The sequence below is a fragment of the Oreochromis niloticus genome, linkage group LG22 (genome assembly GCF_001858045.2).
Source record: "Oreochromis niloticus isolate F11D_XX linkage group LG22, O_niloticus_UMD_NMBU, whole genome shotgun sequence".
NCBI classification, from domain to species: Eukaryota; Metazoa; Chordata; class Actinopteri; order Cichliformes; family Cichlidae; genus Oreochromis; species Oreochromis niloticus.
In genome coordinates this window covers 6,442,937-6,585,729 of record NC_031985.2, presented here as the reverse complement: position 1 = coordinate 6,585,729, position 142,793 = coordinate 6,442,937, and the positions used below count along the sequence as shown (strand labels likewise).

Here is a 142,793-nt window from a genome sequence, read left to right as displayed (position 1 = left end):
AATTCATAACTGACAGTTCAACACAGTAGAAGAGTCTGATAACCCCCAGCTTATCTTCATGATGACAAAAGCCAAAGGACCAGGTCATATGGTGAAGTATTTCAGTCTTAGTCTTACATCATCTCATTTTACATCTTACCCTACGTATCCTCAGACAAGAACACTGATGTTGTTAAACTCCACAAAGGTATAAAATATAGCTTATAAGCTGAATGTCAGTGTTATTGTCTGTGCATGTTAGCTTCAGTATGGTTAAGGTTATGGTTGTGGAAATTCAATGGCAAATCTGTAAAAGTCTGCTGCTCTATGTCAAAGAGAAATATCTCCCTCCATTTAATCCAGCTTGAACATTACTGTCTGCGCCCTGCGTCATTTACACTGAATGTCAGAAGGATTTCATTAGTAGTTGAGCTGTTTATTGTAAACATAAAACACCAAAGCACTTTTATTTTTCAGTTTTTAATGAACACTGTGTTTCTTAAAGCACAGACATATTCCAGACCTTTGTACAATGACACTTCAAAATGAACCTTTATCAATATAATCCCATATACAGTGCTATTTACAAAGTCATATCTTATACTTCAGTTATTTACAAAAACCACTGTGCACATCATTGCAGCTACTCTAATGTGTAGCTTTTACGATGTTTTTATGGCAGAAATGTTATTAAACATAAGGAACAGCAGGTTTCAGATAAACAGTTTTATTGTACACAGAGGTATCCAAGTGATGTGTAAGCAGCTGAGTAAATACTCTGGAGCTGTGTTTTATGAGCTGGTTGCTATGGATTGATATTAACCAGATTCCATGTTCATAATATTTGACTGCCATAAAAGTCTCAGCCCACTCTCCCTCTTAAGTAACAGTAAGATACACACAGGATGGGTGAAATACTTTTGATGCATTTCTCATGGTAAAAAAAAAAGACAAAAACAAAAACCACATATTGCAAGCTGTGGGCAACAACACTGTACAGTTTCCATTCATCTAACTTTCAGAATGACCTCTGTGCACAAGACAGAGTCGTGACTAAAGCTATTATTGACTTTCTTTTTAATCGTCTCACTTCCCTCTGCTTCGTCACAGTTCCACTTTTCTTCTGTTACTTCAATCACATGTTCAAAAACACAACTCAAAAATGTTTAAAAGAAACTTTTAAACATCTAGCCATCCATTCTCTTCTGCTCATTCTTATCAGGGTGGTGGGGGGGCTGGGACCTCTTCCAGCTACCATAGGGTGAAAGGCTGAATGCACCCTGGACAGGTTGCCAACCTGTGTCAGGACACACTCACACACTCACTACGGACACACTCACATCTATGGGCAATTTAGAGTCACCAGTTAACCTAACACCAGTAACTGCATTTCTTTGGACTGTGGAAGGACCCCAGAGTACCCAGAGAGAACCCATGCAATCACGGGGAAAACAAGCAAACTCCACACAGAAAGGCCTGTGAGTGAGACCACAGCGCTACCATACCAGATGCTGCCCACTTTGAATCACATGAAAAGTAAAACAGCTTTGCAATATATCTACAACACATTGTGTCTACTGTACAAAAGCTTTTTCTTAAAAATAAATATTTTCAGAAATGACTTGCTCACATTGTGGAATTTTTTAAATCCACCACTAGGAAATAAAATCTGGTTTGAGAAGGAAAAAATGAAAGAAGGAGAGTCACAACTTGAGTTACAATATTAGTTGTTTTAAATGTTTTTGCCCACTATGCAGAAATCAAGTACAAAGTCACCATCTTTATTATTTTTTAAGTACACTAATCTGGAGTCATAGAAGTCCTCCTCAAAACCATATAGGTACAGATCAGCTATTATGCGTATATGTTAGTGGAAAAACCTTGAGTGTAACTAAAGAACAAAAGAGGAGTGGCATTTAGATTATTCTAGTACTTGTCATAATTTAGATCTTTATACTTCACGCCTTACTTTCACACTTTACTGATAGAAATTTAGAGAAATAGATAAATAACCCTTTGATTGGTGGTTGATTGCTAGTAATGGCTTTAGTTACATAAATGTTACAGTTATTAACAAGAAATATACATATCAGTGGACAACAGTAGACCTTCTTCTCTTTGTTGTTATTTAAAAAACAAATATGAAAAAAAGAAACTGTCCAAGTTGTCTGACAGGCATCTGTGTCAGTGTATGATCCTAGCTATTCAAGCTTGTTAGCATTAGCTGATTATTAGCACGCTACCCTCTTGTCTAATCTAAACATCAATTTTTCTGTTTTGCTGAATTATTTTATCCACATAAACTTACCTATTTATATTTATTTGTTAGTCTCTACGTTGTTGTGGATAGTAAAACCATAATCTTGTGGTACTTTGATATCACGGAGAGGTGTCGGTTTGAGACGTCCTTATGCTCTCTCATGAAACATCAACCCAGCTAATCCAGGTTAAGGTGGATGCTAACACTTCACAGCCCCTTTTTTATGGAGCCACTGTACATCAATCCAATCATAGGTGAAGACTTTCTATTTATTTCATTATCATTGTACAAATCATATAATGATGATACTGTGATAGGTTGAAATATGTCCTGTAAGCTTCAGGATCAATTGGGGCGGGACTTAAACTTAAACATTCACTGCTGTCTGACCCGATCCTGCCACTATGAGAGTGCTGTGCTTTGACACCGAGGTTTCGTCCAAAGAGCGATCGTTGGAGTGAGTTGTCTGTCCGTCAACATCATCTGCCAGAGCTCTTTTATAAACACCCATCAGACTCTGCCTGAATCGCCCCCTTACTTCTAGCCCCATGCAGAAGTACAACAGCGGGTTCACACAGCTGTTAAAGTAGGCAACACCCTTTGCTACAGGGTACCAGATTTTCACCACTGCATTATTATTGTCCACCATCTTCACCAGTAAGAGGCAATGGTAAGGTGCCCAGCACAGGAAGAAGGCAATGACCAAACATGCTAGTATACGCAGGGGGCGGGACTTCCCTGACAGGCGGGTGCGTCGGATTCCCACCCCAGCCAGCATGTAACAGACCAGAATCACCATGAATGGAAATATGAAGCCGCACAGGAAGCGGATGGAGTAGAGAGCAACTTTAGTGCTGTTGTATCCCTCTGCCTTCTCCTTCGGATCCACAGAGCACTTACTCAGGTTCTTCTTGCCTATGTAGACTTGGCGATGGATGAAGTAGGGGATGCTGAAGAGGATGGCTGCAATCCAGACGCAGACTGCCACCATCCTCGCTACCCACAGCGTGCGTCGACGCTTTGTGAAGACAGGCTGCCAGATGCAGAGCACTCGATCCAGACTGATCACAGCCAGCAGGAAGACAGAGCAGAACATGTTGGCATATTTGAAGAAGCCGTTGAACTTGCAGACGAAGAGGCCGAAAGGCCAGTGCTCAAAGAAGAGCTTCTTAGTGAGAGAGAAAACTCGTGTGAAGCAGAAGATCAGGTCTGCTATCGCCAGATTCACCAGCCACACGTTGGTGACCTTTGGCTGTGGATGAAGAAGAAAATAAAACAACAATGACAACAGGAACATAAAGAAAACCAAAGCCATTATTTACATGAAGGATGTAACCTGATTTTGATGGCACTGAATTGCCATTATCATTTGTACAGCAGTAGTATGCACCCTCCTTTGCTATTTTTATGGGGCGACCATGGTTCAGGGGGTTGGGAAGCTCAACTTTAACTGGAAGGTTGCCGGTTCGATCCCCAGCTCTGTCTGTCTTGGTCGTTGTGTCCTTGGGCAAGACACTTCACCTACTGCCTACTGGTGTTGGCCAGAGGGGCCGATGGCGCAATATGGCAGCCTCGCTTCTGTCAGTCTGCCCCAGGGCAGCTGTGGCTACAGCTGTAACTTGCCTCCACCAGTGTGTGAATGAATAGTGGAATTGTAAAGTGCTTTGAGTGTCTAGAAAATCGCTATATAAATGCAATCCAGTATTATTACCTGGAAACAGCTTGGCCTTTGTATTGGTAACCACCCATTACTAGTGCTGTTCTGCAGGTTAAAGTAAGTACCTCTGAGAAAAGTGATAACCATGTCCCGTTGGGTCAGGCAGAGTGGATGGATATGTTTGCAACAACAACAATTGACTATCAGCACTCAGTGGACTGACCACATTCAAAGCTGGTAATTAAACATTATTATTTGTAGCCACACTATCCACATTTAGAAGCAACAAACCACCAGTCAGGCTTAATGTGTCGTGAGTAATTAGCTGATCCTCCTAATTTCTTCTTCTTACAGATCCACAGATTCCTTTAGGATTCATCACAACGATTTGCTATCCATGAACCTCCTTTGTGGTTTTCCTCTTTTCGTCCTCTTTCCCTACTTTGCCTCCAAACTGCTCAACCCCAGCTGTCCCTCTGATGTACTAATTTTTCAATCTTGTCCATTCTGATCACTCCCATTAAAAATCCTGGCATCTTCAGCTCTTCCACCTCCAACTCAGCCTCCTGTCTTTTTGTTAATGTCGTTGTCTTCAAACCATTCATCATAGCATTTCTCACCATTTCTCACCAAACCTTCTCTTGTAAATATCATCTTCATCCTTGCTGCTATCCTTATGTTACAAATCTCCCTGACACTGACACTCCACCCAATCCCCACTGCCTGCTTTCCTTTCTATACCTGTCTTGTTAGTTTGGATAGTTGACCACAGGTATTTAAACTCGTCTGCCTTCACTATCTCGACTCCCTGTATGTCCACCTTTCTATCTGTCTCCCTCTCATTCACACACATGTATTTGGTGTTGATTCTAGTGACTTTCATTCCACATCTCTCCAGAGCATACCTCCACCTCTCCAGGCTCACTTGCTCTAACTATGATCACAATGTTACACTGTAGTCCACAGAGACTCCTGTCTGGCCTCATCTTTTAGCCTGTCCAGCACTACTTCAAACGAAAAGGGGCTCAGAGCCGATTCCTGATGTAATCCCATCCACCCACCAAGCCTTGAAGCCATCTGTAACTCTTACCACACATCCTACCACCGTCTCACTGTTCTTGTGTCCTGCATAACCCACACATACTTCTCCACCATTCCTGACTTCCTCATACAGTATCACAGTTCCTCTCATGGAACCTATCATAAGCTTTGTCTAAATCCACAAAGACACAGAACTACTTCTGACTGTCTCTGTACTTCTCCATCGACACTCTCAAGACAGTCGTCACATCTGTAGTGCTCTTTCTCTTTACAGAGCCGAGCTTCTGCTTGCTGATCATCACCTCTCTTGTTAACCCTTTGCCAGACTCTTGGGACTTAAGTTGATTTCCTAATATGCTGCAAGAGTTTTGCCTGTTTTGAAGGGTTACATGAAAAAAAGGTTGCGTGAGCCATGATGTCAACTTGCATTGCAATTGCATTGTTACTGATGCTGACTTATAGGGAGCTATAAAATAATAAACTAAAATAATTCATTATTTCAAATATATTATACACTCCATATCTACCTTAAGTTTGAATCCAGCCACCCAGATCACCACAGAGTTCCCTGTGATGCCGAGTACAACAGTCAGCGTGTACAGGATGATGCTGACATTGTCCATGATGGCATCAATGTCCACCGCCTGGTCATCCTTAGAAGACTTGAGTGTGTGGGTGGGCAGAGAAGTATTTGGAAACATTGTGTGGCTGGAATAGAGAGAACAGAAAAGGGCCAAAATGTCAGGCATGTTAGTTATTGTGTAATTCAACAGAAATAGGGGAAGAAAACACAAGCGTCTGTATTTAAAAACTAATATAGATACAAAGACGCTACCTATAGGCCAACTTTCTTCTGATTGGTGGAGCCCACAAATGCCTGACTGTATGTGTTTACAATTAGGCTTGGGAACACATATGACCTTGCTGACATCATAACGTCTAAGAGCAGGAAACATGTTTAGGGCAGTTTCATGGTCTCACATGGCTCTGCAGGTCCCTGGGTTTTGGTTTGCTTTTTAGTTTTGGACCCCTGTTTTATTGAGGATCACGGGGCAGCTGGAGCCTGTTCCAGCTGCTACAGGCTGAGAGGTGGGGTACACCCTGGACACGTCGTCTTTCTGTCACAAGGCTAACAGAGAGATGTTATTCATATCAATAGGAAATGTAGAATCACCAATTAACCTACCAAATCTTTTATACATTATACTCGTGTTCTCCTAATAGGTGAGTTTTAATCTCTAATATTTCTTTTTCTGTGTTTAACTGTCTTCTCTTTTTTTCAGTAAGTGTTTGCTTGTCTGCTCACTTCCTGTTTTACTTTGGTAGTTGGTTTTGTTTTTTGTCTTGTTTTCAGTTTATTTCCTCTGTGACTGTCTGCCCTGTTTTCACCTCCTGGCTTTTTTAGTCCCTATACCAGGAAGCAGACTGAACAAACTGAGTTTAGTCACCACCTTAGAGTTTTCAGTTCCAGTGGAAGGAAACTGCCCTGAAGATTTAACTCAGTTTAACACACTTACTTTTTTTTTATTTACCATGGAGATGTCAATGTAAAAAAAACCACATTTAACCGGGATTTCAGGATCAACTTCTGCAGTATAATTCACCTTGCTCTGAACTTTGACAGCGACAGGAGCAGCAGGAAGGAAGGAATCAGAGAGAAACTCAGAGAGAAACTATCCAGTTAGAAGTTCACAGAGTCTGTAACGCTGTAACTGACTCAGAGTTGAAGTAAACTCTCTTTCTGGAACAGCCTAAGGCTCTGCTCTGGTTTGCTCCTGAGTTTTTCCAAAGTATAAGTTTAGCTCCTGTGTGTTTTATGGATGCCTGTGTTTCCCTTTAACTAAAAAAAGGTTTTTGTTTTTTGGCTGTGTGCTTGTCTTGCTTTTCAGTCCTCTCAACACTGCTTATCATGACACAGGTTACTTGTATATATACAGAGACAACTGTATTTGAAGTCATATTAAAGATGAGCTTGCACGATTATACAGTATAAGAAGGAAAATAATGAAAAGCAGAATAAAAGTAAATAAAAGTAAATAAAATGTATACATATATTAGTCTAATAAGTAGATTTTGACAGTCATAAGGACAACAGTTATACAATGCATGATGCACATGTTAAATAAACACATATCAAAGATCAGATATGGACATGTATCACACTTTTTTCATATCCAGCGTTCATCAGAAACTGTTACATTACTCAGTGTGTGTGTATTTTAACACTCAAAACAGGTCAGTCATTGTCTTTTACCCCGTAACATAAGATTATCTGACAATCGCGTTTACACTTCTCACTTACAGTTCTAGGTGAAATGTTTCAGAAACATGTCTTATTTCCTTCCTGAAAGTTCTTGGTCAGCTAATATTTTAGAGGCTTCTCTATATGTGCACTAATGCAGTGTGGTGTTGCTAACTCTTTTGTTACATGCTAAAAATATTTCAGCCACTTCAAACACTTTCCACAGACCTCCCATACAAGTGGAAAAAAATCGCCTGACCTGCTCAGAAAACTCCAGAAATGATACCAAGTGGCTTTCGTGGTGTGTGAGGAGTCTTTATATACTATACTATACTATACTTATATACTACTCTACAGACACCTTACTGCAAACAACTGGTATGCTGGTACTGCAGCTGTGTGCTAGGAGCATCAATCTGAGGTATTCAGATTAAGCTTTTTTGCTGTTCTGCCATTTAAACTTGAAAAATGTGTCATATTATTTTTTAACAGTGGTTATAAGATGTTACTCCTGTATCAGCACAATTTTCACAAGTATTAGAGAATTACATTTTTCAAAACACTCACTGCACATGTTTAGGAGTCACTCGAGGACAAAAGGTCTGGTCGTGAGAGTTTAAAGGGCCAAAAAAAGTCTAAACTCAAAATTAGCATGAGTCTAATAAGAAGACTGACTTTCTTTTAGAATAAATATGTGGAACCCTCAAAGACCCGAGTTAGTTTAGATAAGTTTGATTTAGCTCAGCTATAGTAAAGGTGCCGACAAAACAATCCAACTGTGGTGGCCACAGCAAGCACAAAGCTATGTGCAGCACCAGATGTTAACAAAGCCTTATTAGATAAAATATGTTTCAGGAGGTCATAAATGAAAAAGTGATCTTACCACTGGAAGCAAATACTGTTGAGCTTTAAAGAAAAAGAGCCCAGCTGTCGAGCACAAACGTGGTTTCTGCTGTTTAGAGAAGCAAAGCGACTGCAAGGGGAAATGAACATGGCACTGCAGTGAGTGCACAGCCTACTTCAACCACAGATTAAAAAAAACAAAACACAATAAAAACACTGCCTTGTGTTTGAATGTCTCTGTCAACCAGATAAACTGCATTTTACATCCATGCCTAGACTTGTTTATCATACAGCTGGCAATGAAGTCTTCGAAGGAAGAAATTAAGGTTCCACGAAGTAATTACACTAATTTAGCTTCTGACAAAGCATGAAAAAAGCTCCGAATTGCTCTTTCTGTTTTTAAATTGTGGGACTAAATGATGACCAGACGTGTTCTTGCATAACCATTGTCTTTGTCTACAAAACAGTTCAACATTTTATCCTTTTGGACATTTGGATGAAAGTTTAAATAGTTAATTTGTCCAGTCCTGGACAAAATCTTGTTTTTTGGGCTCAGAGTGGCTCTGAGGCTGTTTATCCTGAAATTTAACTGCACATTTGTGGTAGATTTGAAGAAATTCCCCTAATGCAGCAATGTCGAAAGTGTGGGCTGTGGCCTAATCGGGGCCATGATGATAATGTGAGTGGGCTGCAAAATGTAGCATTTGTCTCACTGACAAAGCTACGTCCAGATGAACAAAATCAACTTTCTGAGACTAAACTAAAAAACCTTTTTAAAAAAAAAAAGAAAAAAAGAAAAGAACTAATGACGGAAAAACATTAGATGAAAATGCGACAGGACAGTGTTTTTAAATGGGCTGGGCATGACTCGCTACGCTGGGTTAAAAAAAAGTTGGTCCAGAGGATGAACCAAAAAATGCAATGGCCTAGATCAGAGGAGGCGTCACCTGACCTTTTTAAACTCAAGAGATAACGTGAGTCAAGAAGTGTGTCATCAGTCTGTGGAGGAAACAGATACAAATGCTAAAAAAAACCACAGATTTCTACCAGTGCTTTAAAGCATTCACACTCATTAACATTTAATATATAGTGTAACATGCTGCATAGACAATCATACTGTACAATACAATAATTATAGTTTTACAACTGTTTATTTATACTCACAATTGTATATCTGCAATCGGTATAGTTTTCATATTTTTAACCATACATAGAACCTGTTCATAGCTTGTACACTCTTAACAGCTATATCCTGTACATACTTATAGTTATAGTATGTTAGTTATAGTATATTCATAGCATACCTTCACACCGTGTACATTGTAACATAACTATAATAGATCCATAATCTGTAATCTATCTATATTATTGCTAAATCACTTTCTGGATGGATGCAAACTGCATTTTGTTGCCTTGTACTTGTGACATGACAATAAAGTTGAATTCTCTTCTCTTCTCTTCTAACAGTGTGCCAGTAAGGATGGTCAGAAAGAAAATTAAAAACACCGTCTCGGTCCAGTACGTGTTCATGCACATTAATCATTTCATTTCATTACACTCAACATAACTTTGAAATGAACTGGAGGATCTTTTGTGGCTGCATCATGTATGTGGTCTGAGAGACCTGAGGAGATGCGTCACCATGGCAACCAAAAGACTGAAGAAAATGAAGTTTTGTAATAATAAAAAAAAAAGTCGTCATAGTTGTCTAAACCCACTCAATCATTTTGTGCGGAAACGTGAGTCAATAACTTATAGTTGAGTTTTGAAAAACTGCTGTGAGATTGTGTTAGTATACGAGATACTGTTATGGTCTTAGAGCTTTAGTGTTTCGATTTTTTTGTGTTTGTCAAATTTGTTGATTCCTGTATCGATTTCTTTATTGTTATTTTAACTGTGAATTATATTTCTTGTCATGTCATTGATTCCAGTTTTTGACTTTATGGTTTTCCTAGGAATGACTGTGATTCTCTGGTTTGATTCCCATTTAACACCATCTGTTTATACAGGGACTTTCACTTCTGCATGTTTTTGTTTTGTCTTTGTCTGTCACTGGTCTTATCTGTTGTCCTTTTGTGCCTCCCCCTGTGTTAGTTCATTCTTCATATTTTATGTCTTCTTGTCTTCTCTGGGCCCTTTGTCAAGACATTTGTAGTATACTTTGTGTCTGTTTGGATTCACTTTTTGGTTTGTGGCCTTTTTCCTTTGTTATGTTTTTTCTCATTCCTGGAAACATCTTGAACCTGCCTGTTTTCCACATTTCCCACATTAGGTCCTCTCCACTCCATACCTTCACAGATAGATAGCTTATTTTAGTTTAAACAACGGGCAAAATCAAGTCAAGTAAAACATAGTTTTAGAATTCATCTGAGAATCTGAAAACAATCTGAGAAGTGTCTTTGTTACCATCCAAAACTCCTCCATAGATGTTTTCTTTCCATTTACCAATTTTTCAAAGAATTGCCCCTTTTTTATTCAGAAAAACATCTTTGTTTATGCATTTTCATTAGTTAAAGTGTTAAACAGAAAGTTGGCTACTAATCTGATAACATGCTTGCAGATGTTCAGCAGAAAATTGCAGCAATTCTGAGAACTTTTAAGACAGGATTTGAATGCAACACCATCTGTTACTTTTATGGCTGTAGAGCATGTAAACAGGCTTTTTTTTAAACTTCTTTTTAAATTAACATTCTTGCTAAAACCTTTTAAATGTGAATGGCTGTAACGACCACATTATAAAGAAAATAATAGAAAAAAAACTTCTGACTCTTTTACATACATAGGTGACACCCATTTGATGTGGTTTACCAGCGGGAAAGTCAGCAGCCGACCACAGACTTCACAAAACACAAAAGAGATGAAAAGAAGCTCTAAATGTCATTTCCTTTACGTGTGAGGTGTTTCACATCTGAGGCATGCAGACAGAGAGGCAGGCTGTAGAGTAAATGAACTGTAGAAAACATTTAAATAGAATTGAAGTCATCAAATCGTTGTGTGTCTACAACTGCAAAAATAAGATCAAACACTGACAGGAAGTGTGAAAAAACCTGTTTTGCCTTTTAGATTCACTTTGCTTTAACAAAATGTTTCCTTACATTTGCTTTGCGCGACCACCTGATTGAGAGCTTGAGTTGGGGGTGTGGTGGGTGCTGAAGCATGGACAAAGCTGCTTTTATGTAAAGTGAGGTAATAAAACGACATATTTAGAGTAAATCCTGCCTGTATGTACCAGCACATTTCTATTGATTTATAGCAATTAAACTGATTTTTATCTTCACTGTGACAGAGAATAGAACGTGAGATCCATTTTATCTGTTTCTCTCACCCACGTGTTGTGGATGTGATTCGGTTCAGTTTAGTTAAATTCAGATTTTATTTATAAAACACTAAATCACAACAACAGTCCCAAATCAAATTTTATCAAAGATAAAATCCAAACTTGGAGGTGGTTCCTCAGAAGCCTGAAACCTGAAGGACCGACTTCACGTTCTAATGTTAAATATCATAGGAACTACAAGTAAACCAGCAGTCTTAAAGCAGCATGCTCTATTGGATCAACTGAAGGCTTTTTAGGGAGTTTTTAAGATAACCTGATGATAACGAATTATAGTAGCCCAGACCAGAGATAATAGATGCATGAACTAGTCTATTAGCATCACTCTGAGACAGGATGTTTCTGACATGGGAGATGATGAGATAATGTGCAAATGCAAAAAAGAAGATACAAGACTTATCAGGACCTCTCTGAAAGCGATTAAAAACTTAGATAATGCTGCACATTCGGTTTAAAGATGGTTATAAAATGAATGATGGCAGTTTTCAGTTTCAGGCTTCTGTTACTGTTTGTTTTGGCTCAGAGAGTCACAGCTCATCTTAATGCTAATGTTTTTTAAACACTAACTAACACATAAGTCTCCCATCTCTCACTTTTCTAACATTTAATGGATGCTGACTGATTATGTGTAATGTCATGCTCATTATTTTTGTTTTCATTCACTGTACATGGCACAGTGTCTTTTGAACAAGAAGCCGATCTCCAGCTTGCATGTGAGTGCATGTGCAATACATTTAGGCTTTTAGGAGCTAATGAGCCTTCTATTTGCCTTTGGAGATGGCGAAGCCCTCGGTTTGTTAGCACAGTCCCACAGCCGTGTGACAAGGACCTATTAAAGCTTTTAGCTTTGATCTACAGACAGAAACATTACTCTTTTGTTTGGTCAGTTATTCTCCTGCTGTACAGGATGGATTGCAGTGAAACTAAGCACAGTCAGACTTTTGTACTCGTGTGGAAACTACAGAATTTAGTACCTTTTCTCTTCTGCCATCAGCTATAATTAATATAATAAGAAGGAACTGAGAGCTTCAATGCAAATCCGTCATCAGCAAAAAGTAAAAATGTCAATTTTTTCTGTATTGCTGAAAAAACTCACACATGCATCACATTATTGTACTAAATGTAATTACAGTGATCACATTACGGTCACAAATCAAACATTTTTTTTTTACCTGCAATAAGCTCTTTAATTATACACAACACAGAATCAAAACTAAAATCAGCTGTTTTCCATTTGTGTGCAGGCTTCAGTTTATCAGGAGTGGAAATGTGAACATTACTTTCAGTTTTTTTTTTCAGAAATAAAAATAAAAGAACAAAGCAACAATAAAAAGAATATATCATTATAACAGGGATTTGTTCCAGTTTGTGAGACTGTTGCGTTAAGGTATTTTGTTACCTGATAATTATTTGCTTTCATAGTTTCTACAGAAGTAACTGATAGAGAAAACTTGTAGAGTCAATTCATTTCAAATATATGTCAATCACATGAAGTTTGAGAAAGGTTTTGATGAACTGTATTAAATATAAATCTCTGGCAGGTTTTAAAGTCTGAATATTTTACAAGGAAGTGAAATGGTATGCCATCTTTCCCCCTGAACTTTGGCTGGCTCTTTGAACAGCAAATGACCACAAAGAGTTTCAGATGTGAGCCGGGCCGGACCAGGACAAAAAAATCAGCCCTGGCACTTTTGCTCCAGGTTGCCCACCTTGATATATCATGCATGTGCATATTATGTATGTATTTCATTTTGATTGATTATAGATATTGAAACAAGTTTTAATCAGGTTGGTGCAGTTGTTGTTGGGTTATGTCTTTGTTCCACCATTCCTAGTTATGCTCCTCCATCGTTTTTCTCACCACATTAATTTCATGTCTCTTCCTCACTTCTCCACAGTTGATGCTAGCAGCAGCAGCAGCAGCCTGCTGTGGCTGTGAGGTTACGAGTTGTTGCTGGTACAGCTGTTCACTGTGCAGTTTTTTAAGTTAAATTAAATGCACAAGTTTACAGTCTGAAATATTGAAATATGGTGGTAAAATCATGAAATAACCTGAATCTAATAAAGATTTAAAGTACTGAATTATTTTGACTATATCACAGAAACAGACAACAGATTTTTTTGAGCAGCTTTAACACAAAAAAAAAAAAGACCGGAACTCTCTGGCCCGTGTCTCTGTGTTTAAATGTAACATATAGGGAACCTGAATTTGTGGTTTGTAGAAGTCATGATTACACATATACAATATGTTGACATAATCTTAGATGTCTTTTGTGGTAGCATTTCCTAATAACATTCTGTATGTATAAAACAGTCATTGTGAAATTTCATAGAAGATACTGTCCATGCACAAAAACATTGTATAATAACTAGAAAGCTGCTGTTTCTGCATGTTATTGTTGAAACACCAGTGTTTTCCATACCAAAATTCTTGCACAGCTTATAAAATAGGCACATTATTAAAGCCGCCCTCCACAACAGTCATAATTTATCATGTGACCTCTTGGGAAAACTAATTGCTCAGGCCTGATTTACAGCCGCCTCTAATCTAGGTCACTAACTGTGTTTGTGGTGTTGGTGTTTTCTGAAGTATTTGTAATGCATGGGTTTTTTTCCGGGTACTCTATCACTCTACCCACAGTCTAAAGACATATACATTAGATTAACTGATGATTATAAATTGATTGTCAGTGTAAACGTTTATGTATTTGTATTATCCCTGTGATAGACTGGGGTCCTGTCCAGGGAGTACCCCACCTTTCCCTCATTGTCAGCTGAGGTAGGTTACCTCCCAACCCTGCACTGAATTAGTGGTTAATAAAATGAATGGATGTATTGATAAATGTTCAAAAATGTTCTGCCTGCTAAACCTGTAGCATCTAATGTGCGATCAAATCTGTAATAATTTTCTTTATGGGTATGGTCTTTATATTATCATAACATCTTTCCCCTTTTTAGTCTAGTATGAATCACAACCAAAAGCCTATTATAAGTTCAATCAAATATATACAGCTCAAGCGCTTCCCTAATAAGGAAACCCTACCAGGTTTTTTCTTTTTAAAAATGTGGATGATGTAAGAAAAAAGTGTGTAAAAACTCCACAGTAAATGTACAAATTTTAGTCATAAGTGGGAAATATCAAGTAAGAGTCTCATCTGACAAATCCAGACAAAATTCAGAGTCCTTACCTGCAGTTCCTGAACTGATCTCTCAGAGCTGAGGTGTGCTTCAGTCGGTCAGAGGCAGAAGTGAAGATGTGTGCTCTGTTATCTGTGTCGCAGTTACTTCAAGTGGTTCACTTTGTATCATGTCTATCACACATGCAGACTTCCTCTCTGTGTTACTGTCATGTGTCTAGCTTTGTCTTCCTTTCTGCATATAGCTGCTTCTCTTTTTCCACAAAACCCACCCTCACGTCACCTCTCTGTTTGTCAAACACACACACAGATGCATAAGCACGGACACTGAATGACCGACAAATTAATCAGACTTTAGAGCGATTGCTTTCTTCTTCAGCATCACATTTATTCAAACGGAGCCGCTGACCTTGCGTAATTAGAGCAGAGGGATTCACGCATTGTCGTGAATGTTGGAGCCGTCTCACCTTTTTTTAAATTTTGCTGATTTCCATTAAATGTATGCTCAGATTTTAGAGTAGCAATTTATTAAACTGAACCGCAGCCTCTATGTCATCATGAGCTGGTCACAGCTGTTTCCAGGAAACATGGGCCTCTTTGGCCTTGAATAGTCATCCAGTAACAGAACGTCACAACAGAAACTGAGGAGACCACAGATGTGGCTAATGCAACTCACTCCTCTGAAGTAATAATAAAAAACACACAAAAAATGAAAGTAAAAGAATTTGTATCATAATGAAAACGTAACCAGGCTTAAGTAACATGTCTGATCCGTATTACAATAAACAGTTAACTTAAAACACAAGCTTTATTGACAATAAGTATAAAGAGAAAAATCTTTGTCTGCTGGATGACTGCAGGATCAGGGCCATGCAGAAAAGAGATTGCCAGAACAGATCCTCTGATTGTGCACAAACAGTGTGGATTTAGTTCAGAAGAAATCACTGAAACAGGTCAGCAGTAAAAGAAGAAGATCAACTACTTACAGAGATGATATTAAAAGAAAGTGGATAATGAGGCAAGTAAACATTAAAACCCCGAAAGCCACACGAGGGACTACACTTTCAAAAAAAAGGAAGGAAGGAGACAATGAAAAAACGGAAAACACTCAGCAAAACACAAAGAAAGAACTGAGGGTTACAACAAAATCCAGTGATCAGTGTTTAATGATCATAACAGCCTGTTTGACTTCTGTGATCACAAGTCAAAACATAGATATCCCCAAACTAAACTGCCCCAGTATGCACACCATTTAATTCTTCTGCTTCTGAACTACAATTTCACAGTTTGCCTTGAAATAACAACAAAACAACAAAACAAACAAAACAACAACTGTGATCTCCACATGTCAACTTCAATCTCAAAATTTTGACCTAATTCCCAAAATCATTTCCTGTGGCCTCTTGTTATATATACACAGTACAATAACATTTAGTGGAATCATTTCATTCATATGACGGATCACAATAACATCTATAGTACACATTTAAAGTTTATATTATAATGTATTTTACTACATCTTAGATGGTACAGGACTATATTCATCTCAGAGCTGTATCTATTTTTTGTTATGCCAATTTTGAACTATTTCACATGTAAAATTGATAATTCGATTATTAAATAACAACAACAACAACAGCAACAACAAACAAAGAAGAATGATCAATTAATTTAGACTATTATTTAGATTACTATTAATAATACACTTACTGGTCACTTCATTAGGTACACCTGTTCAACTGTTAACCAGTAAGTGCATTTAGGTACATGTACATGATAAAGCCAACCTGAGTAAGAAAGGTCATTTAAGTGATTTTGAATGTTTCATGGCTGATTTTCCCACACATCCATCTCTACAGTTTCCAGATGATGGTCTGAAGAAAATCACTCAAATAGCCACTCATTACAGCCAAAGTATGCAGAAGAGCATCTCTGAACACACAACATGTCAAACCTAGTACACAGAGGGATCAGAGCAGAAGACCACAATGTGTGCCGCTCCAGGAAGCTAACAGTAGGAAACTGATGCATTTTACACAGACTCAGCAAAACTGAATGTTGGAAGATTAAAAATAACACCTTCTCTTAATTTCTGCTGTGACATTTGAATGGTAAGGTCACAATGTGAAGTAAAAACATGATAGCATGGCTCCATTGGTGCCTCCATGGTGATGCTAATGGTGACATTAGAGACTTTATCTTGGCACACTGCGGCCCCTTTAGCCCTAACTGAGAATTATTTAAATTGCACAGCCTACCTGAGTGCTGTCAGTCCCTTTATGACAACACCGTACCCATCTTCTGACTGCTTCCTGCAGGATAATGTGCCACAAAGCTCAGATCGTCTCAGACTGGTTTCTTGAACATGACACTAGATCTAAATGCAACAAAACACCTTTGGGATGAGATTCCAATCATGGATGTGCAACTAAATACAGATATCCACCAGCTAAACTTCCCCGATTGTTGCTAAACTATAATAAAATGCCCCAAGTATTGCACAACATTCAGTTTTTCAGGGCGGAGACTGATGCTCATTTATCCAATTTTTTAAACTATTCATAATCATCATTTTTGATCATTTAAATTTGTTAAATTTAAATTTGTTTTGGTGGTTACATATTTTTGTGTGTGAACCTTCCTAAACTCGTTTTTCGCTGCTTCACACAAACTTAAACAAAAAAGATAAAAAACAAAATTTTTGTAATTTCTTTTTAACTGTCTTAAAAAATCCATAAAAGGAAATAGTCAAAGGACAGGTGTTGAGTAAAAACGTCTGGCTTGAAGGTTCCTAAAACACCAATGAAGCAATGCATCAAGAGAGCAAGTGTGACTTTCCGTGTGAATAAAACATAAGTACAGGTTTTCACACAGTTAAGGCAGGGCTAGTACTCAGCCTTGTGTGCACGGTGAGAGCAAAGTTATATTGGTGAAAACTCAAAGAGATGTTAAAGAAACTAAGCTAAATATACTTTTGTTGTAATAAATGAGAAGAAATGTTGAGTTAATAGTCCACAAGCAGTAAAGCTTAAGGTATACAACACAATCGTAATCTCTAAAATATGAGAGAAATTTAATTAATTTCTCTGACAAATCCATTTTTATTTTTTTAATTAGTGACAGTAAATACTGCATTGTGATATTTTCAGTGTAAGTTATTAATTTTATTTTTGTTTGGATTTAGAATTAATTTTTTTTTGGAATAGCAAACTGTACAATTTATTCAGGTTTGGGTATTTCTCCTTCCGTCCATTCCACTGTTTTTGAGAAATATCTGTATATGCAATCACTTCCTGTTTTTTTCTCTTTCCTATGAGCCAATCAGGTCACACTAGAGTTCATGACACCAAGTTGCAAAATGTCAGACAGGAATATGATCTTGTGAACAGAGGCTTTGAAGTAACATTTGGGATCTCCTTTAATGTCACACTCAATTAGAAACCAAAGTAGACTTTATGATTCAGCAGTTTGTAGAACTCTCTTTACAAGCAAAAACTATTATTAGTTTCTCAAACCACTGTGGGCTTTTTTAGGTTTATGAGCATTTTTTACAGCTGCATTTTCTCTGAGAACTGGAGGATCTGACCTCAGGATTAATCTTCAGAGAAGAGAAGATGTGCAAACACACACCTGATTGCTCCAGACCAGCAAACTGAAAAAAACCTCATGCTCACACTTGCTGATGTTCAGTGAATCAAGTGCCTTTGATTAGCAGCTCCTGACCTTCTTAACTCCAACTAAAACAGTGAGCCTGTGTTCAGTTTTTACCCTGACTGTCCTGTAATCACATGACTGCATTTGTATGACCTATGCATTCTAATGTACAGACATTAGAAATAGTTATATGAAATTATATTTTAACTGAAATTGACCTGAAAAACACTAAATGACAGTGTACAAAACCTATAAAATAATGACAAAATATAAATACAATTAAAAGATGATTTTGGCAGAGAGTTGTACAAAGGATTTTTTTGAATTTTTTTTTTGCCTGTCCCGTTTGGTTCTTTAGCCATCAGCATTATGGTCTGAAGGAAAGAAAGATGCCCAATGGATTTACTTTGCCAAGTGGATCATCACAGCCATGCCATATTGGCCCATTTGATTGACCGTTGTTATTATTAATATTATTATTTATTTATTTTATTTTCAGTTGTTACAGACGGGACAGACATGACTGGGGGGATAGGACAGGGAGAAAGAAAGAAAGAGAGCGAGGAAAAGAAAAACAGAGGGGAAGAGGGACAGTGAGAAAGGGCACATTTCAAAAAAGAAAAAAAAATCACCTGGATCACCTGTTGAGAGAAGAAAAAAGAGAAAACAACCAAAAAAGAGATCAACATAATAAACACAGCAACATCGCATTAATCTAGCTAACAGTAAATACTAAATATTGAATGTTGTTGTGCAGCACGCAAGACCGACAGTGCACAATGTGCTTTGAGGTAGCAACCAAGAAAGGTGTAGCTTGTGTCTGTGAACACCCGTGTGCACACCTGTGTGGATGAGCGCGCTTGTATTCAAAAGGTTTCTCCATGTTACAATCTGCTAGAGGGTGTGGGGAGCCATAGCCCTGCCCCCCCCAAGTCATGAAGCAGGCATGGAGGAGATCCAGGCCCCAGACATCCAGAGTGTGAGAGCCCAAGGACAACCATCGGAGGGGCAACTGTACCACCCTCCTTGGAAGAGCTGAGGAGAGCCCCAGACGTGGTGCCACCCCACTGCCGGCAGCCAGCTGCGCCAGAGCAGACCAAGCCACAGGCCCAGAGTCCTGAGGCCCCCCTACCCCCAGTAGGGGCCCGACCGAGCCACAGGTGCCAGGCCCCGTCAAGCAGCCACTGGGAGTGAGCCGGTACATACATGAACACCCAGCCTCGGACACCAAGAACCACCAACACACCGACGTTTGAGGGCATCAGAGTGTGGTGAGGGGAGATAGGCCTCCCTTGGAGGGCCTGAGACGTTCCCAGAGGGGTGGAGTCTGAGACCCAACCCGACATATAGACACAGATGAACAGGCACACACAGACACAAACGTGGATTTCCAAATACTCGGCGAAAAAAAAAAAAAAAAAAAGGAAGCTCTTTTTACAACATGTTTTTATTTTTGATTGTTTTTGTGTTTCAGCCTTACATAACTTCTCTGTCTCAAGTTTTTGAAATATTTAGATGATTTTTGTGACATCAAATTCAAAATGAGGTAACATTAAAAAATAATAAATGCAATTTTCAGTCCATATGCACATATTATCTGTATATACTTAGCTTTTAACTGTAGAAGACTCAGAACACACTACGATTAGGTTTAATGATTAATTTGTGGTGTGTGTGTAAAGGTTTCCGTTTGGGTCGGTGTTTCTGAATTGTTGTTGTGCATGTGTCTGCCAGTGTGTGTGGAAATATTCTTCATGCAGCTTATCCTTGCATTTAGGCACGACTCCATGGTTTGTGCTGCCCTCTAGTGGTACATGGTGATGTAGTTTTTGTAAGTCGTCATTTGTCACACGGCAGTTATTCAAATGCAGTTACTCACACAGATATGACCAAAACGACCGGCTGAAGTTCAAACTGAGCATCAGAATGGGGAATAAATGCGATTTCAGTGTTGATGTCAGAGGTCAGAGGAGGATGTCCGGGGTCACCAGACTGACTCTGACAGGATGGCAACACAAAAGTCATTGAAACAGTCGTTACAGCCACAGTATGCAGAAGAACATCTCTGAACACAACATGTCAAACCTAGTGTACAGATGGACCACAGCAGAAGACTACACTACTTGTCAGCTAAGAGTAGAAAACTACAGGCTCAGCAAAACTTGATGACAGATGATTTCTGCAGTGACATTTAGATGGTAAAGTCACAATGTGGTGTATATAACATACCACCATGGCTCTGTTATGGTGGGTCCACCTTGGTGGTAGTGGTGGGGTAACTGAGTGAGAGACATTTTCTTGGCACATTTTGGGTCCCTTAGTCCCAAATGAAAACTTTACAGCCTACCTGAGTACTATCTGTCTCTTTATCAGTGCCCATCTTCTGAGACTGCTTCCAGCAGGATAAAGTAGTGGAGCTCAGATCACCTCAATTCTGTTTCATAACAATGAGTTCACTGTACTCAATCTGGTGACCTCCATGGTCACCAGATCTCAATCCATCAGAGCACCTTTAGGATGAGATTCCTGTCATGGATGTTATACCAGAACCTCTGAGTAATGTTTCTAGCACCTGTCTGAAGCAGTGCTGAACACAAAAGGCCATCCAACCTAAAACTAGCAAGATGAAACTAATGAAGTGGCCAGTGAGTCTAATTGGTCATTCATTTGCTATGGAATATCAAATCTTAACAAAGTATGGCATTACAAAATACAAATTTTATTTCTGTAGCAGACTCGAAATCCTTCCAATAATTTAGGAGCTACATGGATGTTCTCCTCCATGCTGACACAAGGGGTCAGCATTGAGCCATCTGCAGCATCCCAGAGACCGACTGTCCTGTATGAGACGGTTTTCTGCTTTAACATGAACCATGCACAGATAAGCTGAGTCTACCTGTCTTGAAGAAAGAAAGGTGCTGACATCAGCATTTAAATAACTAATTATAATAAACAGCACATTTAAAAGTACACTGTTCAAAAAAATATAAAGGGAACACAAAAATAAGATATCCCAGATCCAAATGAATGAAATATTCTTATTAAATACTTTGTTCTTTACATAGTTGAATGTGCTGACAACAAAAATTAACAGAAATCAAATTTAGCAACCCATGGAAGTCTGGATTTTGAGTCACACTCAAAATTAAAGTGGAAAAAAGCACTACAGGCTGATCCAACTTTGATGTAATGTCCTTAAACGAGTCAAAATGAGGCTCAGTAGTGTGTTTGGCCTCCATGTGCCTGTATGACGTCCCTACAGCACCTGAGGGTCTTGCAGGCAGCAGAACGTTCTTCACGGCATCTGCAGACTCTGTCACGTCTGTCACATGTGCTCAGTGTGAACCTGCTTTCATCTGTGAAGAGCACAGGGCACCAGTGCCAAAGTTGCCAATCTTGGTGTTCTCTGGCAAATACCAAACGTCCTGCACGGTGTTGGGCTGTAAACACAACCCCCACCTGTGGACGTTGGACCCTCAGGCCACCCTCACAGAGTCTGTTTCTGACCGTTTAAGCAGACACATGCACGTTTGTGGCCTGCTGGAGGTCATTTTGCAGGGCTCTGGCAGTGCTCCTCCTGTTCCTCCTTGCACAAAGGCATAGGTAGCAGTCCTGCTGCTGGGTTGTTGCCCTCCTATGGCCTCCTCCAAGGCTCCTGATGTACTGGCCTGTCTCCTGATAGCGCCTCCATACTCTGGACACTACACTGACAGACACAGCAAACCTTTTTGCCACAGCTCACATTGATGTGCCATCCAGGATGAGCTGCACTACCTCAGCCTTTTGTGTGGGTTGTAGACTCCGTCTCATGCTACCACTAGAGCAAAATCACCACCAGCATTCAAAAGTGACCAAAACATTAGCCAGAAAGCACAGGTACTGAGAAGTGGTCTGTGGTCACCACCTGCAGAATCACTCCTTTATTGAGGAAGTCTTGATACTTGCCTATAATTTCCACCTTTTTTCTATTCCATTTGCACAACAGCATGTGAAGTTGATTGTCAATCAGTACAGCTTCCTAAGTGGAGAGTTTGATTTCACGGAAGTGTGATTTTTTTGAGCAGTGTATATAAAAAAAACACTGTCTTCTGCTGACACATTTGTTTAAGGAATTAATAGTGTAAACAAAAACATTATATACAATACATACATTGCTTTGTATGTATGCTCGGTGTCAGAACCCAAAAGAGTCACATAAATCTGTGGTACAGTGGCTAAGAATCTATCCAAGCATGTAATGCAAGTTTTTCCTGTATTTATTCACCTTCTACATTTATTTATTTGGCAGCTAGCTATGACTAAATTTTAAGATTTAAGTACTAGTGCTGTGAACTATATATGACAGATCTCTCAACAGTCTTCGTAACCTTTGCTACGTAACTGGGAATTCATCACTGTCGACGGTTTACCCATTAAAGTAACCCTTTTGTTCATTCATAAATGTGCTGACTCAGTTGACGAATTCACAGTTTCTTCCTTTTCATCATCTTCTTCTTCCTTTTTCTTACCACTTGAATGTTGTAATGAGCACACACACAGAGATTTATTGTCCATAACATTGAGGAACGTGTAAGACACAATAAAATACAGTTTGGGAAAACAGGCGACTTGTTTCAACACGGGACTTTTTGGCCGCGTCAGAAGCGTTTCTTTAATTAGTCAGCATCTCAGAAACTCTGTGTGATGAAACCACAGTGGGCATGGCTGCGGGCACGCACAGGGTGCCATTGTTATTGTGGTGCAAGCAGGTGTGTGTGTGATTTCCAGCATCAGCAGTTACAGGCATGAAGGAAAACTTCTCATTACCTTTTAATCCGCAACTTTACAATAAAAAAAAAGATTATCTTGCATTGCTACACTTATGTAATTATGTGTATTTGTCCATCCTCTTCCACTTATCCTGTTCAGGGCCGCAGAGGGGCTGGAGCCAATCCCAGCTACCAGGGCGAGAGGCAGGGTACACCCTGGACAGATCATCAGTCTGTCACAGGGCTAACACATAGAGACAAACATTTTGCAGTGATAGATTTGAGTTACTTTCAGGCGTAACTAAAGCAGAATTCACTCTGTCTCCCAGGAGACGAAGTTTGAGAGATTTCGGAAAGTATTTTTAAAGCCTTTAACCCACGCATGTCTCTGGACTGTGGGAAGAAACCATCTAACCTTCCAGCAGCCACTTTCCAGAAAGGAAAAACTATAGAACATTCCCACAATGAATATCTTTTGTGTAAATGGTTTTTAAAAACTCTGGCGGTACAACTTGTTTCACAATTATGAAGCCCTCCAGTGATTTTTTTACACTTTTATCTTTGTTTACAAGTGTTGGGAAATTCAGAGGAAATTGTTTAAAGCTAGAGCAGTGGTTCCTAACCTTGTTGGAGGTACCGAACCCCACCAGTTACATATGTGCATTCACTGAACCCCTTTTTAGTGAAAAATAAAATATGATTTTTTTCAAATTCAAGACATAGATATGTTTTTTTTTTTTACTGGTGCACAAAATGAGCCGTGCATGTCACGGCGAAGGCTCTGCCGAACCCCTGAGACAGACTCACCGAACCCCTAGGGTTCAATCGAACCCAGGTTAAGAACCACTGAGCTAGAGGGAGCTGTGTGAAGTAATGCCACCCAGACTTAAGACTACACATTTGAAATGCTAAAAAACAAAATCTGGGGTTATGGAGCTGAGGGTGGAGACCTCAGAGTGCATGCACTGCTATACATATGTGAAGAGGACAGCTGCATCATGGGTAATGAAGATAGGATGACAAATGTTACAAGGATGCCTCCTCTGACAGTTCTCCTGATTGTATTATCTCAAAACCTCAAAAATCTTTAAACCAGCTCATCACTGGTCCAGTGGTCTGGTGGAGCCCTTTTATTGGACAAAAGTTCAGACATGAGTCATCAGATGTTTAAAGTTCTTAAACTGCACCACTGCATTTCTCTACAGCATGGAGATACTGACATTTTATTGCAGTTCTCCTGCAGATGTTCTATAGCAGATCTAGTTGTTTCTGCAGGCCTCACTCTGAAATGCTGCTTTTATGATAATAAACCCCTTAAGACCCCTTAAGGTATATGATTGAAGAAGAATTTTTATGCTGATGATATTCAAATCTATTTTTGTCTGACTGATGATACCCCATCTTCACTACGCTGCTTTCTTGATTGTATGAGGGAGGTCAAAGGCTGGTTATCGAGTGACTCCCTTTTTCGAAATGAAAAGAAAATGGAAATTATTGTCTTTGATAGCCACATCCCTCGGGGGCAATTAGCCGATATATTTGGGCCCTTTGCTACCTCCCATTATGATACAGTACGTAACTTAGGTCTTGATCTTGCATTTTAGATTAGTTAGTGATTTATCGGATGTACACTTTGTACTTTTATTGCATATGTCATTTTAACCTATTGTGTTACTGGGTTTTTCCAGTTGATATTTCTGTGTTGATTTTACCTAATTTTTACACTAGGTGTGAAATATTTCTTTTAACATAGTACTCACGGGTTAATTAGTGCTTAGTTTTGTCTGGAAATGTATTTGTACTCTACTATCGTACCCATATGTAATTAATTTTATTTCATATTTTACTATTGAGAAGCACTTTGGTGCACCTCTGGTCTTTAAATGTGCTATTTAAATAAAGTATTGATTGATTGATTGATTGACCCGCACCTGGTACAGAGATAACAGAGAAACATAGATATCTGCTGTGTTTCACATCCATCCATCTTCTGCTTTATCCATCTGAGCATGTGCTGAAGCCTCCCCTAGCTGCTGTGGACCGAGACAGGTCACCAGTCTCTCTCAGGGTAACACAGACTGAGAGACAACTAACCCTGCTCACTTTTATGACTATAGCCAAGAATCACTAATTAACCTGTCATTTCTTCTACCCACCTGTGATTCTCTCTGTTCTCTACAATCTTCATACGTGTCAACGTGAAACAAGCCTGTATCGCCTTTGGGAAAACATTTCCGGAAACCTACCTGCCATCAGTTTTCCCTTCCCAGCCAGAGACCACCTCACATTGAATTCTAAAGAAACCCTTCCACATATTCTCTAAATATGAAAAGAAAATCCCTGAACTCAGTCTTTCTTAGTGCATCAATTCTAGTAGAGATCATAAAATATATAGTTTCTCATATTTCTTAACCAAAGAGTGAAAGAGAAAAATACTGCCGACTAACAATGCTTCCACTCAGTCTGTACCTATACCTGTGGTATAAATTTCAAAATCCTACGTCGCTCATTTATTAGGGGTGATCATGGCTCAAGAGTTGGGAGTTCGCCTTGTAATCGGAAGGTTGCCGGTTTGAGCCCCGGCTTGGACAGTCTCGGTCGTTGTGTCCTTGGGCAAGACACTTTACCTGTTGCCTACTGGTGGTGGTCAGAGGGCCCGGTGGCGCCAGTGTCCGGCAGCCTCGCCTCTGTCAGTGCGCCCCAGGGTGGCTGTGGCTACAACGTAGCTTGCCATCACCAGTGTGTGAATGGGTGGATGACTGGATATGTAAAGCGCTTTGGGGTCCTTAGGGACTAGTAAAGCGCTATATAAATACAGGCCATTTACCATGTTCTCAAGTTATGGCATGCACAAGATTTTCAGAAAAATTCGAGCTTGTTCAGCATTTTGGTAGAAGAACCAATTGTATCAATTTAAAGCTCTTGTGTTGCCTCGTTCTCGAGGGACCCAGCAGGGTGATGTCATTACCCCATCAGCGTTTTACGGTTGAGGGTTTAAAAAATTGGTATATGATTCAAGAAGAATGTTGGCTTATATTTGTGTAAAGCTCAAAGCCTGAGAGCATTTATGAAAGCCAACGTGTGTCTCTAGAGGTCTGCACTCTTGTGAGCTCCATCACGATAGTGCTCGGCTACACTCATCTGCTTTGAAATTGCACAATTGGATTTCGTGGCTGATGAGTCACAGACACTCACTGAATCAGTGAACTTCATGAACACTAATAATTCCCCCCCAAAAAATGACTGATGATTCACCAGTTAGTGATGTCGGGAATCTCCTGTATCTGAGACAGACAGACAAAAAAAATCTACAGTAAATTAAACAAACCAGCAGTAAAGCCTGTGTTTTAAGACTCTTTGAGTTTTGACAATAAAACGAGTTGATGAGTTGAGGTGAAATACACCCCAATATCACCTCATTGCACCCAAATAAAATTTCAGGGTTCAGTTGTAACAAGTCCCTGCATTTGTGTAATTTAGATTGATAGCAGCAGGAAAAGTAGGCACATGTCTGGTGCACAATATCAAAGCAGCACAGTTTGACCCAAAATCAAAGCTGAGATTTGCATTTTGCAGTGCGTGTCAGTACCTGCAGAGCGTCTCTGCATAGCAGCGATTGCGTGCCGTTGCTACATGTCTATATCGAGCAGGATACGAGTCTGTGGATTTTTGAAACAAGAAGCTAGATTAATGTATGATTACGTGACCAGACTGTTGGTTGAGTCAACGTCTTGCCAAAAAGAAATGTAGATGGTACAGTTTCAGGCAAACTCATTCATGTGCTACATACTGATCTCAGTAATATTAGACAAGAATACAAAATTTTAAAAAACAAAAGATTTCTTTATGGTCCATTTGAGTTTTAATTTATTCTTGTTTTACTGTCCTGCTGTTGTTGAGGTGGACATATTGGAAAAGGATGTAGACTATGGAGCTGCCAGGTAGGAAGATGTTCATGGACGTATATGCAGAGGGTTGATGTGACAGAAGTGGATTCTTGGGAGAGGATGAGATGGAGGAAGATGATCTGGCCTAATGGGAGCAGCTGAAAGAAAAAGTTGGTCAAGGTTTTGAGTTCCTGCTTTAGGTTTATGGTTGTTCTAGTGATATGTTTCAGTTTTTATGATATTACTGTTATTAGTCTCCACAGTTTGAGTTCCCTCTGTTTTATCTAAGTGTCAGTGACTTCCATCACTTCTGTGATGTTGCTTAGTGTTACCCTTCGAGTCATATGTTCTCCTGTCTTGTCTTTAGGTTATTTCCTCTCTTACTTTAAAGGTTATCTTTCTTTTATTTCTCATTTTACTTTCTGTTTTTTTCCTTCTTTATGATTCTCACTGTTATAGCCCCATCGTCTTCATGTTCAGGTTTTCTGTATATTGCATCGTGTTGTTTAAAGTGGCTCTTCAATGTCTCAGAAATTTCCCATGTAAAGTAAATTGGACTATAGCCCAGTATTTAACTTATGTTTTATTGTAAAATATTGGCAACTTCTCTGCAGGTTTCACACTTTTCAAAGCCACCCACTGAGCCCTGTGATGGAAAGGTTGAAAGTAACATCATTTAAGTAGCTCTGATTGTAGAAGCTCATCCGGTTCTCGATCCATCACAGTTCACTGGTTGCTCTGATCTGTGAAAGACAAAAAGAAAGTGATATGTTCTTGTCTTTGGATGGCTGTATTGCACAAACTTATCAAGTCACAGAAGCTCGTAAACAGTCATATCAAAAATAAATGACTCTTGTTCACCACCAATGAAAGCTTGGGTTAGTGTTAGTAGGAACTACGGCCATTGGAAGCATGAAAATATGTGAAAGCATCAGCAAGTCATAGCACTGAACATCATATACAGTCTTATATGATATACTGGCGACAGAAGGGCCCCAGTCATGTATTCCTAATATGGGAACGAGCCAATAGGACCACTTGATTATCATCATCAAATAGGATAAAAGTGCAGTGCAACATGTTCAGCTTGTCACATCATTGGCTGTTTCATGAAGTTCATTATCATTTTGTGCTGCTACATTTATCAACTTTGAGAATCTTCGGGTAACGACGTTGCTGAATGAATATTGTTACTGAATCGAATTGTTCTGTTGATCAGGAGTAAGAATTTGGTGACACTGTGAGCTTTGATGCTGTGAAATGGAAAAATATCCACAAAAATGATGAACATGATGTTGACCTTGAGCATAAAGTGAGGGTGAGGTCTGTTAGGTCAGGGGTCTCAAACTCCAGTCCTCGAGGGCCGGTGTCCTGAAACTTTTAAATATGTCCCTGTTGCAACACACCTGAATACAATTAGCATGTCATTAGCAAGACTCTATAGAACTTGACTGCATGCTGAGGTGGCAATTCAGCCATTTGATTCATGTTACAGCAGCTCATGAGTGAATGAACAAGGTGCAATAAAAGTACTTTTAGAAGCACATTTTTCCAAAGAGTTACATTTACTTGAATTTACTGGAGTTGAGTTAGGGGTTGCCACTTCAGCATGCAGTCAAGTTCTATAGACTCTTCCTAATGCCTACTAATTTTATTCAGGTGTGCTGCAACAGGGACACATGGAAAAGTTGCAGGACACCGGCCCTCGAGGACTGGAGTTTGGTGATCACTAATGTCCAACCAATCCTCTAGGTGGAGTAGTGATTCTTGTGAATTGTGTAGGAACGGGGGATGCCTTGCAGTGACACGAGCTAATTGGTTCTTCAACCTGATGAAATAAAAACTTGAGTACAGCTATAGAAGTACAGCTATCTATGGTGTCATGGTCCTGGGTCATTTGACGCAGTGTTTTGTGTTCTTGCATTTTCATGTCATTTTGTATTATGGTTTATGGTTAAGTTCATTTAGTCTTGAGTTTATTCCTATGCCTGGGCTGTTCTGTTTAGCCCCATGATTATTAGTCCCTCGTGTCTTTGCCCTCTGTGTCGCTCTCTGCCTGTCTGTGTTTATATATGTGCTGTGACTTCTTGTGTCTTGTTCTCCTCCTTTTGTTTTCGTCTATGTTTCCCCGTGCCTGTCAATTTTATCCATCTTTCCCCCGTCCGTCATATCTCTCTTGTCTCCTCTCTTTCCCTTATGTTCCCTCGCTCCCTCTGATCTGCCTCTTCTCCACTCTTGTGTCATGTTCCTCAGTTTCCTGTTTTATTGTGAAGGTCTCGTGTTTCCATGTTCGGGAGGTCTATTTGTGCTGTTCCTGTGGTGTCATGTTAGTTCATGTCAGCTGTGTTCTCCGTGTGTTCTCACTTTCCTCGTTATCCTTCTGTGTAATTATGTCAGCATCTCCCTCATGGCTGTGTAATTCTCCCCGTGTTTCTCCACATCTTCAGATTCTTAGGTTTCCCTATTTAGTTTTGCACCGCCTTTTTGTTCAGCAAATGAAGTTCTTTGAGCCAAGTCCAGTCTGTGAGTCTGCATTTGGGTCCTCTCCTGTCTGCGCTACATGCTGTTTATGACATATGGTTGTAAATTAAAGTTAAGTAAATCCACAAAGTGAGGTGAGCTGAAGTAAAAGGAGGTCAGATTAGATGACGTAAAGCTACAAAGTAAAAAACAGAACAATATTTTGAAAACTATCATTATATTTTACTTATCAGTATTCAGAAAAAGAAATGAACCTTAAATTGGTGAAGAACAGAAGAAATTTACTCTCTTGCTTAAATTGTTAAAATTTCATGTGAAAAAATAATGAGTAAATGAAATGAAGGGAATTGTTGACTTAAGTAAGAATTAATAGGAAAGTGAATACACCAAAAAGTACTTGATTGCAACAGAAGTTTGGCAGATGCTTCAGACAAAAAAACAAAACAAAAAAACTTTAACGTCACACATTGGACAAAAATAACAAACTGTGATGTTTATCTCTTTTATTTACCGACTCATAAAACCCCTGACGTCTGTTCTTCTGTCATGCTTTAATTCTCTCGTCCAGCCAGGAGCCACTTCCTATTGTGGTTCTCTACACCTTGATTAAAAATCATACCATATTTTATGAAGATTAACTTTAATCGCTGTACATGCTGACTTTTTGAAAACCTGCGTGCTGCTTTTTTTTTTTTTCCAAAAAACTCATCTGCCCTGCTTTGCAGAGTAATCCTTCCTCATATTTTTTCGATAACATTCTTTCACTGTTTGTTTTACTCCTTCCAAATCTTTCCATGAGGTTTAAGGATTTTTTTAAAAAATGTTCCCCTTGGCATGCAACTAAAGAAAAGAGCCTGAAAAATACCCCTCTGTGTAATCTGAAGAGGAGTTTTGACATCTTTGACACGTCAAAGTCTGGTTTTGCTGTCGTTCTTTACGTCTCTGAGTGAAGCAGGAAGCCGGGATGAGTAATGTGTAAATGGATGAGACGTAAATGATCTTATTAAGAACTCACTATCTTGTGTGCATAATGTTTGGAAAGGCAAATATAAATACACTCAGAATGTGTTCAGTGCAAGATAAATGGTATATTTCCAAAGAAAGAAAGTTTTTTTGGTAAATATTGCATGCAGGAAACATGATAAGAAAAAGTGTCACGCAAAGAGATAAAGTTGGAGGTGGTGAGTGGTTGAATGTGAAAGAACTTAAGTGTTGCTCACAAAAGATTCATAGAATATTAGAAGGTAACAGAATGATCTGACACTTTCCATTCATTGCTGAAAGAACTGTCATCACTGCAGTAGTACATCTGTGAAAATCCTCCACATATTTCAACACCAGTGAGCATTTACTTTCCATTTACTTCCTTATTTTGAGCTACCAAAGGGTAGTGAAATTAAGTTGTCATATCTAATACTAGTCTCACATCCTGAAATATTCCAAAGCAGCCGTAATACCTAACCTCGTGTTTTAGAGTTCACCTAAGGACCTTTTTGTCAGGAAAATAAATTTGATGCATGTCAGCAGCCACTTATGGTTTAAATGCATGAAACGAGGAAGGATGTCAGTGACATTTTGTGGTCAGTCAGTCTTGAGTTTATAGGACTTTTTTACTATGCAGACTGAGCTGGGGTGGGGAGGTGGGGGCTTCTAGCCTAATCTGGGACCTGCAGTGTGGCCTCCGACTGTGACCAGCTCCAGGTGTGGGGTTCCTGTTCAGACATGCTGGAACATGTTCTAACAAGTCTGAGCAGTTTGGACATCTGAGGCAGGATTGTTTGTCCTTCATTTCTGCATTTCTGGCATCTGACAGGAAATAAATACTCTGACCGGCCAGCAGCGGATGGAATCTGTCAAAAAGTAGTAGAAGTAAGCAAAGTTATAAAATCCAGAAAGAGATGTGAGAACTATACTTAATCACTCTGGTGTCATAGTAGCTACTGTTTAAATACTTAAACTTGTTTATTTTTATTCCCTTTTTTTTTACAAATGTATTTACAGCCACAGGTAGTAAATGATGAAGTAAAAATACTTTGTACCGGCTCTTAAGTAGAATTTTCTTGTTCCAGTTTGTACCATTAACACTTTAAAACCTGAACCATGAAATAACTGCCAGAAATCTTTAATTTTTCGATAATGGAGTGTTTTAATCTGCATGTATGAGTTTTAATTTGTATCACATTTGCTAAAATAAGCCATATTTTTGCAATTTAGTCATTAAAAATTTGTCATGCAATTTATATCATTTTTTGAGGGTTAAAAAAAGTCACGCTCATGATGTAAAGTCTCAAAAACTCACAAAAATAAATGCATCAAATATGACACGCTTGGCTTTAAAGGGTTAAATGAACTATGAAAAATGGAATATGGAAACTTAATTGGTTTGTCTGTTAGCATACCTTCATGCTGAGTCCCTGCAAGCGAGTAAAAATGATTTAAGGAGCAAACACACATGCACTGCAACCTTGAAATTGTCTAGACATCACCCCACAAAGGTGCACGTTAGAACATAAATCAGTGATGGAGTCAGCTCAGACATTAAGTGGTCATTAGCCTGCCAGCTCCCTAATACAAGGGCCTGAGTTCAGAGCATCTCATACCTCAACCAGACAAACAGACCATATTAACGTCTCCAGTAATCCTCCAAAGAGGATTAGTTATATGTGCTATATACACTAAAGTCTAAGCGAGGCCTGAAAAATAAAATAAATGAATAAATAAAGTCCAAATAGCTAAAACTGCACTACCATCATCACACCATATCTTTGAAAACACTGCAGTCATTTCACACTACTAAGAAGTATAACCACACTTTACCCACGATACACTTTGAAAGGGAAATGCTGCAAACAAAAAACAATTTAGAAACATACAACACAGACCCAGATGTTTTCATCTAATAGCCGTACAGGGATGGGTGGACAAATTAAAACAAAGGACAGCAGGATTCGATCAGATCCCTGCAAAGCATAAACAAAACTCTCAACTGAAAAACTAAACATTTACAACAACTCACAAAAAGGATCAGATGCAGTAAACATAACTGAAAACAGTTGTTAATCTAAAACTGCAGCACTGATAAGTTTCCCACGCGTACTAGATCTAGGTCTCGACAACTCCCGCCCTCATAAAACAAGTGTTCACACTGAAATGCTCAGAGACAAATATTAAAATAGAAAAAAAAAAAAACTGCATCTGTGAACACTTCACTTCTGAAACAGAAGTCATCAAAAATCCTGGCACCAACCTCCACACCCAGTTCCCTTTCAGAACCCCATGGGTAAAATCAAATGGCATGCATGAACACAAAAGTGACACAGCAAAGCCCACGGGGACTTTAAAGCAATCAACAGTGATTCTTTTTTACATGTTAACATTCAGGGCTGCTGGGCTGGGGTCAGCGTCCACTCAGCTTTAACATCACTCTGGGTCTTGGCGAGCCTTGTGTTAACATGTCTGTGCAGATGTTTTACAAAGATCCAAGCTTGTGTTAGAAGCATAATGTAGGTGCTTCTGTGACCTCAATGCAGTTTGTGCTTTAATGGTTGCACTCGTGTCTTTTCATGCAATAACAATGTAATGTAATGCCCATATGTCCAATCCTCAAAATCTGTCAGTAGCTCCACCATTTTCCTCTTCTTCTTTATTTTACATTCTATTCTATTCTTGTTTAGATAAGTGAAGAACCTCTGTAACGTAACTAACAACAATTGCAATTGTAATGCTATTACTTAATTTAGTTCAGTAATATATTGTATTAATGCGTTACTGACAATTATAATGCGATTACACTAACACGTTACTTTGGAGTACGTTACACTAAACACAGATCTCCACCTGTTGCTTTTGCATGCTCCTTATGGCACTTGATTCAATGTGTGGATATAGCATAAAATGTATATAAAGATGGATATAGCCACTATGACATCACCTCTTGTTTTCTGGAGTTATTACCTCTTGTGTGGTGTTCAGGTTCCATTTATCATTAAGTAACTTCACCCCCCACCCTCCACCCCCCAACACACAGATTTACATTTACATTACACATGTAGTGTTCAAGTCTAAGGGGAATAGAAGAAGAGGGGAGAGAGAAGACTTCGAGGAATTTTCCAGAACTGAGGCTTTTTGTCTTAATTAAATTGGACACTGGATATAGTAGACGGGAAGGCAGGGAGACAGTGAGGGGGATGACACACAGGAAAGGGTTTGCAAAACCAGGCCCTGCAGGGAGGTCTCTAACCTTCAGTACATGGGCTGCCTGCTCAGCCAGGTGAGCTATAGCGTCACCATTAATGTAGAGTCTGACAGTGAGGCAAAGATGAGTCAGCTCCTAAACAAGCACGTCAGCCCTCAGAAGAAGACATATGGATGTGAAGATATGATGTCCCGCACAAGAATATCCACGCATTGTGCTGGGCCTGGCTTCACCATGTTGAATGCCATGCAGGTGCCTCATTCCTGACAATAACAGTGTCAGGGGGTTTCGTATAATAACAGTTAGACAGGCTAGAGGTTGAATCACTAGATATTAAACAAGGAGCACAGGTTTAAAGTTTTGATTGCTTTTATATTATGGGACTGTTGTATAGTTTTAAAATATAGTCTGGTTTCATTTATAAAGCATTGAAAATATGATTTTGCATTAGAGAATTTGGATTTATGTCTATAAAATGTAGCCAGTAAGATTAATAATCAAATACAATTAGTTTTTCCTATTTGTAGAGTAATCAAAAAAGCCAAACAATATTTTTTTCCTTAACAAAGAGAAAACTCTGAATAGATTAAACAAACAAACAAACAAACAAACAAACAAACAAACAAACAAACAAATAATAAAAGCACAAAAGTCTTGCCAGAAATATTAGAGCATAAGCAGGGCCAAAATAAGTGAGTCATATCTTCATTCTCACAGTTACAAAATGAACCGTTAACATCAATGTCTTTTTCTTTTTTTAAAATATCATACAAGAAACGTTCTGGTCAGGTAAAAACAATGAATTATTTCAAAAAGATATTTCCTTTACTTTGGTGCTTAATAGGAAATTCAATGGTAAGGTCCAAATTTTCTTCCGTTCCAGGTCCCGGTATAAGTTATTCCAGTAAGCAACAGCTGTTGGGACACAAGTCCTGTCTTTCTGAAACAGAATTCGTATGTCACCGTTGTTTTTCTTCTTTTTTAGTGGAAACCGATCTGTCCAACAGGTAACAGCAGGATCCAGTGGTAGACGGGTCAGATCATTAACAACAGGATTTCTGTACAGTGTTAAAACACCAGTAGGAATAGCATCAAACACTGTTGCATATTCTTTTGGTGGAACAGGGAAACAAAAAAAAATGCCACTTTTTCTAACACGCCTGGTTAAGAAATGACGCAAAAATTGCCGTTTAATAAGTCAGAACGCAGTAAAAAAAAAAAAAAAAAAAAAAAAAAAAAAACCCACACACAACCAAAAAACAGCGTTGTCCCCGACAGAACGCCATATTCTGCACTAAAGATTGGCGCCTTGAACGTGCAGGAAAAACCGCGTTTGTTCCCGCCATTTAGAAGGGGTGTTCAAGGCGCCACTCTCTGGCGTAAAATACGGCGTTCTGTCGGGGAAAACGCCGTTTTTCTATGGCCATAGCTGGCACAGTGGCGTGGATCATTTAAATGTTCATTATTAGTTTCCATATTCATGACATGTTTTAATGTTAACAGCAGCCTCTTAACGCACAGCTGAACTCTGAACCTCTAAATTTGTTTCTAGTCAAGTTGTAATTTAGCAAATCAAACTTGCCATTGCTGACTCAGAAATATTCTGTTCAATGTTCTGTTTTTTTCCCTCAAGATTGACCGCAGCACCAACAGAAGCTGTTAAATCTAAACATTACAGAGAGCTACACCAAGATACATCCCTCACAGTGTAGACTTAGTCGAACAAGGTCAGTTGACTGAAATGTAACAAAGACACCATTCAAGCACTTTAACAGATTCATTATAATATTAGAAAAATGTAGGATAAAGAAAAAAAAAATACAAGAAAATAAAATACATAAACATTAAAAGCAAAGTGAATTGAAAATAGTTTTTATATGCTTATTTAAACATGTTACTGTGTTTTACACTTTTCTTCTTTTTCTTTAGATGTAGCCACCGCTCATTTTTGTTATGTCCACTGCAACATCTGTAAATACACAAGACAAACACCACCAAATGAAAAAAAGGAAAACAAATACTGAAACATTAATGTCAATTTCAGAAATATCTAAAGAGTCGCTCTTGAATTTTCTAGTTCTAGCAAGACTGATCTGTTTTTGTGTAGGGCTAGTGACATCATCAAGAAAACAGCAGGGGTGTCACAAACAGCTGTGTGCAGGCAGGAAAAGGACCCAAACGCAAACTCACGGAGACCAAAACGTGAACTCAAATTACACTGCTTTATTGCAGGCGTGGAGGTGATACAAATAGAAATAAACTAAACTGGGATAACCTAAGACTCTAAACTCACGGGGAAACACAGGGAGAGTCACACAGTTATGAGGGAGGATGTGACAAAGGACAGAGGGAGACGCTGACCTAAATACACAGAAGATAACAAGGAAGTGAGAACACAGGAGGAACACAGCTGACACGAATAACCATAACGACACAGGGGAAGCAAGCCTGAACAGAACAAACATGGAAAAACGGCACCTTCATAATAAAACAGGAAACAGAGGAACATGATGCAGGAGTGGAGGAGAGGGAGCGAGGGAACACTAAGGAGGGAGAGGAGACATGACGGGCTGGGGAAACATATGGGAATAAACCACAAGGAGGGGAAACGAGGCGCAAGAACTCACACAACTGTACAAACACAGACACACAGAGGGAGACACAGAGGCCAAAGACACGGGAAATCTAAATAGTCGAAGAATCTCAATAGAGTAAGTAAAGACTATTAATAAACAAGGGCATAACCCCTTATACAGAAAACACAAAACGCTGGGCGAAAAGGGCCCGGAACCATGACAAGAGGGTCTTTAAACCTTAAACCTTTTCTGATGTTCTGCTGGGGAAAAAAGTGATATTAAAATTCTTCTCTCATTTCCTTAGGATGTCTATTCCTATTCCTATTATTACTATCATTATTATAATGACAAGCTTCAGATGCATCCAAGTCTCTTCTTGTCGTCAAGCTCAGCGAATGTGTTAACTTTATCTTTGAGCACAAACGTGTTCAGTGACATCGCCCACTGACAAATACACCCAGGTCTTTCTTCAAATGACTGACTTAACATTAGCAACTGTTAGCTCAACGGGGACATGACAGTCCCATTCTGTACTGACAGAAGATGGAGCTAAACATGTTTTTAAAACTTTAAGCACTTATTTCTTTAGTCCAGCTTCACAGACAGTGCTACATCTAGGGCTGTGCGATATGACCAAAATCTCATATCCTGATTTAAGACATTTCTCATCCTGATAACAATATATATCACAAAATAGTGCTTTTTCTGTAAATTCTGTCAATCTTGGGCATTATCTGATTTTTAACTTTTAATCCTAGGTGCCATCAACGACTGGTAACTCAGGATAAGGACCCAAAAGCACAAGACAGAGTTGTGTTTTTGGCTCAGTTTATAGTCATTACTGAGGTAGGAAGTTTGGTACACAGGAAATCAGGGAGGAAGTCCAAAAACAATCAGATTAGTCGGCTGAGGTAAACTAGGAAACGGAGTGGTGCTGAGTTTTAGACTCACATTGATCTGTTCAGTTTCTAATAAAGTCCAAAAAAGTAAACATCAGTAGTGATGAAAACCTTTGTTTCCTTTTTACATTTTGAATATAAACATGTGTTTTTCCACCATTATCTTGGTTGTGACTATTTTTTTTCTTTTTTATTTAATTATTTGTTTATTCACCAAAAGTACTTGTTTTTTGTAAATTTGCTCTAATACACGTAAATACCGAATGTTAAATATATATATGATCTGTATGGCTTAGAATAAAGTAAACTTCTGTAAGTATTTTTTTTCCTGAATATCTGTGGCTGAATTCATTTGAAAGCCAAAAAAATGTAGCGGGTCTACCACACCCACAAACACTGGCTTAGTTACAAAAACATGAACACCACACAAGGGTTAATTAGTTCTTTCTTTGGGAAGTGACCATATTTGGATGTGCTAGTTCACTGCTCAGCTATTGGGTAGCGCCGACAGGCTGGATGAAAAGCTGCGTCAGAAACTGGATGGATGCTTTTCAAAGAGAGATACCTCAAATAGTGCAACACAATGGTAAAATACTAGAATTTGACTCAGCAAATTTGCATGGTCTGTACCATACAGCAGGCTCTATTATTTATCAGATAATACTATTAAAATGCTTCAAAAAGTAACAACAGTGGAATCTAAGTATCTGTCAGTCAAAGTTGCTACATCCCTAAATTCAAGTTTTAGCGAAATCTGCACAGGGAAGATATAAACAGCTAAAAATATGAAAGAAAATACAGCATAATGCTGAAACCTTAAAGGTGAAAAGGTCAAGAATAAACTCGCGTTAGCGTAACAGTCATGTTTACACACCACATACAAGATTTAGCTACTGAATTGCTTCAAAGGGCTTTCTGTGACACACCAAATAGTGATGTCACTTTGGCCTCATTAGTTTCCTCTGAAATGAAGGGAAAAAGCTGAGACCCACAGACCTTTTGATCTGCACAGTGACACAAGTTGGGGGAATTTACTAGTGTGCAGAATGCTTAATTAGTTGTGAGTGATGTCAGCCAGTCAGCATAAATAATTCAAATTGTCCACTGAGACACCTGCCGGATGCACTGATTCATTTTTACTGTTCCTGTCCTATTTGAAATGATGATGCTGAAATGTGCAAAAATGCACCGTAAACTAATTCTAGCTTGCAAACTTCCACTTCTGGTTGGCCCGGATATTTTAGAGAATCTAAGAGAGGAACAAAGCAAATATTTGAAGGCCTGTACTACAGCTTTTTAAGCTAAATTTAAGTCTTCATAGTGGTTCAACTCATGCCTTGCTCATCGGTCTGCCAGGGACTCAAATCCTGCAGTGCCAGATGTGCCCCCTGCTTAAGCCAGTACATGTCCAGGCCCATCTGAAGTTTGCTAGAGCGGATCCAGATGATCCAGAAGAAGATTGGGAGAATTTCATATGGTCACATGAAACCAAAATAGAAGCACTCTGGACTCTGAATTCAGAGATCCGAGTTCAAATCTCGGTGGGACCTGATTTGGCAGCTGGATAGTGTAGTGGTGAGACTACACACCTTCAGAGCGGGAGTCATAAGTTTGATTCCCACCCGGTATCCAGGCTAGACCCCTCATGCTAAAAACCAAGCCCTGGAATGGCGCGGCTATGTCTGCAGCCTGTCTGCAGCTCGGACACAAGAATTTCACTACATGTTGTACTCTGTATAATTGTGTATGTGACAAATAAAGGTTGTTTGTTGTTGTTATTTGGTTTTGGTGAAAACTCTACCTGTTGTGTTTGGAGGAGAAAGAATGCTGAGTTGCATCCAAAAAACCAGTAGTGACTTGAGTTATCACATTCACAAGAATATCAAGAATGTACACTGATCAGCTGTTGGTAAAGCCCACTGCTGTTTAGCCACTGTAAAGTAAGCAACTAATCTTAGCTTAATCTTAGTGTTGCATAATTGAGAACAAATCAGTGTGGAAGCGCTGCTTTGATAATGCTCTCATGTTTAAAGCATATTTAGGGCTGAATGTTACAGCTGAAAGTACTTTTATACAGTGACATGTATTTAAATCATAGTTATCAAACCCAGAGTTTGATTATCTGGGCCTTTTAACTGGTAGAAACCCCTTGATGTATACGAGCCCACACAGGCCCCACAGGAGTTTTACCCCTTGGGGCCCCCATGATAGTTTTCTGTGAGCAACTCATGTGCTTAACCATAGAAAACCCAAATAGGGGCCTCAATGAGCACAACTTCTGTGGGCCCTGTGGTGGGCCCAGTGGTTTGCCCTGTCCTGCCCACACAGCCCAACAGTTCATCCACACCTACCTACTGTGGGCCCGCATGAGTATGGTTTACTACAGCTCCCTCCAGCTGGTGCTTGTCTGTGGGTCTTTGTGCGCTCAGTTTTGTCATAAGTGTTTGAAAAGAACTCTCTGTTGAGTTGAGGTCAGGTGATTGATTTGGCCCTGTGGGGCAAAACTTAAAACATGAGTGTCATTGTCAAAAATCCCTTAAGGATTTAACTGTATCATTAGCAGCTGCAGCTGCTTTTGTGTCTGGAGGGTTGAGAGTCTAACACTCAGTCCACTCACAGCTCTTCATTGCTCTCTGTGTGATTACCATGCAGGTCTATCAAGCCACACAAGACTGCAATTGTCTCAGCCACTGCAATCCATCAAAGTGGCAGTTGTGCTGGTAACACGGGCTTTATGATTAAAAAATACCTGATTGTCTGAACCAATAATATTTAAAGGAATTCCCCAGTAAATTAAAGAACATTCAAATAATGCATGTTAAGTTGATCAGTCATGGATTTAAATAAAACATAAGTGCTACTGATGTTTTTTGTAAATAAGCCCACCTAAAAGTTGAGAACCACACAAAATTTACCAAATGTTATGTCACTGTTCATAAGCAACACAACAAATGTGGATGGGGCAGAGACATTATGGCACTTAAACAGATAACCAAAAAATAAATCAAATTCAATATGAACACCTGTCGCCTTAAACAAAAGCATTAATTCCATTGTTTGGCAGGTAGGTTGTTCCCACAGTTCTTTTTGTTTCTCTTAATTATGTGGAGATCAGGATCCTGTGGACCCATAACATCTGTGCTGGCACTGGACACATTTTTCTGTTTATTTTGGAAGTAAAAATACTTCTTTGTCATTCTGGAAAATTGATTTGGGACCAGTCAGACTAAACCTTTTGGCTATTTTTGGCATCAGTTACTAAATGTGTGTGTTGAGACCCTAAAAATATTTCCGCGTTAGTGAAATTAATGGCAGATGGGCCACATTCTTTCATTTTATGCTATGAAACACAATGGTGAAAACATGACATACTTCTCTTTTAGTTGGAAAAACTTACAACTACATAACATATGTATGGGGTATGTAAACCCCCCCCCCCAAACCCCCCTTTTCCGAGCAGACCCCAGAATGAGATCAGAGTTGTGCTGGGGTCTCAGACAGAACACCGAACCCAGACAGGCTCAACAAATTCCACAGGAAGCAGTGACACACTTGTTACCTCAATCTCTGCTTTGATGTCACGCTTCATTTGCTGTCTATAGGGATATCTGGCTGTCATCTGTCTGCCAAGCTGAATTCCCGCCTAATGTGATGGTTTAAATTGGTCCTGGTTGAGTCTGAGGGTTCAAAACCAGACCGCAGAGCGTTTGATTCCTAAAAATAGTGAATGCGTGTCAAAATGTGAATAGGCAAAATGCCAAAATCTGTGCAATATCTGAAAGTTGTTTTGCGGGTGGTGGCTTGCATTGTTTCACGCTTGGATTGTGTTTTTCTTACTGAGCCGAGCATGTTGTTGCAAGTAATAAATTTAATAACATGCCTTCAGCATATTTTTTAAGCTTTGTGTGTGTTTGTGTTAGTGTCAGCGGACAAAAGAAAAACCTGGATCTTTGAGTGATGCGCATTGCTGCCTCCCCCAGTCGCCCATTCACTGCTGCATTCTTCACATGCCTTCATTCAGCAGAGGTCACAGAACACGAGAGGAGCGTGAACTAGAGTAGATGATATCCGGAGCGTGGGTGGTTGGGGAAATGATGAAACAAGTAGACCCGACCACTATTGAGGATGAGACCACCTCATCCAATCCGCACGCTCGCTTACTGAAACATGCACTCTCTCCATTACCCCATATGGCTTTGGCTTTGATGATAAAAGAGTGAATTAGCGAATCATCCTGCAACCTTTATGACGTGGTTTCTTCTGTTCTTGCACATCACTTTCTCTAGCACAAAGTTCATTAGTTCAGCATTTCATGAAAAATGCCATCCAATTACTACAGTAATATGTAAATTAGAAATGAGGGGGAAGGATGTAGTTTTCATGCACATACATCAACCTTGTATCCTGGTGGGTGGAGTTTTTAACTATCGAACACATTTCATAAGAAGCAGGAAACTACTGGCTTCTTGGAAACTCTGTAACGTCACTCCTCAGACACAGTGTCCCCTGCCAAAGCAACGGTGACACAAGAACCTGAGTAAGCTGTGAGTTACTGAACAAAACATTCACCTTCCTCCCACCCTGCCATGCTCTAAAAATTCCAATTGTTACTAGTGTTGCCTCAGTGCAAGGTCTTATGTCTGTGTAGGTTTCAAATCATCCAAGTCATGGTAATCTTGAGGGCTTGAAAAAGAAGACAAGCGGACTACTTTAGGTTTGTGAAGATGTGTCGCCTCTCTTGTCCAAGAAGCTCCTTTAGTTCTAAAAGAACTTGCGTAGAGTTCCAGGCAATAAAACCCTAGTGGGGTTGTCTCCTTTGGAGGTGGTCGTGAGGGTCGTTAACTCACCAAAGGTATGGGTTATTATCGTCACTGGGGTTAATGGGTGAAACCTTGCTGAGATATTGCCCTACCCCACCATCGCTGAGCTATTAAGATGTGATGCCTGATGGTTGGTGTCGAAAGCCACCATCTCTATTGAGCGATTATCACTCTAGTAGTCACCTCTTTTACTCCTCTCTGTCTTCTCTGTCCATAAACAAAATACATCAGTGAGGTTGGTTTCAGATATATACAAACCCACAATAGTGTAACATGGATGAAACCCACATGTCACAGTGTTAAATTATGAGTTAATGTTCTCAGTTTGAACAAATTGCTTCTTTCAAGGTAACTTTTCACCCATCGTAGCTCAAGCCCTCAAATTCCATGCATATTTACTTTTTAAAATGTTAATTATTAAATGTTAATTTAAAAGCAGCGTCAAAGATCTTTTCTAAGTCTAAAAATGCCCCAATGCCATATTCCTTATTTTAAATCACAGTTATTTTATTAACAAACTCTCAGTGCATGTGCTGTAGTTCTTTCTGTCTAAAATCACATTGCTGTCAATGTAGCACATTATTTTTTGTGGTGAAGTCATACAATCTCTTGTGTGCAAAAAGGCCTTTCTGAAGTTTTGTTCTCCTTGTGTCTGTGTGGATTCCCTCTAGATGTGCCGGCTTCTGAAAACTTGCTTGTTTAGTTAATTGGTGATACTTAATTGGCAGCAGGTGTGGATTTTAGTCATCATGCGTTAATCCTGTGATGGACTGGCGATCAAAGTACACCCTACATTTTATGGCAGCTGGGATAGGCAACCCTTTATTGGATAAGCGGTTAAGAAAATGAATGGATGCATATTTAGTTAAAGCAACTGCAGTGACACTTGGCATAGTCAAGTGGGAAAAGGGCAAACATTGTTCTCCTCAATGCAAATTGCGTCAAGAAAAACAGATAAGAAACAGCAGCAAGATCAGTTTACAGATGAGTTACCAGATACAACAGTTAACAGGCAACTTGAGATAGGATCAGTGAGCATGGGCACAGAGGGACACCATTCATAAGTTCAAAACTTTCTGTTACACAGACTGACGTCATGCTCTACCCACAATGCCAAATTATCCACCATTGTGTGTGGAGGGTGTCAGGCCTGAGATTGAGACTGAAAGATCAATTCTGTTTCACTGTGTAACACTCTTGGGCCAAAAAGAATCGTCATCCGATGAAAATGTAAATTCCCAAGCCACGAAAAAGAGCCTGAGAAGAGAACACTTGGAGCTTTTTGTAGAAGAGAGTCACGCCCTCTACTTTACTTTACCACAGTTATGCACTGGCACTGAAATGGCAATATTTCACAGTGCAACACAATTGATCTTGCAATCTCAGTGCATGTTTGCTTGCACCTCCAAAAGCAAATAACTCCCTCCAACCACAGCCCATCTCAAATGCCAGAATATGTATCTGAGAAAGAATAGGACAGCTGAGATTAAATTTGCCAACAATCATCAACACAAATACTACAGATTTTGGAGACCAACCACTAAGGTAATGCAGACAGGTGTGAATAAGTTTACCTGACACTGTCCAGTCCAGTTAGTTTTGCAACTGTAGGAAACAGATCAGAAAAATTTTAAAGCATGGCTTGTCTGTTTGTGAAAGAAGTAGTATAGAGATCTATAAAGACTAGGTAGGGCTGAGGTCCTGGTCAGTGGTCATTCAGGAGAATGTGGTTTGTCTCTAGTGTGAAACTAAAACGAAGTTTAGTTCATTACTCATCCTTACTCTTGTGTAGAGGAGCTGAAGCTGAAGCTTTGCTGGTTGAAGTATGCAGAAAACTTGTGCCACAGCTACATCTTAGAGAGCCTGGTCAACTCCAGACTCAGTCATTGTGAAACAGTTTGCACCAACATTGAAAACACTCCAAAGAAAGAAGGCTGTGAGGAAATACTCTACGCTTTAAATGAAGAGAAATGTGCACACATCATCAATTTGTAAGAAAAGAATAAATCTTTTACATATACATCTTATCAGATGCACACATCCTAATAACTGCTGAATTTGTCAATAAGCAAATCTTAATATCACATTTGTAACTAGAAAGGCACCCAGAGTGCACAGTCTTCTGCCAAGACAATGTGAAAAAAATATTACTGAAGGACAAACAACAAACCAGTGACCAGTATTGGCAATATGGTCCATTTCGTCTGTTCCAAGGGAGCTAACATTTGAAGAAAAGCATTTTTATAGTATAAACATTATATAACAACCGATGTAGCCACTGTGATGTGCTCCTCTGGTTAAGTAAATCAGGTTTTGAACTTTTAAAGCTGAACATTTGATGGTTCTTTAGAATAGCCTAAAAGCTATGTGAACAATATTGTAGGAAATCACAGAAAATAGACAAAAAGATCAATTTTCTGCAAATATTTTGACACTGGTAAAGTCTTGGATAAAAAAGAGTTCTAAAATTGAAGTTGTGCAGACTTTGAACACCTCAAGTCACCTTCTGCTCAGCACTCTTTTAAGGACCTCATTATACCCACTCAGTGCCTGGTGAATGGTGAATGAACAAAGCTGACATCAAGTTGAAGTCACAGCCGTTGTTACAAACTTTCATTTTTGTTTGCGACAGTTTGAAAAGGTTACACTTTGCGTAAAAAACTTAAATGAATGTGATGTGTGATGATGTCACCAGTGGCAAGGAAGTGACCAATGTGCCAGGTATGCTGGAGTACTTGAGGATCGCTGAGATATTGTTTTTAGGCTTTGCAGAACAATATTTCTACTGTTGTAGAACATGAAATATTAGAGTAACTGAGAGAATCTACTACTAAACACTAGGTTAGGATTATTAGTTGTATGTTTTTTAATGCATTATATATAGACCACAATTATGTGGGAATGGAGATCCCACCTCTAGTTCAGCTGACAGCTATTTGGAGTTGAACACTAGAAGTAGTTGGTGTGAGTTTGAGAGCTGTCTCTATAAAGGGACAAGAAAGGAGGATAGGAGGGTGGGGATACAGGAAGCAAGGTAGAACACAGGAGCAGCTGGTTTTAATTGGAGACCTTTAAAGGTGGGTGCAGGGTCTTGACCTTATTGCGTCTTGAGGCAATTGTGATTTGGAGCTATACGAATGACATTTAATTGATTTTAATTCAATTAAAGTCAAATAGTTTTATTGGAAGGAGGATCCATTTTTAATCAGGGCATATGTGGAATAAGACTGGACCAGGAACTGTCACTAGGAACTTGTGTGCTATGGGAGTCAAAGGACGAAAAAAACCCTACTGTGCAATTAGAGGGTTGCCACCTGATGAAAGCACCTAAGACCTGGAGAAGATTACACTGAAGGTTGCATTTCCAAGATCTGGTGAGAAAACTCACTGCTTACTAAAACAAAGCCTATTAAGGTTGACGAAAACTCAGGAAAACTTAAAAAGATGCAAAATGTGATTGATTGCTTGTTCCTCAGAATGAACACCATTTCCTGTTTGTAACCAGGATGATAACTGTGGTGTCCTTGGGCCCTGGACTCAACGCCAGAATTACGCTACCGACGCACTACTTCTATTGTGAGTGTGGTGGTTTCCTCCTGGTCACAACTGGAACGTACTTCCTTATTGTCCTGAGGCTTTTTTTGCCCACGTCCTAACACTTCCTTGATCAGAGATCACCTGACTGGTCCAAATAGAGATAAAGTCCACATTGGTCTCTGTCCTGTTTATGTCATCCATCTGCTGCAAGTTCTGACCAAGGAGATCCCTTTCCTGTTTCAACCATGGGTTATAACTGTTCATTGGAAGACAATCCTGCAGAAATGCTTTAGATTAAAGACCAATATCACAGCTTCACATGAACACTAAGGGCTAGTTTTTGAATGCAACAAGAGCTACATACATTATTATCTTCTTGAATGTTAATATGGCAGCTTTATTTGCAAACAGTTGTTTACATCATGTTCCATTTGTGTGAGTCTAACCAAGATTAATTCTCTTTTACCTCTGTTTTGGTCTCCACCACTTCACAAGAAAAAGCTGCTAATGATCATTATCAGAAAACTTTACATTTTGTGTCATAATCATGTTCCATAATGAAATCATATTTACAAATATTGAGTAGGTGCTTTAATCGGCTTACAAACAAAATGATAAAACTTGAACGTTTCCATCATTACACTAAAGAGATGACTTACAGCAGTGGGAACTGACGTGATCCTTTGATACGCAAACTCACAACTCTGCAGAAATTCATTAGTACAGCCTCAGCTCTTAGAAAAAGAGAATCAATTTTTTTTTTAAACCCAGACAGGAGATTATTAAAGAAATGACAATAAAAGATCATCTTTTTCCAAACTTTTGAAATTCCAGAAAATCAAATACCAAGTAAACAGAAGAAACAGAAGTGAGGTTTCCCCCTTTATGAGTATTAATTTCTATTGTCTGGGAATTGTATTGATTTAACTCCTGGCATGAAGCCACACTCGGTCTTTATCTCCTCGTGTTTTTCACCTTCTTTACATTTATTATTAATGGTCAATGCTGCTGGGATGTTGTCACGCTGTTTGCGCTACTTATATTTCTCCTGCAAGTATCACCATATCCTCTTTTAATTAATATGTTGTTGTACAAATGAAAAGACACCTACACTCGATAAAGAAGAAAAAAGAAGGGAGGATGTCAAGGGCTAAAAATTCTATATAGTGATTTATATCAATTATATTTTGCTTAACAGCCACTTCTATTCCTATAGAGTTTACATTTACTTTCTTAAATCTCTCTCAGTGTTTTGCAAACTGAGTTTTATTTTCTAAACTTAATGTAGTTAAAATAAGAAAGTGAGGTGATGCCATAAGAGTGGAGAGAAAGGGAGAGAGGAGGAAAGGAAAATTGCTCAATCTGGTATTTTCTGCTTTTTTCAATTTATCATTTCCTCCATTTAGAATCACCTCAACAAACAAAGAAATTTGAACCTTTTTCAGATAAAGGGGGGGTTAGAGGGGGGGGTTGGCCAGCGTGGGTGTGATGCCTAAATGGCGACGATGGCTGATGACTCAGGTGATGTGTCATACTCTATGCTATAAAAGGGAACTTTTACATTTGTCCACACAAACACAATCACTCACACGTACTGTACACACACTGGACTCGGAGGAAGGTTTGTTTACTACGGCAGGAGCAGAAACATGAAATGTAAGTTGGTCTAAGTTACTTTTTAAAGAAAGAGGGGGAGGTGTGAGTGACTGTGAGAGTGAGAGTGAATGTTTGTGTGAAGAAGGGGGGCTTTACTGCACGTGGTCTCCTACTTTTACTTTTAGCCTAAAGGAAGGGGAGAGGGGGAGGCAATGAATGGATGGAGGAATGATTAAATCCCGGGCAGTCTGTGGCTGAAACTAAACTCAAAGTGATTTTTGAAGTGTTTAAATGTTTAATTTGAACTCTAGAAATCAGCCACTGTTCAGTTTCAGGTTGGGCTGTGATTGGCTGGTGCTGTGTGTCACTGTGCATGTCTTCGTGTTTTAGGGGTTTCCCGGGTTGTTCAAGATGGTTAAAAAGTAGATCCTTAGATTAAAAACAGGTACCAACAGATAAATGTGATAAGTAAAGTTGTGCTTAAGTACACAAGGACTTTAAGCTAAATGGGCTTAGAGTATTAAAAGTGTTGTAGAAAGTAACATTTGTTTGGCTAAAATAACAACCTACTCTTTAATGCTGACACATGATTTTACAGGCAGCATTTCACTGTAACTGCTCTGTAATGTAACTGCTCAAGGTGGAAAAGAAACAGTCTAAGTAATAACTATATCTCTCAGATAATGAAGTAGTCGCATAAGGTTGTATAAAATGAAACTACTCAGGTAAAGTAGAGGTATTTAAAATAGTACTGCATGAATGTGTTTAGTTACTTTTTACTATTGAAATGTTCAGTGATATAACTGTGCTGTGTAGGATCAAAGTGAAGTAAAATAACTTCACATTATGGTGCTGTTTTAGTGTTTTACAGAGGCAATCATCATGTAAACACAGTGTATGAAAGTCATAAATTGTTGTTGCTTAGCGGAGAGATTTGGCAACACTACACGTGGTCTTCCTAGTTTCTGACAGCGGCAGTAATGAATGGCTGTGCAACTGGCGCACATATTTATGAATGAAAAGGAAGCTGTGGTCACTGGGCAGTGAAGGTGGGCTCTGTGGTTTTCCTTTATAGTCAGCAGAAAAAACAAAAAAAGGTTTGACAGTTTTACTGACATGAAAACACCACTTTTCCTTTTGCTTTCGCACAGTCGTCTGGAGGTAATCAGTCACAGTGACAGGAGGAAAAATAACTGAATAAATCAAGTTGCTACTTTAGTTGTGCGGTCATTGCAGGTTTTATAACATTAAAAGCTGGAGTAGTTTTAAAGACCTGAGCCTCTGTTGACTGTATTCTCTTTATCTGTCCTTTGGAAATGATATTTTCCTTGATGCTCATCCAATCAGTTCGGTATTGCATGACACTCTAAGTCAAAAACTACTGGATCATCAACTAACTATGAAAACATGATGACTAGTAACAAAAACAGGAGCCATGAGGCACCCAGTCTGTTTATCCAAAAGTTGTGAAAGCTACGAGTCAGGTCATCAGACAGTGATGTCATCACTGCACATCACCAGCATTTACTGTAATGTAACTTGCAGACTCACTGTAAGGGGCCTGAACCCTGAATCTGCTGTGGAGTGAGTCAGCTCATATATCAGCTTGCCCAAGTGGACAAAAATGGTACTGCAACTCATCCACTCCAATTTTTTTAAAACCTCATTATAAACAGAACATTTCCACATAAAGTGAATCATTATTACTGCAGTGGTTTTATCCATTATTGTTCAAAGTTTCTTGGGAGATTTCAAGCTTGGCTATGATTATTTTTTTTATAATGTTGTTGTGATTATGAGTCATTTTAAGGAAAAGGTTTCCCCTTGTTATGCTACATAAATGGATTAGCTGTATGGGGCAGAGCAAAGATGAATTCCAGTGAAGTCTGTATATAACTACATACTGGAGTGATGTCACTCTGTCTCCAGTGAACCTAAGAAAACATCTGAAAACAGGATGCTGCAAGAATTGAAACGGCACAAAGTCATGCTCTGCAATTTGAAAAAGATTGTTAAATGTATATGTAATAATTGGCTAATTTAATATTATTAAGAATGATTAATTCAATCAATGTTTAATTGATCACTATCACTAATATTTAAGAATCTTTTTCTCCATATACCTGATTTTTATAGCATGAAAATCAGCAATATTTTGACATTTATATGCTTTTGTTCATGTCAGGTTTGGATAGATTTAACAATTTAGTGCTGCAAAAACCTCACAAGTTATGTATATGGTACACAATAAACCAATCAGCCACAATGACATGGCACATCCTTTAGGCCAGCAGAGTGGCATTTTCAGCACACTTCCTGTTGCATTTCTCTGTAACAGTAATTTGAAACTGGGCTTGCGTAAATTTCTATAGAACTAGTGCATTTCCCAGGATGCTAGAGCGTGATCCTACCAGCAGGACTCATGCCCTCCTTCTCTTGTTTTTTGTTTCTGTTCTTTGCCTTTTTCTTGAGTCAAACAACTTCTTTCTTGTAGTTTCAACTCTGTACTTGTAGCTCTGTAAACTTGTACCTCTATAAAGAAGTTTTAGAGAAAATGCTGGCGAACAGACGCTGAAGTTCAAAACTTACACCTCACTGTGTAAGTACAACTTTCACACACTTGTAACTCTACTCCAGGGCTCCACCTCCACTCCCTAAAGGGAAGTATGTGGCTTGTAAATAGTAAACACTTTTTGAGTGTTATAGTGTAAAGCTTAGAGGAGTAAAACAGCACAGTCAGGTTATAATTTTATAGGGTTTGTCACCTTAGTGTGCCACCTTCTAGACTACGTAATCATTTGATTCACTGTTAATATCAAATTATATATTTATCTGAAGTATCCAAAGTGTTTTTTATTTTAGTTTCAGTAGAAAAACGTATAAACACGTTCTTACTGCTGTCCCGCTGCTCCTGAAACAACCTGTTTGAAAGCCAAACCTCACACTTCAGGTATTTCAAAGTTACCATTTTCTTGTTTATTTGATGGTTTTGGAGAAAGATGACAGAGCTCCTCCCGCCACTCGGGCTTTACACTTTATTCACTGGATGGTCTTCAGAGTAAAAGAAGAGCAAATAAGAGGAAATAAGGCGCTCACTGTGTCAGAGAGAAAACACAGGAAACTCCAGTGTTTGTTTGTCTGACTCAGCAAGAAAGAGCACACGAACCCAATCGGAAACGGTGGAAGCGTGTGATTATGTGAGAGCTTGCATGTGTGTGTTGATGTGTCGTGCGTGGTTAAACGAGTGCTGACGAAATGACCTGTTAAACACATTAAAGGTGGCCCATTCACTCTGCTTCTTAAGCAACTTTGTTCTGAGGTGTTATGCTGTCACAGCTGTTTACTCTGCCAAATACATGACTGTACGCAGCACTGCTGGAGGATGTTTTTCTTAGTGTGACAGGAGGGTTTTGCTGATGGCTTTTTCAGTAATTTTCCAATAACTAAATGAAGCATTTTAAGCCCTTTGCTAACTGAAAATTACTTTAACATGAAGCCTGCTGCTGCATGTGTAAAAGCCACAGTTGCACTCATTCAGTGCTTTTGTACTTTTGTTATTAACTATTTAGTGTTTGAATCTTGCTCAACACTGGATCCAAAAACTACTTTGTTCTTACAATCAAGCCACAAGGTTTTGTGCTATGGGGGAAAATTGAGGATAAGTGAAGAGCAGACAGAAATATTTTTTGTCCGGTCGTCGATGTCTGACTCATATCAAAATATTAAATTGTTCTCTGATGCAGTATTTTAGCTCTGTAATAAGATCCAGACATGAATGCTGATGGGGTAAAATATTGTTTTCCAGCTCTTCCTGTGTCCCTGTGCATTTAATACTAAGCACTCGTAACAGGAACAAACAGATGAAGAGTGAAAGAGCAAAACTCTTTATAGTGAGAACAGTGAGAACAGTAGAACAGCTCTACTGTTTGTTAATTAATAGTCACATTGTGAATGTAAAAGTACATCTCACCAGATGCGTTGATTTAACAGCCATCTTTTGTTTTGGCATTATGACACTGGTGCCCTCAGTGACTCAGCTTCCATCCATCCATTAGTAAACACTTATTTGGATCATGGGAGGTCTGCGTATTATCTAAGCTTTCTTTGGCTAAAACACTGAGTACACCCTGAACAAGTTGACAGTCCAACAAAGGGCCATATGGATGCCATCTTGGTAAATCTTTTCTTTTACTGGTCAGTAAGACATAAAAGTCTACTACAAGTTTATTATTAAATTTTTAGTCTTTTAGCGAATGAAGACTGCTTCGTTACACAGGCTAAACGAACAAGACAATCAAAACTCCATTAAACTACTTCGAGTTGTAGCTCAGGAGGCAGATCATCTATTAATCAGAAGATTGTTAGTGGTTTGATCCCTAGCTGCTCCAGTCTGCATGTGAAAGTGTCCTTGGGCAAGATGCTGAAGTCGCTCTCCAATGCATTTATTGGAGCGTGAATGTTAAATAGAGAGCACTCAGGCCTAGAAGAAGGTCCCAAATTATTCCTGGGATTAGTAACTAAAAAGTAGAGGATAAAATTGTAATCACATTACTGTAACATTTATAAAGTCACAGCTCAGCACTATTTGTCAAAATTCCGGGAATACGTCTGTCTGGCTGCTGACCTTCTGCTTTCCTGCTGTTTCCTGATCATCTCATGCCAAAGTCATGAGATGAATACTGACTCCCGAAGAATGACTGCTCACCAAAGGTCACCGGCAAAGTAGATCAAGGTTGAAACTTAACTTTCAGTGACTGCAGCTAGAAAAAAAATTGGTAAAACTGCCAAAAAAAACCTTTAGAAAATATAAATATAGAAGCAAAAATGGAACAAATAAAACCTAAGATATAGGGAGGTAAATAAGAAGAAAAAATAAATAAATCTTTACCTTTACTGAACTACGTATAAGAGTTTAAATATTAAAGTGGTTTTTATTTTAAATGGATAAAACATCACGAAAACTTCACTTTGTTTTCTTAGGTAAACAATTTCCCCCTTTTTACCTCATTGTTGACCTCAAATCTTAGCCTATAAAGTACACTGCCCTGAGTGCCTGAGTGGCAGTAAAAGTGTTTAAAGTGCTCCGACACTCATAACAAAGTGGATGTTTTCCCTCTAAAAAGCGCAGCCTAGGGCATCTGCCCGGTGATGTCACCGCCAAGAGATTAATCTGAGTCAGACCTCTGCGCCAGCTCCCTTCTCCTTTTCCAACAAGAGGCCCAGAGCAGGCTGGGAAAAAAACCCCACAGCATACCTCTCATTCCTTATCCCTGATCTAACACTAACGGACAGTTCATTTCTTTGTTGCCCTGCATAATGGGATTTCTGAAGTTACACCGACCTGCAGACATGAACTAATCTTGATTTTGGTGTTACTCCTTTCAGTTATGATAAAAGGAAGTTTAAGAAATAGAGACAAAACAAACTACAGAAGACTCATTGGAATTATTCACTCTCAAACAGATAAGATCTGGGTGGTTCTTCTTTCCAGGGATTAACTAAGCACAGTAGGAGGTATTCAGTCATGGAGGTCCAGTCCATCAGACCTACTTTTTTTTTTTTAATTGTTCATACGTAAACATTAAAAAGGGATGGCCATAAAATATAAACACTGTGCTGCTTCTAGTGACATATCTAAAGTGCCCCTCAGCTTTAAAGTTCAGTTTGGTGTTCTTGATTAATTGCCTGTTGTTTTACAGCCCTCAACCTTCGCTTCATTAACCTAAATGGGGCAGCAGGAGGTAGCTGTGACTCATGAAAAACTCGGGGGGAAAGGTGTTTGAATAGAGTTTACGTAATTAAGCATTTAGCAGCCAAAGAGCCAGATAATTCCCCCAGAAACCGGTGGAGACCAAAACCAGAGCTACAACAAGGCATTGATGGAAAGTAGTAGCAGAAAGTCAAACGCATAGTTTCTGTTTCCAAAGTGGTCAGTGTACCAACTATCCTGAAGCCATGCAGCCTAAAATAAGAGACTGTGGTACTGGATACAAAGCTCTATTATTCGCTGTGACTGAAGTGGAATGATGGTTTTTTTAACCATCCTTTAGACAAAGCAGCTAGTCTTCTTGTTTATTGTATTGGGTTTATGTCCGTATGGGCTAATCAGTGGTTGCTGCTATAACTTTGTTGAGGCTCACTACATTTGCATTCTCTACATTTAATTTGAAAGCATAATATCAGCAAGTAGAACAAAACTATAAGCTTAAATTTCCTTTTAAGGTACTCATCCATTCATTTTTGACTGCTTCAAAAAGAATTGCTGGGAAAACACAGCGACCATTTGAAGCCATTTGAAGCTGCAGTTTGTGCTGATGTTGTTCCCTGGTGACACTTCTGAGATGTGATTTACCTGAAACAGCATATGAAATTTAAAAAAAGGAAAAGACTTTATACAGGTCAAATAAAAACAGTGTTATGTAATATGTCAGCTAACCTGTTAACATGCTGCTTGTGTTTCTGGGAAACACCGGCTATCACTTTGCAGAAAATTTTCTCCTTCCTCCTCTCACACACCCACACTCCTTCAGTACTAAATGCTAACAGTGAACTTGTTTCCGACCTGTTTTAGTGTCTAAACCACCATCCATGCTTGTTTTATCTCGTATCTGATCTCCTGCTCTTATCTGATTTCTTTGAATTTACTGTTTATGTCTGGATCTGATATCTGAGGGTGTGAGGTTTGATTTTTTTTTTGTTGTTTGTTTGTTAGATCTGATCTGCAACAAACGCTTTGGTGTTAATGCTAGCATGTACCTACAGTTGCATCAGATTGATGGTGTAATAGCTCCTAACTGCCGTGACAAATACAGCTGCCTCAGGATTAATCTTGTGGGTCATGTGGTCCAGATTTAGGCTGGAAATGAAAACAAGTTTCCATGTAGCTCTGTGGTTTTTCTATCTGATTCAGAAGCAGCACGTCTGGGTCGCAGAGAGGGGAAGAGGTTGAGTTGTGATACTTTCTGCTGCAACATGAATGCAGCCCAGTGGCCACCTGTTATGAGACTGTGTGTGTGTGTGTGTGTGTGTGTGTGTGTGTGTGTGTGTGTATGCGCGCGCGTGTGTGTGTGCGTGTGTGTGTGTGCGTGTGTGCAGCTGGGAGCAGCATCAGCTGAATGTTACTCAGCTCGATCCTTTGCTTTGAATTAATGCGGAGTTGGTGTTTTTATGTGGCTGATTGTGTTTTGATGAGGCAAAAGGCCTCAGAAGACCACAGAACCTAATAAAATACACAAGATTGTAACTCATTGTTTGGATCCTTTTTTCTTGTCTTTGCAGTTTTCCATGACTCCACCTCTTTTCTTCTCTACCTGGTAATACTGGCTGAGCTGTTTGTCCATTCATCGTCCCGTCCCACCCCTTGTCCGTACAGCGTGTTTGAACCAATGATTCATCAGTTGGACAAGATCATCACCTCCTCCAAAAAACTCCATGGTTTGGTAAGGTTTAACTTTACACTTCCTGTGCCAGATCCATGTTGGCTTTTCTGTCTTAGAACCATTTTTTTTTGTTTCAAAACTTGCTGTTATTAGGTCAAAATAAATCAAATCTTTCGTCACTGACCCAAAACTGGACTCCAACTAAGAAATAGAAAAATTTGAGGCGTAATTAAAAATAAACACGATATACTTGAGCACAAACTTTGTGGGAGTGTTACTGCAAAAGGCTTCTAAAGTGTCTTGGTAAATGAGAGAATTGGTTGTGCACTTTTTAATAAAACAAGTGACAAATTAGTCATTTAAATGAAATCTAGAACATAGTAACTGTAAACTGAAAGCTTGAAAAATGTCTTATCTGATTCAAGCAAACATTCTAGTTTATGTTTTGAGCAATTAAAAATCCTATATATTAAGTATTATAAGGAAATGTGGTTATGTTTTAAACCTCCCTTTTTGCTATATTTTAACAGCCAGAAGCCGAGCTTGTGACCTTCATGGACATAGAACACAAACTGGACAGTCTTCCTGTAATAAAACACACTGCTGCCCATCTCAGCTCGTTGAAGGTAATCATCCAGCTTCTCCTATCAGTGATTTAAATGGTGGAAATAGACTCTAAATGCTATTAAAGTTTAAAAGATCTTCACTAAATCTGTCACCTTAACATCCCTGCAGGTTAACGAGTCGCTCTCTCAGCTCTACGTGTACGTCGAGTCCTTCAGGCTGCACACCAAGTGGTTGAAAACTACACAAGAAAATGTCAGTGTGCCCTTTCAGGCAGCTGAGGGCGCCAGCACCCACCTCGAGCAATTGTCCTATCTCACCAAAAAATTTCTAGAAAAGGTGAGAGCAACAGTATGGCTTGATTTTTACTGAGTTTGCTTGTTTTTAGAAAGAAAATCCACTGAAAATGACACACAAGAGATTTCTTACTTCTTAATTTAATATTAACTTAAACTGAAAACTGATACTGTTGATATTAGAGCACAAAGTAAATTAAAGAATAAGGCTACAAAATGTAAAAGAAAGCGTTTGACATAAAAATGTAAAACTTTAACTTTGACTCACATTCATCTTTTGATTTTTTGTTTTTTTGTGTTGTTTTTGACCACGTAGTCATACATAAATTAATCACCGTCTGGGTTAAAAAAATAAAGGAATGAAGACTAAATTCATCAGTGACTAAATAATCTTACTCTTTTTTTCCTGTCTCTCAAAGAAAGCAATGACCAAAATCTAGATTAACAAAAGGAAACAAACAAATTAAGAACCGACCTGACATTTAATCATTCAACTCCACAGCTAAATGTATTCATTCCCATTAAAACTCATCCACAGAGTGAAGAGAAAACAATCAGTTTTTGTGCTTTCTCAGATTCAACCAATGACTTTTATCTCTTTTTCTTTCCATCTTCAGATCGGTGAACAAGTTCCTCAGACGGCGTCTCCCTCCCTCCCGGTCGTCTCCACAGCCTTCGAGTCTCTCAGGTTCTCTGTAGAGATCTCAGACCGACTACAAGTCTTCTGTCACTGGTCAAAAAGAATCTTACGGCAACTCCAGAGACGATCCCCCTGTTCAAAACATTAAGCTCAAACCTCCAAGACAAAACTAGTGTGTGATGTCTTCCTACATAACCACTGTCACATTTTATGCTTTTCCCTTCAGCATTTGAGCTGGACTATCATATCATGTCGTGGGGTGATATGCTATTTAATTTTTCATTACTCTCTGAAATTTTTCATATTTGATTGAGGTCTATGATACATAACTGAGTTAAACGTCTCAACAGTGATAGGGTAATAGATGCTGATGTGTCCCTTGAGATGAACGATCTGACTTCTTGTCTGTATTTTATTTGTTTAAAATTCAGTTACTTCACTTTAGTTTATTTTTTAACAAATGCCTTTAAAACTGCAACTCCCAGCTGGACTAAACTTTGTGTTTTGTGCTAATAAGCCACTTTTAGCATGCTAACATGCTAATCTGAGACAGTGAATATTATAAACCTGATAGCACCAGAATCTACTGTCATTGTTATCGTGAGCATGTTAGTGAGCTAACAATGGTCTTAAATAGCCACTGTAGTTAAAGTACAGCCTTATGAAGCTACTAGCATGTGGTGAGTAGAGAGCAGACCTATAGAAAAAGTTCAAAAAATGCAAGATAAAGATTTCAGCATTTAAAATTAGAGAAATCTTACTGGATTATTGGGATTTTCTTTATGCTGCCTGTCATTAAGACCTATTTTGATAAAAGGAAACAGAATGTACTGTACGTTAATGAAATTTGCTATTTATAAGAAAATATGTGTATGTCACAGTTTACGTGTGGCCTCTGAAAATGTATTGTATTGATGCACTGTGCTAAGGTACTGTCACCCGTGACCTTCACTCCCTCTCAGACTGTTTACACTCACAGTGCCTGCTTTTTGTTGGTTTATTCCGCGAGCTAAAAACTTCGGAGAACAGTTCGTGTTTTTTATTGTTATTTTTGATACATATTTAGGTTACTATTTATAAGCTTTTATATTATGTGTTTGTATGTTAGCTGCAGGTGCAGGCATCTCCAGCTAAACATTTTTCCATTTTAAAGAATTTTGTAATATTTAATAATAATATCTATTATCATTCTATAAACCATCATATTGCTATTTATATATTTTGTATGTCTTGTTTTACAGTCATTAATAAAACTGCCTTAGAAACTAATGTAAGTGCTCAGTGTGATACTTTTTGGGTTTAGGGAAACAAGAATAAGTGTGTGTGTGTGTGTGTGTGTGTGTGTTTGTTTGTTAAATATAAACATTAAAGAGATTTTTGATTATTTACTTTAACATTTGCTCCTCACTTGTTAGATAAACCTCAGCACTGGTGGTTTTTATAGTTTTGATCATCACAATCTCCTGTGTTGAGTTCAGTATATTTTTGAGAGCATGATGCAGGAAACAGAAGTACAAACATAATGGGAGAGTTTATTACTGATTGTCCAAAAGAAGTACACAGAATCCAAAATTGTTGAGTCCATGAAGGCGTGATGAACAAACCACCAGGGAACCCAAAGATCCAAAAACGAACGTGAAACCAGAAACGTAGAGATGACATTTTTATATTTTAGCTGCTTTGACACAATAATTTCCCAACTTTTGAGTTAGGTAAAGCATATCTCATCTCTTTTAAACTGAGACCACAAACTCATCAGGAAATCTTCACTGAGTTGTAAGTCAAAAGTAATTTTCTCATTGACTTCCACACCCTTGAAGTTGCTTTTGACGTCATAGGAGTCGCCCCCTGCTGGCTATTAGAAAAATACAAAAATGCATTGACTTCCCTTTTTAGATCCAGAAGTTTTACGTCCGTCTTTTATATACAGTTTACATATCTGCTGAATCTCAAAACTGAACATGGTTTTATACAACTTTTCCCCCTAAAAGCTGAATAAATACACCTAGCTTAGTGAGTAGAAAACACTAAAATGCCACACATGTCAGTGGAATGCTAAAATTTTTAAATAGCTGAGGTTAAAAGTGTCCACACAAGTCCGGGTGACACATGAGGGGAATGTACCGACTGCCACTGTTCAGCTGCGACCTGTAACCCTGAACTGGAGTGACACCGTGTTGCTTGCATAATGAGGATTGCATATGAGCGTGTTGACATGTAGGCACAGATAGATGATCTCACCCACAGACAGACTTTCACTGTAACTAATATGAGGCCTCCAGAGGAACACTGCAGTTGTCCAGTATGTGTGGACTGTGGTGGCTGGTAGCAGCTGAGAGCAGGATCAGTGAAATCACAAGGGGTCTGGGTGTTACAGGAGAATCCTTTCACTGGATATAGAGCTAGAGAGAGTCAAAGAAAGACGTGACTGTATGTGTATGATGTGTGCTAATGTGTTGACTTGGTGACCAACGGGGCAACAAGGGACCAGCAGAGGAGGGAATAACCAAAACAACAATATGCTGATTTTAAAAAGTTTTAGTTTTATTGGTACCATTAAAAAATATGACACCAACGTTCAGTTTGGTTTAGTTCCTCATAGATTACTATGAGCTGATAAAATGCTCTTCATCTTGGTGCCAGAGGACACTTCACTGGTGTTTACAAGTCAATGTTCAGAGCAGCTGGTGAATATTTAAGATGAAAGAGAAAAAAGAAAAAGAGGGAAGGAACAAGAAAGACATGCTGATCATACTACAGATTAGAAACAGGCTGAATAAAGATTCTTCAGCTTTTTTTGAATGACATTTGTTGATTTAAAATCCCAAAGCCCCACGATCTAAGCAATATAAAATATTTGGGTCATTACAGGAATGTAGTCTCATATGTTTCATGTCCTCTGCGTCACCACATCTGCACAAGAAGAGTAGACCACAGTTACGTGTGGGAGCTGAAAACAACTCAATACATTACTGTAAGCGCAATAAATGCTTCCCAATGAGTGCTGATCCTAACACGACTGCATGAGGAAAAGAATCCAACTGTCGACTACATTTTCCTTTGAGAGCAACAGATTTTTGTGGGGGTTTGTACTTTCTCCTTCCATGCTCTTCCAAGCTAGCGCTCCTTTTTGAAAGTATGCAGGTCTACCATTGCTAGGTGGCGCTGAGGTGTGGTGTAGAAAGCACTGAAAAATGCACCACTCCAGCTTTGGCATTGAAAATAAATATCAGATCTCAGATATTTGCATTCCAATCTCAGCAGTAATAGATTGTATCAGACTGAGTGCCATATTAAGTGAGACTTTTTCTTTGAATTGATCACCTATCAATTTTCTTAACCATTTATCCAGCTTAAGTCATGAGGTGGGGACTATACCCTGGATAGATCCAGACTAATTCCATTGGCTTTGCTGCAGTTGTCTATTGTCAAACCACCAACTTTTATTCTTTAGCAGATAACAAAAGCCATTTAAGATGTGCCATACTTTTTACAAATTTCTGTTTCTTAACTTTATTTCTATGACCATGTACCCTAAAGATTATTTCATAGAGAGTCATGTTTTTAGCAATTAAACATGTTTTAAGTCAAATGAGTCTCAAATGTAAAATGTGTGAAATGTTCAACAGAGATAACTGGTCCAAAACCAGCCAGTTCTCACGTGTTGCCAAAACACAGGTCAACAGACTCAAAACCCAAATAATGACAGGTTGGAGGTAACATACGGTCTTCTACACACACAAACATGCATGACACCCTTCAGGATCCGCCTTTCACTGCAATAAGAGAGGACACGAGGAGGAGGGGAGGTGAGGACAGATCACTTTGGGATAAAGGTTGTAGCAGCAGCAGCAGCCATGAAAGCCTCTCGCAATCCAGTCGAAGGGTTTTCCTGACTGAGTGCAGACTACAACCAAACTCTGCCTGCTGCAAAGTGACAATTCTGCATTTTGGTGGAAAGAAGGCTCGGCGTGGAGGCTCTCCCAGCTGGTGCACCTGCTAAATGAAGAGGAGAACGTAGCTTTGGATCACTGACTTTGAACTGAACAACTGCAGCAACATGACGGTAAGTCAGAGCCGGAGAAGTATCCTGTGTAACAAGGACAAACGAGATATTTTAATTATTGATTTGTCCTAACCTGGACCAATCAAACCCAAATTACCTCTGGAAAACCTAATTAAAAAAATACATTGGCTCATCCAACCATTTAAAAATAATTTAAATAGAGTAACTGGATACAATGCTCACTGCACTCACAGGTAAAACTGTATGTGCATTAATATGACGAGCCCATCAAACTTGGCCCAATTAGCGTTGAGAATTTTAAAGAAAATATATTTCATAAGAATTTGGAACCATTAGAAATTTAATAAGACCATGTAAACTGTAAAAAGTGATGCTATGGTAATGGCCACATTATAGTATGGCTCATTTCAGCATCAGCTATTTACAGTGATTGTTTTACTCATGTTTTCTATTATTTGTAAATGTTGATCAACATGCGGATCATAAACCCAAATAGCTTAATTCCTAAATTACTGCAAAATGTGATTTTGAGCAGAGGTATGAGTACAACGACCACACCCATCATTCGCAGCAATGCCTTTTATGCCAGTAATGGTCAAAAACTGGCCGGTTCTTAACAGTTACACCCTCTGGTGGTCAGTACAATGTACATATAACGTGCATTTGGACAAACAGTACTTTATAATTGAAGTAAATATTTTTTATTACCACACAAATGCTACAAATCTTGGTACCCTAAGTAGCTTATAGGCTTAATTTCTTCAAGATTGAAGCAGTAATATATGAGTTTGGGAACAAACATAGAGATATACACTACACTCTGTAAAGTATGATTATTTCGGACTTTATGCATCCTTTGTTATTAATCTTAATGCTGTAAAGCTTGAACCCTAAAATGATTGCCAAAGCTGTTATAGTGTGGTGGTTTGCACATTTCATGTGTCAGTCTCTGGTTCTGCTAAGGTGAAGAAACACACAGACACATTAAAAGGCACAGAAAGAACATCTTATCTTCATAAGTGCTTTGTGGTCCCCAGAGATCCATTTTCATGTAGAGGACATCACCAGGTCATTCATCTCTGAGACACACACATCAGTTACTACTGGTCCAGCTTTGTGTTTGTCTCATCTCACGTGGGCCCTGAGCCCGGCATCCCACTGAGAGCTGCTGGAGTTGTTCTCATCAGGCTGAAACTGATCCTGACTTCATCTTACATCCTTCTGACCTCCAAGGCCATCAGCTATGCTGCTCCTTAGACATCGTCTTAACTGCCTCTTTGCATTTAGTCTCACTAATGGCAAACTTTGGATTTTTCCCCGTTATCTGAGCAGGAATCTTCTACATGATCACTGCTCTTCAGTTAAACCATGTACCTTCATATTTCGAGATAAAAGAAGCATATTAAAATCTATACTGTGTGTTTTAATACTTATTAGAGCCACAATAACGAAGATGTTATATTTTTAAAAAGTCACAAACAATTTACTGATCCTGGTTGCACCAGAGGTTCTGCCTTCCCACTGTCGACACGTGCTTGCTCACAGGGTGTCTTGTCTGATTATTGGGGGTTTTCTCTGTATTTTTGTCTTTACCTTACAATATAAAGCACCTTGAGGTGACTGTTGTTGTAATTTGGAACTATATAAAAATCATTTAACTGAATTGTTTACCTGACAAATTACATATAAACTGCTGCAAAGGATCAAATGGTCCTGCCATTTATCTCTGACAGTTTAGTAATCTGGGCATTACACAGACACTCAGAGGGTTAGAGTTCAGTTTCCACCCAAACCACCCAGTGGAGGCGGATTAGAGAGTTGGCATGTAAAGCATAAAATGACACCCACTGATGTTGCAACAGTTTATTTCTTTTTTTATTTTTGATAGCTATCAAAAAGCATGGGAGGTTTAATTTTAGGAAGGCACTTGGAATTTTGCCAAAGTTATAATCTTCAGTTCTTTAAAATGGAAACTTACCGCAAACTTAATTTGGTGCAAATGATTAAAAATAAGGTACATTTCTAATGTAACTCTTTCTTGGGGCCCTTTTATGAAATTAAAGACAAATAAGGGTAAAATTACCAAATTTTATGGGCAGAAAAATTTAGGTACCTGATGAGCAAATCTGTCCAAAATGATCTGATTCATTCTCTTAGTGTGAACAAAGCCTCAGTGAGGGTTCATGGCCTCTGTGTGCAGCACACTGACGGCTCTGAGCTGTTCACTGATGAGCTGTAATGAGCGGCTCCCTGTGTCTGGATGCGTACAGTGACAGTTAATCCAAACTAACCCAGGCCCGAGGGTGCCAGCTGTAGTGGAAACATCACCAGACCAAACAAAACAGTGCTGTGTGTGACTGTGTGTGGGGATTTAACAAGGCTATTAACAGACATGTTTATACCCATGAACGAGTATTGCCAGCATCACCATGACGACAATCATCCCTGCAATGGTGGTGTTACATTCCAAAGAGCTACGAGGGATTCAGTTCAGAAAAGAAATATTTTAGGAAGTCAGTAGTATGATATCAATAAATAGTGTGGAGTCTTGTCACCATCATCTGCTTACATGACATATAAGAAACCTGCTTATTCAGCCTGCTTTTACACAGGGACATTACTTACCTAGAAATCCTATTATGCAGGTTTCTCACATTCCCACCCATTAAGCTTTGTATCAACAAAGCCAAAGACATGGCACTCATGAATAGAGACCTATGAGAGGAAACAATCCCTGCTCCCTAAGGACACACAACCTGTTAAACAGGAACCATATTAGCCAATCATGTTGTCACATCGACACCTCTACAAAGTGGAGCTTTGTAGTCAGAGTATAGGAGGAGTATAAACACAAAAAAACATTTTTAGTTTCATTTTAGTGAAGCTTTTTTTTTTATTGGATTTGACCAGTCAGTCTATACTGGTTAAATGTTTTGTTATCTCACCATCCCTATTCAATTAGATGTGGGCTTTAAATTAACCACCAACACTCAATTACAAGACTAACTAATATGTATGTTTAAAAATTCTTAGACAGTAGAAATGGTCAGATCATTCTTGGAATGAATAGAAGTTTTAAAAGAAAACTGTCATCCTGTCATGACTGATTACATGCTGGTCTAAGAAAGCTGCTTGGGATAGGCAAAGGTCGTATAGAATTTATGCTCCAAACCCCCCCTCAAACCATTATGGTTATAAACTGGAACAGCAGTGGTGTAATTCCAGTACTCTGTCTTTATTTGTCCAGGCTGCCGCAAAACTTTTGGATGAGATGTGTCATCTGACGGCTCAGTCTCTGAACTCAATGGACACATCGGAGCACTTCAAGGTCGTGAAGTTGCTGGGTGAAGGCTCGTATGGAAAAGTTATGCTGGCTGTACACAGAAAGAGAGGTGAGGAACTAAACAAACACATTATGGCTTCGAGACCCCCTAAAAACACACCTACATCAATACAGTATCTTTGGATCTTTCAGGTACTCCGATGGCTCTGAAGTTCTTCCCTCGTGACTCTACTTCTCTGTTCTCTTTCCTGAGGGAGTATAACCTCTCCCTGTCGTTCTGTACTCACCCATCCCTGACCAGAGCTCTGGGAATAGCCTATTCCACACCATCACACTACATCTTCGCTCAGCAAGCCAGCCTCTTCGGTGATCTGTACGAAGTCATCATACCTGAGGTATAAAGATTTTAATGAAGGAGTTATGATTCCTGAACAATTTAGCTCACACTGTATTTATGTTTGGAAGATAATTTGTCTCATTAGACTTTGAAATAATTATTTTATATTTCTATCTTCTTCTTCTCCGCTTGTTCTGTAGCTTGGTATGGAGGAGGACTGCTGTCAGCGGGTGGTGTCTCAACTGTGTGGTGCACTTTCCCACCTGCACTCTCTTGGTTTTGTCCACAGAGATCTCAAACCAGAAAACGTCTTCCTTTGTGACTCTGCCTGCCGCTGGGTCAAACTGGGAGACTTTGGCATGGTCAGTATAAAGGACAAAACTAATATATATAACAATCGCATCTAGCTGGCAGGTCTATTAACAAGCTGTTCGCTAAGATATGACACAGAAGAAAACCAAGTAAAAGCAGCTGCCTATGGCTCAGATGTGTTCTGCACAAGACTTATGGCATATTTCATCTAATTTATCCATATTTGCATCCATTATCAGTCTAAATGTGGCAAATCAATATTTACCCAGGTAAAGTCCAGGGGAACCAGGATCCCAGAAGTCTGGTACAATTCTCCTTACTGCACCCCCGAGGCTGAGATTGCTCGAGGAAATAATGACAGCAGCAATATAACTGATGGAAATGATGGCATCAAGGTTGGTGAAGAGAAGAAGAAAAAGAGAGTTTGGGTTTCCGTGGAGCCAAGTACAGACAGCTGGGCGCTGGGCATCCTGACATACGCCATGCTTACCGGCAGCCACCCCTGGGCTGAAACAGCCAGCGACTGCCACTCATACCTAAAATATCAAGAGTGGTTTGAAAGAAGTAAAAGCCCCAACGATGAACTGGACGTGTGGGCTGAGCCACAAACAGAGAGCCCGCAGGATCTGGATGATGCTGGACTGGAAAAGAAGAACCACATTCCCAAAGCTCCCCAGTTTGCATGTTTCACCCATTTGGCCTGTTCCTTTTTCCAGTCACTCCTCAACCCACGGCCACAGCTTCGTGGGAAACCTGATGAGGCTTTGAGTTACCTGGGAGGAGAATGGATGATGGAGAAAGAGAGGGTGAGGCTGGAGAAGGAGCGTAAGAAGAGTAGAGGGAAAGGAGGGATCAGAAACATGAAAGAGATGGAGGGGAGGGGAGAGCGTTAAGTTAACAAAGTCTACCAAAAGTAAGCTGAAAGAGACAAATGTCTTTCTATGCTCTTTTCTGTCTTCACTTTAACCTGACAAAAGCCTCACACTCCTGGAGATCTCTTCCTGTTAAAAGGAGTTCTTGCTCCCTACTCTCGCCAAGTGCTGACTTACAGGGGATCATTGGGGTTCTCCCTCCGACACTGTGGAGTCTTCACTGTAATTACAAAGCACCTTGAGACAACTTTTGTTGTGAATGCCCACTATAAAAAATGAACTGAATAGAAATTAAATTTGAAAGTTGAGCACATACGATTTATATTACTCACAAGTTAATTTTGTAACTGTACATTACTGCTTTATAGATGCTATTGCTTTCTGTGTTTCTGTTGCATAGATTAACACAAAAAAATTCTGCACTATGGCCAATACTGAGGTAAGCTGCTATTACATTTAACTGTGAGCCATCAGGTTGTGTAAGGGAAAGGAAGCAGGTGGTCGATGTGTAAGAAGAAAAAAAAATCACCTCCCACATGTTTAAGCTCTAAACATTAAGAAAACAACTTTGGAAAAATTCCCCTTGTTAAAACAAAACTCCACGGTTTATGGGGAATTTGCTTTCTGGGAAACTGTCGGTTAGTGAGGAAGTCTAACAGCTGCTTGATTCACGTCAAATAGATGAAAAATATTTACTTTAACCAACATTTAAAATGACCAGTCTAGAAACAGCTGTAGGTATGAAGATTATTTGCATTAACTAGTGTGTAACTAGTGTGTGTAGTGTGTAATGATCACATGCGATACGTTCTGCAGGGCACTGCATCTGTATTTGACTCTAGATTTCAGAGAGTAAAATACATCATAGCAGGCTATGAACTGTAAATAGACTGCAGCAGAGCCAAGTCATAAACACCTCTGAGGTCCACTTTAGACCACAGAGGGGGTTTTGACTGTTTAGTTTTGGCTTAAAAAAAAAAAAAACGTTTTCTGAAAGTAATAATATATATTAACACTTTAATAGCACTTTTATGCCATAAGATGCTTACAAATTTTAGCTAATGTAACTCATTATTATTGTTATTAGCTATCACTAAGCTCTTGGCAGCTCATGTGTGGCATTTTATGCACAACCAAAAGACTAATTTTGTTTTATTTTGTATTTTAAAACATTATAAAATATAAAAATTATTATACATAATAATGATAACAGTGCAATACCTTACTGAGACTGTGTAAATACTTCTGTATTTGTGAATGTAGCTGTATAATGATATATTGTTTATAAAGTATACTTTTAATGTAATAAAATTATTTTTATATATGACCATTTTATTTGAATGTATGTTGTTTTACAATTATACGCATTTTTGAGGATTTTAAACATGCTGACCTAACATGTATGCACTGATTGGATCATATCTCAGTAATGTTCTAGTAAGATTATATACCACACATGCACATGCACACGCTCACAGACACACACGGTAAGGATCAGCTGGAAAGCTTCCCAACGTGTTTTCAAAAATAGGGCCCTGGTTGTAAATTTGTCGTTACAACCTTTCGGCACTGAGTATGTGCCGCGGCCCACAGTTCTGACCCCTCAGCACCACAGTGCAGCCGGATCGCACGCGGTCATACTTTCTCCTGCAAGTGCAATCAGCTGGACTTTTAACACAGAGGTCAGTTTCACCACAGACACAGTGAACTTCACCAAACATGGACTGACAACTGAGACAGAAAAGTAATGACCGAAACACATACAACTCTTACTCAAACACATAGATAGGACACAAAGGAGACCCAGTGACAATAAAACATGTGACAAAAATATATAGCTGGTCATTTGTGAGTACCAAAGGTCTATGAACCTCAAGAATTGGCAGTTGGTTTTAAGTCCTTCACGTGTTTTCAGTCCATGAAAGGTGTGAATGGATGCTCCTATTTTATCTGAAGAGCAGTGGGATCCATCAGAGTCTGACTCCATTTCTGAGGACCACAGAAAGAGAGTTATTGTTGTTCATCACACTAAACTCCACAGTCTGACAGATTATTTACAAACACAAGAAAACACTTTTAACCATCAAATGAGCGATTAAACAACAAATATCCCTCAGAGAGTAAGGCATGTATTAGGAAATCATAAAAGTCAAAAAGGTAGTAAAGGGGGCAACTTTAGGGAAAGGGAAAAAAATCCTCTTATGTCTGCTAATGTTCATGTTAATGAGGAATAATGTGCAGCTGGTCTAAATCTGTAGTTTGCTAAATATAACCTGGACCTGCCAAACATCTGTTTGAACGTTTCAGATGAGACTAAAACAGAACTTTTGGCATTGAATGTAAAATGTTTGGAGATGAGAAAACATTGCATTCCTGCATAATAGTGTCTTTGTTTGGGTCTGTTTAGCTACACTGGGGTCAGGACGACTCACCATCTTTGATGGAGCAATGCATTTTTGAATAATACTTCAAATGAAAATGTCAGGATATCTTTCTGTGAACCAAACCATGAGAGACAGCAAGAAAATTAGCTTAGAAAAGCTTAGAAAATTAGCACACAGCTTCTGCCACCGAAGAATGTATGGTGATATTTTTGAATGACCAGGTTTAAGTGTTGACCTTAATCCACCAAAAATGTTGTGGAAGGATTTGATGGGAGCAGCTTATGTGAGGAAACCCACCAACACCGCAGAGCTGAAGCTCCTGAGCAGTGATTTGAGCTAAAATTCCTCATTTATTGGAATAATGAAGGTTCTGCTGCACAGGCACTGAAAGCATCATACCTGTATATTTGTTTTCCACTTCACAGATATGTTTTACCAGCTAAGTATAAAATCACTGTGGTTTTGGTACATCTTTGGAACATTTGGCTAATGTTTTGGTTTATATTTATATTTAAATTCACCTGCATGATGCTGTTTCAGATACAGGGGGAGATCATATGCAACACAAGAAATACAATCCCATTACCAAAACTGCTTTATCTGCAAACTGAACATAATAAAAATAAACTGGATATATTATTTTGGTTCCACCCTCTGTGAGAGTCCAACTTAAAATCATAATTTCTCCACTAACAGATACTCTTCTATCATTTTCACAGTTGGAACTGAATGATACAGGCTTATTTCTGCTCACTGGAACTTCTCGTGTCCATTTCTCTGGCTCAGAAGGTGACAAAGCCAGCTACTGTATCTTTGACACATCTGTGGAAAAGTGAAAGTCAGCAGCTTTCAGAGTGTGAGAGGAGAGGGAGAGCGGGAGGTGCTGTGGCTGACCGCAGAATGCCGAACCGCTGCCAGGTGTAATAAAAACCTGCAGTCATAAATGACAAGCAGAGGTGAAATCAAAAACAAGAGAAGGTTCTTTTTGTACCTTTCACTCTCTTTGAGAATAAAAGATGCACTAGCATGAAAGTAAGCTTGCTTTTGGCCCACAGCTTTTCCATGGAACCCCAGAGTTTCCATGGAAAAACTTGAGAAAGCAGCTGTGCTATTTAATGGAAAAATACCGTTTTAACCAGACATAGGTTTACCAAACTTTCTGGTTATCTGTCATCTTTATGATGTTATCTTTGACAACAAAAAATTCAATAAAGAAGAATTTTTGTGTGGCTTTTTTAAATTTTACTTGGCGTCTTTCCCTCTGTGTGGTGCACCACACTGTGATGAGCTCATCGCTGTCATCTGTGGCTGGAAGCCAGAGACCCCACTGGTGATTGGTTAGAATGCAGTTTTAGAGGAAACAGATGCACAGATGACATTGATGCTTTATCTGAAGCGTTTCCAAACTGCATTCTCCTGTTTCTCAGTTTTGAGGCCTTTTCATCTTTCTTCTGCTTTGCATTTACTCTTTAACCACCTACACCACTGACCACAACTCTGCCCTTTTAGGACTGGAAACAACTTCAAGGCTAATTAGTTCTCATCTATAGTTAAAAGAACAGCTGCTTCCACAATGAAGTTTATTGTAGAAATAATATATTGTTCTTCGAGTGCCCCCTTCAGAGCCCTCAGTAGCAAACCCGCATGTATCATCTCTACACAGCACACACAGCTACGATCGTGTTTCACCTGATGATACCTTGTAAATGTATTTTTAGTCATGATCATATCTTTAATTCAGTTGAGAGTTTGCTTGTCAAATCCTTTCCACATCAGTTGGATAAACTAAAGCACACATGGCCATGAGACTAAAAATAAAGCTGGATGGTTTCTCTCATTCCTGAAAAGCTGAGATTCTAAAGTCATGAACTGTGTGAACAAACTTACAGGTGCAAATATTTCTTCATCATAGAAAGACATCACTAGCATGAAAATCATCCAGCTAAGTTGCTGGTTCAGGTTTCTCTGAAAATTTCAAATCAAAAAAGTCACTAATCTTTTAACCTTTGACCTTTAAGCTCTGACCCCAGCAATACCTGAATCACCCTAACATCCAGTTTCAGGTAGATTAAACCAAGAAGCATAGTTAAATGAAGAGATCATCCGCAAGGAGCAGCAGTTTGTTAGTTATCTTATAAACCTCGCCGTGCCAGGACTCGTGAATTAGTGAGCTCGTTAAGGAGAGACAGTTTGATGATCGTATCACACTCTCGAAGGCCAAAGGCCTCGGGGCGGGCCAGACGTGGCCGGTGGCCTGAGACCTGCTCCAATCCAAACTTCTGACATTTCACTTGATATGTTGCATTAACGCTATGTGAAGTATGCCAAGATTGTGTGACAGTATGCATGACTGTGTATTTATCTAACAAGCCGACAAGACTGCAGATTAAATGTACCGTATAAGTTTAAGGAAGCAATTAAAAAATCAATAATTGAGAAACTGAATTTAAAAAAAAACTTGCTGTGTTTTGTGTGGCTACAGTACAAATGAGAAACAGAAAAAAACGAAAATATGCAGCAGCATACTGTAGCCCTGTGCAGTACCTGGTATTCAGTGTTGGGCAAGTTACTTTGAAATAGTAATTCAATTATAGTTACTAGTTACTTCTTCAAAAAAGTAACTGAGTTAGTAACTGAGTTACAATATTCTAAAAGTAATTAATTACTTGGAAAAGTAACTATTACGTTACTTAAAAAAAAAACAAAGAACGTTTAACCCTCTGGCGTCCAGGGTATAATTGGCCATTTTTTTACTACTCTTGATTTTCTCTCCACATTTTACCTTTAAAAACTATTTACTTTGCCTTGTTTGGTATCATCCTTTTTAGCGCAACCTCACGTGCCTGAATTTACAGTTATGTTCTCATTTTGTCATACTGTATAACCAGAATTGATCTAAAATCAGACAAAAAACATAAAATCACAGTAGAAAAAGTTATATTTTTACTGTAACAACCATAAACATGTTTAATGAATCATATTTCATAACTTCAAATGCAAATATTAATTGTCAATTTTAAAATCCTATGCACAAGTTTTGCAAACAACAAAGTTATTTGCATCCATTTACCTTTTACCCTTTTTTTAAATAACCATTTCAAACTATTTAAAGAACAATCAGCTGTTCTGCATTCAGTAAGATGCCACATAAATTATTTGTGCCACTCCAAAAAAATCATTTCTGTCCACTATAAAGGAGAACATCACAGCCTGATACCTGCAGGTCTGACAGCAGCAGGTGTATCACCTCCGTTTCTACCTGGAGACAGCAGTCGCCTCATTGTTCTGACACACAACACAAAACTATCCACAACACTACACACTAACTACACAAGACAACACATTAACCACACACTCCAAACACGCTAAACATCACAAATCTCACATCTCAAAACTCGCTCTCTCTCTTTTTCTGCTCTCTCTCTTTTTCTGCTCTCTCTCTTTCTCTTTCTCTCTCTCTCTCCCTCTCTCTTTCTCTCTCTCTCTTTCTCTCGCCGTCACTCCTAAAACTTTTGTTTGTTTTGTTTTATTGCTCATAAGCAGAGAGTGCTTGCTAGCGCTAACATGAGGAAAAAATTGATGAAAAAACGCAGCGTATATATTGTTTATCATGACTCTGGTTTTACGTGGCCTATCAACACAATTTAAAAACTGGCACCTTGTTGCTTTGTCTTTAAGTGGTCATGTGATTGACTTACCACGACTACTTTATTCTTCCTCAGTCAAACAGCAGCACTCATGCGATTGTTTTGCCTCCTTAGCTCCAGGTGTTGTGCTAGACAGCGATCGTGATTACCATCCGCGGGAGCGCGCAGCTGCTTAAAGCTGTAGCGTCCAGATTACTTACAGCTACTTCCGTGCAACTGATATAACATGCGGTAAGCTGAACACAGCTTCAACCGTCTGTTTGTTGAAAAATAGTAACGGACCGCGTTTCCTTGTTAGTAACTGTAACGCCGTTGTAACGATAGGAATAGTAATTAGTTAGATTACTCGTTACTGAAAAAAGTAACGCCGTTAGTAACGCCGTTACTTGTAACGCCGTTATTCCCATCACTGCTGGTATTTCAATTACAGCTGTGCAGCTGGAAATATGAAAAACTGCAGGCAAAAAACTTCACACAGACTCTGGGCTCAAAAACTATACATGTACCAAATAAACACCTCACAAAAAGTATGAGCCCCAACCAGAGAACAGCTCACTCCTTAGTCTGGATCTTTAGATGTAATACAAATGTCACCATATTCATCTGTTTGTTTCACTTTGGCTCTCTTTAACATTGATATTATCCAGTTTCATTAAGTTTCATTTTCATCATGCTTGTTAATTTAACTGAAAAGTTACAGATGAAACTTTTCCTGGAAACAAGCAGCTAAAATCTTCCTTCAGCCGTTTTTCCTGTGGGAGCAGCTTCACTCCAGTTCTGCAGCCAGTAGGACTTATAGTAAGAATAGGAAAAATATCAGGGAAATTGTTCAAATTTGGACAAATATCGTTTTACATTTTGATAGAAACTTTGCTACTAAACATGAGTGCTATATCTAAATAATTGTCAAACATCTCCTTAAACAACGGTCGTTGTGTTTGGACACTTGGACACGTTTGCCTTGGGCTGTGGTCAAGGGTCCAACTCTGCTGTGTTTACAGCTTTAGCTAGAAGCATTTTAAAGATTAAATATAAATATACACACTTTTTATGTGACCGTAATAGTTCCTTGATCATGTGTCTGTCTCGATGTTTTCACTGAGATGCCTGAATGAGGACAGCTGAGGCCAGTTAATGATTTTGAAAAGTTTTTTGTTCTTCTGATTCTGAATGAAGCCACTTCACTGTTCCAGACTTCACCTCATACCATGCTGACGTAGAATTGGCATTTGTTTGGTGGAGCAGAGCGTGTCCCAAACAAACAAACAAACAAACAAACAAACAAACAAAAATGAAAACAAAAAAGACACTGCACTGTTGTTTTGTGGCTGACTTTAAAGGAAACTCATATGTGCTGAGACAAGAGATTCAGAGCAGAATTTAAATGTACACTTGAACCTCATTTGGATCTGAAGGAGGCAAACCGATCTCCTCTAATGGGTACATGTTGACTGCGAGATCGCCTCCAGGAACAGGCTTTGGATTCTTTAAATTGCATCCCTGAGCCAAGAAATAAAGTACTTGTGTATTTTTTTATGGAGTGCTGATGAGTGTGCTCTTGAAGGTGATGCTAGGCTAAGATTAGACTCAAGTCCAGCTGGCTGTTCAGTTAGTCTGTCTGAGTGAGCTGCACCAGACTGGTTTCACAGACTCTGTCGTAAATGCATCATTAAAGCTGTCATTTTTTCTGCAGTCATTGAAAAGATTGTGGATTTTGTGGATTATTTACATAACAGGGTAGGTATAAGGATTGTGCAGGGAGGTAGAGAGAGTCTGTAACTATAACTGTACAAAAAGAACAAATATTGCTGGGATATTGTGCACGAGAATAACATCAGTATTTAACTGACTGTTCATGGCCAAATCACCCCCAGGCCAGAGAAAAAAAACGTGTCCCAGTGCTCCAGATGGGCAGTTTACCTGCCAGTGACTTTACTCTTGCAGCAACAACACACCTGGGTCAGATGGCACATTTGGTAGACAAACACTAATGACCTCTGTGCTCACCGGGAGATTTGTTTTGCAGATGTTGTCGAACAGACATTTATGATTTTCAGATGTCTTCCAGTGGTTTGACAGCACCTGTGATAGCACCAGAAGCCACAGGGACAGATCACCATTAAAAGTCAAAATTTTAATTTGTCCCAAAGGACGACTTTCATTACTATTGTGTGTTTAAAGTACGTGAGAACCTGCAGGGTTTATAGGCGTCAGAAAGGAACAAAAACAAGTTTTTATCAGAAGTTTCAGTGTTGAGAGTAATGAACATTACACATCAGAGTCACGAGTGACCTGTTAAATTTGATCCCTAATCAGACTTGTGATAGAGATAAGGAGGTTCTCTGGAAAGTGAAACTAAATCTTTAGTGAGAATGCAGGGATAACAAATATAATGAAAGCCCAGAATTTCTGTGTAGTGTGATAGAGAGATGTTACAGAGCATGAGGTGACCCAGATCAGAAAAAGGAGCTGGATTTACTCACATATACATATGTTGATCTTCTTGTGGGAACTCTCTTTATTAACCTAAACCTGAAATTAACTTTAACCTTTAACCTCAAACAGCCCTTTAAAACCATCTTTAAGTCAACAGCCTCTCACCATTCTTCACTATGTGCACACAAACACACTTAGTCCACACCCAGGTCTCATTTAACACATTCAAAACAAGTTTGCACAAGAACACACATGCACGTAAACATGCATCCTCACATACAAATTTCAGGCCTTCACACCTGTGCTTGCACGTGTTCAGTGCTGGTGCAGCTTTAGTGAAAAAAGACACCAAAAATGACCTCAGAGGCCAAAATGGGGTGACAACAAAATCAGAGGAAGATGAATCGTGTTCCTAATGAAGCTCGGAGGAGACCAGCAGTCTGTCTGTCCAGCTGTCTGTTGCTCTCTTTTTCTGTCTGTCAGCAGAGCTAAAAGCTCCTACTCAATGAGGTCACCTTACGCAATATTTCTCACTTCTGCTACAACTGTCTCCCTAACTAGCTTCATGCAGAGTTCATAATATGAGAGCGATGGCAGAGAGCAGTGGAGAAAACATTAAAATGCTCTATATAAATTCAGCACTATGTTTATGTAAAGAAAATGTTTGTAGCCTATGTGCAGTAGCATTATCAGTGATTGAAGGTCAAGTTTGATCTCAGGTTCCACAAAAAATATAGTTGAGCAGTTTGTAAATGTGCAAGTGAGAGCACATAGTTCCTGAATAACATAACATTTTTAATACATTTTGGGAAAAAAGGAGCTCTCCATGCAGGTGAAACAAGACATTCGTGAGCTGTGAAAACAGAAAAAAATCCATCCAAGAAATTGCTACAATATTAGGAGTAGAAAAATCTACAGTTTGGTACATGCTGAGAAAGACAGAAACACTGGTGAAGTCAGCAACACAAAAAGGCCTGGGCATGCACGGAAGACAACAGTGGTGGATGATCGCAGAATCATTTCCATGGTGAAGAGAAACCCCTTTACAACAACAAACCAACTGAACAACACTCCAGGAGGTAGGTGTATCGATATCAAAGACTGCATGAACATAAATACAGAGGATTCACTGCAAGGTACAAGCCAATCATAAGCCTCAGGAATAGAAAGGCTAGATTGGGCTTTGCTTCTTCGCACCCTCACAAACCCACTGAATTAAAGCTGAAAGTCTGCACTTCAACTGCGTCTCAGTTGTTTCATTGAAATTCATTGTGATAATGTACTGAACCAAAATGAGAAAAGTTGTCTCTGTGCAAATATTTATGGTCCTAACTTTACATGCAATACTACCCACCTGCCTTTCATTCATTTTTTGTTGGTTTTTTTGCACATTTCTAAGAAATCATAAACTTAAATCCGTCATTTAGACTCTTTATTGTGAAAGTTGCTATCAGGTCCATCATGTTGGGCTCTAGTTATCATTAAGCTGTGGCAAAGTGAATCATTTGGACACATGGTTGTTTAGAAAGACACACACCTGCGTATATAAGCTCACACAGATCGCACTGCAAGTCTGCATTGCTTCTAATATTAATCCAGGATTAGCTGATCATTTTTTCAGAGCCAGCAATGAGAAGGGAGAGTATTTTCTGAGCTGCAGTAACTCAGTCTTTCTGAAGCAGGAGATGACTTGTATGATTTTAGGCCAGAACTCTGGGTGACTTTGTCTTTACGGTAGTCAGGTGCTAAAGAGGACACAAACAGATCATGAACATGAACTGAACTTTAAAAGAGTCTAAAATATGATGCAACAGCAGGACTTCCTCGGGCTGCCTCTCTGTGACCACTGACTTCCTGCTTTGTTTCGAAGGCCAACATATCACCTACTAACCCCCATGTGACACATCTCTGGTGGTTGCTGCCTCCCAGTGACCCAAATACGTCCCACTGGTGGTTATGACTTATGATTCTATGCTACGCAGCCAGATTATAAGGACTAAACACCTACTGCTGTGGTGAATTAGACACCTGCAAGTGTGAAAAACCTTTGTTTTACCAGCAAGACTGATCACAGGAAAATTAAACACGCACTTGCAACTTTACAGGAAAGGAAATGCAGTACGTGGGTTCTTTCCGGGTACTCCGGCTTCCTCCCACAGTCCAAAGACATGCAGTTAGTGGGGGTAGGTTAATTGATAATTCTCAGTTGTCTATAGGTGTGAATGTGAGTGTGAATGGTTGTCCAACAAACTTGTGACCTGTCCAGGGTGTACCCTGCCTCCCTGCCTGAGAGGAAAAACAACAGAGAGAGGGGGGAGAGGAAAAGGAGCGAGGATCAGAGCAAATGTGACAGAAAGATTGAATGAAAGACAAAGAACAAAAGAAACAAAAGACAGTGTTTATTTTTCTTTCATGTCTGCGGTTCTGATTTATGCTGCTGAAGATGTGGCGTCACATTGGTGTTCCAGTGGTTCACCACACGGTGTTCTTGCACCACCATCAGGATTGTTCTACATGCTTATTAAAGTTTATCACAAAGGACTAGAAATAATTAATCTTATACTCAAATGAAGTCAATGTGATTTCTCCCAGGGGCTTTAAATATTCAAAAATAATAATGACAAGACACGGAGGGTCCTTTAAAAGGATTTATTGCCTCTTTCTCATTAAGTTGGTCATAAATCAAAAGGGTTAGTTCAGTGATTTTACAGCCAAAGTGGAATGAATGAGAAGTGTGAGACATTTTTAAACCTTAGCCAGCGATGTGAGCAATGTAAACAACACACATGTCGACATATATCAGTCAGCCCTGTATCTTAATGCTAACTTAACACAGCTCATGTGATCTGATCACAGCGATACTATGCAGACATTTTCACAGTCAAGGCATGTTTTATGTCAGACATGTTCACAATCAGCCAAAGCCTTCTTAGCACAAAGATTAACATTTCATTTGCTGCCATTAAACATTCATCAGATGATTTAACACAATCATTTTGTTTTTCCCCGCCATAAATCCTGAGACTGATGTGTTCGAATCTCTTACAGCAAACAGATCATTTCAATAAAAGGAGCATTCATTTTAAATAGGCCACAAAAGGATCGCCACTTCATTTAAGAAAACTCAATAATATTTAACACAATATAGTGTGTTCATCAGTCTCCTTTAGAGGTATTACAGGTGGATTCTGTCACAGCCAGGTGTCTCAGATTTATTTCGTCGTTAAGCTAAGCTAACCACCTGCTTCAAATTCATGAGAATCAATCTTCTCATCTAACTCTCAGCAAAGAAGTCAAACAGTAGATTTCCCAGATTATCAAACGGTTTCTCTAATTTCCAGACATTATCCTCAGACCATCAAACCTCGTCCAGTTACCACTGTTTGGGACTCGTGCTGCATCTGGAGATTCTTCAAATCTGCCAGATTTATTCTCATTTCCATAATGACGAGTTCACCACAGGGCCGTCTTTGCAGGTGAACTGCAGCACATGTGGAAAACTCTTTATGGTTGTTTCATTAACAGAAACCAGCAGGTTGTGAAAACTGATTGCAAGTGAAAATCTGGAGCACTCAGACTTCTTCCACTGCACAAAGAAACTGTCAGTTTGTTTTTCCATTAATAATGTGTCTGTGCACCAAACATTTTCCTCTAAACCTTTAAATCCTGTTGATAGAAATTATTACTGTATGTTTAATATAGAAAGTGAAGCTAAGCTTTGGGCTGACCTCTCTCACAGCAGTGTTTCCCTCTAAAATAAATACAAAAAAATATAAATGTCTGATAATAAGTCCTACATTTCTGCTCCAATTCATTTTAACCAGACTAGATTATGGGTCGGTTAATTCGAGGTCAGGAAAATTAATTGGGGTGAAAAATAGCGTTCATCATATTTGAGCAGTTTAATTTTTCTGCCTCCAATTTGATAGGAACTGAGTAGGACATGCAAATATTTAATCCTTCTTAGCTTATGTAGTTCTTTAAACATGCAGCAAAATATGTAAAAATAGTGAGAGTCTGGATTTGGCAGCTGATTTTCTGACTTGCAGCAAAATATATTAGCTAATAAGAAGCGCCCAGAAGTAAACAAATGTGATTTTATAATGTAAACATACGTTTTTACATTTAATACACCAGAAAGAAAACCGTTAATTTACTCATCACTCACATATTTTAACATCAGCATCTCATCCAACTATTTCAGATTCAGCGATTCTGCAAACACGTGAATAATTTAGAAAATTATTGATTCCTGTGAAGATTTATTCAGGAAATTTGGATATTAGCAATTTAACTTGTGCCTCACGTCTGGAGAGTCATGTACAAATTCACCTGTATTATCAATTTCTAATCAAACCAAATATGAGCTGAAGTTGTTAAAAGTGAATGCTGACATACACATGAGGATTTTGACCCATGTAACTGCATCCACCCTGATGACAAAGCTCTAATGCTCCACATTTCACAATGTGAAAATGAGAGAGTAACTTAAACTCCACTTCAGAGTAAATTTATCATCTTATTAGCAGGAAAATAAACTCCTTCTGACCTTGATCATCATGATGCGTCATCAACTGTTCCTTTGTTTTTAGGATCAACATTACAGCCACTCAGATCACTGCTGCAAAAGTGGATAATTTACAGAATTAAGATTTATGTTCCAGTACAGAAATCATCCGATTTTCCTTTTTTAATTTGTCTCCTGCAGCCTTCACTTAATCTTTGCTCTGTGTTGCTCTTTACGTGTGATTCACAGCAGGATGCAGCAAGCAAAGGTGTGTTGATGTAGTGCTCTGCAGTGCCTGCAGGGGGCGTTTCAGGGTCAAAAAACATTCCAGATCAAAATGAAGCTCTGCTCGGAGAGCCACCTACTGGGGAGGAGATGCAGACACATGAAAGAGGAACACCTGCTACTCGGGATGTCACGCATAGCCCTTAAATATCATTGAGATGGCTCGTATAGAGTGATGGCTTTAACGCATTAATGCTTCACTCTCTCTGAGTGAAGTGATTCTACAGCTCTGTGGGTGTGTCATGTCTCTGCTTTGGGTTCAGTGTGTGGGAGTTAAACTCAGTGTGACGCACAGGAAGCTACGGACACAGATGTAGGTGAGATGCAGGTCACAGTCGACGATCGACGACTCAAAACTGGATCCAGTTTGCGGTGTTTTGTGGTCGAGACGGAGGTGGAACAGAGCTGAAAACAAAAACTCGCAGTCAATTTCCAGTTATTCAGATGACATTTTGAAATTTATTAAAGGACAGGAAGTTTGTTTTGTTGCTGCCACAAATACTTAATTACTGTAATCAGTTATCAACAAATCAATTCTATTCTATTTAGTGTAACAAAAAGAATAATTAATATCTAAACTAACAGTTTAGATGTTTTGTATAGTTCTTAGTTTCCCTGCAACAAAAGAATGAATAACTAATGACAAAGTAATCAAAAAAATAAATTAGCATCAGACAAATACTTACTGTAAACAATTTTAAGTGTCAACTATAGCTGCTTTTACGCACACACAGTAAACCCATTTACATGGCAAGTTTAGTTGGCAAGTATCTGGAAAAAAATTTTGCAACTTTTAGAACAAACACAGGCAAAATAAATGGACCAAATGCCAGAACTGACTAATTAACCATCTTAATATGGCCCTGGACAGTCCAGCAGCAAAACCAAAAACCCTCAAAAATCAACAACAGGCAGGAAGAAGAAGGAACCTCACAGGGAATGACTTCAGATAGGCTTTACTGCTATTTAACTTCACCACAGTGCAACGTTTTCAATCACTCTTTAGTACAGACATGAAAAAATGCGACAAGTGTTAAGGTCATTTAAATGCTTATATAGCATTAAGTGACTTTTCTTTAATGTTAGTAATATTTTCCACTGTAACAATGTTTTCTCTCTCTTTTTTAAAGGAAAGGACATGCTAATGTTAATGGGAATGGACCTCAGTATGCAAAACTATAAGATGCAAATAGCAGATTTGTGCAAAACTGCTAATTTACATTGTAGTTTTGATTCAGTTACCAAGTGTATGACCCTTCACTTGCTTAAGCTAAGTTGATACAGCTGTCTGTGAAAAAAATGTTCCCTCCTGCCCTACAGTATGGAAAGGTCAGTCCATCCCTGTGAAGCACCATGTAAAATCCATTTCAAGTGCTATCACATCAAAGGTATGTCTGAATGTCCGTCATCATTACTATGACTGTTATTCTCATTCTCTGTAGTTTTTGCAGGTGCTGAATAATTTAAATGTTTTATTAAAGAACTCTCTTTTTGTGTTGAGGGCCTTGACTGGTCTACAAAAAAAAAAAACAAAAAAAAAAAAAACACAGAACTCAACTTCAACTGCTTTCAGCACCTTTCAAATGAAACTTTAACCGGGAGCCAGTGCTAATCAGTGATAATCAGTGAAGGCTTAGAAAATACCCAGTCCTTCAGTGTCCTCATACATTTAGATTCAACACAAGAAATAATTTTCTTACCTTGCAGGAGCAGAAAATTCTCCCCAAAGAAGATCTGAACTAGTGTTTGACTGAACCACTGTGTTGGAGTTACTACTGTCCAGCTCCAGCAGGCAGCCTGACAGACAGAGACAGAAGCAGAGCTCATTAGCCTACGAGCTGGCACAGATTTTACTCATTTTCTGCAGCCTGAAGACGAATGAGTCATCTAACAGCCACTAATTAACACAGTGCCTGTGGAAACGGGTCACTCGTGTACTCGTGTTAAAGCTGCACAAAGGGGAACATCCCACCTGACATCCTGTGTGCACTTTCATTTGCTGGGTAAGATGTTTATATAAAGTCAGTTTGCATACCTGTCGCTGTGCTTCCCGTCTGTGGGACTATGTTGTGATTCGATAACCCTGATGAAGGAGGAGGAGCTATCTTGCCTCCAGGTGGTGGTGGGAGAAGTCCAAATCCACCCGATCCTTGTGGGCGGGGCTTATCCCTCTTTTTCCCTTGCTGCAGATGGAGAAGAAAGAAGTTAGGCTCATGCGAAGACAAAAAAAATGTATTACTTCATACTTCATGGTAAAAGGACTGGATCACAAAATGTAACCTTTAAATTTAATCAGGATTTTCATTTTTCTGGGGTATTTCTGTTTGTTTTGTTTTTTTGGTTGTTTTTTTAAAAATGAGACTTAAATGTAAGTTCAATAAGAAATATCTGTATTCATTTGTCTGCCTGCAGTCCTGGGTGTTCAGGCTGTTACTCTGTCCTTTGCATCACTGCCAAACTCAATTCTGTTGTCATCACTGGTCCAATCATTTTCATGACTCATGTCATTCTGCCTTTCAGACTCATTTGTGTGATCTGCCTCCACCCCATCCTTCAACAGCACAGCCCTGCATGTGCCCCTTTTATGGACAGATTTTTATCAGCATGTATTGTATATGCACATAAGCTGGTTCTCACCCCTATGTTGAGTGTGATGGTCTGCCCTTCCTTAAAGCCCAAGTCCAGCTTTGGTCCTGAATCCCCGAGCTGGGCATTTTTACTGAGTTCGGTCTCTTGTTTCACCCATCTGCAGAGAAGCAAGCCACACAAACACACACTCTCAGCACTGATACAGAAATAAACAATGCACCTCAGCAGTTTTAACAACCACAGCATGCAGCTTTCTACAAGCGCATCTCGAAAACAACACTTCACTTTGATGTGGAGTGCTTGTGTTGCAGACAGTTACAGTGAAGGAGAAAAATCAATACTCAGTGAATACCATTAAAGACAGGATGTACATCTGATGTTTGAGAAATTTACTGCGTATTAGATTCCTCAAACACTCAGAATTTACTCATTTTAAGCAAAATTTTATGTGACAAAACTAAAATGCGACAGTCTAGCACACAGGTTTGATGAGCCCCTAAAACACTTTGTGGTTTAATGGTCAGACTTTCTCCCTCCTTTCTTAAATATTTTATATTGTATGGTTGAACCAAAACAAACTTTTTTTTTCAGCTTACTGCTTCCCAACAACCACCGGGTAGGAGGCAGGAGGAGTTCAGGGGCTCAGCGTAGAGCCACTAGATGTGGCTCAGATGCCTCCTGGTGCAGCTGCAAATACTTCAGTATCCCAGGAAGAGCTGAAGGAGGTGGGCATGTAGGAAGAGGGTGGTCAAGGCATCTCTGCTTAGACTGGTGCCCTTGCGACCCAGATCCAGATAAGTGGCAGAAGCATGGATGGATGCACCCAGCTCTGCTGCTTGTTTTATTCATTTCTGAACAACTTCAGCCTGGCTGAAGGCCTGTAAGGGGGATGAGGGCAGTACTGCTACTTTTACTCAATATCATTCTGCATAGGAAAATACAAATATGAGCTACTGGATGATCTGGCATAACCAGTGTTTCACAGACATTACATGTTTCAATCCCCTGCTAGAAGATTGTCAACAAAAAACAGAAAGTAATCCACTAAAACCACCAAACCACCAAATCTTGCTTACTTGAAATGATCCTGCAAAGCCACGTTGAAGTCAAAAGCATCCCCTCGGTCACCAAAACCAACTCCTATGAAAGCACTGCGACCTGCCAGTAAGATATGATAACTCACCTTAAGACCAGCAGAGAAAGGATTTAAAGTCTTTGAGCAAGGTTAAGAAATATTCAGGACTTGCCGGGGTATTTAAACCCTCACCGTTGTCATCCTGTATCCGCAGAACAAAGTAGCGGCTGGAGTCGCTGACGGTTTCCACTGCAATACCAGGATACTCCTTCACTGGTGCCTGGGCAAACAGCTCCCCTGCGACAGCAGAGGACATGTTAAACCAATACAATGCAGTGAGGAAAAGTCGTGCTTCAGCACAGATGGGTCATAATTCTCAGTGGAAACGTCACCACTAGCGTGACTTTCACATTACAGCGAGTCTGTGTCAATTTTACTAAAAAAATATAGTTTTTATGTAGTTTTTAGTGCTAAACCCAGTGATGCCATACCTGAGATTTTGTCCTCCAGTTTAACGTAGGCCACTTTGCCCTTGGCTGTGATCCTCATTCGACCTGACCAGTCTGGGGCATCGAGCTTCCAATCAGCTGCCCTGCAGAAATTATTTGCAAGAAGTTGAGCATTTTCAGAGCTGCAACTATCAGTTAGTCTGATTACATTTCAATTAAATGCCAGTTATTCTCTCTGTTAATCACTTCGTTTCTAAAGGAAAAAAAAACATTGTAACTGGCTTCCAAACAAGACACAGAAATCAGGAAAACGCTCCAACTCAGGTTCTAAATACAGTACATATCTGCTTAAAGAATAACCCAAACCTGGCTTTTCAGGTTTGTTTGGCATAGTGGATTAGTGGGCTTGAGGCACACTAGAGTGCACAGATTTTCCTACTTTCTTTAGTAATTTATTAATAAAACATCATAATTATTTAAACAGTCTCCACACCTAGTATCACTAAATAAAGCTACAAAACAGACAATGGAAAGAGAAGTGATGCTTCTTGTAATATATTTTTACCTCTTAGAGAATTTAATAACCTTTAGATTAAATGATTAGAATCCAGGGCTGCTTAAATACTTATTTATTTTCATGTCATAATGTGGCCTCACGAGTGCTGACAAAAGTCCAGATCCAATGAGGTTTCACTTGTTTCACTGACACTAATATGTACAAAGTCCAAAGTGACTTCTGCTTATTGCTTATTTTGAACAATAAAATCCAGAGAGATTCGGTGATATTTGGTTGAAAATTTATATTTTCTAACATCTAACAAATGTTTGAAGGCTGTATTGAAACGTTTTGTGTATTTTAATGAGTAGGATCTTTATTTTCTCTCTTATATTTCATTTACTTTCATTATTGCAGTTGTAATATGTGCTGCCTCAGGAGCCACCAAACCATTAGTAGAGGCTGCACATATTAAAGTGGGATTATTTATTTAATTGTAAAAACAAATATCCAAGGTTATTGCTTTAATGTGGTTATGTTATGATAAATAATTTTACTTTTTAGCAGTTTAATTTAAAATATTATTGAAAGTGTAAGAGCATTTTACAAAGAAATGGGTAAAAATGGGCCCATTTTTCCTCCATTCTTACCCCTTTAAAAGAAATCTTGAGCCTCCTGGTTTATCTCCAGAGCCCTTTTAGATGTTCCAGAATCACAAAGCAAACTACTTTAATTACACTGAAAATATGCATTTATTTTACACATTGGAGCTCCGGCTCATAAACGAAAAGGATGGTAAAAGCTCACACTTACACGTCACCTTTTTTTACAACAGAGATTTTTTTGGGGGGGTTATATTTTTGTGTTGCGTGAGCAATTCAAATCATTTTAAATTAGTGTAATTTATTACTAAATTTACGGTCTGATATTCTTCTAAAGCTGCAGTAGAGGGGTGCACTAACAAGGTCCTCTTAGAGTCATGTTATTCCACATTACTCAGCTTGGCCTTCAGTAACACTTCAGGAATTTTGGAGTCGTTTTTGACCAAGATATCTCCATCAGCGTGCATGTTAGACAAATATGTAGGACTGCTTTCTTGCATTTGGCAATATCGCTAAAATTAGAAACACCCTGTCTCAGAGTGATGCTGAAAAACTAGTTCATGCATTTATCACTTGACTACTGTAATTCATTATTATCAGGATGTCCTAAAAACTCCCTAAAAAGGCTTTAGTTGATCCAAAACACTGTAGCCAGAGTACTAACAGGGACTTGAAAGAGAGAGCATATTTCTCCCATTCTGGCTTCTCTTCACTGGCTCCTTGTTAAATCCAGAATCAAATTAAAAATCCTCTTATTACTGACCTCTTATTGCTGTATCACCCCAACAGAGCCCTTTGTTCTCAGATGGCTCCCTTATTTTCAGTTTTAAGGCCCCTCTATTGTGGAACTAGCTAGGAACTAGGAGGTTTCTTCCTTTTAAAAGGGGAGTTTTTCCTTCCCACTGTTGCCAAGTGCTTGCTCAATGGAATTGGGGGGTATTAAGTATTAAGCGCTTTAAGGCAACTCTTGATGCGATATTCCACTATATAAATTAGACTTATTTAAAAAGATTTTTTTATTAATGGCATGTTTCTTACAAGTCTTAACTAATGAACTATTAGTGTTTACCATTATCATTACTCTAATTTGTAAAGGTACAATTTGGAGATTATTCTAGCTTAAAAGAGCTATAAGTAATTATTAGGAAAAAACTGTTTAAACTCCTTGATTTAACTGCTTCTGTGACTGGGACAGAGAACTCCATAACATGCTTGTACGGGAAGATTTCATGGCTGCAGCCAACAATTTTCTTCATTCCTAAATGAAAAACCATTAACTTAGATTGAAAAACCAAAAGTTGTTCAGCTGATTAACATAGAAAACTATGGAATTAGCAAATGTTCACATAGAAAAAGCAGGATCCCATGAATATCATCTAATAATTTCAGCTGGTGGGTTTCAGGGAACAGGTGCAGGGAGAAAGGAGGGCTTCAGCACATCTTTGCCCGGCTCCAGGAAGTTAATACAGCCGTGCAGTAGAGCAGGATGGATTTGAAGATTTTATCTGAAGGGATCAATTAAAAGCAAACACAGAAGATTTCAGACTGAAGAGCCTGAACAGTTTGTGGAGAAGACATCCCAGCTGTCACAGAGGAGAGTGGGACTATCCTGGCAAACCGCCCGTATCGAGCCAGCATGATGACAAATACCCCCGGTCACATCTGACAGCTCAGCGAACCCCCGCACACCAAACGACCAACATTTCAGCCACTCTTCATCTTCACAACACCTGGAGATGGACTTTCATCTCATCAGCTGCTTCCGACATCAGAGCATAAAGCCAGCACTGTCCCTCTCCGTGATTTGTAAAGCATGCGCTGACTATCGAGCAGTTAAAGTACAACACCCAAACCCGCCCAACAAACGCATTTAAACTGCATTTCATAGCAACGTCAGCGAGCCACTGGTGTGCCTTTACCTGTACGCTCGGTTTGAAGCTCGCGGCGGGATACGGTAAACGTTGACATCGGGTTTAACGCACAGGATCGACTCGTACTCTCCCTCGGCCGCCATCTTGGTCCAACTGTTATTGATGTGGGAGTTGTGGTAGTGACTCATTTATTCAGCTCTTTTCAAACGGGGGCATGTGTGTGTATGCGTGTGTGTATGCGTGTGTGTATGTGTGTATGCGTGTGTGTGTATGTGTGTGTGGTTCAGGGGGACCTAACCGACACACTACGTCATTTAAAGCTTAGACAGTAACCGTAAGCAACAGAAAAAAATGATACTTTACTACCATAAAACTGAATGATGTTTTTAATTTTAAACAAAAAGAAGATCATTTTTTGGAGCAAAGGAGAACTAGATTGTTTATATTGGGAATTTAAATCAATCAATCAATCAATCAATATATAAAGACATAAATAACACTAATTTTGGGGGAGGGGGGGCGTGGCCTGGCAGGTGCTGAAAACTGCGGAAGCGGAAACCGTCCGGTCGTGTCGTCTACTCGAAGATTCCTGAATATCTGCTCATGGTTAGTGCTTTATTTTTACTGTAAATATGCATGTTTGATATGCAAAACGTCAGGTGTAGTTTTCCACTAAAAGCAGGGGACGTTTCGTGGACTATATCCCACCATTTGAACACTAAAATCGGATATTTATGATGGAGCTCGCTGCCTTGACAACACCGCTTGGCTGTTAGCCATATTGACGCCTGCTGACCGTCTTCAGTCGCTCTCCGAGGTCCTGAAAACACGTACCATGACTCTTGTTACAAACACCACGACTGCGTATCCTAAGACTAAGTATCCAGTTGCGATAAACATGCAATTTTATGTTTTCTTTTCTTAAAAGGTATCTAACAAGCCCTGGTAGCTAACTAGCTTGTAGCTCAGCTGCATTCTGAGCTAACGTAGGTGGGGGATATATGTTTGTCGCAGTGACAAAGCTGTCACTTACAGTAGGTTAGTTTACGATTTGCAGTCAGTTATGTGTACCCCCCCACTGGTCAGCTCTTTAATATGTTGACTGGTTTCTCCTTGCAGCGTTAGGATCTGGTTTCTGACATCCTGAGACAAACCAATGCAGGCAGGAGGAAGAGGCAGGATGAATGCTAACTGAGACAGCACAACAAATACAACCAAAAGTTAGACTTTTACAGCAGAGGAAGATTTTACTGAAGGTATGTCACTGTGTTGTTCATGCGTGAGAACATATAGTTGCATTGCATATGATTTGTGTACTGATTACTGTTATATGTGGCATTGCCATCGTCAAAATCCATTAAGTTATAGATTAAAAAACAGGCCAGTAGGTCAGAGTTTTATTGGTCCAGAGTGAAGTACAAAAAAAATCATTACTTTATATGCAGCTGCAGACTGAAGGGGGGTTTTTTGTTGTTGTTTTTTCGGGCTCAAAGGGAAACCAGTATTCATAACTGAATGAAAGCAGTTCTTTGACTGTGTCTTTCACAGTGTTCTTCTCCATTTGTGGCATCTACACCATGCATGACATTTAGATTTTTATGCAAGAGTTTTGCCTCTGCACTAGCAACTCTGATGATTCCTATCATCTGACAAAAGCATTAACAGACTGCTTACCTTATACATACTTTTTAGTTTGGGGGATTTTTGGATTCATTTAATAGCACAGTGAAGATTACACAGGAAGGTGGGGGATGGGACACACAGCAAATAGCCTCAGGTTGGAGTCAACCATGGGCTGCTGCATCTAGCCTTGCAGCATATCTTGACTTGCTTAGCCTATGAGCTAATTGAGCATCCACTCTAACAGAATTTGCTAAATAATTAAATTATTTTAGGGGTAATGAGTGCATAAAAATAGTAAGCTAACAGTTTATTAAAAAAAGTTTGTGCAGATGCATGTTGTAGTAATAACAAAAAATAAAAAATGGTTGTCACTGAATCACAAGGCAAAACTAGGCATTAACATGCCTCATCAAAGCATTAGGGAAACAGTGGCTAATTCCAGACCACCCTGCGGGTGGTCTATCCTTCAAGCTTGAGTCCACTACCAGAGGCCTGGGATTTTGAGGGTCCTGTGAAGTATCTTTGCTGTTCCTAGGGCTGCGCTTCTCTGGACAGAGATCTTGGATGTTGTTCATGGGGTCTGTTGGAGCCACTCGCCTAGCTTGGGGGTCACTACACTAAGTGCTCAGATAACCTCTGGGACCACTGTTACCTTTACCCTTGACATCTTCTCAAGCTCTTCTCTGAGCTCTTGGTACTTCTCCAGCTTCTTGTGTTCCTTCTTCCTGATCTTGCTGTCATTCATTATTGTTACGGCCTCTTCCTCTGCTTCTCCACCACTACTATGTCCGGTTGGTTAGTTATCACTAGTTTGTCTTTCTGTATCTGGAAGTCCCACAGGATCTTAGCTCAGTCATTCTCGACCATCCTAGGGGGCGTCTCCCACTTTGACCTCGGACCCTTCAGGCCATACTCGGCACAGATGTTGGTTATGGCATTCCATGTGTCTCCTGCCTGCTAGCATCTTGCACCCTGCTGTTTGTTTGCATTTGTTTCACATGTCACGTTCAACAGACGTTGCCCATATGTAACTTAGAGGTCACTCAAATTTATATCCACGATGGAATTTTGTTCAAGTCGGAGTGAAGTTTTCAAAAAGCTGTGTAGGCCTGGCCTGGATTTATAATAACAATAATAATAATAACAATAATAATAACAATAATAATAATAATAATAATAACAATGTATAAAATAGCATCATTAATTGGTATATTTTCTGTTTTTTATGAATGATATAAAACAGGAAAGTATTAAATAACTTGAGCTTTAGAAAATAAATGGCATAGAGGTATTGTGACTTCCCTTTAGACTCACCCTGGAATGCTGCAGGTATCTCTGCTATAAAGAAAGAAGGAGGGCAGTCAAATTTAAAACTGACAAATCCAGCAGTGTACTTGTGTAGATTTTACTTTGTGTTTAATCCAGTTGAGCTGTCGGTGTATAAAACAAACAGGTGTTTGATGGGAGGATCTCCTTTTCATGTTAAGGGCTACTCAACAAATAGCTTGATAAATGACTCGTGGGCTTTTTAATTGTAATGGTTTGATTGTGATTACAGAAACAAAGTGCTGCTGTTGCAAACTATAGGGAAAAAAGGATTTGCTTCACTCCAGCTGGGTTCACCTGAGTCTCGGTCCAAGTGCTCACACTCTGCGGCTCATAAAGTGAGCCCATCAGAGATGCTGCACCTCAAATTACACAAAATCTTGTGATTGTTTTTATCAAACACATGCTCTTATACATGTGGATCTACAAGATTTTCACTCATTATTATAAGTCAAAGTCTTGTGCTCCTTCACTGATTGTGCAAAAAGCTGAAAGACGGGGTTTATCATTGGCCAATTTGCAGTCTTTGATGAAAAACTGACCTGAATAGGCCAACAGCTGGGTAGTTCCTGGTCCAACATAACATTTTACTGGGTCTTGGCAATCAGACCACCAGTTATGTTGAACCATGCAATCTGACTAAAATAAACATAGCATTTTCACAAAACAATAAACCTCTGCTTCATCTCCGTTCTCCATTATCGACCAACCGTCAACTATAAAAATGATGCACAATGAGCAAAAAAATGTATATGTGGACGTGGCTTTAGATAAAAGTTAGGATAAATTTCCTTGGTAATCAATGTAGAAATCCAAAAATTTTTCAAAAATGTTAATTTTTTAGAACTCTTTGTGTTTTCTTTTGCTTTGTTCTCATGTTTTCTCTAAATCAGATTGTGGTGGTTTGATTCCCCACCTCTCCTCCAGACATCATGACGTCCTCTATGCTCCGTCGACAGCTGAAGAACCTGGTCCAGAACTACTCTGAGGCCGAGGTCAAGGTAGGAGAAGCTAGATTTAAATTATGTTTGCAGCCTTTCAATTCAATATTACCTCATCCAGTAATACAAATAATATTTTTAAAAAATTATATAGGTTAAGTTTAGGATGGCATTAAAGGTAAATATTTATTATGTAGTCTATGCATCAGTGTATGCACAATAAATAATACATTTCTGGCATATGTTTGAACACTAGTAGCTTTAAATTCAAGTCGTCTGGTGTGGTAACAATTGCTTATACTTTAAGAGGATAGAGTGACTAAAGGGTTAATCAAGTAAAAACACTACTAATTAAAACAAAGCAGAAACAATAAATTTTAAGCCCTGAACCTGAATTTCTTAGAGTCAGGGAACATATAGAGATGAATTCCTTTTTTGGATGCTGATCTCAAACATGATCAATAATGTCCTTGAGAACTGATTACTAAACATCTTTAGTAGCATGGCTCATGTAATGAGATGCTCTGCTGCTGCCAGTCCTCCAAAACCCTGATGTTAACATTTTATAAGTTAGCATCTCAAACTTTCAACTTTCCTGAAGCTGTTTTGGCCTCTCTCTACTCTCTTTGCTTCTGTTGCAGGTGAGAGAGGCGACATCCAATGACCCATGGGGCCCATCCAGCTCTCAGATGGCCGACATTTCTGACCTAACGTACAACGTTGTGGCCTGTAATGAGATCATGACAATGCTCTGGAAACGTCTGAAAGACGACAAGAACTGGAGACATATCCACAAGGTGAGCGATGGTGAAGGAGCAACACTAGAAAAAAGAAGGGTTGGCTTTAGAGGATAGATGCTGGTTTCAGACATATATTGGATTCTTTGGGGATGAGTGTGGAATTGTCCATTTATTCACAAAAAAGAGGGGAAACATTCATCTTCAAATATAGTCAGTGTCTGTCTTCTGTTACCTATCTCTACAATGTGGTGCCCATCTGAAGAGAGGGTTATTTTTTTATTTATTTATTTTTTGGCAGATACAGTTTCCAGATGTCCCTTTAATGCACCATGTGCAAAATCGGGTTATTTTGATACAGTCACTGAATATGTCTGTGTGATTGTGCCTGTTCAAAACATGGCTGTACAAATTGTGTGTTGCAGCTTGCTCCAAACTACATGAGTGACTGACTGAAGCCATCTGTCACAGGAAACCAGAAACAATAAATCAATAAAATTAACACAAAAGAACTAGTTTGATTTTTAACCCATCACAGTGTTGATTGTTTGAATTAGCTTTATGTGAGGGCAGCATGTAAAACCTCATATACCACAGCTGTTGTTTTATTTTTGTGATTAACAATAAAAGGATTGTTGTCCCCAACTATTCCCCAAACCTCTTACCCCTAAGTTTCATAACACTGTTTCTACTTGTTTCCTGTGCAGCCGTTATCAGATGAAAAGCAAAATCAATCTAATAAAACAGACTGTGTAAGTGAAGGTTGAATTCAGTAGAGCAGCATAACAGTAAGCTAGCACATAGGGATGCCTCTGTCAGCTTGGTGTGAGGGTTGGTGTGACACGAGGATGCGGGGAATAGGGTGAGATGGAGGCAGTTGATCCGCTGTCACGACCTGATGGGACCAACAGAGAAGAAGGAAGGCATTCTTCATCTAAGTAGCATGTACAGTATCTATATAGGAATACACAAGGTTTTAAAAATAAACATTTAACTTTGTAAAGTTTGTTAATATTTAGGTTTTTTTTAAAACCCTTACAGCAAAAATCTGTTTCATTTTTCTTTAAAAGCACAGTTTAGTCTATTAAATGGCAGTTATTACTCTCTGAACGTCAGCCGTATCACTGCTTCCGTTTCAGCTTTGCCAGTCAGCCATGTGACTCAGTGTTGGCTCATCAGTTCCACAGAAATTATGTGTTTTCAGTCATTTTTCTTATCTTTCATCCGTTGCACCAATATTTTTGGTTCCTTTTTACTCATCCTATTTATTCCCTAATGCAGATAAAACAAGAAGCATTGTAGTGATGGGAAACTGCATTTTTATTTTATATAAATGAGTTTGTGTTGTCGTGTGTCTTTTTTATCCTAGTCCCTGACACTCCTGGAGTACCTGCTGAAGACCGGTGATGATCGCGTGCTTCTGAAAATGAAAGACAACATCTACATTGTCAAAGCTCTCACAGAGTACCGCTTTGTAGAAAAGGATGGCAAAGATCAGGTGATGCACACTTCCTGATTATGTAAAATGGATACGGTCTTTTAGCTTCCATTAAAGGATTTCATGCTATGCATTAAGACTGTTACTGGTACTATAATATTTATGTCATTAACCTTCAGACCAGGTTTACGGCAAGAATGAAAGTATAGTCTAGGTTTGCTGCCTCAATCAGATTAAGAAACTCCTAACTGAAAACCTTTTCAGAGTAACAAACACATTTAATTTCTCTACACCATGAATAAAATTGTTTGGGTTTTTTTTTTTTTATCATATGCTATAGTTTGTTTTAAATTAGACTTTGAATAGTTCTGATCTTGTTTTGCAAAAGCAATACCATTTGGGGTTTTGCTACAAGCACAAGTATTTCAGGCTTAAATAATTTTTCTGAAATGGTCAGAGCCAAGTGAATTATTGTAGCCATATTTGTGCCAGGGTGTAAATGTGAGAGAGAAGGCCAAGGTTGTTCTTGTTCTTATGGAGGACGATGAGAAACTAAAGGAAGAGCGAGAGTTTGCTGTCAAGACCAGAGAAAAGACATCAAAAAGTGCAGCTGGTGAGCCCTTTTTAATATCACTGCTAAATACTGTTGTTCCATAGGTTTTCTTCACTGATCATTTCTATTCTTTTGCTTACTTTCCAACCAGCATCATCTGCGGACAACGTCAAGGATCCAAACTATAAGCCGTGTTATGTACCTGGGACCACAGGGCTTCCATCTTTGGACAACATACCCTCTGTAGCTGACTTGACTGCTTCCTTCGCCGCCCGCAAAGAAGAGCGGCTTAAACAGGAAGCTGAAAAGAAAGAAGCCGAGAGACGGGTAAGTACAGCGCAAAGGTGTAGAAAGATCAAACATTACACCAATATGATGCTGCCAAGGGGCTCTATTTCAGATAAAACGCCATTGCCAATAAATGGTAGGCTAACCTGGAAACTCTCCAAACATTTAGCCAACATGTTTACATTTGAAGGCCTTCTGTTTTATTGCCTTAAAGTAAACAAAAAAATCTCAATAGGCAGAAGCTATATATTGAGAAGCCCATTGCAGATTCGTATAATGTGTTGCAGTTTGATCGCCATTGGTTTGTAGGGCTGCCTCAGTCCAAGAACCTGCAGTCTATCCAGCAACTATAGTGAGCTGCCAAGAGACTGACCTAGCTATTATTTATTTATTTATTTTTTTTTATTTTTTTTTAAAATTACTGTATGTGCTGATTAAGAATGACTATCATCTGTATTGTGCCATTAAATGGAGGTAGCCACAGCATATAGCATTTTGGTATATGAAATTATTATGGCATATGAATTATTTGTATTAACCATTTTGCAACGATATGCTAGGCCAAGATGAGTGAAGAGGAGCTAAAATGGGAGGATGCTAATAAAGGTTCTGATGTTAAAATTGATGCTTGGGGAGGAGAGAAAGAAGAGGAAGTAAAAACGGACCCATGGGGAGCTCCCAAAGAACCTAAGGAGGCCGTAGATCCATGGGGCACCCCCTCAAGACCTGACACAACTGAAACCGCAGCTAGCAGTGATCCCTGGGGGGCTCCAACAAGTACTGATAAAGATCCATTTGCAGCAGAACAAACTAATGATGATCCTTTTGTGGCACCAAAAAATGGGGAAGATCCTTTTGCAGCACCGAAAAATGGGGAAGATCCTTTTGTGGCACCGAAAAATGGGGAAGATCCCTTTAGTGCATCAAAAGATGACCCTTTCAACACCCCAAAGGACAGTTCAGACCCTTTCAGTGCCCCCAAAGACACGCAGGATCCATTTGCTGCTCAGAAAGATAAACCAGACCCTTTCAGCTCTTCTAACAATGATCCGTTTAATGCTCCAAAGGATGATCCTTTCAAAGCTCCAAAAGATGACCCATTTATCACCCCAAAAGCTGATCCTTTTAGTACTCCAAAAGAGGATCCCTTTAGTGCCCCTAAAGAAGATCCTTTCATTACCCCAAAAGATGATCCATTTAATGCACCTAAAGACGATCCATTTAGCTCTCCAAAAGATGATCCCTTCAGTGCACCAGCATTAACACCCCCTAAAGAGGACCCATTTGCAGAACCGTCATCAGGGAAAGAGGACCCTTTCACTGCTCCCACAACACCACCTAAAGAAGATCCTTTCTCAGCACCAACCAAACCTGCTCAAGATCCCTTTGCTGCACCAACAACACCACCCAAAGAGGATCCGTTCTCTACGCCATCTTTACTTGCAAAAGATGACCCCTTCGCTGCCCCAACATCTCCACCTCAAGAGGATCCCTTCTCCACAAGATCCAAACCAACCAAGGAAGATCCCTTTGCTGCACCAACAACACCACCTAAACCAGACCCATTCACAGCGCCATCCAGTCCACCAAAGGTAGATGCCACAGATCCCTTCGATGCCCCTCTAGTGAGCTCGCCTCAGAGTAGCACAGATGCATGGGGACCCCCAGCCACTTCTCCACCAGCCACCGGATCAGATCCCTGGGGGACCACGGCAAGTGCTTCTTCAACCATCAGTAATTCTGATCCATTTGGAGATGCATCCAAAGCAGACAATGACCCATGGGGGCCTCCAGGTAAGAAACAAATAAATAAATACTTGTACATGGATAGTACTTCTCAGAACTTAAAGCTGAAGAATTTTGCTAATTTCTAACTGTTTTGAATTAGTCGTAGTCAAAATAACCCTTATACTTATCTGAAAAAAGATGCCAACTTTCTTTCATTGGCTGACCCTTATTAACAGAAGGTGGGTGGGGCTGCTGTGCAAACCACTCATTGGTTGTAAGTAGGTGTACATGCTTTACATTTCCACTGTGGAGTTTTATATGGCACTTTAAAGTGCACACATTCACAAAAAGGCATATCATGAATGAAGACTGATTTTGGAAACTGATTTTTATTGAAGAAAGACCAGTGACTGAATTTTTGTACTTATATCACCTGTGGCACCTTCATGTTTTTGCTGAAGGCTGAGTAGCATGTTCCATAACTCCTCTGGAATAACCAGAGGAGGTAATTCTGCCTTTTATTTCTCCATCACTTGAACCTGTCTGTTTAATTTACTCACCTAGCTTCGGCTCCTGCCAGTACAGATGATGCATGGGGTGCACCTGCTCCACCTTTAGACTCCTCCCCATCTAGTGACCCCTTTGGAGATGGAGCATCTAAATCCAATGACCCCTGGGGTGCATCAAGCAACACAAGTGGCAACGGCACAGGTACATCACATTCTACACACTGTCTGAATACATGTTTTTGTCATTTATCCATTATTCATATGAGCAAACACTGATTGTCTGTGTAATCACCTATAACACACTGCTCTGATTTAATTCACTAAATATTTGGCTTGTCTTTAATTAATATACTGAAAGTGGTGACTCGAACCTTCATTATTGTGTCCATACATGGTGATTTGCACGTGTCACCATTTTCCTTGTTTTCATCCTCATTTCCCTGTCAGTCAGCAGTCACCTAACAGTCTTAATCTATTAACCTTCTCTTCCACTTTGCTCTCTCTTCTTCCCTGACCTGTCCCCAAAAGAAAACACCTTTTAGAGTAGAACTGGACCTTTATTTTATTGCAGGAACGCACTTGAAGCAGGAAGACACGATGTATCGAAAGACTGCTTCCTTCTTGGGCTCGGCAGGGGCATCACTGGTTGACTTGGACGATCTGTTTTCATCTGACCCCAAACCCAGACAGCGCCCTCTCATTGACACCCAAACACAAGCCATTGGTAAGGACAGAAAAAATGACGTGTCAATCTGGGTGAAAAGTAACTTTTCTGACAAATTCGTCATGTGGAAATATTTGTGGTGCGCTTGACTCAAACAGATGCATGAACGCCCTCGAAGACCTGACAAATGAGAGTTACTGAGCATTAGTCACTCCCTGCTGATGTTTCAAATGCATTCCACTTGTGTTCGTCTAAGGTCATTCAAAGATAAGATGAGAGAGGGGTGATTATTGTGGTCATGTGTTTTACCTCCTCTTCCTGCCCCTGTGGCCTCGCTGTAGTATATAGATGTTGTTCTGTACGTGTGTGTGTGTGTGTGTGTGTGTGTGTGTGAGCGTGAGAGCATTAGTGAAGTTACTCTGCATAAAGACTAGTGTACATTAACCAGCAGATGTGTAACCCTTCTCACCCCTCTCTCTGCTCTGCTTTCGTACATTTTTCTCTTTACTGGAATTCTTCAAACTGTGTTTAACTCCCTCTCTCCGTCCTTCCCCCTCAACCCTCCATCCTCCTGCCACTCTCCCTGATTTCCCAGGCACTTTCAAAGCAGCAGGCATGACATCCAGCCCTATGCTAAAATCAGGAGCTTTTGCTGAAACATCACCCTCATACTCCAACCCTTTCATTTCGACCATAGCTTCCCCCCATGGTGCACCAACTCCCATTTCTGGAGCTAACAATCCTTCAGCATCACTGAATACTCTGGGAATGTCTAATTCTTCCACCAGTATGATTCATGCATCTCAGATGGGTCCAGAAACGGGAATGCTAAATCCCATTTATATCCATGAGAGTCCACAATTAGGACACAACATGAACTCCCCCGTTGGAGGAGTGGGAATGGTGCAGTTTGGATATCCAGGCTCCCTCTTAATGGGAACTGGAATCATTCACTCAGGTGTCTTTCAAGGGAATCACCCATCAGGTGACGGTCAGTTTAGAAGCTCCGTCCCACAGGCCGGCGCTGAAGTCGTCTCAGGCAGCGGGTCAGATGAGATTGTGAACAAAAATAATCCATTCCTGTTCTGACAACTTGATATGTAATTTGGGTCTCTGGAATCACCAAAAAGGTAGTTTTGCATGTTTAGTGCTGCAGTTTAGTGTATAAATTCTCATTACACTGCAAGATTCAGATGGGATCAGTTTTAGAGCAAAAAACCTTACTTTGAAGTGTCTCTTTCCCACAAACAAATGCAAAATTGTTCTGAGTGATCACCTTAGCCTCTAGACCAGCATGTGTGATGGTGTTCGCCACCGCCATTATCAAAACACTATGAGGCAATATCTTTAAAAGACAGGAGTTCATCCCTCCAGTAGAGTTCCAGAGACATGAGTCATTTTTATACAGAACTAGGCTGAGAATTAGCACAGAGCACAACAGCCCACGTCTGACACATTCTCACTAAATCATATGCTTTTGTTTGGTTTGGACAAGCAAGCTGCCTAAGAAGAGCAGGAGACAGGACGCACATCTACACTCCCTAGTGATGAACACACAGGATGATTATCTGTGCAGTTCTCACCACGTGGACGTTGACATTCACAATTCAAATATATAGTATACGCAGCAGTTTTTATGTTTCTAAGCTCGGTTGTCAAAGTGCTGTTGAATTTACCCAGAAGGAAATGACAGTAATTAACATGTTCGAAGCAGTCTAAGTATTTGACATGGTAAACTTACATCTGTGTCTTTCTAGAAAGAAGGACACAATCAACAAAAATGGTGTATTGATAATGGGAAGTGGTGAGTATATATTTATACATATTTAGAAGCATAAACATGCAAAACCACCTAATGATGCTTTAATAAAAGCATGAGCTTACACTAACCTCCCCTGAACTGAAGACGCTGCCCATTAAAAAAAAAAAAAAAAAATGCATACAAACACAATGTGTACAGCGTAATATATATATAAACAAATACACAGATTATTAATAAAGCAGTGTAATTCTTATTTAAAAATGAATTTATTAGATTTTTTTCCTTTCCCTGCACAAGTGTGACAAACAGAGAGCACCTCAGTGTATCTGTGTGGAAATCCTAAAGAGTTTTCAGTGTGTTTGAGTGTTGTGACAGGACCTGTAAATCTTTGACTGGGACATGCGTCACTGTAGGATTAAGGGTGCGTGTGTTTGTACATGCCGACTGTGTGTGTGTGTGTGTGTGTGTGCGTGCGTGAGTGAGTGAGAGTATAAGTATGTGACCTGTGTGCACGCCATGTGTCTGCAGTATTGTGCTGATGTAAATAGTGGAAGTATTTACAAGTAAACCTGGAAATATACTGTACTGTATATCAGAGTGTTGCAATCACAAGTAACTATTTATTGATCTATTTATTAATTTATTGCTTGGTTAATTATTGACACAGCAATGAAATCCAACAAGGTCCAAGGTCAGGTGTAACTTTCACTTCAGGCAGGCTGGCCTGGTGGTATTGATCGTGTGATGTTAACGGACTTTAGTCTGATTGGTTGTTTAAATACTTCTTCGTGAATCAGCTCGGTAACCAATGCTGGCTTCATCTTCCTGTTTAGCTCTGTAGACATTTTCGAGTCATTGTGTAATTGTCTTCTTGGTTTCCCGGCTCTTTCTGAGGAGAAGCTGAAATGCCATTTTGGCGAAATTAAAAACAGAGTTCAAGAATATCAACTTGTTTAATGTGTATGCTGTTTGAGTGGATGTGTACTTGGCCCTCATTTACTTCAACACAAACATCTGAAAGGAGACTAAATGGTTGTATGTTCTCTTCTTGGGGCTGGTGTTACACTTTACTTTGAAATCTTAAATGGCAGCAGGATTCATCATCATTTATGAACTGTAAACGGTAAATTAAAGCCACACTGAAAGCAGGCAAACATGACGACTGAAAAGGGATCACATGGCTTTGAATTGTTAGTATTTTTTGTGTTTCATGGGCCTGTACGAGTCCTTACTGTGTTACTGACTCGGTAATATGTGAACGTTGGTGGAAAAACAGTCTAGCTTCACATGATTACTATTATTATTTCTCAGATTTAATTTTGTATGAAATTAATTTATTTTGCGGTGTATTAAAATGTATAGTTGTGTTGTAAACTGTGACAGTACATTTGAGAAATAAAATGATTCATGATACATTCACTCTGGCCTCTTTTGGGTCTGGTTGTCTACAGTGGATCCTTTCATTCCTTAACCTGAATTATTTCTCACTCATGATTTTGGTCTTTGAGCCCAGCTTTGTTTCCCAACCAGTAAGGACTTTCTTACTGTCACCACTAGAGGGCCTTAATTACCAACATTTACACAGAACATTTAACAGTACCCAAGCCGAAGAAAGATTTAAAGCTATAAATATTTGCACATTCATAAGTTCTGCAGCGTTAGCAAATATGGAATTTTTTAGTTGTTGTAATTATCATTATTATCATTATTATTATTATTATTATTATTGTTATTAAACCAGTTGTCTTAGATTTTTATAAAATAAATATGCAGACATACAGCCATAAACAGTTAAGTAACTGTCTTCAAACAGTATCTTTAGCCTATATTTATTTGGCCACAGCATTAGGCCTGCTTTAATTATTCATTCACTCCTCATTCATTAATCTCCTGATTAATTTAGGAGTGCAAGGATGAATGGAGGTCAAATGAAGCCATTACAGATATTGGGCACAAGAGCAGAAAATATAGGATTGACAGCTGAGCTGGAGCTGAGTCCCTCCATTCATGAATAGAGGGCTTAGTGTCTTAAAACAGACAAGGGCAGATTGGGAATTTGACAGTCAGCTTCAGTCACTTTAGGACACGATGGTCAGTTGAGACCTTGTGTCGTCTTTTTTTGTACAGTAAGTCGAGTTATATAATCCTAGCCATCGCCTTCATACAGTGGGATAGATTCAGAATAATGACCATGAACAATTTTTCCTGCTCATTATGAATCATCGAACTAATTAAACCTCTGTAAGCTGTGTGTCATCATATTAAGTGCATGTTTTCTTTTAGCACCTGCCCAATTAAATAAATAAATCACAACCTGACAATAATTTTCATAATGATAATTATTAAAGTTTATTGTACTTGAGTCTTTCTTTAAACCAGTTTGGATAATCATGAAGTCCTCGCTCGCAGCCTGAGGAGAAGCATGTTTAAAATAAGCCCAAGAACACATCATTTGTTGTCTCAGTGTGTTTGGTAACATGTAGACGTGTGATTGCTGAACATATTGCTTGCAAAGTCAGTGATGCCCACTCACTACCCCAGGGGGTACATGTGAAGAGCAGCTCAACTAAAGATAAAATAAACCCACAAGTTACTTGAAGCCAATGCTTTCATTTTAAAGGACTCCTTAAAAAACAAGGTAAAAAGCTAATGCTGTGTCAGGGCAGCTGGTGAAAATGTCACTTAAAGCAATAAATCTGGAAGCAGGGAAAACGAGTACGTTGGTTTAAAAAAAGTTAGTTGAGGGGGTGTAAATATACCTGTTTGATTACTGTGTGCCTTGAAATGAGAACAAGCCCACAGAGTGGAGCTGCTATAGATGAGAATGAATCCAATAAATTAACCGGAAAACAAAAAGTTTGCTTTAAAAGGTAAAACTGCATCAGAGTAGTTAAGATAATGGCATAGACCGTAAAGTCACATGCTTCTTCTTTCTATCGCTCCCATTTCTGTTGTCACAGCAACTTGCCTGTCCCGTACATCCACTTATGTGACACCAATACTCTTCATGTCTTCCTTCCATGAATCTTCTTTGTGGTCTTCATCTTTTCCTCCTGCCTGGTAGTGCCATTTTCAGCATCCTTTATCCAATTTATCCACCATCCCTCTTCTACACATGTCCAATCAATCTCATCCTTTCCTCTGAACCTCTGCCTCCAAACTGTAATCTGAGCTGACCCTCTGATATACTGTCACAAACCAGGCTCCACAGCCATGACAAAAAGGGAGATGCCAAATGAATACCAGTCAAAACACTGTTTATTGTAAATGTAAGAAACAAAGTAAAAAACTAAACTAGGCTTTTTATAACCATGGTTTGTGATCAGCAGTGTAAGTCATGCATGATGAGGAATGTGTTGTTTAGTGCAAGAAACAAAACCAAGAAGCAACCACAGAAGACATCTCAAGGAGGCAAGCCGCTCAGCCTTAATGTGATTCTTTTTTAGCCACTCCTTTGTTCCCTTGGTGTTCTGAGTCACTGTTACGCTGGAATAGTCATCGATGACCCATCTCCAAGATTAACAGCAGTTGGCCCCATCCATCTGCGTCATGATGTCATCCTGCACCCTTAGCATAAAAACAGCCCCAAAGCAAATGTTTCCACCTCCATGCTCGACTGTTTGGATGGTGTTCTTTGGGTCATACTCAGCATTTCACTTCCTCCAACCACAGTGCATTGAGTTGATGCCAAAGAAGTCAACTTGTTTTTCATCTGATGGCAGCATTTTCTCCCAAGACTTCTCTGAACCATCTCTGATGTTCACTGGCAAATTTAAGACGGCCTGTATGCACGCCTTCCTGAGGAGGGGGATCAATCCATCACAGTATAGTGTTAACAGCAGTATTCTTGGCAACAGTAGTCTGGCTGGGTTCCAAGAGATCAAATACTTCAGTTCTCAGTGAAAATTAAATCAATAACTTTTATGTGATGCAATTTCGTCTGGATTTTTGTTGAATATTCTGTCTCTTTCAATTAAAATGAAACTACCATACAAATTCATTTCAATACAGCAGGGGATCAAATATTAATTTCCCTGTATACAACACAAATTCATAACATTAGCCATTTAAAGCACTTTTACAATAGTATGCAATATTGATGACTAACCAGATGAGAAAACCAAAGCTGGGCCTCACATGATTTCTGACTGGTGACTAATAATTAGAGAGGGTTGGTAAGGTTTTGGCATCATCTTAGGATACAGATGGAGAAGTTCTTAAGAGTAAAAGTGTGTTTTTAAGGTGTAGCAACAAAACAGATGTTTCATTTCAATGAACCACAAAGGCAGCTGAAGCAAGAAAACATCCAGCAAACTCAAAATCATTTTCTAATCACGGCCCAGTCATCTGTGCAGTCATCACTCAGTATAAACAGTAGCTGCACTTCACTTGTGTAAAGATGGGTCAGAGTTTAAGGAGCAGAATCACAATCACATCACCAGCTCTCGTCTTAATCTAAGCTTTTCTATACCATGTTTACAAATTAATCTATAGAAGGACAGGTCAGCAAGGCCATGACTGAGAGAGGAGGCGTGATGAGGAAGGCAGGCGAGGCGAGAGTGGAGGAAAAGACACTGCAGGGAGCAAAGGGGAGGGAAAGTAACAGATGGACTTGGGAGGATTAGAAGGAAATCTGGGTGGGTTTCTGATGGAAACTCACCCAAAGAAGCACGAGGGAGTAATGAGGGAGCATGAAAAAGAAAGGTGAAGGAAACTGGAACCCTGCTTGAAGACAGGTGAAGGAAACACGAAAAGAGCCTCTCCTGAGATCCAAGGAAAGGTAAGTAGATTTTTTTTTTGTCATTATGTTCTGCAAGTGTAAGCCGATCAAACGGCAGCAGCTGGATTTCAGCTTTTACTGATGAGATGAAACAAAGAGCTCTCTCAAACAGGGAAGCAATCATTTTTTACTTGTATTCATAGAAATCTGTGATGCTTCAATGAGCTGTGTTAATTCAGTTTTTCTATCACTGCATTTATAATCTAAGACTGAGATCAGAGTCAGTAAAAATGAATGTCTTGAGGAACGCTGTCACCATATCGGATCATCACGATTGTTGTGTTAAACCTGACGATGATTTTGTCGTGATGTCTGTGGAAAATCTAAAAAGTAAATAAATAAATAGCGGTAGTGCTCTCAGCCCAGCCCCTCTCCTTCTAGGGATCTTTGAATTTCAGGTTTTTTCTTCATCATTTAGTCTCTAAGACTTTTATATTGATGACGTGGTCAGGTGTGTGGCACCAAACAGTCCAGCAGAACAGTACGTGAGTTTGTGGAGTGTGTGGATGATGGGTTTGCCTCACGCTAACCCATCATGGATTAAATTAAACCTCAGTGCCTCGTCAATCAAGTTATGAATTTAGTCATTTGATTAAATTGGGGCTCTATGTGTGGGTGTGGGTGGGTGGGTGGGTGTTTATAGCGTACACAGAGAAACTCCTGCTGTGATGCCCATCAAACTTTATCTAAAATAGTTTTTGGAAATAGCAAAATTTTTATAGTTATCAACACTTTAATTCACATTTAATGGATAATAAATTTTGAAAGAAAAGTGTCAAATACTGGGAAATATGATTTTAAATATGAAAACACACACTTTTGTTTTTACTCTCTTAACTCCTTTATTTTAAAAAGAAAGGTGTTTTCATGAGTATTTTTCATGTTCTAGACGTCTTTAATGATCTGTATGTTTCTGACAGACTGATTGTTAAAATATAAAGTTTTATATTTTATAATTAATGGCTTTGCGTGAATTTTGCTTTTACTACAAACTCCAAATCAAGTAATTGCTTGTGTACAAGCAGAAAGAACACAAGAACTGGTGATTAGGAGGTCAGGCCCAATACATTTGTGCATATAATGTATGATGTTTTGCAATAAGACATGATACAATATGGTCTGATGGAATTATATTATATTATATTATATTATATTATATTATATTATATTATATTATATTATATTACATTATTCATCCATTCTCTTCCACTGGGGGGTGGAGCCTATCCCAGAATTATACAGATACATCAGATTCTAATTTAATGAGTTGAGTCTAATACGTTGTATTAAATATAACCAATTTACAAATGTGGCACCTGGCAGGATTAAGTGCAGCTCAGATCACTTGGACATAGACGTGACTCTGTCTTCATGACTCCTAATCCCAGATCTTTGCCTCCATCATCTGTTTTTTCCCTCTCTTAGGTGGTCGCTCAGACAATGACAGCATGAGTGTCAGTAAGCATTAAACTCATCCACCTAACCCCGCAAGATTACCACAGATTACCAGGCCCCGAGGTAGGCCTGAGACGCTGGACTAATCACTTCTTCGTGAGTTCAATCCCTCTCACTGAGGTGGAGGAACAGGTTGAAGAACGGGATGTGCCCTGAGAGTGGAACTGATTAGTCTCAAAATCCGCAGGATAAGATTCAGATGTTTGTCTTTATCTGAGAGGGGAGAAGATATTAATATGAGACCTGAGCGGTGACTGCAGTAGAAACATGGGCTAAATGTGTGACCAAAGTCTCCAAAAGGAAACAAAGGTCCCAGATTTAAAGCTGGCCTGCTTCTCTTCATCATGCTCATTTCCTTTGAGTGACACTGCAGCAGGAGGCGAGTTAGAGCTCCCCCTGCATCCTCTGGCCCGCACATCTGTCTCTTCTTTCCTTCGTGCTGGAAAAGATTAAATCCCATCGCTTCATCTTTCTTTATTCCACTGTTCTCTGACCTCTGCTCAGCGCCAACCATTCTCCTTCTCCAGCGCCGCCCTACTTCCATCTCTCCAACAGACTACTTTTTATCTTCCCCTCCGACCTTCGTTCCACTTCTCAAATACCACTAATCCCCTCTCCTCACTTCTCTCTCTTTCCTACCACTTTATTTTCAATCTCTATTGTATTATCGCAGAAAGCTCCCCAATCTTCTGCTCCAGACAGGTCACCAGAACCTGTCTGGCTCTTGCAGCTATTTTTGACACACACTTGCCAAAACCATTTCATTTCTCATTTGGCTGCTTTTGATTTGAGACGCAGTCATGCTGGAGAAAATGTCCAGACGTAACCGCTCCCTGCTGTCGCTGTTCCTCACCTCTCTGGCCCTCACGCTGTCCGTCTGGGCTTTCTGCACCTCTTATTGGTGCGAAGGGACACACAAGGTGGTGAAGCCGGTCTGCCTGTCGCCAGTCAAGATGAAAAACTGCGGGCAGAACAACAGCCAGCCGTACACCACAGGTAAGACATACGGGCCACACAGTGCTTATTCTGGACATTTCAAGGATCCTGGTTAATTTGGCAACAGCTGAAGTCACTGATGGTAACAGCAGATGCAGTTTAAGCATCTATATTTGTTTTGTTTGTTTTTTAAATGGCCTTTTAGGATTGCTGAGGGACTTTTTTCTTATTTCCTGCATCATTTTGAAATTTGTGCTTTATTTGCACTGTTGGTAGTTTTACTTCCTTTTTTTGTAGTTTTCCATACTTTGGGATTAGCTGTGATCAAATAGCCCAAAAGCCAACCAACCAAAACAAAAGATATCTGTAATTTTGACCTTGATGGAAATCTTCAGGCTCTGACTGCACATACAGTAAACTTATTTATCATGTGATTGATAGTCTGAAGAGGTGAAACTGTATACTGCTGTATATACTTCTTGCTTTGTTCTTTTACTGCAGGCCATATAAAGCCAAACAATCAATAAAAAGATGTCATCCACTGATATTTTATTTTTCAGTTGGACAGATGATTCAGTGTAAACTGAGAAGACAACTGATACAAACTCATAAATTCACACACGATGTTCTTTACAGAAGGCAACACCTTGCTAAGATGCAGATATTCATCATAGCAACATAATGTTTATAGTTTTGCATCTAAAAACATCTCTGCAGGTTATGACACAAAAGGTTAAACTCACTCTTAACATTTACATAATCTGCTTCACCTGTTTTGCTCATTGTTTGATTTAGTGTCACTATGAATTATGGGACAGCATTGTCTCCTTTGGTTTCTTGGAGGATGAGCCAGAGTTAAGGAAGATAATAAAGGAAGCATTCGAGCTCCGTTCCTTAGAGAATTTAAAGAGCTCTTATTATGTGCCTGCCACGCTGCTGTTTCTAGGTCACTTCACTCAGAAGAAAACAACTATTTGAGTATTTGACAGCTGTGCTGTGCTCCCATTAGAAATGGCTGCTTCCCTTTCCAGTATTCCTAGCTTCCTTACTCTGCCTTGTGCCACACCTGACATTGGCTCCACCACCTTATGTGGGTACAAATTTCGGTTGTCATGACCAGACTTTTCCATAACTTATGCAAACCCCATCTGACGAGTTCTGGGCCACACGTGGGTCAAGGCGCAGAGTTCTCAAAACTTCTGTTTTCTTACTTATCTTAACCAGCTTTGATGGATGCAGAAGAGCATATAACAAATCTAAGCTGTGTTCACTACTTACTCACAGCTACCAGACAGTTGGAGCATTTGATACATGCCTAATTGAATGGAAACCAGTTTCTAAGAAAGTGCTTTCACCCTGAGGTCAGTTTAAACAGGAATTATCCCTTTTTCTCTGAGTTGCCATTTGCCTTCTGCCAGCTGGATTTCTTATTTCTTTTGGCTTCACGAGCAGTTTGTGCAGAAAGTCTGAGTGCAGGAATCCTCAGTGCGCCACAGTGTTGTCGCACAGCGCAAGTCATCGAAAATGATCTTTTTCAAAGTGCATCTGTGATGATGTTGTGGGGTGTGGGATCGTGCAGGCTTCCCTGTCACTTTTACTATTTTCCTGTTTGCTTATTACAGTACGACATTAGTAGTTTTACTATTACAGGATCTCCACAGCTGCTTGGGTTTAAGTATTTTTAGTCTTTATTGCCAGAGATTCACATAATCCCAGCTTTGTTGCTTATCTCAGCACTTTATAGCAGCAGCTGCATGTTGTCTGGATTTGCTAACCCACTTTACCATCATTCAGCATTAAACCAATTTTATCTCTGTGTAGTATTTAATTTTTATTACATAAAAGAAGGACTGATAACACAGAGAACAAGGTTTCAGGGCTGGATTGTGTTACACGCTGTGACCCAAAGGAAACCTACTTCAGGATTTAGAGCACTGTTGCTAGCATACTCTTCTCATATTTCTGCAGCTCTAGTCTTATTAGAGCAAAAGCTCCTTGGGAAAAAAACAACAACAACACAAATGATTCAGTTAACTACTTAAGTTTGCTCATTTCAAGCAAAAAAGTATGTTTTTATACTGTTTTCGTCCCCCTAAAACTCCTGCTTTACCTTTTTTTTTTTTTTTACTTGAATCATTGCTCTTCGCCTGAGTTCCCTCTAATGACATTCATTCTACTGTTTGTCTTCATCCAGAGGTGCCCACCCCAGACCCCAGGAACCCAGCCTCCAATGTCACGCTGTCTCCTCAGCAGAAGGAGGAGCTGGCCAGGATAAGGAAAAAGCAGCTGGCCAACGCTGTCCACTACATCTGGGAGACAGGGGAGGACAAGTACATGCTGAGATACTTCCACACTGGCTTCTGGCTCTCCTGCGAGAAGCACAATGAAGGTTGGTGAGTGGAACAGACTTTGATCAGGGATCGAATAACTGGGGAATTATGTGCCTGAATAACCTCCATAAAAAACTCTCCATGCAATATTCAACGGCTTTCTTTCATAATATCAAGGTGACACTCTCATGTCAAAGGGTCTATGTAAAAGTAAATCAGATGGCAATAAATTACTTTTTAAAACAAGTTTAATTAAAACATTTTTATTACCATAATGACCCAAAAACTAAAGGCAGGTTTAGATAGGGGAATAAGTTAATGACCATACATTACAATGGATCAAACATCACTTGAAAATGGGCGGCAACAACAGATTTAAAAATATTATTTTAACCCTGTTTATGAGCATTAATTAAAATAGCCTCTTCAGACTGCAGCAAAGATAACTGTGAATAAACAGAGCCTGCATGAAACCCTGTGACTAAAGTTTACAGCATTTTTTACTTGCAAGTGAAAATGAAACTAGAAAGTGACTGGAACACATTTTAATATTAAAAAATGTTCAGAAACTTCCCTGTTTAAGAAACTAACAGGGAAGGTAAAATAAGGAATGAGTGAAATAAATCCAAAAAGCAGAAAATCCGAGTGTCTCAGTTGAAAGTTTGGTGTGATCTGCAAAATACTTCCTTGACAAGCCATTTGTCTGTCCTCTTTCACCATGGGCTGGAAAAACAAGCCACAGTCAAAGGAGCATTAAAAGCTAGTAAACAGTCAGTAGAGCTAATTATGCAGTTAGTATGCCATTAGATTATTGCTGGCTTCACTGTAAGAACACTAATAAGTGTTGCAGAGTATTTTTATGCACAAATACCTGACAAGTAATTTGATTGTACCTACTATTTATTTTCACATTCACAGCTGTAACCTTATTGGTCATTAGGCCATCTTGCAGCACTGACTGGTGTGAAATGACAGTGACAGTGCTCAGGTATGTTACATCTGGACTTGCATCAGTCCAGATGTCCCACAGAATGAACCTCGCCTCTTCCTCTGCCTGTGTTTTAACTGCTTCACAGGTTTGTGCAAATTTGAAAACTTTATGCAAGAACCCATATTATTTGTTTTAACAGTCACTGGCAATCTGGTTGATGAGGACAAGTTGGAGATGTGCTTTCTATGAGGTCACATCTCAACATGAGGGGACAAGTCTAAAGATTTTGTATGTACAAACATATTCATATGTTTTAATCTTCATGTGAGGTTTTGTCCGAGCTTTACAAATCAAGTGGAGATCCCAGCCTCTTTAAGTATACGTTATTATTCCCTCTTTTTTAATGTCCTGTCACTGGAGCTCAACAGGGACATGCTGTCCAACGAATAAAACACAAACAGCATACTTACCCATTTGATCTCGCTGACTCAGCCCGATGAAATCCCGTATTTGCTTCAGAGGAAGATTTGAATACATTTTGTTCACAGCATTGGGATTGTGGATTTTCAGAGTCCAAATCTATCATTTTACTACTTTTAATATAGTGCACCTCATTTAAGCCGCTTTCTAAGCCTGGATTATTGTTGCTATGCAAATAACTGATGGAAAAACTGTTGGTTGTATGGAGTTAACACATGTGAGTCACACCATCCTCTCTTAATGGTAAAAGAAGCTTGAAAGGGTTTCTTCTTTTCACAAACTAAATGATAAACACTGTTACTGTTGTTAAGTGGCATATGGGCTACATAGTTATGAAAACACACAGATAAAAGCATATACAGAGTGATGTTGGGTATCCTGTAAATACAAAGCAATCACTGTCTTATATCCTTTGATGGAATGATTGCAACTATGACTGATTGTGGTTGCGTCAAAGCTGATTGTAGCTTTAAATTTGACCTTTGAGTATGTGTGTGCCTCTCAGTGTTTACAAAGAATTATTCTCTCCAAACCTAGTCTGTATAAAAGAGGTAGACAACTGTAAACATTATAAATGTAAAGACAATATAACAAACTTCTCAACCCTTGTTTTTAGGTGCAGATCAGGAAGAAAAGTGTCGGAGTTTCATTGAGCTGACACCAGGAGAGACACAAGGTTGGTCCAACACCAAATTTTCATCTCACAAAGGAGAACATTTTGAATAGTTAACCTGAATTGTCTTGGGGTTTTCTCTATATCCTTAAATGCTTCCAGGTGTGCTCTGGCTGTCTGTCATCAGTGAGTTCATGTACATCGGTCTCCTGGCTATGGGCTTCCTACTGATGTGTGTGGAAGCACTGTGCCTCTGCGCCAAGAGGGAAATGAACGCCCTCAAGATCAATGCCTTTGCAGCCATGTGCACTGTCCTCTCAGGTGAGAACGAATAACATTTTTTGAGTCCTAAAAGACTGTGGGCACTTGCTTGCTTGATCTAAAAACCTCAAAAAGATGAGGTTTGGATACAAAGGGTGGAAATGACTTTCCTCCAAAGGATGTGTGGGTGAGGACCTCAGTAATTCAGGAAGGGGTCCAAGTAGACCTTGGATGGATGGATGGATGGATGGATGGATGGATGGATGGATGGACTGCCATATTTCAGTCATTCCTACAATAATAACCTCCAAAATTTGAATTATTTTATCTTACTTTTTTTATTTTTTAACCATATTTTTTCAGATTGCAGCAAAGATAACCGTATCTCCATGTTTCCATCTTCTCCCAGGCATGATGGGGATGGTAGCTCACATGATGTACACAACAGTGTTTCAGATGACTGTGAGCATCGGACCTAAAGACTGGAGGCCACAGAGCTGGGACTATGGCTGGTCTTTTGCGTAAGTTTCAATCAATCCAAAGTAATTATTCTGTATTAAAGTAAAACATTCACCAACAATCTTCAGATTAGATGAAATATGTCACAGAGTTTGATTATCACCCAATATTGTCATAATATTTTATCAGGAGTATATCTTGGTCAGGAGTTTACATGCATGATTGGCATGGTGTCTTTTAATTGTTTTTCTGGACTTTTCTTTTTCTAGAGTGAAATGATTGCACAGGACACATCTTTAATGACTTTAAAAAACAAGAATTGAGTGCACAAGTTTGAATTTATTTGGAATTTTCTGTGATCCACCCCGGGTCAGAAGCATGCATAGAGGCTCAAAAAGATACATATACCACCACAAATATCTGGTTAAATGTCCCTTACCAAACACTTTTGGTAGCCATAAACAAGCGTCTGGCATAATTCTAGCTATTCTAGATATTTGGCCAATCTCATTGGCTGATTTGTTGGATTTTCAACATGGTTGAGGTCAGGGCTTTAGGTGGGCCATTCTAGGTGCATAATGCTAGTTGCTTTGTCCATTTCAAAACCAGTGTTGATGTGTGTTTTTGATCATTGTTCTGTTATAATGCCCATTTGTGTCTAAGGTGCAAACATCTAACTGTTGGTTTGAGGTAAAGTGAAATAATTTGAACATATTCCTCCATCTTTATTATCCACTTTGTGAAATGTATCAGTACCACTGGCAGGAAACAGCATGCTGCTGCTACCACTATGCTTCACAGTTGGTATAGTTGTCTGAGGTTTGAAAGCCTCACCTTTACTCCTCCAGACAATTCCTATTATAATTGTAGCTCAATCTTTGTCTCATCTGGGCATAAATGTTTCTCCAGGAGGAATTTGGCTTTTCCAGTTTCCAGTTTGGCTTTTTCAATTTCCTGGTTGGAAATTTCAGTTGAGCTTGAAGGTGTCGGTTTAGGACCTGGGACATCTTTCTTGGTCTGTACTCTGAGTCCACGGCAATGTGAAACTGGTTTCCAGTTCATGGGAGGCTTGAGCCTTTGTGGTTCCTAGGCTGTTATTGAATTTCATAGGTCTTACCCTCGTCAAGTTAAGACAATGTAGAACCTTCAGCTGAACTTTGAAGTGAGTGTATGTATATGTTTGAGCTTTCATTGATACTCCTGACCCTGTGTGGATTAGAGAAAATCTCAAATAAAATCAAACTTGTGCATCCAGTTCTTGTTTTTTTAAATCATTAAAATATATGGTGTACTGCCATTCCACTTTGGAAAAAGAACCCTCCAAAGAAACCATTAAAAGCCTCAAATTTCCATTGCATTCTTGCCCGTGATGAGTGGATGTAAATGGTAAATGGTAAATGGCCTGTATTTATATAGCACTTTTACTAGTCCCTAAGAACCCCAAAGCGCTTTACATATCCAGTCATTCACCCATTCACACACACTGGTGATGGCAAGCTATGTTGTAGCCACAGCCACCCTGGGGCGCACTGACAGAGGCGAGGCTGCTGGACACTGGTGCCACCGGGCCCTCTGACCACCACCAGTAGGCAACGGGTGAAGTGTCTTGCCCAAGGACACAATGACCGAGACTGTCCGAGCCGGGGCTCAAACCGGCAACCTTCCGATTACAAGGCGAACTTGTAACATGATCGCCCCGTAAACTTACTGACCATAATTATAGATGCTATGTCTCTTCAGTAGTTACATGGCACTTTAAACAACTTCACTGTACCATTTTCTGATGTGATCAAATCTTTACACAACCATTTGTAGTGGCTGGTCATCTCACTAAAAAGATTCAATCTTTTCCCCTCTCCAGCATGGCATGGCTTTCATTCAGCTGCTGCATGGCAGCTGCTGTGGCCACATTGAACTCCTACACCAAGACCATCATTGAGATGAAGCACCGGGCTCGGGTAAGGCTGGAGGAGGCCCGAAATACCACCAGTGCCCCCTCCTATGAGGAGGTTGTTCGAGCTGGGCCGGGAGGGATTTACTCCGTCAGTCAGCTGATGCAGCTTGGACAACAGGGGGCTCTAATGGACCCAATGTGGCCCAGAGGAGTGGGACCAGCTGTTGGACCTCTGGCATGTGGCGCTGGGGGAGCACTACTCGTTGGTGGAGGAGGAATTGGAGTTGGAGGCATGGGAAATCTTGGCGTTGGAATGGGACTGGGAGGAATGCCATCTATGGCAGGTGGTGGAGGAAATGGTGTTGGAATAGGAGGGATGGGAGGTGGAGCAGGGGCAGGAGTGGGAGCAGGTGGAGTAGGAGGGGGGAAGCTGGCAGACCCTCATGGTGTGGTTGTGGTGGAAGGCTGCGGCACTGAAGGATGTGAAGACTGTGAACGCGAGATGGACGAGATAAATTATGCCCTGCAGGAGGAGCGAGAGGACTCACTCTGCTAAGACTTCTGGGGGGAGAAGACCTCGGCAAACATCTCTCCACGGCAGATTTTACTAACTCACTAAAACTACAATAAAATATATTTTTAAAAATTCACAGGACTTGCACAGACACACACACACACACACACACACACACACACACCTTTAACAATAATAACTGCAGTTTTGTACAAATGAAGTTTCAAATCAATTCTAGACTATTTTCAGTACTACATCTATTACAGTATGAGAATTTCAATTTCTGGACCAGTAGTGAGCAAAGGAGCCCGAACTGTTAGTGTTGTGGTTTATTACTGTAAGAGTTACCACAGCAACATCTTCATCCTATTACAGTAATGTTTCTGTCGACATGGCGGTGTAAACACTGCAGACTTATGTGCACTATAGAAGAACCAAAATAACTGGCTTAAAGACAGTACGAGCTGCACAGAGCTGCAAGGTTGGGAGTTGGGATTATTATATTGGCAAGTTGATACTTGAATCAGAATATTATGATGTAACATTTGTTAGATTGGCCCTTCTACATGTCTTACACATGGAGTTAGCTTACACTTGTTCCTGGCTGGAAGTACATATAACTTTAGGCAATTGAAATTGAAACACACACACACACACACACAGTTTGATTTTTATAAAGCTGCACAAATTATTTTGTTTTTTTGATGATGATTTTTCTCGCTCAAGCAAATCCAGCCTTACATTTCTTCAGGGATTTGATGTAATTCAGTGACTCATTGGATGTTAGAGATGATGTGAATGTATTCAAGGGGCAGCAATACATTACAAATAATATAACACACATTTGCAATCACAGTTGCTGTATGTAGATTTGTATTTTTAATCTGTTTTTGCATGATTGTATAAAATTCTCTCCACATTAAGGTGATAAATAAACATGAAGCACATTCATTGCATGACTGGACTCGTCACTTGTAATAGACTTTAATGGAGTCGATGATACTAAAGTTCTTAGAGACAAGAATTTATTTTCTTTTTCAAGTTCATTCAAGTTATTTAGGGAGTAAAGAGAGGCTTTCAAACCTAACTTAACTGCACCATTCGTTGCTACGTGCACACACTTGACTTTCTGAAGATGATGTATCAGTGCGTCATTTCTACTCAGATTTATAGAGTTGACCTCTGTAAAAACCTTTTCAGGAGGAGACTTGTCAGGAAGAGGTCAGACTCTATAGATGCCCTTCTGCATCCAGCAGTATGCACGGATCCACTAGGACACCAGAACCACAAGTTTTTGGTATTTCCACATTGGCTTCATCATTGTTAGAGATACAACTCCAAGGTACTGTATACTGTATATTTGCATCAATGAAATCAAGAAGAACCAGAATTTCCAGTGTTTGTCATCTAAACCTGCAGATATTTCTCGAAACTGTGTCAGAAAAAAACGTAGTTTATTTAAGTTTCTGATGAATAAACCCACTTTTGTGTGAAATCTTTGGGTGTGACATGGCTCGTCTTTAGCCTGTGGCAATAATGGGGTAGACTGTGATCAACAGTGTCCTGTAAACTTAGTGCTTACATCAGAGTTTTTATCAGTTTTTATCATTTATGAAGATGCTGCAAGTGTATTTATCTTTTTGCAATGTAACTACATCACTACAATAAATTAACACAACACAGTCTGACATCTTTAAGTCAAAATACACAGAAAATAAATAAAGGCAAAAAAATATATATCTGCTTTTACATTTTAATAAACAAGAAGTTACAATTTTTAATTTTGGTCTTTAGCTTGGCTTTGACATGTTATATATATTGACCTTGACCTTGAAATAATTTCAGATGATTTCTACTCACTTTGGAATTATTGTGGCTTTTTTTCTTCTTGCTATTATGAGATTTACCTTTATATATTTTATTGAAATATTTAAATAAACAACTGGCAACATTTATAAAACATTAATTACTTTGGTGATCACTTTACCTTCCACTCAGAACCATCTAAAAATCCAAGTTTTAACTCGTTGAATAGAATCAAATATCTGCAGAACCAAATACCTGTTAAGGGTTCATCTGGGTCCCTCAGACACAGACACAGTGGATCGAGGAAAGAAAGAAAAAACAAGGATCAACAATTACATTCACAGAGAGATTTGGATGTTCAGACAGATGCTTTCAAATGCTGGACAGAAGATTATGTCAGTAATCTCTGCAATCAGGGGAATGAGAACGAGAGAGAGAGAGAGAGCTTGACATCATGCAGCGACAGAAACGGATAAAAGTCAACTGTAAGGTCTCTGAGCTGTATGTGGAGAGTAATTAAAATGTATATAAACTGTTGAATTATGCAACAGTTACACAACCAGCAACATATAAAAATTAGAGGCTTTCTAAAATTTGTATAAATTTGCATAAACAGACCTGTGTCACGTTTCATTTTTGGTATTTGGGAACACCTGAAGGTTCCCAAATACCAAACATGATGTTTTTGAAGGAAGCATCTAAAATAAATTTATTCTTTTGTGACTTGAAGTAAATAAAAAAGTAAGGCAGATGTCTTTAAGAAACTAGAACATGAAAGTAGGTCTTTTTTATTATGAAACAACATTAATCTTTCATGCAGACACTTCTGTGTCTTGTGTAACTTAAGAAAGTGTCCACTGTTAAACAGGACATCTGGAGATATGTGTATGCATGGAGGATTTGGCTCTTATTTGTAGATGAAGTATGATCATTGTGATATTCAGATCAGTTTGGTTTGGTGACAAATTTCTGCTACTACAGCAACATAAAAAAGGAGATTTCGATGCCGAGGTATTTAAAAATCCACACAGTAATGTGTGGATTGTTTCTTAAAACCGAGTTCAGGTTATTTTGGATTATCTACAGACCTTACTGAGAACACCAGGGATTTGTTAAATCTGAACTATTCACAGCGGGATACAAGGATTATACTATAAATAGTTTGGGTTTTTTGGTTTGCTTTTTAGGGTTTTTGATTTTTCAAATGTAGTTCTTATTTTTTTAGTAGGACAGTTACAGATAATGCATTATTAAGTTTTGAGTCATCAAAAAAATATATGGGAGAAGATAAATGGGAAAGGATGTAATAATAAAGAGACACAGTCATTAACAAGAAATTTAGTTGCCACTTACTTCAGCACATTTCCTGTTTTTGACACAAAACTGTGCAGCTACGGATGTAAATAGCAGTGGAATACTTCAACAACTACAGATTGACATTTTTTCCTCATTTAGAGCATGCTGTAATAAAGAAAAAAGGACTGCAATATTGTCATGGTTGCTTTATTAACTTTGTCTTGACATTTTGTGCAAGTACTGCATACTTAGCTGTGGATCATCAGCAGTGGAGTTACATCATTATGACTCTAACTACAGATGTGTATACTGGAAAGCCAAATCCTTTTCAGAGAGTAAATTTGTTATGATGTGGCAAAAAGGACCAAAATGCAGACTTGAACAAAAAAATGTAAACTTGAATTAGGTGGCATGCATCAGTCAATCAAAATCTAAACGTGTGCATGTTTGTGTACTAAAATTATTATTTTTTAAATGTTACAGAAGCCATTTTCCAGTTAATGTTTTTGTTATTTTGTTAATTTCTTAATTTTAAGAAGAAATCACAGTTTTTAGATTAGATTTACATCGACATAAAAGAAAGACTCTTAACAATTACATTTTATTACAATTCCAACATGTTGTTTTATTCAGTGTATTGTACAGGATCAAGACTTGATTTCACATGTTGTCTTACAATAACAAGTCTATTCTCCTTATTCACCACTTAACTATGACATTGAACATTTAAGACTGTGACATATGGATACGATAAAGAATGTAAAAGACATGAAATTAGACCAAGATAATGGAAACCTCCTGCATTTACTGTGGTTACACCGTGGGCCATATGTTGGTTTGGTTAGAAAAGGAGGTAGAACATAACTTGTGGTAGTAATAATGTTGGCTACTCTGAATGATGCTTTGTAGCTTTCATCTTCTTAAGAAATTCAAACTAAATAGTTACTTAGTTTCTAAATGTGGAAGAAACGATCAGAAGATGGACATTTTATTTACATACTGTAAAAGTTTGTTCACAAGTTTAAGAGGGGATGTTGTTTGTATGGTAGACACATACTTGTGATACTTTGAAATTTGAAATGCTCACAGTTCGTCTCATTTTTATCCTCAACATTTTATGCACTGTAAATAACTTAGACAGCACATATGGGTATACAATAAATGTTATAAAACCACTCAAGAGGTTCTGTGTCATTGTTTAAATTAGACCAACTGGGCATTATCATCACACCTGCAATGTGTTCATGTTTTGGGAAAGTGCTGTCAGGTAAAGTGGACAAACAACAAGACAGTGACAGAACTGGAGAAATATACAGTGAAAATGTCTGAACAGCTACTTTAAAGGTGAGTACTGAATCAAGCGAAGAGCATCGTCATTATCCAAAACTCCCTGGATGAACTCTCCTTCTGCAATTCGGTCTGCAAAGAGAAAAAACAAGTTTATTATAGTTTATTTGTTACGTTTATTTGGAGTAATATCAAAAACTAAAAGTAAGTCTTCAAAGATGGACATTAAACATAGATACACTTAAAAGGCATTGCAATTACAAACTGTGTAATTGAGGAATGTCATTTACTTTGATACTATTACAGTCCAGTAGCCTAACCTCAGATTTGTCACATTCCTCAGGGATTTACTTCTAAACCAGTGTTTTCATTGGTTTAGAGCTGAACACTATTGCAAGTGTAATCTACTTATCTGTCCTTATACAATGTCCATATACATCTTCACTATTTCTTACCGTTTTCACCCTTGTCAAAATATTTCCAGAGTTTATCCGCCCTCTTCTCAGCTGTGTTTTCATCTTCAGGCAACTTTTCCATCTCTTCTTTGGGAATCAGCTTAAAAATGGCCTGTTAAGGGAAAAATAAGAAAATTTGGTGAAAAGAGAGGAAAGATTTCACTTGTGTGAGCTACAGCTGTATACAGTAAAATCTATTTTCATGGCTGCAGAGGGAAACGGAGCAATTGCACCCAAATCCTCCTTTAATCTGAACCTCTTTGTCACATCTATGAGCTGATGAGCTGCCTCGCAAACAAAAACAGCAACAAACTGTGTGATTCTACGGATTAACCAACCAGCTCATTCGGCCTCTCTGGCTTTATTTAGTGAATATATGAATTCTAATCTTTAAGAATGAAATGTGGCTGCTCTAATAAGGTTTCCAAGCAATATAAAGATACATTTATACTACACAGCACAGTAATACTCCTCAGCTGCCTGTCTTAAGAATATATGATTTTGTTAAATACTGCAAAATTTTATTTTTCCAAATGTAAACCGAATAATTTTGTTGCATATCAGGGAGGACGAGCACTACTGTGAGCACAAAAAACTAAAGTGAGGAGGTATTGGCTTTATATAATTATAAGTTCCTTTTTATATTTGTCTGCATACTGTCAACAAATAATTATGATGCTTATTGATGAAAGTTTCCAGCTTTCTCTCAGTGCAAAACACTGGGTGGTAGATAAAACTGATTAATTTTCAATTCCATTCAAATTATTTCGGTTTAATTTTACTTATTATTATTATATTATTTATACATTTATAGCACCAGATCATATCAGATATTGCCTCAATGTGCTTTATTTTTGCAAGGTTTTATGACATCAAACAAGTTCAGACACTGTCTGAAATCATCCTGTCTGCCAATGACACATTTGTTTCCGTTATACTTCATTTGCTATTCAAAGTTTAATATCTAACATACTGTCATACTTCTTTGAAATGTATTAAAATTAGAACATTTCACTTACTAAGAGTAAAAAAACGAATATGTGGAAAACTGAGGCTAAGTTGTGACATATTACCTATAGACATTTCAACATTTGTCTAAAAGTTTGCAAGATTATGTTTATTTCCTTAGGGTTAAGTTAAATGCAATCTATTTATCAGCATTAATAAATTCCTTTTTATTTATGATCATATATAAGAAAATGAAAATATAAACCCACGTTTAAGCTCAGAATTTAAGCATATTTGGAGTCTTAATTTCAACTATAGTGGCCTGTTTTGGTATTTTACAGGTTGCACATGTAGTTCAAGACAGTCTAACATCATCTTCTATGCAGATAATGCGTTTGTCTAACTTTGTTCTTGTGAATGCACCTGTTTCTGTAAACACTGTACAAACATCTAGAAGCCAAAGCTAAAGGAAAAGCAGTGATTCGGCACTTCATCGCCACCCTTTCACTCACCGTGCAGATTTCCGTCACCTCTGACTTGGTGATGTATCCATTCTTGTCCACATCAAACAGCGAGAAGGCCCATTCGAGTTTCCTGGTGGTCTTTCCTGTTGATGTCATGTGGAGGGCAATGATGTACTCCTTGAAGTCCAGAGTGCCATCATCATTTGTGTCAAAGGAGCGGAAGACATGTTGAGCATATGTATTGGCATCACTTTCTGGAAAGAACTTGCTGTAGATTGTCTGAAACTCCTCTTTTGTGATGCGACCATTTGGACACTGCTTCTTGAAGTTTTCATACCACTGGACAATCTCAGTCTCTGAGAACTTGGTGTTGAGCTTCAGATCCTCCAGGATCTCTTTGGACACAGCTCCGCTTTTGCTATTTCCCATTGCTGGTGTTTTGGTGATGTTTTAGAGCTTTATTTGAGAGTGAATCTGTGGCCCCTGGCTCTTCTAGGGCAATTATAACCCAACTTTAACCTAAGAAGTTACCTCCTCTGCTTTGTCAAAGGGGTAACTATTCCAGAGGTATGGTGGCAGCCCTCTTGATCCTGTCCTCGCCTGCTATTCAGCCCACCGACGCAAAAGCTGTGAAAAGAACAGCCGTATGGTAAGCTCTTTAAGCCACTCAACCATCTGTACTTCCAGCAATAGGTGACAAGGTTCATTTCAGGTCAAAAGTAAAGTCCTTGCTCATCGACATCGAAGTGTGCAAGTCTCTACCCTGTTGATCTCTTAAAATAAGCACCAAGCCAGGTTGCAACTGAGGACTCAAATAGACATGGTCTTGGCTCATGAGTGCACCTTGTACTGAGAGTTATTTAGTCCCGGTAAGTTTCTATAATGAGCTTCATCCATACTTAGGAGTCTTATCTATCTGTTACTTTAAGGGCCAAAATGCTGTGCTACAAGTTTACATTTTTATTACCGATGTTGAACAAAAACTGAAATGGACCATGAATGTATCTTCACATGAGTGATCGCATCTATAAGTGACAATCGATCAATAGCTTTAAATATTCACACTGGACTTTTGGTAATTTTCAAAAGTCAGCCTGCAGCTAAGCTTGTAGTGAACATTTGTACCTCTACGACTGGAAGACTCTTGTTTGATATAATAACTAGATCCAACATCATTACATGGAAACAAAAATGTTGTTTTCGTGCAAATTATAAAATACCAAAACAATTGTGCAAGTGATTATTTTAATAAAATTAATGAATTTGTCTGTGATAAACAGAAGTGAATAGGACAAAAATTCTCTTAATATATTTTTAAAAATTCAGTTCTGGGTAAATGTCTCTTGCGAGCTGTAAAACAAAGAAACTAAAACAAAGAAAAGTTTCAGTTTCAAGTCAAAAAACTTGAATTTGACCATTAAGAAATAAAAAACTATTGCTCATTAAATTGAGTTGAGCAACAGCTGATTAAGATGCCATAAAGTAACAAATCTAACAGTATTCTTAGTGTTTTCACACTCCTTATAATCAGAATGTATCTTGCCAGTGTTGCTCAGCTCTGTCTCCTACCTGTGTGATCAGCTGGGGAGTCCAGGACAAACAGTGATGCTCTGTCTGTGAGTAGCTGAGGAAATCAACCTCCACTGATGGATAATTAATCTGGATCACGCTGAGGCGGAGCCACATCAGCACCCATGTGAACCCCTGAGCTTCCTGAGCTGCTGCTTCCCTTTTTTTTGAGATAGTCAAGAGGTGGCATCACTCACAAGAACTTTTTATGTTTCTCACAAATAACTTTCATTGATATTTATACTCAACAAGAGTATTTTTGTTCATTATCAAGACTGAACAAAAGGCTCAAAGCACTATTAATGTATTCTCATTTCTTTTGTTTGGCAGATATATAGCTTTACTCTGATCAGGTTGTAATTTTGTGTCATTTTTCTGAATATTTTGCACTTTGTTGCAGATCTGGTCAGTCTGTCATTGTCATTGTGACACCTTTTGACATGAAAACAGAGCCTGTAAGGACGTTTACAATGAGAAGCCACATTAAAATAGCTCCACCTGATGCTTGCAACAGGACGCATGAGAGCATCCTGTTGTGTTTGGCAGTCTGACTTTGGCAGTGAATCCTCTGGGCTTTTTTTTTTTGGCTGTGGGGTCAATCGAGGACTTTGTTTGTTCCTTGTATCCCATGCATGCTCAATCCGACTGTGATCTCAAGACTTTGAGGACTGGGTAAATGTTTTGGGCTTGCCATTTTGTTTGAGACACTCTTGAGCAGGTTTTTCCAACTGGTAGTGAGCACTCTTATGGTCTCTTTAGTGGGAGATATCAAAGTAACATCCATAAGAATGCACAGTGTTTCCAGATATTGCATTGTAACATCAGTGCCATCCAACATTCCTGTGTACCATGACAGGTTTATGTCATCTGTTATTTTCAGAAAGATTTTCTTTAAAATCCTGTTCTGGATTGTATAATTGGGGTTTCTTTATTTTGGGTGTTCAGAGAGAGAGAGAGAAATAAAACTAAGGTAATTATATTTTAGCTTCACTAATTTTGGCTGCAGTTACTTTGATTATGTATCATAAAATCTGCTTCACTTGAGGCTGGCTGCACTAGAGAGTCAATCCACACAGACTCCCATGCTCAAATGCCCAAATTTATCCAAAAAATGAACAGTCTGGTACAAAAATGGATTTGGTCAGTAGAGATAATTTCCTTATTATCACAACTGTACAGGGAGGATAGTTTTTATGCCTTACCTATGTGGGGTTTCTCTAACTGACAGGAGTACTGGCACAGGCAGTTCTTTAGTTACAGAACTGAGCTTCTCGCCCTGATGTGTGATGTTTAGGCCTTTAGGGAAAAAAGACTTGAATGAGCCAAGGTGAAGTCCAGTAGATTCATACTGCCTTCCTTCCATTTAAATCTGACAAATACTTTGGTGGGCAGTGCTTTTAACTGTTAGCAACTTCTGGCTCCTAAAAGAATCCAAAACTCTTAAACTGAGGCTACAAAATGCGCAGTTCAGGTAGTAGGAGGTATCGCAGTGGTTATACTCCTTCTTTATATACAGTCTGTGTATAGAAACAGTCAAAACTATTTGTGAACTAATAGAATAATAACACAGCCTCTGAAACTTAGCATCATCTCATAAAGCAGTGGCAAAAATAAACACATATATTTTAAGTATAAAAAAACCCCAGAGCCTCTGTTATTCTGGTGTGAGATTTTTATCATTCATTATGAATCAATCTGAATCAAGTAATTCGACTTATGTTTTAGTAATCCGATTTAATTTAATTTTGAATTATCATTGTCTATATAAAAGCTTAATTATTGCCACTGCTGTAAAATGTTATGCCTAAAAGTAACAGGACAGGCTTGTTTCTATCTACAGCCTACAGAGCAAATCAACTCAGCTGACTGATCTAGGCGCTGAAGCATTGCAAGCGCACTGCAGGTTTTGTCTGCTGTAAAAATAAACCCGATCAAGTGAAGTGACAAAGTTAAAGGAAGCTGTTTCCAAATCTACCTTGGACCTTTAGGCAGGCCAAGATTTAGCAGTTTAAATCCAGTTGGCAGGCAGCAGGTGGAGGATATATCTGCTGCATTCAGCGGGGGATTTAAATACACTTAAAGTGAGTGTTCACTGATCCACCATCTGCTCCACTGTCAACCAGTCTACACAGAAACCCGTCAACATCCAACAGAGTGCACCTGCACTGAACCAACCTCAGTCTCTATCAATACAGAAAAGCATGATGGGAAAGCAACTGTCTGAACCCCACTGAAAGGTCACAACCTGTGTGACACGCCACACTTTTAATTTCGTGCGTCTAGATTTTTCTTTTATCTTGTCTGATATTTGTACTGCCCACACATAAGTGATGAGAATTACAAAAGTCACATCATGTACAGTTACATCATTTTATAAACTCAATCTCTGAGACAAACTAGGAGGGCACAGGGAACGCATTCTGTCTTTCAGTGCATTCAAACACACTCCATCTCACATCCTACCTGGGCTCATAATGATGAGTGATGACAGTGCTAACGTCCAAGCTACCATGCTAATGCTAGACCCCAGTAACAGGGGCCTATAGACTGTCAACAACCATCTGCAAGCAATTACTGGGAAGGAAAAAGGTGTATTCTTCAGTTTGTTGGAACGGTTGCTGAATAGCAGTTGGTGGGTGAAACTGATTGCAAAGCAGTATATTGTGCTGTACTACACCCAAAACGTGTTTTGCGTTTGCTTTGATTGCTCATGAATCAGCTAGGCTGCCCATACTTTGTATGGAAGATGCCAACTTCTCTGCAAACAACCAGACAAACTGCTCAACTGCTTTCCAAGAGGTAGTGAAACCTGAAAGGTGGAAATGTTCACCTTCAAAGTAAAAGTTTCTCTTATTGAAACATGTTGAATGTGAATATTGTCATTTTCAATTTGTGTCACGCTTTTTCAACTTTCAATGCCACTTTTGAGAATTTGGCAAGTGTTTGCAGACAAGCTGGTGTCTTTGAGGCAATACACAGAATATTGAGGCAATCTGTTAGCAATCAAAGGAATCACATAGAGCTATTCAGTACAACACTCTGTGCAACCAGATTCTCCTAGCGACAGCCAGCAATCACTACCCAACCACTGGGACCCCAGTGGGTCTCTGAGTGTGTGTGACTAAGACTTCATAAAGAATTGTGTTCAATGTATCACAGGTATACTGGTTTAGAAAGGCCCCTTTACTCTATTCAGTGTTTCTGCATTGCATTCTCAAATTAATGACTTTAATATTTTTACTCATTTATTTTGCCACAAGGCTCTGATTGTTTTTAGTTCCTACTCTAAACTCAGAAACTGAACTCTGTTATGTAATCATCATCATCAACAACAGCAACTGTGATGTTGACTTGTTGATGGCGATGTCTCTGTTCTACCTGATTAAGATGACATAAGTAGCTACCTGCAGAAATCCTCTCCACCCACTGCTTTTCTGTCAGGCGGAGCTGTACTGATTTTCTAATGCAGGACAAACTTAGAGCCATGTACCGTAAGCTCTCTCTTGGCAAACAGCTGATGTCTCTTCTATAGAAGTAAAACATCTTAAATCCTGTGCTGACGTGCTGAGGCCTAACTTCATCATCCTGCCCTCCTCTTGGCATCATTAACCACAGCTCCACGGATCTTTGGATTTTGCCACTGGACACATAGCAGAGCTCTGCCAGAGAGGATGAAGAAGACATGCAATGTCAGCTTTCAAGAATAAATAACTTCCTGCAGCAACAAACAAAAAAAAACAACCTTTGAACTTGTTCAGATTTAGTCTGACTTGAATAGTGCTGGAATAAAAATCAGCTAATGCAGGCTAATGTTAGGAAGCTAAAATCACTACGAGTTCTATAAAATGTATTACTGTTTCAGTATAGTTTAGCAAGCCACAGATAAATATTTAAGTTTTTTAGAAAGTGAAAACAAGAAATGACACCTTGGTGATATTATCCCTCATATTCGACCGATTTGAAAGTTTGACTGACCTAAGATTCGATGACTTTGTTTACAAATAGGATTTCGACACACAAATTAATTTGTATTAGTCTGCATACAGTTTTGTGTATTTTATTCAACATTTGTACCCTCTTTGTGTTTCCAGTCCAAAATGACCAGTCATTAGAAACGAATGGGGGAGACAACTTATGTGAGTTCAGGGACATCTCCATACACAAAATGCATGTGCACACACACACACACACACACACACACACACACACACACACACACACACACACACCAACCACTATCGGATCCTTTGCCCAGTCAATCCTCTCCTCCACAGGAACAGCTCCTGCGTTGGCAGTTCTGACAAACAGTTGCAACATCATTTCAATAGCATTGAACGTTTCTTGTAGCTTTGGTGTATGATGCTTTTTTGAAGCCTTGCTCACAAGTCACTGTGTGGCAGCACCAAGGCAGGTCAATATACCATAAGTGTTACTCTTTATGACATATTTGATCACTACACTTGTGAGGAGGATAGAGGCCAGAAAACTGACAGTGAGGATGGATTAAAGGAGGAAGTATCAGAAGCTGAAGACGACACAGAATATAATCCAGACTGAGAAATGGCTGATGAGGAGGAATTCACTGATGAGGTCAATGGCCATATGAAGGTTGCTGTCACATTCAAGTCAAAGAATGGGAACTTCTCCCTGCATGAGAATGAAGTTAGGCTTTCAGCTGAGAATGTCATCAGAATAATATCAGAAAACTACAAAATATGCCGTATCCTGGACTGATGACATCACATCCTGCTTTAAACAGTTCTTGACAGAGTCCATCAAAACCAGAGTGGTAAACTTGGCTAACCTGGAGAGGAAGCAGACTTACAAGGACAATTGGAAGTGGGTAACCCGGAAAGACATCAAAGTGTACAAGAGTCTTTGGATTTTGTTGTGTACAGATCCAGAAATGAATCTACCAGCAGTCCATGGGATGCTGAGTCTGAATTCTTCAGGCCTCTATGTCACTTCAGATTTGACATGTTGTTACTGGTGATTCGCTTTGACAACATGATACAAAACCAGGCCGTCATCAACAAGACAAGTTGACATGATCAGTGAGGTTTGGGACAAGTGTGTGGAGCGTCGGCCACTCATCAGTATCTTAAGTCCAAACATCAGAGTGGCTTTTGGGAGATGCTGACCTTTTATTTGTTTCTTGCTAATCGGCACAACCAATTTTTAGACTAGCATAGCTTTCATTGATTTTGTCTCTCTTTTAAAAATGGAATATTATCAGTAAGCACATTAGCATTTAAACCCCAAAGATACTTGTAAATGAGGAGAATCTAATTTTCTTTACCCTAAAAACATTCATGGCCAAGGTAACTAATGCACAGCTGTCTTTTTGAAGCCCACCATGACGTTGGTCAAGACTTTCAACTATTCAGCACATTCTCCCTTTAAACTTACTGATGCTTTATCGGCTTTTTTTCACTTTAACCACTCATTTATCATCATCTTCCAATTTGCCTGCTGCTATATGATTTTACAAGAATACCAACTAACAAAGCTCCAAAAAGGTGGCAGGCGGGGTAATGAGTTCCATAAAGAGACAAACACTTTCCAACCACAGAACAAGAATTTAAGTCTGGGATAGCTAAATTTACACTTTTATACTATTTTTTTGATTTTTGGGAATTTGCTCTGTTGGCATCCCGATAATGCATGAACCACTGATTAAAGGAGGAGAACATTTTTGATTTGGATTTTGTTTTGTTTTGGATTTATTTTTGACATTTTCCATTTTTATTAGAGAAATTACAGCATCAATTTAGTTCCCTTTTGCAATTCTTCTCTCACTGAAGGTAACAATTATCTATGACTACTATATTTTTCATTCTTCTGGGTTTCTGACCATCCAACACATATTTTAGACCCCCCTTTTTAATTCTTGCTTTATTGGACCTCATTCCCAATCATCTTGCCTTTTTTAAGAACAAGGATATTCCCATCAGGATTTATTGGATTAGCTGTTTTTGTCCCTTGGTTCTTGGGACAAGCCTTTCCCTGTCACTGTCTCACCTTTAACCTACAAGATTGAGTTCTAAGAAAGGGAATCCTTTGATTGTAAGGAGGGGGGGATTAAGATGGAGCAACAGAAGGAGAGCCTGAGAGAAGCGGTGGAGGTGGTGATGTTAGGCAGCGTAAGGAGGATTTGGCAGCAATGCAAAGCAGACAGAGAGTTAATAAAGGGAATGGAAAATCTAGGGTTACCTGAACATAGCTGAGAGGTTTTATCAAAGCTCTTTGGCTTGACCTTGGGGAATCTGTTCTTAGAAAAAGAATATTTAATCTAGACATCCTAATTGATATCATGGCTTCAGTGTGGGTACTAGTCGAAGGAGGTAAGGGAGGTCAGATGAACAGTCGGCCAAATGACTGAGGATACGGACCGTGTGAGGAGGCGGGACTAATGCTCTTGTGCAGTTACTTTAGACTGGGTGAAGCAAATGTAATGTTGAGTGTTAGCATACAGATATCACATAAATTGAGCAGCATTATAAAAAAAATAAATACGAGTTTATTGATAATTGTAAAAGCATCTATTCCCTTTAGTTCAGCCAAACCTCTTGTTTTGTTGTCTTCCTAAAATTGATCCATGTCATTGGATTGTTTGGTCAGTTGGTCAGCTTTGTTGACCCAAAATAGAGAGCTGTATAAAAAGATACATTTAAAAAAGCTCTGTTATTCCCACTAGCATGTAAAAAGTGCTGTGTGCCAATATATCTAATCATGTTCATTAAAAGGATGAAGTATTGATTTGGTCTAAGCACATAGGACCAAATCAATACTCCCAGAGTGCCGTTAGAGTTCCAGGTCACTTGGAAATGAAACACTGCAATTTAATCTATTGTTAATATTGAAAAATATTATAGAAAAAAAACCTAAACTAAACCTACAATGCAATCATACTACTTTCATGTGTTTGGTGCCATAATAAACTACCTACACCCTTACTGTTTCCATAGTAAGTAAGGGGGTAAGTAGCAGCCAGATAATTAGGTACATTTGATTCACTGATCATAAGCAATTGTAAGAATTTCTATTTTTTTTTAAAAAAGGTTTGGTAGTTTGCCGGTCTGGAGCATTTGTGTGTATTAACATAAAGCCAAGGAAAAATACAAAAGCACTGATCTCATGTCTGCAATTGTTGCTGCCCGTCAATATAGGACGGGCTATTACACCATTTCCAAACCAGCTGAAGTCCAAAACATTCAAAGCAGTTCCCAAGGAGTGACTGTCCCAGCAAGGCAGGCAGGGCATTATCAGAGAAACAGCAAAAGAAATGTAATCTCTACATGTCAGACTGTGCAGGCCTCAGTTAGCATGGTTTATCTTAGCTACATCATGGCTTTACAGAAAGACTAAAAAGTATGGCTAGTTTAGAAGAACTGTCAAGAGAAGCCAATGGACAGATGAGTCCAAAGTGGAGATGTTTGGCCATAATGCACAGAACTATATTTATTTTCCAGCAGCTGCTGGATCGGTCCACCAGGGACCGATCCACAGCTACTGAGACTAGTGATTGGGACATGGAACGTCATCTCTCTGGTGGGGAAGCAGTGAGTGCGTGAGGTTGAGAGGTACATCAACACATGGCTTGGGCTCAGGAACCTCCTGGAGGTCTCCTGAGCTAGACTCTGTCTCAGTCTGGAGTTGCTCCTGGTGATAGGTGTTACGGCCTCTGGCCTCAGGTGGCCCCGCCTTCCTCTATGGAAATCAAAGTGTTCCGGGACTCACGGGGGATTGGCTGGTCTGGACCTATGACCGCTCCAACTTCATGCAGATCAGAGTGTGCCAGACCACTCACACCATTGGCTGCTGCAGGAGCCTTGAGTACGACAGACCAATGACACAGCTGCCTGCAATTACCTGAGAGTATAAAATGAGGAGTCTTTATTATGAAGTGATTGGGACATGGAACTATGAATAGACTGTGCAGATTGTCCCCCCGCCTTTGCCTTTGTACTGCTGCCCTTTTGAGCCTTTGTTTTGGAGTAGCCACCTGTGAGATGTTTAGGTGATTGTCATTAGATGATTAGTGTTATATTAGTGTTATTTGAATATATGAGCTGTTTGTTATGTTCGTTTAAAGCACCCCACTGCCTAGTGAGTTTCACTAACGGTTTTCAGTTGTGTTAATAAACCTTATGTTTTTCTTTTTATGTAACCCTCCTGTCTCTGGACTCATTTATGTTACAGCCCTTGTCGCCTAGCAGAGCCGGGTCGTAACAATAGGCAGCAGGCTTTGGTGGGTATAATAATATCCCTCGGCTTGCTGCCTCTGTGAGTTTTTTCTGGAGCAGATGGAGGAGGTGGCCAGGTAGAGGGAGGTCTGGGCTTCTGTACTTAGGCTGCTGGCCCTGCGACCCAGCTCCAGATAAGAGACAGAATATGTATGCATGTATCCATCCATCCGTCCGTCCCCCATAAAGTCTTGTCTGACTCTAAAACATCATGCTTCATGGTTATTTGCTACTGCTGCAGGTAGTGAGAACAAGACCAGTGAAAACGTCCTCGCTGCGTCATGATCCAATTATTAGCTGTATAATCACTGTCTGCAGGGAATGCTGTCCTCACACAGAGAAACCAGTAAGGTTATTCAGGATAGGAGACTGACAGTGGAGTGACTTTACTGGACATGCTGAGCTGTAGAGGAACACTGAGGTCGAGCTGCGAACTTTCGATGTTCATGATTGCTATTGTAGCAGATGACCTGAAGGCCAGCAGTGATTTCAAACCATAAGTGCGTCAGGTTAAAGTGGGGTCAAACAATTCTCAAGCTGTAGTCCAAATTTAATCCACTTGATTTACCACCTGTCAGGGGCTTAGCATACAGCCTAAGGCCAACCCAGGCCAGGCGCAGCAAATTTCCTAAGAAAACATGTCAGACTCAATCTAAAACAGATCATTTATTAGATAGTCTTAACAGAACCCGACTGGAGCTGGATCCTAATAAGCTTAATAAAGAGAAGAATCAGATTTCTTTATTTTAGAATGGATTTCTTGGATAGAACTGATGTAAATTTTATGAAAACTAATATTTAGAATTATATTTAGTTCTAAAACCACAAGTCTCAGCTGCTTTTTAAAATTTATTTATTTTAATTTTGGGAATGAGTTATTTTTGTACAAAGAAAATATGAATTTAACTGATGTCAGTAACCAACTCTTCAGCACTGTCTGGGTTTCCAACACTCAAGTGCAAATATCTGCAGTTCCTCCAATGTCCACTTGAGGCTAGCACACAAAATGAGTCGACCCCTGTAGCCTGTGTTAAAGTGCCCAACTTTACAGAATTAAAACGCATGGATACTATCTATGGATAGTTTGCCCATTTATAAAAACTGTATGGATGGTGTCATCCACCTGCTTCCTGGAGTTAGAGCCAGTCGGTGTCACTTCTACTATCTGGAGTCACTGAACTGGACTTCTCAATCATGTTTCTGCTGTTTGGGTCATGGATGGGATATCTGACAAATAGCAACCCTGCGAGCAACAGTTAGTTGGGGCAGCATCCTCATCTACTAGTCTCGTACATCTGTTTAATGTTTTAAACTTACAGATTAAAGTAATGTTACCTGTAGAGTCCATTTGATCAAGCTTGCTAGCATTAGCTGATAATTTAGCACTCCACCCAAAAAAAATAAAAATAGGATTGACACCACATGGAGCTTTTTAAAATCCTGTGGGAACAAGTTATCTTATGCAAACACAAGAAAAGTTTTTTTTTTTTTAATTACTTTCTTCAGCTTGGCCTGTAGGAAACAAGCTTTCACGTTTATAAAATGTTGAGTTTCTATTTATTATTATCTACAACTTGAACTATTTCTGTGATTGCTCTGGTTTTAAACATCTAAATGTGGCGTCCACCTTCTAAGGAAGCACTGACTAGTAATTGGTCAGTCACTGGCCTGTCTGATCTGCTGCTCTACAGACTCTGTAATTGATCTAATCACTTGCTACTGGGACTGCAGCCAGTGAGTAATCTATTACTTGAGGAGACACGTCTGCCATTTTCTGCAGCAAGGTTAGAGGTGAGCCAGATAAGGAAACAAGCTTCTGAATCAGTTCCCGTCTTTAGTTTCTTCTTTGCTTTTTATGGGGGCTGCTGTAATTGTGAGCTTGGGTGGAGTTCATTCCTCAGCTTGGGCCAAGCTGCACGGCAGGTAAAGAAGATTCTGATCTCCGGATTGAAAGCTGAAAGCTTTTTTAAGGTTGTCCTCAAGGTCATGGTTATAATGTATATTTTGTGACAGGTTTGGGGGCTGGGTGATGGTACATACCACAGTAATATTACTCACATATTGAATTGTGAAACATTGCCAAACACTGTACTAGAGTTTGATTCATTATTATTAGGCATATTCCACTCACTAGCTTTAGAATAACTAATGCTGCTAACTGTGTTCTTTACTGAATGTTTGCTGATGTTGTAATTCCCACTTTGCACCAGCAGAGACCAGTAAAGGTGAAGTAATTCTCTCCCATGCGCCCTCATACATATACATAGTAACTGAGTCCTGAAGATGGAAATCTAGATGTTATAAAAAAAGAACAGTAGCTGTTCTGTATTTTTTAATAAAGCAGTGGAAATTATATAGTTTGTTTATGAGATATCATACAGCATTGTTTTAGATCAAACCCAGTCTATCTACTATCTTAGTGATCTGTTAATGTTTCAACGGAGGACGTTAAGGTTAACTAAAACACTGAAACTGAAAAGGTGTTTGCATCTACAAATTCTGGAACAGCTTCAATATAATGTTCCTCAACATAAAATTCTGAAGATTTTGAATATATCATCAACTGCAGCAAATAATATCCCCAAAACATTTAGGAATGCCCGCGAGCTCAGGAACAATTCCAGAAATCACCTTCTGTAAAGGTCACAGTTCACTGTGCCGTCCACAGGTGCAGGTTAAAGCTCTAACATGGATAAAAAGCTGCATGGTTTTGTTTGTTTTTGGACTAAAGCTAATCTGAGGAAAAGTAGAAAACTGTTTGGTAGTAAGATGCTCAATTAAAAAGCCTGCAACTCTGATGGTATGGAGGCTCATTACTGCCTATACAATCAGCAGCTTCCAGCACCATGAATGCTGAAAGGTATATTCAAGTTTTAGAGCAACATGTGGCTGGAAGTTAAACTGGCTGCATGGAGTTCAGACCTTTCATCAACTAAAAACTGAAGATTTGGATCATCATGAAATGAAAAATACAACAAAGAAAACCTAAGATTGTTGAGCAGCTCCATCAGATAACAGTGGGATAACATTCCTCTTCCAAACAGCGAGAAAGAAGACAGGAAGCTCCACGGCAGCAAACACGACACTGACCCATTAAATTCAAGATGACTTTATTTTGTTCTTATAATTCTCAGTTTAACCATTTCATTTGTTTTCTTTGTTTTACTGTGTATAAGATATGGGGTACAGGATCTGGAAATGACTGCCTTCTGTTTTCTATACTTTTTTTGCATTTGTGGTTGTACAAAGAAAAAAAAAATAAAACTTTAGAAACTCTTAGTTTGATTTTTTTTCTAAATCTAAATTAAAAATTCAAAATGATTTTATCTTACAAGTCACTCCCATAAGCTTCTTCTACTGTAAAGACTATAGATGGAAATTGTTGTTGTTCTAAGTCCCACAGCTCACCAGTAGAGGGCAGTAGAGAGCCTTTATTGAATGTATGATTATGACACAGGGGAGGTCAAAACCTCAGTGAAACACCACTGAGTAAAATGCTTAATATATATTATAATATTTAATATATATTACAATATGGTATGACTTTAGATATTTCTGTGCATTGCTCTGTTATGCTTTGTTTTACTACTTTCCTGTTTGTAACCTCATTACAACTTTATTTCCTCTTCATTATGTTGTCCAACTGAAAAGTCATTTTAATTGTAAACAGTTCTAACATATGCACAGGGGTTTGTATGTGTATTAGCCTTGTATTGTTCTCTATATAATATATATGTAAAGCCATGAATAAATACAATAGTGAATTCTAACAACTGCTATATTGTAACATATATAAAATTGCATTAATAGGCCATTTAATGACATAACGCATGTAGCACCTGTCCTGCTGTAGCCTACTGTTGTGTCTCTATTGACAGATTGCTGTATTTATATTAACATGACATTTATTTTTGTTGCATTTTTAGTTTCAAATAAAATATTTAAGTCAGTTTTAAATTAACTTGATAATCAAATAAAACAAAAAACACATTTTCATAATTATAAAAAGTGCTTTTTTTTTATTGAAATCCAATGAGACACCACTGCTCTGTTAAACAACAGTCAGATGACATATATAAACAAGAAGAATACTGGTCATAATAAGGCAAACAGTTCAGCTTTGTAACACTGAAATCTTTGGAGAGGTCTGTAACACTTTCACACACAGTTTGATTCAGCATCTGTTTTTCATTAACACTGAACACCATCAAAAGGCTTTTAAAATGAAAGGGACTTCCTGCTCAGCTGTGGTATCTGTGCGAGCGTATCTTGCGGCTGAGGGTTCGGGCGATGCGGTCGACGGCGTAGCTGATGTGTCCCTGCTTCTTGTCATCTGCAAGTGACAGGCCCTCGATGTTTCCGCTGTACCACAACACCCATCCGGCCAGAGACACGAGTAAAAACAGGGCTCCTGAGCGGAGGACACGGATTCATCATTTATTTATTACTAGGTCATGGAAATTCATCTAAACAGAGAAATTACAACCCCGGCCCATTTTATGATCTAGTTTTGAGAAAGAAGCAAAGATGATCTCCTTAATAAAAATAATAAAAAAGATGTAGCTCATGTGTCATTTTAATTATTTTATTTACTTTAAAAATCTTAAGACTTTTTCTGTAATAGCTGATTTCCCCCCCACAAGTTTTCTCATGTTTTTGTGTAACATTTTATCTCCTCATCTATTTTGTTGCAGTTCTATCAAAATATCATAAAGGTAACTGATATTTACATTTTAGTTTGGATGCTTTCAACCAGCTGGACAAAATCACCAATCACCAGGAAATGGTAATTACATCACTGGCGTCATATATGCAGTTTGCTTGCACATTTCGATGGATGCATGAGTGGATGGGTGGATGTTACAGCCCAGCTTCCAGCCAGGAAAGAATCTGCAAATAAACTTTGCAGTTATTCTGAAAACAGCTGACTCGACTATTTTCACTGCTGTGAGAAATCTGCTTTTGAAGCTCCATCACTTTGAGATTTGGCTCAGAGAATCACATTTTGTCTGTTCCCTGAAGGTAAATGGAGACATGGCTGTCTCTCTCGGTTCAGCCTTCCGCCTCTCTTGAAATTGTCTGCCTCCAGTATCAGCTCCCTGTTTGGCACCATTGTCAGAGTACTAGCTTTTTAGCTAGCGGGTGCAGAGGAGGTGTGTGTGTGTGTGTGTGTGTGCTGGTGTATAGCTACAAATATGCAGACAGCCATTCACAGAGTACCTGAAGTTATAATAACTTTTGCAGAGAGCTAATTTTGATGCTTTAAAGTTCACAGAGATGTGTAAAATTCCTTCCTCTGCTTGTGAATTAATGTATATGCTGCTATGACTGTGAGTCTACATTAATTCAGGCTCCATTTGACTCGTCACTTCTGTTTAATGTCAACCCACTTGTGCTTTTGATTAAGCCACACAAGCATACCAGAGTAGACCAACACATCTCCAAAGTCCCTGTCTTGGATCTTCAGATTGGCGAAGACCCCCACCAGCAGAGCGGCTCCACCCACTACATCCATAAACACGGCAAAGGCCAGAGCCAGTTTACAGTGGGACAACCCAGTATATCCGCCCATTATGGAGCTGGGAGGGAGGAGGAGAGAAAAGACTGTTACAATCTGACAGAACCACAGGTGAACTAAACCTGCTACAGGATCAGTTAGTGTTAGACTGATGCTTCCACATGTACTAGTGGAAGAATGATTCACGTTAACACTGACAAAATTAAACATATTAAATGTTTAAATTAAATGTTGTAAATACACAGAATTCAGACATTTACATTCTGATCAGAGTTTAGATTAAAGCTAAATACCTGGGGCAGAGGCCTAGAATCTGAAATGTCAAAACAAGATTGGAAATCAGCTCTTAGTTTAACTCATATACAGACTGTGGAAACACATCACAGACAAACACATTATAACTGGTTAATGTCAGCACAGGTAACTCCTGTCAGGTTTATAGGGACGCGTACGTTTCATGAACTCTGACAGCATTCAAAGCCTAAGCTCGTTTGCAATGTTTGGACTTTTAAAACATCAATATCATACAAACATCTACATACATATATACATAAAACATTACAGGGGAGAGAGACCATCCAGCTTGTTATCAGTGCTCAGTTCAAAAGCCTGCAACTCTGATGATGATCTGTTGTAAACATATTCTGGGAAAATGAGATGAGCATCGTCACAGATTTTGGATGTTTACTAAAGCAAACTTTCTCTTTCTAGAAAAGTTCATTTGATTTAGCACATTCTGTAATACCCGGGAATACCACATACCACACTGAACTTGGATGAAGACGTGTCTTTTTGACCTGCTGGCAGAGATGAGACATTCAAATATTTTAGGGATTTTGAGCCTCAGTGGTTCTGTGTTAAACTGAACACCACTCCTGAGCATTCATAATCATAGAGTACCAGATAATATGAAGGCTCTAGCTCAAGTGGTTAACTAGATAATTACATTTTAAGATAGCCTTCTAAAGAGGATTTCCAAAAAAACAAACAAAAAAACCCAACTATTTTCCTTTTTATTAGAAAGCTAGCGACAGTAGGGACCTGAAACTTTTCAAAATCTCTACTAGAACAGTGTCTTTCAGGCAGAAAGACGACAGTAGCTGCAGTATAATAATGTACCACAGAACCAGAAGCAGCAGGTCATACAAGATTCGTGACTGAGTATGCTTTAAAAACTGTCTCAGTTTAGTTTTAAGATGATCCCAGTCAGGGGCAGTTTAAGTTCTGGAGGTAAGAAGATTCACGTCTCCAATGGCAACCTGCAGCTTCCATAGATGCTCCATGTGTTACTGAACCAAAAGCCTTAAGAGGAACCACAAGGTTACTGTGTTAGTCGCTGATTGTGTGAGCATCTGTAAAGTAATCTAAGATCGGCAAATGTAATAAAATACAAAACTTTACATGTTTAATTTCTTAAGACTATGGAAACACTGTAATGTTATCGGCTTCTTATCCCAAATTTGAATTGCCTGCTCATCATAAGAGGGTTGATTTATGTGAAAGCTGCCTGTGTGAGACCCTTATAAGACTATACCAAACATATCAAATCAAACCAAAATTTATTTATATAGCACATATTAAAAACAACAAAGTAGACCATAGTACCTCACAGTTGTAACGCAGACAAACAGCTGCATTTTGAACTAACTGAAGCCGGTAAAGAGTACACTGTACACAAAGGAGTACGGCTTCACTGTGTTTGACAGGAGGATTCAATCTTTTTGCAAGCGGTCAACTAGACCCAGAGCTGTTTCTGCCTGGTTTGTACCAGGAGAACACAACTGTAAAGACATAAGCAACGACTCATGAACCTCGGTTTTGTAAAGCTAAAAAAAAGTAATAGTGCTGTTGTTTTTTTTAAGTTACAGTCCTTGAGCAAAAATCTTGCTAATAAACAAATAATACATCAGACCTATTAAAATATAAGCTCTAATTAATAAATTAAGAGTTGCACATTTAAAGAGGTTACTTTCCCAAACAAAAGCCAGAAAAGCATCCGGATATCAGACAGAACCTCTGTGTGAACTCATACAGGTGGACTCAGGCAAACAAAACAGTAAATCATGCCTGGTTTTGCGCTCACGAATAATTTTTAAAGAATCAGATTTACCTGGCGTATGATTTTTGGCTTCAAAGACATTTCCAAAGTAAATTTTACAAATTGATCCATAAAAATTACGTTCGTGTTCTGTGTTCAACGCTAAATCCGTAAAATCTGTATTTGATGCCGTTCATTAATTTTCACGGTTTTTTTCTTTACTTTGGAGAGGACCTGCCAGCAGTGCGGGGAGCTTATTTTAGCGGTTAGGTCAGCCGGATTATGAACTAAAGTTAATTTAAAGACTTTCTTTCACACATAAACTTTGACTCACGTGCTGCTGTTGTCCGTTAAGTTATAAAAAACAACGCCTCAGTAGACGGTTTGTTCTCTCCACCGTGTTCTTCACTTCCGCCTTGATCTGCGCTCTTACTCACCTGCAGCTACCACGCCCTTCTGGTGAAACGTTTCCGGTCTGGATTTTACCCTCTTCTTCTTTTTCTTTTCCTTTGCTTCCTGGTGTTTTACAGCTTCATAAACGCAAAGAAATTCATTTTTAAAACGCACTTTTTATTGTTATCGTTTCACTGTATTTATTTAATGTCAGTGTTTTTATTGAGTCCCTTAATAAAGAATAATAAGGGTCCTTTAAACACTTTTTAGATATTTCTTTTAATTTGAATGGAAATATTTTAGGGCAGCGGTCCCCAACCTTTTTTGCGCCACGGACCGGTTTATGCCCGACAATATTTTCACGGACCGGCAATAAGGTGTCGCGGATAAATACAACAAAATAAAACTAGTGCCGGTATCGAAAAAAAGAAGATTTATTCATAACACACGTGAAAAGACCCAGGAAAACCGAGTTAACGATAAAAACGATAACAAAATAACGCTGAAAACCGATAAAAACCCTGAAAACCATACATTTCACGGCTGAGCCTCAACTCTCGCGGCCCGGTACCGGTCCCAGGCCCGGGGGTTGGGGACCGCTGTTTTAGGGAGTAAAAAAAATTTAAAAAAAAACAAAAAAACACCGCCCCTCTGCGCATGTGTGAAACAACTAAATCTGCGCGTGGTACACCTGTTCCCGCCAGTATAATCAGGTAATTGCTACAGGGAGTGTGCGAGGCGGGCTGTAGGGCCGCAGGTGTGGCTGGTTTCAGGTCATATTACTCAAGTATAACTGCGCACAGAACTACTGGAGACAAATAATAACAGGTTTATCCAAACACCCGGTTTATTACCGCTCTGTAGCTGCTGCCCGGCAGACCTCTCAGCCATGAATCCTTCCACCAGCAGAGAGGATGCAAGCCCACCAGGTAACAACATGCGGGGCATCCACCTGCCCACAGCACGGCGTACGAGCTCCAGGAGTCAGACATTTAAACTTTTACACCTTCTCCAAACGCACTCTTTCTTTTTCTTCCCTGCACATGATAAAAGAATGAAAAGTGGACTCACCTGTAGCTTTAACACCGCTAAAACCTGAACACAAACATTCCTGAGAAGCAGTGCTGGCTGCCCTTCTGTGCCCTGACAATACACGGTTCTTGTTTGTTTGCTAGTTTTTTGTAATGACTGTTTTATTGATGCTCTGCTTTCTTCTTTTCATTTCACTCTTTGGGCATTCACTCCGTTTTTCTGAAGCGTAAGTGGGCTACCAGGCTATGCGAGTAACCTCGGTGAGTTGTAGGTTTATTAACCTTAACAAGCGACTGATAAGCAGTAATTAATCTGCATTCGTCAACCATAAGAGCCTCTTTTTAAAATGTAAACTTTCGCTTCGTTATTTTGTTTCATATTATTATATATATATTTTTATAAACATCATGTCTTTGAGCTTGGGTAGGACGTTAAGCTAGTAAAGCTAAAGGGAAAAGCTTTAGCTTTAGCAATTACAGCAAAACTGAGTCACTGCTACTGATTTTTGTATTATGCTTTGACTCGGGATTTGGAAAAACTGAATTTAATAATCTATATAAGATAAGATAAGATAACCTTTATTAGTCCCACATGTGGGAAATTTGTTTTGTCACAGCAGGAAGTGGACAGTGCAAAAGTTATGAAGCAAAAATAAAAATGACTTTTTAATTAAGAGCATTTCCTAAATAAATCACAACCTTTGAAACGTTGAAACCAGAGACTTATTACTACTGTGGCCCAATAATAACAATAATCGTGAATATATATTTGACTGCACGTTCAAAGACATGTAGTTAATGGGGTTTGGTTAATTGGTGATTCTAAATTGGCCATAGGTGTGAATGTAAGTGTCTGTGTGAGACTTGTGACCTGTCCACGGTGTAGCCCAGAGCCACAGCAAAGTTATGTGTCCCAGAAATCAGATATTTCTGTGTATGATTTATTTTTTTACATCTGAGGTTGGCCATAAAAATTAATGCACACACAGCTAAATAATTAAAATAAGCACTAAGGCCTCCAGTGTGAACTTAATGTTTGTGTATGAAACAGTAGATGGTAGACAGACAGACACACACTTGTGTGGAATATCACCGAACCTATTAAAATGTTCGTGCTGATAATATTTATTAAAGGCAAGATGGAAACATTTTTCACAGACTTCAGATTTATTAGTTACTCTTTTTGAGAGTCTTGATGTCATTTTCCTCTTTTCTTTTTTCATGTCAGAGCATTACGTGCCCCAGTCATCATTAGCAGCTGCAGCATCATCAGCAGCAGCAGCAGGAGGAGGAGGAGGAGGGGGAGGAGGTGGTTTATATCTAAATGCCTACGAGGTCTCCTTTCCCCTGGAGGAGAATATAGAACGACCTCCTCCCTATCACCTGAACCAAGGCCAGCAGATGATGGACGGTATGTCAGTGAAAATATCTGTAACTCCCAAACAGTTGATGCTTTTGTTAAACTCTTTCATTTAAAACTGAAATTATTGACTTCAGTCACATCCTGATTGTTTGATTTTAAACCTGCTGGTTTACAGAAGCAAAACTACAAACATGTCACTGTCCAAAAACATGTAGACAAAAACGTATTTTTCTTTGAATATGCTGTTTATATCTTTGCTACATTGGTGACAGTTTTTGGCTTCCTGGTATAATAAATATTTATAAACTCTCAACTTCTATGTTTTTTATTTTATTTTATGTTCATTCTGTCCCGTCTTTTCCATCCTCGACATCCTCCTGCAGAGCCAGTGGTCCAGGAGCCTCCTCACTCTCAGTACAGCACCTTCATCCTGATCTCTAACCTGCGCGCTCACCTCTACGTCGCTCTGGAGAAGAACGCCTGGCTGCAGAAGCGCATCGAGGAGCTCGAGGAGGAACGCAACTTCCTGCGCTGCCAGCTGGACCGTTTCATCGTCAGCATGAGGAGTCCTGAGGGTCAGGCTCGTTGAGTCTCACCCCATTTAAAGTTTTCAGAACTAAAAAAGCATTTGATTTTATAAACGTGTGTTTTCCTAATTATAGAGTGGAGCGGGGACGCCCAGCGTGGTGTGAAGGTCCAGCCTGCCAGCTCTCCTTCTCCTCCATCCCCCATGACCACCAGGTCCGGGATGACCCTCAAACGCATCCAGGGATCAGGATCTCGGAGCCGCCGCAACGCTGGTGAGGAAGATGCTGACACATGTATGTAAATGAATATGTTCTAAATGCTTAACTTTAAAGTAGATAAGTCTTTTTCTCATGTTTTTGTTTTGTTGGGGTTTTTTTTTAGCTGTAACCAAGCAGGAGTTTCACGTGGAAGAAGACAAATACTACACCGAGGACGAGTATGTGGAGGAAGAGGAAGAAGAAGAGGAGGAGGAGGAAGATGTGGACTCTTCAGTAGAGAAGGGGATTAGGAAGAAGGGCAGAGGGCGGGTCTGTGGAGAGCCAAGGATGAAGATGAGGAGGGTCTTCAGGATCACACACGGGAGGGAACGACAGAGAGGTGAGAGTCATGTGACAGAAGACATGATGTAAATATAACTTTATAATTCACATGAATCCTGTTTTTGTTCTGATGTGAAAAGTTTAAAAAGCAAAAGTCATGTTAAAATCCAGAACTCTGTTTTTAATCCCAAAAACATTCTTATCCAAACCCCCTCATGTTCTCAAATACATAATATGGGCTCGACTTGCACTTCTAACCCCAGCTAAGAAGTCGTTATTAGAAACTCGCCATTCTGAATCAGCAGGAAACAAAACACTACAACAACACTGTGCTGGAGCCTCAGCCTCCTGTCTGTGACACACTTACTTCACTCAGCATTTTATGTTCCTTCCATCAGTTAAAGACCCAGACGGGGTTTTGATCCGTTACAAGAAGATCCTGTCCACCTACCAGCGGGTGAGGAGCATGTCCAGAGCCTTCCAGATCCACGGAGTCGACCGAAACACCATGGCCTCCACCTCCCCCCATCGCTGAGCTGCTGCTGGTGGCTCCAGAGAAGGTGATGACTCCTCTGATTTCCTGTTTTATGAAGCTGTTCTTTCAACTAAGTAATTTGAAGAAAAAAAATTAATAATTTGCGGTCTGTATTGATCTGTGTTGTATCTGTGAATTTCCACTATTTCTTTTTTAAAGTCTACATTTTAAGGAACTCCAATGATTCTCCCTAAGTTTTTCACACTTTCCAAGTTCAGAGCTCAGACTCAAGGGGACGTTTCCATTAAAGTTTCTAGTTTTGAAATAATTCTTTACATGTAGATTTACATGAAGATATCAAAGCTTGGATGGCTCTGAACTTTTTGAGTTTCAATGAGAGTAAAATGGAGGTGATTGTATTTAGACCTAATAATATTTCATGCAGCCTGCTTGTAAATTGTGGTTGGCTAGGATCTTATATCAAGTAGCATGTGACAAACTTGGGAGTCATTATGGACTCAGATTTTAAATTGGACAAACATATTAGTTCGGTGTTGCAAAAAAGCTTTTTCCAGCTGAGGCAAATAGCTAAGCTGAAGCCAGTTTTGTCAAGACGTGACATGGAGAAGGTAATACATGCCTTTATTTCAACACGGCTTGACTACTGTAATGCACTGTTTTTTGGAGTCAGCCAACGATCTCTTGCTCGTCTTCAGCTCATTCAAAATGCTGCTGCCCGCCTCTTAACTGGTACCCACAGCCATGAACATGTAACACCTATCCTGTCTTCTCTTCATTGGCTTCCTGTTCGTCACAGAATTAATTTCAAAGTCCTAACACTGGTTTATAAATGCCTTAATGGTCTTGCTCTCCCATACCTTTCCGAGTTACTTCAGCCTTATATTCCTTCACGGACCCTCAGATCAGCTGACCAGCTGCTGTTGGTTGTCCCAAAATCAAGGCTTAAACGTAGAGGAGAACGAGCCTTTTCAGTTATGGCCCCAAAACTTTGGAATATGCTGCCTTTAAATATTAGACGGGCATCTTCGTTTCCTGTTTTTTAAAATGCTTTTGAAAACACACCTTTTTTCGATAGCGTTCAGACTGGCTTGAGTTGATATGGTTTTTATGTGTTTTATTATGTTTTATGTGAGTGTCAGTGGTTGTATTTTGTGTTTTACCCTGTGTTTCTGTACAGCACTTTGGGCAAACTTTTTGTTTTTAAACGTGCTATATAAATAAACTGGATTTGGATTTGGATGTAGGATTCCCTAAAAATAAGAAAACTTGAGAGGAATAATTGCACAGAGCTTCTTTTTGATTATAAAACTGAGATTATTTTAGAATCCGTGAACAGTCCCAACGGTTCCTGCAGGTGACAGAGGTCGGAGAGTTTGAGGCCTCGAAGGAGAAGCTGTTGGATTACGCCCGGAGGTGCTACAAGACGATGGATGACGAGACGCACGCCAAAGTCCAGACCATGAAGAAGACTCACAAGCTGCTGCCCATCTCCTACAGGTTCAGAAACTGAGAGCTGAGCGAGGCGGGTAGAAGGACCAGCTGGTGGAGTTTTCTGCACTTTGTTCTTATTTTTCTTAAAGTCAGAATATATAATAGGATGTGAGAAGATTAAATGCCAAATTACAGGGCATATTCTGACTTATTTATTTATTTTCATTGAACTGCTTTATTTATGTTTTTTCTTGTTTTTGTTTGTTTTTTCTTGTGCAGCTATTACAGTTGAGAGTAGTTTTTTACTCCTGAACTGTGATAGTGTTTCACACTGAAGACTGAAGTAGTTTGTTTGTTTTTTGTTTTTTTTGCTTTACCTCAAAGATTAACTGAAGAATTAAAAAGAGAGAGAGTACATATGTTGTTAATTATAATCCCTCAGAGAGGAGTTTTCATTTCAGAGGGAACTGACTGATTCATCAGTGCCTGCAGACATTTTATAGAGCAGGTATAAGAGACAGAAGTTCGAGTAAATGTGCCTTGAATTTTTGTTATATAAGAGAAATATTTATTTTCTTTATTTTTGGCTCAGTGTTTGATTTTTCCTTTGTGCACTGAAATGATGAACATGGATTTTTGATGTTTCATTTAAAAAAAAGACTTTATTCATCAATCTATTTCATACAAAAGTTGTTTAAGTTAAATGTGAAAGTACTGATGGTAATGTGAATTTTTTCTTTTTCCAATTCTGATAACATCAGATGTAAAATATATTACTGTGCAGTAGATTAAATAACCTTACATGTATTGTTTCCTCTTTCTAGAATCATAACATGTGATCAGTGTGAAGTGTGAGGAGCTCAGCCGTGACTTACACTAACTCTGCTTTACAGTAAAAGCATTGAACACATGCAGTACTCCTGCCAGGAGCCTCAGGCACTGCCTGCCACTCTGACTCATTTGATGTAATGAGGCTGACAAAGTGACAACGTGCTGAACTCAGGCTTTACAAACAAAGTCATCAAGAGCTAAAGAAATCAAATTAGGCTGAAATGTTTTGCTGAAAAGATGTTTTCTAAAAAAAAAAAAAAAAAAAAAAAATTAGACTTGCAGACTCTAGCGCCCTCCAGTGGAAGAATTTGGCAATTTAGTTCATTAGTGAAGAGAAATTGTTATTAGGGATCAATGGGATCCAAAAAACTTCATGTTGATCAGGGCTCAAAAAAATATTTTCACAGTTTGTTTTTTTCTCATGCACACCTAAATGTATATATTAAATATAGGTATATTATAGGTCTATTTTATGCTTCACATCATTTGGGATTTAAAATTGCTTCTAATTTTAATTATTTTTTGTCACTAATCTAATGAAGAAACTGACCTCACAGCCCATTGTTCCTTCAGTGAGCTAGTTTCAATCATTATGCAAATGTACTGTTTATAAAGTTGGTGAAACCTGCAGTCAGCTGAGACTGAAGAAGTCAGTTGGATGAGTGACGAAAGGTTTCTCCTGCAGGAAACGCTACGTCCAGATGAACAGAATCAACGTTTTTGGGATTTCCTTACCTGGATGATTGAGCATGCATCAAAACATGCCTGACACAAAAAAGCAGTTTTAGAAGTTTGATATGTCTGATATGAAACTGAAGACAACACTAATACAAAATTTATACGAGTCATTTTAATGCAACATCTTTATCTATGATGAAACTCCAGGAAAATATTTGAAATACACTTTTTTTTCAACTTTAAACCTGTAGATATGTTAGCAATAATTCTTTTGTGTACACTGAAACCTGGGTTTGTTAATCCTGATTGGTCGAGGCTTGTCGGGGTCAACAAAGTGAAATCTTAATACTGCGGCTGACAGTTTCCAACATCTGGATGCTTCACGGCAGCAGATTAAAGCTGTGCTTTCAGATTGAGGTGTTCTTTATTTGTAACAAGTGTTTGTTGAGTTACTGTTGCTCTCTGGGATATAAATATAAAGTGAGGTGATTATGTCAACCAGTAAAAATGAAATATTGAAAAAAAAAAAAAGCATTTTCACTGTATCGGAAAGCATTTTGTTGGAAGCTGTTGAGCACGGATCACATCATGAGACTGGTCGTCTGAAATTCATCTGACTTGAAGATCTAAGTCACAGTTAGTTGTAGAGCCTATAGCTCACAGCCTGTTCTATCACAATCATGGTTAATCCAAAGCAATGTGCAAACATGCTTATCT

The 142,793-nt window shown here is 39.1% G+C and overlaps 9 protein-coding genes across 22 annotated transcripts; 5 read left to right on the top strand and 4 right to left on the bottom strand.

Moving 5' to 3' along the window:
* Positions 1-1,746: 1,746 nt before the first annotated feature.
* LOC100711595 (C3a anaphylatoxin chemotactic receptor) lies at positions 1,747-14,684 on the bottom strand. Of its 2 annotated transcripts, none has more exons than XM_005457575.4 (3): positions 14,545-14,684; positions 5,465-5,645; positions 1,747-3,491 (listed from the first exon to the last, which is right to left on the bottom strand). In XM_005457575.4, the coding sequence occupies exons 2-3, from the start codon at positions 5,636-5,638 to the stop codon at positions 2,607-2,609; spliced, it is 1,059 nt and encodes a 352-aa protein (XP_005457632.1). In that variant the 5' UTR covers positions 5,639-5,645; positions 14,545-14,684; the 3' UTR covers positions 1,747-2,606. The 2 variants fall into 2 exon arrangements, with proteins under 2 accessions (XP_005457632.1, XP_005457631.3); XM_005457574.4 differs by lacking the exon at positions 14,545-14,684 and adding an exon at positions 8,063-9,045.
* Positions 14,685-46,880: 32,196 nt separating this feature from the next.
* Positions 46,881-57,017, top strand: il11b (interleukin 11b). Of its 2 annotated transcripts, none has more exons than XM_005457573.4 (5): positions 46,881-46,946; positions 54,165-54,325; positions 54,796-54,891; positions 55,001-55,168; positions 55,743-57,017. In XM_005457573.4, the coding sequence occupies exons 1-5, from the start codon at positions 46,940-46,942 to the stop codon at positions 55,911-55,913; spliced, it is 603 nt and encodes a 200-aa protein (XP_005457630.1). In that variant the 5' UTR covers positions 46,881-46,939; the 3' UTR covers positions 55,914-57,017. The 2 variants fall into 2 exon arrangements, with proteins under 2 accessions (XP_005457630.1, XP_025758297.1); XM_025902512.1 differs by lacking the exon at positions 46,881-46,946 and adding an exon at positions 49,405-49,485.
* Positions 57,018-59,547: 2,530 nt separating this feature from the next.
* On the top strand, positions 59,548-65,918 carry LOC100711058 (serine/threonine-protein kinase SBK2). The gene is made up of 5 exons (XM_003452726.5): positions 59,548-59,831; positions 63,040-63,184; positions 63,268-63,470; positions 63,613-63,774; positions 63,994-65,918. Exons 1-5 carry the CDS (start codon positions 59,826-59,828, stop codon positions 64,615-64,617), a joined length of 1,140 nt encoding a protein of 379 aa, XP_003452774.1. The 5' UTR covers positions 59,548-59,825; the 3' UTR covers positions 64,618-65,918.
* Positions 65,919-75,879: 9,961 nt separating this feature from the next.
* necap1 (NECAP endocytosis associated 1) lies at positions 75,880-85,274 on the bottom strand. Of its 2 annotated transcripts, XR_002058052.2 has the most exons (9): positions 84,986-85,274; positions 82,011-82,111; positions 81,712-81,816; positions 81,521-81,602; positions 80,493-80,601; positions 79,891-80,038; positions 79,556-79,652; positions 78,542-78,626; positions 75,880-78,260 (listed from the first exon to the last, which is right to left on the bottom strand). XR_002058052.2 is itself a non-coding variant. In XM_005457568.4 (8 exons), exons 1-8 carry the CDS (start codon positions 85,123-85,125, stop codon positions 78,206-78,208), a joined length of 837 nt encoding a protein of 278 aa, XP_005457625.1. In that variant the 5' UTR covers positions 85,126-85,274; the 3' UTR covers positions 75,880-78,205. The 2 variants fall into 2 exon arrangements, 1 of the variants encoding a protein (XP_005457625.1); XM_005457568.4 differs by lacking the exon at positions 78,542-78,626.
* Positions 85,275-85,405: 131 nt separating this feature from the next.
* Positions 85,406-101,165, top strand: epn1b (epsin 1b). 6 transcript variants are annotated; one of them, XM_013276091.3, is made up of 12 exons: positions 85,562-85,754; positions 85,866-85,975; positions 86,057-86,193; positions 88,780-88,887; positions 89,469-89,624; positions 90,934-91,062; positions 91,495-91,615; positions 91,707-91,882; positions 92,404-93,637; positions 94,136-94,282; positions 94,652-94,804; positions 95,340-97,919. In XM_013276091.3, exons 4-12 carry the CDS (start codon positions 88,819-88,821, stop codon positions 95,831-95,833), a joined length of 2,679 nt encoding a protein of 892 aa, XP_013131545.1. In that variant the 5' UTR covers positions 85,562-85,754; positions 85,866-85,975; positions 86,057-86,193; positions 88,780-88,818; the 3' UTR covers positions 95,834-97,919. The 6 variants fall into 6 exon arrangements, with proteins under 6 accessions (XP_025758005.1, XP_005457626.1, XP_013131543.1 ...); XM_025902220.1 differs by lacking the exons at positions 85,562-85,754; positions 85,866-85,975; positions 95,340-97,919 and adding exons at positions 85,406-85,543; positions 101,001-101,165; XM_005457569.4 differs by lacking the exons at positions 85,562-85,754; positions 85,866-85,975 and adding an exon at positions 85,406-85,543 and having other exon boundaries at positions 88,814-88,887; positions 95,340-97,181.
* Positions 101,166-101,174: 9 nt separating this feature from the next.
* LOC100710525 (germ cell-specific gene 1-like protein) lies at positions 101,175-112,115 on the top strand. 2 transcript variants are annotated; one of them, XM_005457567.3, is made up of 7 exons: positions 101,175-101,286; positions 102,712-103,737; positions 105,872-106,066; positions 108,035-108,094; positions 108,194-108,352; positions 108,702-108,813; positions 110,613-112,115. In XM_005457567.3, the coding sequence occupies exons 2-7, from the start codon at positions 103,542-103,544 to the stop codon at positions 111,199-111,201; spliced, it is 1,311 nt and encodes a 436-aa protein (XP_005457624.1). In that variant the 5' UTR covers positions 101,175-101,286; positions 102,712-103,541; the 3' UTR covers positions 111,202-112,115. The 2 variants fall into 2 exon arrangements, with proteins under 2 accessions (XP_005457624.1, XP_025758006.1); XM_025902221.1 differs by lacking the exon at positions 101,175-101,286 and having other exon boundaries at positions 102,476-103,737.
* Positions 112,116-114,860: 2,745 nt separating this feature from the next.
* LOC100697897 (recoverin) lies at positions 114,861-121,603 on the bottom strand. Of its 3 annotated transcripts, none has more exons than XM_025902222.1 (5): positions 121,448-121,603; positions 120,187-120,280; positions 117,464-118,042; positions 116,004-116,115; positions 114,861-115,680 (listed from the first exon to the last, which is right to left on the bottom strand). In XM_025902222.1, the coding sequence occupies exons 3-5, from the start codon at positions 117,842-117,844 to the stop codon at positions 115,595-115,597; spliced, it is 579 nt and encodes a 192-aa protein (XP_025758007.1). In that variant the 5' UTR covers positions 117,845-118,042; positions 120,187-120,280; positions 121,448-121,603; the 3' UTR covers positions 114,861-115,594. The 3 variants fall into 3 exon arrangements, with proteins under 3 accessions (XP_025758007.1, XP_003452742.1, XP_025758008.1); XM_003452694.4 differs by lacking the exon at positions 120,187-120,280 and adding an exon at positions 118,985-119,144; XM_025902223.1 differs by lacking the exon at positions 120,187-120,280.
* Positions 121,604-131,220: 9,617 nt separating this feature from the next.
* Positions 131,221-135,257, bottom strand: tmem238a (transmembrane protein 238a). Of its 3 annotated transcripts, none has more exons than XM_005457563.3 (4): positions 135,121-135,255; positions 133,042-133,061; positions 132,652-132,809; positions 131,221-131,641 (listed from the first exon to the last, which is right to left on the bottom strand). In XM_005457563.3, exons 3-4 carry the CDS (start codon positions 132,800-132,802, stop codon positions 131,472-131,474), a joined length of 321 nt encoding a protein of 106 aa, XP_005457620.1. In that variant the 5' UTR covers positions 132,803-132,809; positions 133,042-133,061; positions 135,121-135,255; the 3' UTR covers positions 131,221-131,471. The 3 variants fall into 3 exon arrangements, with proteins under 3 accessions (XP_005457620.1, XP_025758418.1, XP_003452741.1); XM_025902633.1 differs by having other exon boundaries at positions 133,042-133,115; positions 135,121-135,243; XM_003452693.4 differs by lacking the exon at positions 133,042-133,061 and having other exon boundaries at positions 135,121-135,257.
* Positions 135,258-135,861: 604 nt separating this feature from the next.
* On the top strand, positions 135,862-141,374 carry ccdc106b (coiled-coil domain containing 106b). The gene is given in 8 exon segments (XM_025902041.1): positions 135,862-136,108; positions 137,439-137,621; positions 137,957-138,148; positions 138,236-138,394; positions 138,483-138,698; positions 139,039-139,163; positions 139,165-139,200; positions 140,491-141,374. Coding segments are annotated over 8 exon segments (1,107 nt in total). The 5' UTR covers positions 135,862-136,068; the 3' UTR covers positions 140,647-141,374.
* The last annotated feature ends 1,419 nt before the right edge of the window (positions 141,375-142,793 follow it).

Excerpts from the sequence above, each read along its gene's own strand:
- il11b (XM_005457573.4), top strand. Across the intron at positions 54,326-54,795 it reads CCAAAAAACTCCATGGTTTG|CCAGAAGCCGAGCTTGTGAC; the intron begins GTAAGGTTTAAC and ends ATATTTTAACAG. Across the intron at positions 54,892-55,000 it reads CCCATCTCAGCTCGTTGAAG|GTTAACGAGTCGCTCTCTCA; the intron begins GTAATCATCCAG and ends ACATCCCTGCAG.
- LOC100711058 (XM_003452726.5), top strand. Across the intron at positions 63,185-63,267 it reads GGCTGTACACAGAAAGAGAG|GTACTCCGATGGCTCTGAAG; the intron begins GTGAGGAACTAA and ends TGGATCTTTCAG. Across the intron at positions 63,471-63,612 it reads ACGAAGTCATCATACCTGAG|CTTGGTATGGAGGAGGACTG; the intron begins GTATAAAGATTT and ends CTTGTTCTGTAG.
- LOC100710525 (XM_005457567.3), top strand. The coding sequence starts at position 103,542 with ATGCTGGAGAAAATGTCCAGACGTAACCGCTCCCTGCTGTCGCTGTTC. Across the intron at positions 106,067-108,034 it reads CTGCGAGAAGCACAATGAAG|GTGCAGATCAGGAAGAAAAG; the intron begins GTTGGTGAGTGG and ends CCTTGTTTTTAG. Across the intron at positions 108,814-110,612 it reads GACTATGGCTGGTCTTTTGC|CATGGCATGGCTTTCATTCA; the intron begins GTAAGTTTCAAT and ends TCCCCTCTCCAG.
- necap1 (XM_005457568.4), bottom strand. The coding sequence starts at position 85,125 with ATGAGTCACTACCACAACTCCCACATCAATAACAGTTGGACCAAGATG. Across the intron at positions 82,112-84,985 it reads GCTTCAAACCGAGCGTACAG|GGCAGCTGATTGGAAGCTCG; the intron begins GTAAAGGCACAC and ends TAATTTCTGCAG. Across the intron at positions 81,817-82,010 it reads ACTGGAGGACAAAATCTCAG|GGGAGCTGTTTGCCCAGGCA; the intron begins GTATGGCATCAC and ends CTGCTGTCGCAG.
- LOC100711595 (XM_005457574.4), bottom strand. The coding sequence starts at position 8,172 with ATGTTCATTTCCCCTTGCAGTCGCTTTGCTTCTCTAAACAGCAGAAAC. Across the intron at positions 5,646-8,062 it reads AACAGTATTTGCTTCCAGTG|CCACACAATGTTTCCAAATA; the intron begins GTAAGATCACTT and ends TCTCTATTCCAG. Across the intron at positions 3,492-5,464 it reads TGGCTGGATTCAAACTTAAG|CCAAAGGTCACCAACGTGTG; the intron begins GTAGATATGGAG and ends CTTCATCCACAG.
- tmem238a (XM_003452693.4), bottom strand. The coding sequence starts at position 132,802 with ATGGGCGGATATACTGGGTTGTCCCACTGTAAACTGGCTCTGGCCTTT. Across the intron at positions 131,642-132,651 it reads AGATGTGTTGGTCTACTCTG|GAGCCCTGTTTTTACTCGTG; the intron begins GTATGCTTGTGT and ends TCCTCCGCTCAG.
- LOC100697897 (XM_025902222.1), bottom strand. The coding sequence starts at position 117,844 with ATGGGAAATAGCAAAAGCGGAGCTGTGTCCAAAGAGATCCTGGAGGAT. Across the intron at positions 116,116-117,463 it reads AGGTGACGGAAATCTGCACG|GCCATTTTTAAGCTGATTCC; the intron begins GTGAGTGAAAGG and ends TTCCCTTAACAG. Across the intron at positions 115,681-116,003 it reads TTTTGACAAGGGTGAAAACG|ACCGAATTGCAGAAGGAGAG; the intron begins GTAAGAAATAGT and ends TTCTCTTTGCAG.
- epn1b (XM_013276090.3), top strand. The coding sequence starts at position 88,819 with ATGACGTCCTCTATGCTCCGTCGACAGCTGAAGAACCTGGTCCAGAAC. Across the intron at positions 88,888-89,468 it reads ACTCTGAGGCCGAGGTCAAG|GTGAGAGAGGCGACATCCAA; the intron begins GTAGGAGAAGCT and ends CTTCTGTTGCAG. Across the intron at positions 91,883-92,403 it reads AGAAAGAAGCCGAGAGACGG|GCCAAGATGAGTGAAGAGGA; the intron begins GTAAGTACAGCG and ends ACGATATGCTAG.